Genomic DNA, 143,473 nt, shown 5'->3' with positions numbered 1-143,473 from the left:
GATAGTTTTATTTTTTTTTCTTAGTTCCCACTTATAGTTTAACTCTCTTTTGATTTATGTTGCAGGCTAATGACTCTGATTTATGTTGCAGGTCTTTGACTCAATTTAGTTTATGTATCAATTATTTAAACATTTTATCAATATTGTTATGTAATAATTTGTTTTGAGAATCAATATAATATTTCGTTATTTACTTTTATAATTTTCTCTTCTTTTTATTGTTTATTTGAATATAACTATTTTTGCTATGTGAATGAAAAAAAAGAGGATAAAGAAAACTCTTATTGTTTCTACTTTTTCATCCCTCCTACTTAAAAATCTTGAGAAAAATCGCAGCTCATGTAAGTATAATTTTAACAGTAATCTTTGAGAGAAGTAATCTTTGAGAGAAGTGTGTATTTGATTTAAATTTATTTATTTAATTATTATAGATTTTCCATAAACAAAAATGAGAGTGTGAGAAGAATTTAGGAATAAAAAATGTCTCATTTATTAATATTTTATTGCGTACAAGTCATTTGTGATTCACTTGATATCATAATATGATAAAAATGGTTTTTTTATGCAATTGATACATCTATCTATATATTTTTACATCACAATTACTTATGTGATTTATTTTGCATTTGAAAACAAAATATAAATTTAAGTCGTTTTTATATTTGTCTTAACGAAAGTAGTTTTTATTCAAAAATAAGGTAATGTTTATTTGATATGGAATGAAAAAATTTAATAAATTGGTCATTTGAAAGTAGAATTAGTAGAATTAGATATCGATATGATTTAATTAAAAGGATTTTTATTTACTATATCATCTCATGTAAGATTGAAGTTAATTCGACATAATATTTCTTTTTCATCTTATTATTCACATAAATTTTTTCTCATAAAATATTTTTCTTTGTATCTCATAACTTTAATTTTGTTTTTCAATTATATTTTATTTAATTTTTATTTTAATGAATATTAAAATTGTAAATAATACACTATATTGCTGATAATATATAAACATTAAAAACAAAAACAAAAATGCGTTTATAATTACTACTCAATAAAAAATTTAAATAAAAAATTCAAAAATAAAAAAAGATAATTGTAAATGAGTTACACAATTTTTTTATAATAACAAAATTTGCATTTAATTTGGAGATTTGATAGATAATGTGGGAGATTTAGATGTCTTCCAAATGAAAGATGAGTGATATAAGAAAAATTTTTTTTTTTTTAAATGTCTAATATTACTATAAAAATTATTTTACTAACTTATATAAATTAAAAACATTTAAATTTCATATGTAAATTTTGAATTATATGGAATTAAATATAAAATTTATTCATTAAATAAAATTAAGACAAAATCATTTTTTAATTTTTTTAAACTAAATGAAAAATTATAATTCATTTTTAATTATGAAAAATATTTTTTTAATCATTATTATTATTATTATTATTATTATTATTATTATTATTATTATTATTATTATTATTATCATTAGTCTTACTTGATCTGAAACATGAATTAAAATTATTCATAACTATATTTTAATAATTGGAATTATTTTAAATTTTTTGTAATTGAAATTATTTTAATTATTTTAATTAAAATTATTTTAAATTTTAAAATATGAATCAGAATAGAAATATATAATAATTATTATTCATAACTCATAAATTATATCAAAATATATAATTATTATTCATTACTAATAAATTATATCAAATTTATGATATGTGAATTAATTAATATCCCAAAATTTTTAATTTTTGGGATTTTTAAATTTTTTTGTTTTTTCGGAGATACATCTCCGAAGTTGGAAAAATCTAAAAAAAAATACTTCGGAGATACATCTCCGAAACAGGGGCATCTTAGGATTTTCGCTGGAGTCACCCCAAAGGAAGGTGGATAAAGAAATTTCCTTCTTTATACTTATTTTCACTTCTACCAAACAACTAAACAATCATCTTACTTTCCTTTCACTTTCTTTTCACTTTCATTCCTTCAACTTTCTTTCTTATTACTTTCTTTCCTTCAACTTTCTTCTCTAATCCAAACAAAGCCTTAAGGGCCGTTTGGTGCGCAGGATAAGAGACATGATAGGATATCTGTATCATATCCTATCTCAATTCAGTGTTTGCTAACACAATAGGATAGGATAAGTTAATCCTGAAACTTATCCTATCCCGCCTCATTAGTTCAAATTGATATCCTGAATATGAGCTGGGTTAGAATCCGGCAGGATATGATAAGAAAATGATTTACTAATTTACCCCTATAAAATATAATTTAAAATAAAAAATTAAATATGAAAAAATATAAATAAAAATTAATTTGATATTAAATTAAAAATATTAATAATTAATATAATAAAATACAAAAATTAAAATATTTAAAATAAAATAATTATTAACATTTTGAAAATAAAAATACTAATTTTATTTTTTATCAAATTAAATATATGTTCTTGCATGGGTAATTCTGTCATTATATATATATATATATATATATATATATATATATATATATATATATATATATATATATATATATATATATATATATATATATATATATATATATATATATATATATATATATATATATATATATATATATATATATATATATATATATATATATATATATATATATATATATATATATATATATATATATATATATATGTGTGTGTGTGTGTGTGTGTGTGTGTGTGTGTGTGTGTGTACACACACTAGAATTCATGGTTTTTTTTTAAAATTAAAATTATTTACTCAATAATGTCAATGAATTTTTTTTACCAATTTATGAATTTTAAAATATTTTAAAAAATAATTTTTAAAAATTTTACAAGAGTATATATATATATATATATATATATATATATATATATATATATATATATATATATATATATATATATATATATATATATATATATATATATATATATATATATATATATATATATATATATATATATATATATATATATATATATATATATATATATATATATATATATATATATATATATATATATATATATATATATATATATATATATATATATATATATATATATATATATATATATATATATATATATATATATATATATATATATATATATATATATATATATATATATATATATATATTTTGAAATTATTTACTCAATAGTATCAATGAGTTTATTTTAATTATTGAAAAATATTAATTTTTTACTAATTTATTAATTTTAAAATATTTTACAAAATAATTTTACAAGCGTGTGTGTATATATATATATACACTAACTATCTGGTATCGTGTGTGAACCAAACACATGATAGGATAAGTCTTATCATGTCTGTATCATATTCTATCTTTATCCTACTTGATATCCTATCCTATCTCTATCATATCCTGCGCACCATAATGAAAATTGTTTAGTTAAAAACCCGGTGTTAAGGTACGAAAATAGTGAGGTGTACGTCTATAATGGCCAAAATTCTGATTTGGCCATTTGGGAATGAATAACTAATTTGGAATAACCTGGTACCCCTTTAAATAATTTTTTTCCTTTGAATAATTAATATTTTGTTGTTTATATAATATATGTTCTTAGTGATTTTTATTATGAGGCTAACTCTAAAATTACATGTGATTTAGTGTGTGAAACGAGAGTGAAATAAGTGAAGGCTTTGAACTAGATATTACTGTCACTTAGAAAAAGGGATGGGAGTACTAAACTCATATATTTATGTTATTTGTCTAATTGGATAAAGCTTTAATTGCTAAAAAGATATGGTTAAATAATATTGAAAATGAACAACAACATATAATTATACATTTCATTGATATGGTCAAATAAGGAATAAGGACTATAAGGGTCCGTTGGTGCGCAAGATATGATAGAGACATGATAGGATATCAAGTAGGATAAGAATATGATATAATACAAACATGATAAGAATTATCTTATCATGTGTTTGATTCACACAGGATACTAAATAGTGTATATATATATATATATATATATATATATATATATATATATATATATATATATATATATATATATATATACACACACACACGCTTGTAAAATAACTATATTTTTTCTAAATTATTTTGTAAAATATTTTAAAATTAATAAATTGGTAAAAAAAATATTTTTCAATAATTAAAAAAAATTCATTGATATTATTGAGTAAATAATTTCAAATAATACTATATATACTCTTGTAAAACAATTATATTTTTTAAAAATTACTTTGTAACATATTTTAAAATTTATAAATTGGTAAAAAAAATATTTTTTTTATAATTAAAAAAATTCATTGAAACTATTGAGTAAATAATTTCAATTTTTCTTAAAAAATATCATGAATTCTCGTGTGTGTGTATATATATTTTTTCGTGCTTATATATATATATACATTTAATTTGATAAAAAATAAAATTAGTATTCATATTTTTTAAATTTTAATAATTATTATATTTTTAAATGTTCTAATTTTTTTATTTTATGAAATTAATTATTAATATTTTTTATTTATATTTTTTTATATTTAATTTTTTATTTTAAATTATATTGTATAGGGGTAAATTAGTAAATAATTTTCTTATCCTATCCTGCCGGATTCTAACCCAGCTCATATTCAGGATAATAATTTGAACTAGTGAGGCAGGATATGATAAGTTTCAGGATTAACTTATCATATCCTGTTGTGTCAGCAAACACTGGATTGAGATAGGATATGATACAGATTTCCTATCCTGTCTCTTATCCTGCGCACCAAACGAGCCCTAAAAGGAAATGAAAAATTAGCCTCATTTTGACAACTTTTTATGGTTATCTTAGGACACACTCTGTCTCAGACCTGCATCATATATATTTTTTTATTAAAGAATAATATTCATACACTGTCAGTGTAATTTTTTTTTACACACTCAACCAATAGAAAATCAATAATTTGCCATGTCATTAATTTTTTTTAAATAAAAGTGGGGTATAATTGGTTATATAGTTGTGATTGATTGATAGTATAAAACTATTTTACACTGTCAGTACATCACTTCTTTTTTCTTTTTATTATTATTTATAAATCTTTATTTATCAATTTTATCAAATACATCAGTTTTAAACTTCTACGCATTTTAACATAAATGTTTGTTTTCTTAACTGAACAATATCTTATAACTTTTTTCAAATGTTGCTAAAAATTGAAAATGACATGATAATTATATCTGATAAGATATTTTTTATTAGAAATGCGGATAAACGGATACGGGTATGGATACTAGGGTACCTACATGGTACCGGCACGAATACAAACATTACTACTCACACGGGTATGAACTCGGATACGAGGATTTTTTTTAAACCACGGGTATAGAGACGAACACTGCTCATACTCTACACCCATTGCCATCACTATTTGCGAGTATTGGATTTGGTCCATTCGGTTTATAGATATGCTAATTAATATTAAAATATTTTATATTTATTTTGAGATATTCTAAGATACTCTAAATTAATATAAAAGATATTATAAAATATTTATACTATTTTAAATTAATGTTAAAGATATTATAAAATATTTTAATATTCGTTTTAATATAAAAGATATTATAAAATATTTAAAAAATTCTAAATTAATATAAAATATATTATAATATATTTATAATTTTTATTCTAACATTTAATGAGTTATGTTTTTGACCCATTACGGATTTGTTGAATTTCAACAGTTATAAATATAAGTCTTTATCATTATTGTCTTTATAATCTTCAAAACTTTATCATCTGAAGACAGAGAACAGAGTTACGAATCCTCAATAATCTTAGAGAAGCTAAGGTTGAAATTCCTCAAAGTCCTTAGAATTTAGGGAACTTTTAGAAGTATATAAGGAAATTAAAAAATAATTCTTAACACCTTAAATACCTTAAATATGTGTGATTTAAATATTGATAGTTAGAGAAATAGAGAAACACTTTGGTAGAAATAGAGTATGATTTGTGGGAACTCCAATTTTTTTTTCTTTTCAATTTTTACATTTATTTAAATAAAATAATGAGAAAATAAAAAGGGAATTAAGAGGAGAGAAAAGGGGGGAGGGGTTGACCAAGCTTCTTTCTCCTTTCTCATTGTTTATTTTCTTAAGGCTTTAGGGGGAGTATACACCCCTCTCTCATTTGTTTTCTATCTTAGCCTTATTATTCATTCTGATGAATTTTATCTATCTTATTTTTGATACTTAATTCAATTAATTGTTTAACGTTATGATGGATGAATAAAAAATAATTCTTTCTTAGAATCGTTTTTTTCAAATTCAATCAAACTATATTTTCAAACATAATCGAATGCACTTCAATTTTTTTCATAAATTTAGATGAAAAGGGATCTATTGGATATATATATAACTTGGATTTCGAATATTCCTCATTCTCTCAAAACGTAATAACTTGGATTTTGAATATTCCTCATTCTCTCAAAACGTAATAACGTAATCAAATTCAATCTGTTCCTTCACAGATGAAAAAGAATTTATTGGATGTATATCCTTGTGGTCCCCGAGTACTTGGATACAGGTTGTATAGATTTCCTTTCGAGTACTTGTCATCCTTGAGGAATTTGAGATCGATTCCTATAAAATCTTTTTTCATAAATAATTGGATGAAAAAGGATCTATTGGATGTATATCCGTGTGGTCCCCAATTACTTGATACAAGTTGTATAACTTACCTTTCGAGTACTTGTCATCCTCTCAAAATAACTTCGACCAATCAAACATACATTTTTCGCCCAAGCGCGACACAAACTTTTTCACAAACAAATGATGTTTTATCCATCCCAACGCAATACAAGCAACATTTCATTATGCCAATACGCGACGCACAAGCAACACTTAACTTCTCAAATGCGACATAAACATCATTCTCTAAAATCAACCAATAAACAAACTTTGGCTACTAAGAACTACGTAATTTTGAATTTCCCATGTCACACAGGGACACGTAGGAGCAAGATTTGCAATCTTGCCAAGCACCCTAATAAAAAAAAATCTATTTTCTCCCTCTTGTAAATATCACACATTAATTAGAAGAAAGAAAATATCTTAAGCTAACACTCTTATTTGCAAAACTAATTTAACGGTTCCCGATGAGTACAACAGATATGTGGTGTGCTAATACCTTCCCTGAACATAATCGAATCCCAAACTTGAATTTGATTGTGAAGCCCATATTTTTGTTCTTTTAGGGTTTTATCAATATTTTCCCTTTAAAAAATAAACTTTAGTGGCGTCTCTGTTGTATTTCGAGCATTCGTACGCTCGACTTTTTTTGGTGTTGCGATAGTATGTCTATGTAACATCCCAACCATATGAAAAAATCTCTCATAGCAGGATCCATGCTATCAAAATTTATTGTTTCATATTGATGCTCAGGAGGTGCAACAAGGGATTCTGATGGTGGTGGAGGCATCCTTTCTTTGTGACCTGTACAATATTGTGTAATAAAGGTATCATCGAGTATTGACATTTTCCTGATATAATGGTTATCAAGAATGTCTGCACCACAGTGCTTGCACAATCATATGATGAATCCAAGGAAGCTAGTGACATGTTTTTTTTTGTTGAATCTACCATCTCTCAAATTTTGTTGGAGATTACCCTTGCTATGCTTACTTGCTTTCCTTTCACAACGTACCTTATCAATTGTGCAGTTTTCAAGGTTGTAGAGGAGGTGTGACTAACATAAGTAACATTGTGAAGAAGAAGGGTCATCCAACTTTGAGTTTGGATGGTCAGGTAAGATTTCTTGAAACAGATGGGAATTCCATCTCGTCTCAACTGATAGGTGTTTTCTACGTCACAAATTCAGCAATGATCTCATCATAATTCTAGCTTCCTTTAGCTAGCTGCAATGTGAATAGATCCAACCTTCAAGAATTTGTCACATAATTTTCTTTTATATAAAAAAAGAATATAAAAAAATATTGAAAAAAATAAATAAAAAAATTGAAAAATTAAAATGTGAAATTGAACGAATGTTGAAAATTTTTGAAAAATTAAAATAAAGAATAATTGAAAAATTAGAGAGAAAAATAAAGTGAAAAAAATTCAAAAAGTAATAATAATAATAATAATAATAATAATAATAATAATAATAATAATAAAAGTGAATAGATAAAGAAAAAATTGAAATCAAAACTAGAATAGCTGGAAATGAAAAAAATTATAATAACTTACTTACCTTAAAAAAATTTATTTATTTATTTAAATAAATTTTATGAATATAATTGTTTATATAATTAATTATATTAAATTAATATATTTTAATGTATTATGATCTTGTTTTCATGTTTTTTTTTTAAAACTTTTCATTCATGTGTTTATACATATTCAGTTTGATTGGAAACATTTAAATTGTAGTAATCGGATATTTTTGTTATCATAAAACATTTATGAAAAGTTGTAAAAAAAAAATATTAATTATAGAAAAAAAATAAGAGAGTAAACAAATTAAATATAATTTATATTTATTTTCACCTTAAAAAATATTAGAGTTCAATCACAAAGTGAGTGAGGGGCCAATGAAGACTTAATCTTGTCCAGTATTTAACAGAGACAGTGACTGCAGGATGAATCTGTGCCTCACCTGAAGGAAAGAGGTTCCTTCAGGACAAATCACAAAGTAAATAAAACTTACAGTGACTGCAATGAACTTGTAAGTTTTATTTACTTTGTGATTTGATGTTTCATCCAAAACCACTTTTTTATAAAAATCACTTTATGCTAGTTCTGAAGATTAGATGGCCTTTCATTCAATACTATAATCTTCACTGTGGTTTTGTTTCGTTTCTACCAATTAATTTCATTATTACAAAACTTATTTAAAAAAAAAGAAAAGAAGAAGCTATATTAACATTTATCTCTATTTCTTTCCTGCAGTCATCTCTCTCCACCTTGCACTTTTAATTTATTTTTTAAGCAAAATAAATCAAAAACTATGATGCATTGATCAATATATCTAATGGTCCATTTGGTACATAACTACAGTGATTATAGAGAGCACTGAGCCACTGACGGCAGTGGATCATGATCTAGAAAATAGAAGAACCAAAGAACTTTTTTTTGCATCCTTTTAAAATTTAAAAATACTTTTTGGACCCTAAATTCCACAATTTGTTTTTCAAACTTTGAAATTTTATAATCTAAAATATGACGAATACGAAAAAGTAGTATCAATGACACCAAGATAAAGATAGACTAAAAATATTAGTTAAATATAACTAAGATCATATATTAATAGTTTTTTGTTGGTCAAATTCAATATGCACTTTGAATTTTATAGGAATCCAACTTAAACAAATAGTATGAACATATGTGGTCAAGATAACATGTAACTTGATTGTTCTATTTAGGGATGGCAAAACGGATCGGGGTCCGTCGGGCCGCCTGCGCACCCGTTAAAAAATGGCGGGTTGGGTTGGGATTTTAGGCTCGCCGCTCGTCAAAGCCCGCCCCGCCAAAACCCGCCCCGCCAAAGCCCGCCGCTCGCCAAAGCCCGCTCCTCTTCCAAAACTCACTCTTTTTTTAGTTAATTCTAGTAATTGCAATTCTTGATGGTTTATTTTATACATTTATTTATAAATATATGTAATATTTTTTTTAGTAAATTTATTAAAAAATTACTTTTATAAAAAAATTTTAAAAAAAATAAGTGAAAAGTTTAATTAAAAGGTAAAAAAAGCCTATTAATCTATTAAAAAAATATAAATAAAAATAGGCGGGTAAGCCCGCCAACCCGCCATCTTGGTAGGGCGGACATGATTTTTATGCCCATTTTACTTGGTGGGTATGCCCGCCCCGCTCGTTTTTTGGCGGGCATAAGGCGGGGCGGGCGGGGCAGGCGGCCCGTTTTGCCACCCCTAGTTCTATTGGTACAATATTAATTAAATGTCAAAATCATGATAATAACATCATTGTCTTTTTAAAGTTGACTGTTGGTGAACTGAATACGTCAAGTATCACCACTTGATAGATGACATTATTCAACATTGACCACCCTTATTTGTTGTACGGATTAAGGCGACTAATCATTTGATCTATTTAGTCTTTTAAATTAGATAGTGTAACACTGACATTAAAGGGGATGAGTCTCCTTTTTGTAGTAAATTGTAGCTATGTTATGATACAATAGAATATTGGTTATAATTTGTTATAATGATTTTCTTATAATTATGTTGTATTATAATTAGATAGTTGACCAAACATTGATGTATATACATTTTATTCAATTAATGAGAAAACTTAAGTATTATAATATTTTACATGGTATCAATCTTAGCCGATCTCTCTCTAAAAACCTATCAGTCACTGTTGCACCAACCATCTTTTCCATGCGTTGTTACCGCCACTTTCGTCTACATCGTCGCCGCGCCACGCTATCATTGTGTCGCCACCGCCAAACACAGCAGCAACGTTGTGTGCGCGATCTAACGCATTCTCTGTTCTTCGGCACATCTGTTCTCCATGTGTGCTTCTTCCTCTCGCACATCAAGTCAGATTCCAAATACATCGACATCGCCGGCGATGCTCATACAACTGCCGCTGCCCCTAGTGGTTTCGACTAGCCCAAGACTGCCACGATCACAAGTTCAAAAACTGATTTTCATCCCGATCTTGTCGTCTCCAATATTAGGAACCACATTCCTATTATTCTTGAGATGGAAAAAGATCAATATGAAACATGGGTCGAGCTTTTTCGCATTCATGCTTGCTCACATAGGATCTTACATCACATTGTTCCATCTACAAGAAAAGCACCACCAGCCCCTACTGACGTCGAGCGTGAATAATAGACCACTCTTGATTCCACCAATCTTCAGTGAATTTATTCCACTATTTCTATTGATTTCCTGCCAACAATCACCGTCTAGCTCCTACAACTAATGTTATCTTTAATGAAACCCAATTTCCTTTCACCAAGATACATTCCCTTTCCCCTCACTCTTATAACTTCCTAAATGATGATATACCTCCTTGCATTGTACATCAGTGGCGAAATCATATATTACCACCTATTGCAAATGACCAAACAAAATTGGCAACCACAATAAACCACCAACCTTCATCAATAAACTAACAACCACTCTCTGACCCCTTTTCGGCCAACTCAACCATCGCGACCTCCTTTCCCTCTATCTCATAACCAATCCAACCAATCCCACCTCCACCTACACGGACTATCACCACCCGTAGAATGAAAGGCATTATTAAACCCCGCAAGATATTCACCCTGCCGATCTCTAAACCTGGCCACACCATCTCTCCCATACCTAAAAACTCCAAGCTAGTCTTATCCGACTCGAATTGGAAATCCGTAATACAATATGAATTTTATGCTCTTATTAGATATACCAACACTGTTTACCCTCAATTGACAACGAAGGAAAAACCTCAATTCATCAAGTTTGAGTTGAAGACGAGTATATTTCACCGTTAAAAAACAAAAGGGTCAATCGAACTGGATGCGAAGATTGCAAGAACGAACGGAGATATTCTAAAGATGATGAAACATCGTACTTGATGATGAAATGTATTGTTCGATTAATGTTAACGATTATCTATGTAATGTTTCATTTTTTATGTATGTCGTAACAATTATCGATGTTAATTTTCTCCGTTTTTGCACCTGTTTTATTTATGCATTTGTTCTTGGTTCATTAGATTTTGGAAATACACTTCTGTAAAGCATGCAGAGTTGCATTTCTGAATTAAATTATCATAGAACTGGGGCGTTGCTAAAAAAACAAATAAGTTATGTGTGAATGAAATGCTTCCGAAGATATATTTCTATATTGTAGAAATAGTTTTGACTTTTTACTAGGGTACAAAAGCAATACTAAATGTAAGAAAAACAACTTTAGAAAAAAGTCAATATGTTTCGACATTGGGCTATTTAAACACAAGGTCTAGGTAGCCCACAATTAAAAACTAAATATCTTCTTATATATTAGATGTCATATAATTTAAAATTAAATTTACAAGTGGGAGACGTCTCCCATTTACAAACATATTTTGTGGACTTCATCAAGGAATCTAGTAAATGAAAAATAAGTTGCAACATCAATGTTTTTTAATCTTAAGACACCACAACACAAGGGTTAAAGGCCAAAAATCTTAATATGTGTTAACATTATTTCAGATGATAATTTAGAATTGAAATGATCCAATGACAATGGTGTTCAAAAAGTGATTATTTTGTATAATTTCTTAAATTTAAGAATACAATTAAGAAAAGAAAAACACACTTTATTAAAGAAACAAAGATAAAGAGCAAGCAACTAACATTTCATAAGGCACTTCATAGTTCACTGATTTATTTATGCAGTTGTACCTATAAATTATGAATTAAACCTTCTTACTATGGTTCATATTTATTCTTACACCATTATGAGAATTTTATTTTTCAACAAAAGTTTACAAACTTGAAATTCTTCTACTATAGTTGCTAATGCTCCTTCGTGTTAACCTCCGAAATGATGACACTAAGAGTTGCCATTTTCATTTGGTCCTCCACCAACAACATGCTGCAACATTCAATAAAATCATGAAACATAAAATATATGCCAAGAAAAAGAATGTATATAACAATCAAAAAGACTATATTCATCACCTGAAAGCGCGACAATACGAACTTCACATCGCTATCTGATATTTGGTGATGGAACACAACTCTCAATCTGTCAATAATATTGATAATGATAAGATTCGTATGAATAAGTTACTTTTGATTAAATTCTTGATTAATTCTAATTTCAATTATTAGTAACAATGTAGAGTGTAATGTAACACACAAGACCTTGATGAGCTTATTGGCATGATAAGGATACCATATTCTTCTAAGTCTTTAGATAGCTTTGCAGCTGTAGTTTGTAAACTTTCTTCGACTTCAATATATACCTTGTACGAAAATCAATCATAGAAATAATTAATAATGAACTGTAGTAATAATATGAATGAAAACTACTTATTAAATACTTACAATATTGGTTTCCACAGAAGAGGTATTCACTCTCAATCCTTTAATTTCATTCAATCCATCTAAAGAACAATTTAGAAGAAAAAGTTTAAAGTGTGTGTTTATAATTGCATAATTCTTCAAACAAACTAGCTAGGATTCCTTTTGAATATGTTCACAATCTATGTAGCACCGACATTTCTGACATGTATGAGTGTCTGACATGACATGTAATAGTATCTGACATGTGTCAATGTATCAATGTCGTGTCTGGTGTCTATGTTTATGCTTTAAAAGTTAACTGTATGAAACATACCGGCCAAAAGTTTAGCTTTCTTGTGATCACTTTCTAGCTTTTCAACATTTTCCTGTAATGCAATAAGTGCAGCTGCACAAAGGATGCCAACTTGTCTCATTCCACCACCTAATGTCTTTCTAAGTCTTCTAGCCTAAAATAGAAGATAATATTAATATCAAGTTCTTCTTTCAAAAGGAATTAATAACATCACTTCTATTGTTTTCGCATTCGCTACAAAGATTTTGAAATACCTTGGTGATAAAGCTATTTGAACCAACGATTATAGATCCAACCGGAGCACCTAGACCTTTCGATAAGCAAACCTAATTTATACACATATTCAAAGTAATCGCTTATGAAAAGATTTACTCTAGAAGATCCTTTTCATGACAGAAAAGAAAAATAATATAAGATAAGAAACACACCGATACTGAATCGGCCGCTCGTACAAGCCTATCCACAGGAACACCAAGTGCCTGAAAAACCAAAAATTTTCTGTTATGACAGAAGAAGGTAACCTCATAAGTAAGACAGAAAAAAAATACTCACAACTGATGCATTAAATATACGAGCTCCATCGATGTGAAGCTTCAGTCCATGCTTCTTGGCAACCTCTCCAACTTTATCCGTATACTCAACGGAAAGGCATCGACCGCCGGTGCTGCATTCAGGAAACAAAAGTACCAATCATTCATAGTGTGAATGCATCCTAAAATAGAGAACCGTTGAAAGATATTGCAGTCACTCTGTAGTCAGAGACGTAGACACAATTGACCGAACTCCTCACTTATCAAACGGATTGTTACTAGAAGAAAACCAAAAGAAAAATTCAAACAAAAGAATTGCTTACTTTCCATGAGAATTTTCCAAGCAAATGAGCCTAGTGGTTGGAAAAACAAGTTCCCCTTTTGGATCTCTAATTGCAGCTTCAATCAAATCAATGTCCATAGTTCCATCTTCATTGTTTCTAACTGTTCTTGGATGCACACCTCCAATGGTTGCAATCCCTCCATTCTCGTAAATATGAATATGCGAATTGTCCCCGAGAATCACTTCACTGCCTCTGATATCACAATGAACAAGCACAGATATGAGATTCCCCATAGTTCCTGATGGAACAAAAAGAGCAGCTTCCTTGCCAGTTATCTTTGCCATCTCTTTTTCTAGTCGAAAACACGAAGGGTCGCGACCAAGAACATCGTCGTCGACCTCAGCATTCGACATAGCAACTCGCATTGTTTCGGTCGGTTTCGTGACCGTATCCGATCGAAGATCTACTGTCCTTGTTACCATTTTCTCTGCAACCAAAACAAAATTCAAAATGGAAATTCACTACTCATTCTAATTCATCTTAGATTTTAGGTTTAAGAATTCCACTAAACTGAGTTTAAAAGCATAATAATCAACATGCATAAACATCAATATTCATAAGGTGATTGAAAATCAAGTTTTTCCTTATGATTTTTGTAGCATAGTTCCTAGCTTATGCATACACTTTATACACTAATCTTAACTAATATATAACAAATCTTAATCAACATGCAATTAGTACTAAACAATTTGTAATAGATTAAGAAGTTGAAGAGGTGGTGATTAATAATACCTGATTCTCCAACAGAAACACAAGTATGAATATGAATGTGTATTTTGAGTTTAGAGTTGAATCTCAAGAAAATCAATATATGAAGAAGAAACAAATTTTATTTCTTACAACATAGTATATATAAAAAACACATTAATATAATCTTATTTAAATTGAAATTCAATAGGGTTAGATTAGGTTATCATTTCTAGAGTAAATTTGTACATGGTCGTGGATTTATCTACCAACCATGAATATTCTCTTCATAGGTATTCTCAACAACCAAGATACGTCTTTGTCATTTTTTGTCATTTTCTTTTTTTGAAAATATTCTGCATGCATAATTAAACAAAGACTAATATGTTCAGTCTTCTATTATTTAATACATGACTTGTTTTATTTTGTTTTATTATTGTCCTTAAAAAAAACTAAAAATATAATTTCTACTACGTACTTGATTTGGTTTGGGCCTAAGTCCAACAAACGTATCTCCAACAAACGTATCAAATTGGAGATTGAGTTATATTTGCTGATGTAGTTAGTTGGTTAGAGGGGAAATGATAGTTATATTAAGGATAGGGATAGCAAGAGAGGAAGCAAGGAGAATTATTCCTTTAGGAACCATAATAATGGATTGAGCAAAGAGAGAAATGTCTCTTTTTTGAAGAGCTTGCTCTAGAATTGCAGGGATTTATCTTATGTAATAGTTATTATTTATTCGTTAATGCATTAATAATACAATCACTATTACGTAAAATCTATTTCACCACGGTTGGAAAAAGAGCATGTAGCTCCCACTGATGACCTCTTGCCACTCAGGCTAATATACCGTTACCGAGCATTAAGCTCCTACTGGTAACCAATGTCCGCAGGCCACCTGTTAATAGCATTCCGCCATTAACGTATTGAAATGTTATGCTGTGCAAATACATGACTCTATTACATGACAACAACATCATCAACAATATAACACGGTCACATACTCACGTTACACCGTTTATATTCTATCCAAAAGGATACATCACCAATTAATAACATCGTTATCAATTACATCACACCATAATTACCACACGGGCATTAATAAGCACACAACACATATTCACCGTCAAAACATACTAGCCACATCGGCATAAATGATCGCATAATTGCATCACATCAAATTAATATTGGCCATTGGCCCACAACTCCATCAATACATCATCAACAAGTTGTAATAACAACAATTCAACAATGATAATACATCATTCTCATAACAACAATTACTTGCCATAAGGCCACACATCATGTTAACAACAAACAACCAAACATCGTCACATATCAATAATGAACATTCATTAATACATAACACCTACGAACATGATTTCATGTTAATCCACACCCCAACAACAATTGCAACCAAGCACTATGATTATTCACCAATCATATTGCGCATATAAATAATTATGTGTTTTCATCAACAACACCTCATAACCAATTAATCACAAGCTAACCAAGCCTATACTATCATATAGAACATCCAACTAGCTTCCTAACGCTTCGAACGGCGTATAAAACGGAGTTACAGATCAAAAGTTACAAGGTTTCAAAGTTTGGATAATTGAACATACTACACAGTTCATCACTTGATCCTAATAAAAATAATAGGAGACTACATCCTATGAATCATTTAATTAGAGAATAGTATAGTTCATTGTGTTAGCTTTCCAACGCTTCGAACGACGACAAAATCGGAGTTACGGTTCAGGAGTTACGAAGTTTCAAAGTTTTGGAAAAATAGAAAATGCTGTTGGCCGCTTGAGCTCCGCTCAGCGGACCCAGCCAGAAGCGAGCCAAAGAAAACTCCGCTCAGCGGACCCCCCTCCGCTCAGCGGACCTGCGGAAACCCAGAAAAAACCAGCACGAACCAGAACTGTCTCAAGCCCCTTATACCCACCAAAACCACTCCAAAACATCATTATAACACCAATACAACACATACAAACCATAGAAACAACCTAACATCAAACTTTTCATGGTTGATTCATCAATATTTCTCAAAACCTAACATTTTATTCAAACTCAATCAAGCCATGGAAATGCAAAAGAAAGCATAATCAATCACCATAACACAACAAGGACATGATTCTATACAAAATACCAACCAAGACATGTTTGAATCTTGCTATGTCATGAAAACATCACAACTTCTTACAAAACAAGAAAAATGGAAAATATGGAAAGGATGAAGAAGATGAACAAGAACAAAAACAAGAACAAGACTATAAGAATCATACATCCAAGATAAATTAGATTCACCCCCTTACCTTTGTTTGATTCTTCATCTTCTCCAAAATCCCCTTCTTCACTTTCTCTCCATCTTTGCTCTTCTTCTTTCTCTCTTCCCTTTCTTTCTCTTCTTTTTCTTTCCACCCTTTTTCCTTTTTCACAAATATCTCTTTCTTATAAAGAAAATATCTACCCCGCGGAAATGACCAAAATGCCCCTACGCTCAAATATCGTTCAAACGCCCCCAAAACGCGGAATATTACCTTAATAATATTTCTAGTATCAAAAATATGAAAACCTTCAATTAAATATTAGTCCGCCATCCCGAACTAATACCGACTGAAACGACTCCAAAAACGGTAAAATTCCAATAAACGTCATAAACGTCCAAATTAAGCATATACTTATTTTTCCGGGCGTTACACAAGCGGTTGTGATTATAAACAAGGTAGCGCACTACATATCACAACGGTTACTTTAACAAACTGTTGTAATATTCTTAGCGCTACCCAACCAATGCATAACATTTAACTTTCAGCTTGTGAATTAGGGGATGGTTGTAAGTATAATGTTTTCCACCACGGTCAAGCGGTCGTGATTATAAACTAGGTAGCGCACTACATATCACAACGGTTACTTTAACAAACTGTTGTAATATTCTTAGCGCTACCCAACCAATGCATAACATTTAACTTTCAGCTTGTGAATTAGGGGATGGTTGTAAGTATAATGTTTTCCACCACGGTCAAGCGGTCGTGATTATAAACTAGGTAGCGCACTACATATCACAACGGTTACTTTAACAAACTGTTGTAATATTCTTAGCGCTACCCAACCAATGCATAACATTTAACTTTCAACTTGTGAGTTAGGGGATGGTTGTAAGTATAATGTTTTCCACCACGGTCAAGCGGTCGTGATTATAAACTAGGTAGCGCACTACATATCACAACGGTTACTTTAACAAACTGTTGTAATATTCTTAGCGCTACCCAACCAATGCATAACATTTAACTTTCAGCTCTGATCTGCAAGGAAAGAAGGGCTCCATGGTTTGCTCAACTTTGTATTTGACATAGAAAAGTTTTTATGGAATTCAGAGGAAATATATGGTTTGCTCAACTTTGTATTTGACAGAGAAAAGTTTTTATGAAATTCAGAGGAAATATTTGGCAACAAGTGATGCAATATCTCAACCTTAAGGTGAAGGTTGTTTTTCAAGGGGTGAAAGTTATATAAGAGATAAGGGATGAAACATATGTGAGTCTCTCACTTTGAAAATGAAGCTCACATAAAATACAAGTGTTTCAATCAATAAAAAAACGAGTGATAGAAAGAGTGTTGAAAACAAAATGTTACTAGCGTTTCTTTTAAGAAAATAAAATACAAGTGTTTCAATCAATAAAAAAACGAGTGATAGAAAGAGTGTTGAAAACAAAATGTTACTAGCGTTTCCCTTAAGAAAATAATAGAGATAGAATGAGAGGATCCAAAGTGGAAAAAAGAGGAAGAAGATAGAAATATAAATTAACCATTTAAGCACAAAATATTGCGTATTTATTAAATACCGAAAAGATATAAAATGGTGAAGGGTCTTCAGATATGATAACCAGAACTCTTTTTCTCACTATCACATATTCAGAGTTAACTTATTTCTTAGATGAGAGATTATCCAACTCCTCGCAAGCCGGCTCCCTAATCATAGGAAATGAAAAGGAATTCTTTTTACATGTATTGAAAATTCATGAGTGATGTACAAAATAGTTTACACTTACACATATCTAATATGAACATTTCAACTTTCCATGACCAATAATTTTGAAATACAAAGAAAGAAATGAGTAATGCAGCAGCATACTAATAAACTAGTAATATGTATACTTTGGTAAGATGCCCGTATAAAATTAATTTACATTTTCAAATGCACATACCTTTTACACCTTTATATTATAAGAAACCTTGTAACCTGCTCTTACACATTTCCTAAGTTGAATGTGCTAGTCTCAAGGTCAACAATTTAATTTCAAGACCTTGGAATGTTTTTCCTTTCTTCTATGCATTTGAACTAGCAAGGTTACCAGGCATCATTAACCATCGAGGAACTTCGAACAGAATAAACCCAAATGAGAATCATACTCAAATTCAAATAGAACAAATTTTCCCAACCAAAAAGAAAATACAACAAAACTTTAAATTCGCACTAATTCCTACTTTAGAAGTACAACTATTTCTCTTTTGACAAAATTTGAGTGAAACGGCGAAATAACTCAATTCACAATAGAAAATGAAAAATGAAAAGGAAGATTAGTAACATAGTATTCTGATCATCACTAGATTGACTGGTTTCTTCGTCTTCAAGAAAGATCCACTATCGATAAAAAGATCCCAAAATATAAAGCATGACTGCTGATGATGCGGTGATTATCAACTCCTGCAAATACAATGAAGGTCGTCATATTGTTAATAAATGGAAGAATGATGAAAGATCGCAAATATCTGAAGAGGGCCAAGACCTTTGATCTTCGCTTGAGAAAATATTCAACACCAAGGAAATTTCATATCGCAAAGAACACAATAATAGAAAATTGCAATCTATAAAAAAAAAAAAACTGTAGCTGGTACCTCCGTTTTGTAAATCAATCTTATTATATATTTCAAATTCATATATGCATGTTGAGAAAAATTAGGCTTAGGAACCTAACCACTTAACTAGTTATCTCAGTGCAAAAGTATATCATACTTAAATCGCAACCAAACAGCTTCAATTGTATTAAAAGTAATAGTCATGTGACCAAAACACAGTTTTAAAGCATGAACAAAATTCTACGCTTCGCCATATAGGAAAATGAGGAATAAAATGGCATTTAATAAGAAAATCCACATAAAAGTGTTCCTAAAAAGATAAACTGCAGGACACACGTCATATTATTCGCATGGTTTCTGAACAATTATATGTTATATATTGTTGGCAAAGCAAGGAAGGACTGAATTGATCTATACCTGACTGTAGTAAAGAATAGATGGAATAGAACCACTTGCAGACTCAATTATGTTTAAACCCACAGTGAATGCCTGCAAGAAATGCACGAGAGTATTAACAGCTACGTGGAATATTAATTTTTGAGTAATAATATGTGTAAAAAGAAAATAGAAAACTTCAGGCGTATTTGACTATAATGACTTGTGAGACAAACAAAATACTGAATAAAATACCGAAAATATATTTTCAACTAAAGTCTAAACTACATAATAAAAATTATTTTGGGCATCATGAATCTGATGAATCATCATACCACGGATGAAACAGCTACACATCCAAAAACCAAGGCCAGTGATCGGAGCAGTCTCTTGCCCATGCGCAGTCCTTCTCCAGGATCTTCGCCATCTTCCTGTAGCCAACATTTTCATGATTTACGAACGATACAATTTTTTATTGAAAATTCAACATGGTTTAAAAAATAGAAAAATGAAAAAATTTATTGAATAGATTGTCATAGAATATGAAACTCACATTAATTGTGGAGCTTTTAGGAGATTCAAAGGATTTTAACTTCTCAAAAAGCCTATAAACAAAAGCAAAGGCTAAAAACTGCAAAGGTTTATATTCAGCACTGCGAGTGACCGCGATCCAAGCTGTCTGCAGAAGGATGGATAAAATTCTGATTATTACTACATCAGAAGACCTACGACCAGTATGGTTTCTGAGCAAGTGAGCATTTATATTTTCCAAAAAAATAAATGAATAAAATCAACTATTCATTTATAACTCACAAAAACAGCAGATATTGCCAAGTTGATGCGAATATCATTTTCACTTGATTTAGCAAACCTGAAATTGCATTGAAGTATAAATCTTGTCAAGCAAATCCAACTAGGAGATAATAAAACGACACTGCAATGTGATGCAGGGAGAAAATTAACTTGAAGGAAATGTAGAACATGATGAAATTGACACTGGAAAGGAATGTCAGTTATACATCCAGAGGAAAAATAAGATTTTCCTTCCAAACTGTTGTCACTAAATGTAGATGAAAATAAATTAATCTAAAAATAAAGTATTCCTGGCATCTGTATTTCATAAATTAGAGATACCATGATCTTCTCTAAGAAATAATACAAGAGTAATTGGACCATATCAGGGATAAAAAAGAAATCCTATTAACATAATTCAACCATAAAGTAATACAGCAACACTGCAGCAAGATTATCATGTCATTAACCAAGAGAAGCAATAACAAACCTTGGTCCCCACGGTATAATTGGCTGCTTGTCGGCATACTTTATGTCCTTAGAAACCTGCATTCCGCTTAAAAAATATGTAAGATTTTGAGAATCAAACAAACAAAAAGTTAGGGTGAAATATTTGGGGAAATGGGAAGTGAGCACAATGAGTGAATGAATTAATTCTTTTTCATAAAGTTATCCCCTCCAAAGATAGTTGTTTATTTTTCCATATCTACTAGTACTACCCATGCTAAACATGAAGGAATTGCATAGCAAAGGCAAAAACATGCTTGTGTAGGTAAACTGTGCATATAATCATAATCTTGGAAGTTAATTCATTGAAATGAAAAGTGTAAAGAATTCAAGGTCATAAGACACTAATTCCACCTAATTCTTCGCATATGTCAATTATAGCAACTTGTATTCATTGAGTTGGAAAAACAAAGTCAGAATAGAAGTTCTGCAAAACCGTTGATGCTTCATCAAAGGAAGTCCATGAATGTAGCATGCAGTAAATACATACAGAACTAAATTAACAAAGCAGTTTCAATCTCCAACCAAACCTAACTCTGTGCCGCAATATCTTCATATTTTGTGTGCAATTTCAAATGCTCAGAAAAATGATGAATCAGCTACTTTACCTTAAATGATCCAAAAGTGAGACCTTTTTTCCGATTACTCAATTGAGACATCATAACTTTGTCATATGCCTTTTCTAGCTGGACCATACATTCACAAAATCACATGTGTTAGTGCATTAAACCTTAAGGAAAAACATATAACAATATGGATTTTTAATAACCCCATAAAAAACTGAAATAATTGAAGCATTATAGGATATACATCAGTAGAAATCCATTTAAGGTCTAGACTGTAGAGGGTAAGCATGTGTGAGCTTTAACTTGGAAAAAATGGATTAGAAATAAAGACTAGAGAGTAGAGAGACCTTAAGGCTCTGTTTGAGAGTTTGAAGGGGAGGGGGTTTGGTGGGAATGTAGAGAGAAAAATAGAAAATCCTTCACCTTTTTCGAGAGAGTGTATTCATAGAAAATGATAAACAAATGTTTATGATTAAAATGTTAAATTCTGAGAGTACTAACAATACAGATTAGATTGGGAAAATCTATCCAAACCCCCTAAAAAACCTCTCCAGTGCAATTTTTGAGTTCTCCCAAACTATGGAAATTATGTATTTTGAAGAAAAATGAAACCCTCGAAAGCCCTCTTTCTTTCCACTTCATCCTTTTTTTTTCAAAGCTCTCCTCTCCTCTCCTAAACTCCAACCCAGACCCTATGTATATCCTTTCTGAACATTTACACAATTATTCAATCCCACCCATTAGAAAATTGAAAATCTAGTAGCCAGATCAGTAATGACACCACAAGTTGTTACTTAATGATAGAGGATAATAGTACTCATCATTGCAAAAAAGAAATTTGATAGTAGTACACATCCCAGTAAAATAATAAAATATTAATAACAGTTACCAAAATCATTTTTCAGAAAACAAATCTATCATATAACAACAGCTAACTTACTCTAGAAGCAGTTTCTTCATCACCATTGTTCTCAGCCTCCTTCTTTTTTCTTGTATATGCTGCTTTGATCGTGTCAAACTTCTCAATAGGGCTTACACCTAGAACCTATATAATATAATGAAGAACATAATGTATGCATACATGAATAATAACCAATTTTACATGAACAAGATAATAATGAAGTAAATTTTACCTCATAAGGATTAATGTCACTATTAGGATTAGAACTTCCTGCAGCAGATGCAGAAGCACAGATGATTTTCCTAGGAAACCTGCAAATTGAAACCGAAATTCACTTCAGGATAAGAAATTAATCTTGAAAGTGGAAGAATAAGAAGAAAAGTGAAGTGAGTTTGTGAGGAAAACCTGAGAGAGGTTGAAATTTGGGGACGGAAATGGTTGCGAGAGGAATTGAATTTAGGGCAGTGCAGTATGTTTGAGATTGTCAAAGCCATCGGACTATGGTGTCGCCGGGAAAGAGTTGTTATTGTGTGTGTTTTGTAGGGTTTAAGTTCTATCCTGTTGGTAGAGAAGAAAACTGTAAATATTTGGCACCAACTACACTCCAATTTCCCACTCGGACGGTTGAGTCGTGTTCGTGAACGGACAAAATTTAGCGTGTATGCGGTAGGAAAATTGATTTTTAAATAAGTGATTAGGGTCAGTTTGTTTTGTTTTTTTTTAAATAATTTTTATAATGTTATATAATTTTGTGTAAAAAAAATTTATAAAAAATTTCAAATTAAATTTTAGTTTGAATAATTATTCTTAAAATGTGATTTTAGGTATTTCATTTATTTATGAAAAAAATTAGATATCAAAATTTCAAAAAATCACTTAATTTTGAAGTTATTTCAAATAGATTTTCATAAAAATTATTTTTGAAATATAACTTTTTGAAAAAGTTGTGATTTTGACTAAATTTTAGTCTTCAATAATGTATGTTTATGTTATAGAATGTCAAAATTAGTATTTCAATTTTTTAAAAAAACGAATATAAAAAAACTTGTAATAATTTGAAAATCAGGTAAAAAATCCATTTTTTTAAGCTGAAACAAATAAGTCCTATGTTAAATCATTTCGGATTAACAAGATTTATATTTATATGTATATTCATATAAAAATAATTGAGCAATAAATTTTAAAACAAAAATTAAAATTTATATTAAAATTAATTCTAAAAATAAACTTTGTAAAGGGATCGAAGGAACCGCGTAATAAAAATTGTCTAATGTGAGGGTATAATTCAAAGTTATGCTCATTTAAGCTTGCACATAGGTGTACTCTCACTAGAGAGTCCCGCATTGAAGTAAGGTGTCATTTTTATTCTAACCATTGAAATTCATTTAATAGTCCGCAAAGGGTGTTGTATTCATAAGGGTCATTCTAATTGTTGTTCTTATATAAGTGTGATCTCGCATCACACCAAGGTGCACCTCATTACACATTTGCAAGCTCTTCTTATTTGACTTCACTGACTTGGGTATTTGAATGTTAAATTTGCATGTACATTCCCTATCGTTCATCGGAGACCTCCACCATCGTGTCAAATATTTTTCATAATGGATTTCATCAACCTACTACTGGTTTTCTTTTCCATTTTGATATAGTGGCACTTTATGTAGGAACCATCTCTTTATTCTCCATTGTCGTATGTTGTTAACCTTCATAACCACCACCAATGACAACTTCCAAAGTCACTCGATCTCTGGCTCTTCATTACGTCGCCCATTCGTCAAACATCATTGCACTGGTCCTCACCTCCACATTTGAAGAGTCATTTCTTTCATATAAAGTAGAAGTTCCAGTTTTTAGTCAAACCTTTAATCATTGTGTCTCACCAGATCTCAGCTTCTCAATCGGTTGGACAAGAAGATTTTCATTGTTAAACATTGAAGCAACATATACCTTCATTCGCAGTTAAAATTTTAATAATCGAATATGGCTCAAAGCCTCCATCGACACTAGGTCGCGTTTGGGATACATGCATGAACGAACTTGTTGCAAACCTCTATAACATGATCGCAACTTAGCTATAGGCACTACAACATGGTTACTCTCAAATTGTTCTAATGGCTTTTCTCTTTCTTCGTCCTTAGTAAAGAGACCACTCCCTCATCATGCTTACTATTGGAGGACTATCTTGCACGAAAGAACCACTCAAGGGAACTAAAAAGAGAAAGGTCGTTGAATTGGAGGCGACAAGAAAGATAAAATACCAATTTGGGGTTTTAACGACAAGAGAAAATGGGTGGTATTCCCAAGGAGGTGTTTTTGTTGGTAAGAGTGACAGAAATAGCCAACTTTGAGGTATCAAGGATCATGGTTGAAAAAGGAATCTTGTGCGACATCATGTGTGCCAAACTTTTTGAGAAGTTGGTCTTAAAATAAGATAGGTTATCACCGTACGTGGGCATAGGTTTACAAGCATTCAATGGTTTTGTAACCCATCCCTAGGGCTGCATAGAACTGATAGTTACTCTCAATTAGAAGAAATAGATGCAACAAGGCGTGCCCCGGAGATTCATACCTGATACATACCATTTACAAGTTGATGGACAACTATGTTGAATATAAGTTGCTATCATTCATGGATATGTACTCCAAATACAATAAACTCCCATGCACGAGGTCGATAGGGATAATACTAGGGGTGGCAAAATGGTTCAGGCTCGTAGCACATGCTTTTTTTGTCCGTATTTTAGTGCGAGGCGAACAAAGTGTTTAGGATCGCACTCTCAAATCTGTCCACCCCGCTCCATTTTTTCTGCGGGCTATGTGGATGCGGGCATTAACATAATTTTTTGTCTTTTTTAGGCGTAAAAGATGCAGTGTCTGCGGGTATGTCCTTCCATGCCCTCACTTTTTAATGGGGCGGACCAAGGTTTTAAACTTAGACCCTCAACTATGTCCGCCCCTCCCCACCTTATTTTTTATGGGCTTTTGCAGGGAAGATATAAACGGGGATGACATGCCTGTTTGCCACCCTTAGATAATATCACCTTTATGATTGAGCACTTCAATTAAATATACAATGTGATTCCCTTTGGACTAAAAAATGTGGATCCAACATACTAGAGAATGATGAGCAGGATCTTTGAAGATGAAATCAGCGAGATGTTGAAAGTATATATGAATTACATGATTGTCAAATCCAACAAAGAACAACTACACGAAGGCCTTTACACCAGGTGTTTAATTATGTCCAGGAATATAACATGAGGCTTAACCCAAATAAGTGTACCTTCAACGTCAAAGCCTGCAAATTCTTGAAATTTTATTTGAGTGAGAGATGCATTGAAGTTAACCCTAGAAAATGTAACACAATCATCAAGATTAAGACCCTAACCATAAGGAAGTGATAATAAAGTTGAACGAGATGTTCATAGCTATTAACATAGTCATGTACGACTGAGAGGATACATTTTTTTAGTGCTTCCAATACTTATGGAGACAACACATTATTTTTATCTTGGTTCAAAACTTTGGCAATCATGTGTAGAATTTTCTTCATCTTATAGATGAAATGATTCCTCTACTACCTCCTCTTTTGAATTATGGTGAGGGTGACAATGTGAGGCATTTTAGACTTGACCATTTCATTTAATATCCATTTCCCTTCAAGTATGTTGGTCAGGTTTTTTTAATATTATTTTTGTTATTATCTTCTCATTGTCCTTGATAGTGATTTCAAGATACATTAGTCATTCTTTCATGGTAATTTTGGCAAACCTACTTATTGTAAGGGTCAACATATCAAACATTGATGCGTCATATGTGGTGTCAAATATGCTTCATATTTTGCTTATCGTCTTGAACCCTATAGATTTTTAAAAAGACACCATAGTCATACTCATATTTTGTAAAGGATCAATATCAACTTTTATTTTTACCATTCTTATATTGGCTAATTTAGTCGTTTACTGATTATATAAAGTTGAGCCACTTAGAATGTCTCTTGCCTTTGATTTCTTTTATAGAGGAATCTTGTGAACATATAATAGTCGAATTTGTTTATCCTTAAGCAGATAATAAAATACTTTGTCAACTTTCATGATATCAATTGAAAAATCTATATTATCTTCTTATGAATCAGGAACCTTCTCTTCGTCGGACTTCAAGACAGAACACAAATATTTTTTCTCACTTAGGATCTAAACAGCTAATATAATTATCATGGAATTATGTGACATATTGTTATTAGATTCCTTCATATCAATGATGGAGACCATGTGTGAGCCTCTTCATTGATAACACATTTCTTCTCGCTCTTCTGGATGACTTGTTTGATGTGTGTTGCAATGAAAACTAATTTGCTCAAATCATGTCAAACTTGTTTAACCATTTTCTTTTTTTAGTTCAAGATGCATGTCATTGATGGTCATCGATGCATACTCTGCACTAGAAAAATGAATTGAACATTTGTCACTCTTCTTTCTAAACCTTTCAATTAAACCGATCAATTTATCTACTTTATTGTTTCAAGTTTATTAAATTGACTCATAAAAACATCTTTTCATGTCAATTAGATTTGTATTGAGTTTATTTAGCGAAACGACTACCACGTAAATGATTTTGTCAACAATAAAGAAAATGTAAAGGCTTATTTGTTGATGATGTTTATAATTTTATAGACAAATTTACATATTAAAACTCTTGTTAAATAGGTTTAAATTTCTTTTTTTCATTTATTTTAACTTAAACGTAACATTAGATTTAATCCATCTATTTAAGTTTTAGTCTCAATATTTCATAAATTTTTAAATATTTTCTTACAATTGATCAGTTTCAAGCTTATTTTTTAAAACACTTCATATTTATAAACGATATACCCTAGCTTACTCGGATCTAAAATATAAATTTAGATTAATAAATTAACATTTGTTCAATAGGTGTTGGTGGTAAGACTCAAGGGATATAACTTAATTTCACTTGGAATAACATAGAATAATCACTAATATCACATTATTAATTATAATTTTTATTTTCCTTTTTTTTAAATATGAAATAGAAGAAAAATATATATAGCTGAGTCTCTAGTAGACTGTTTTTAGTTCAAATAAACATTGTCGCACTATCTAGTTTAATTTTACAAACACAAAAATAACCTGAGCAAGTCAAGGTTTTGCATTTAAGGGCTTAAAAGAAGGAAAACCGTCAGAACAGTTCGCGTGGCCTAATGGATAAGGCGCTCGCCTCCGGAGCGGGAGATTGTGGGTTCGAGTCCCATCGTGAACGGTTTTAATTAATCATTTCCTGATTTATGAATTTCATCATCAACAGTCTCTCATATTGCAAACGAGACGCTAAGAATTTAACAAATGCTAATTGATGTAAGGATCATACTTTTTAAACATGTTTATATTTAATTTTTAAATTGGAAATTTGGATTGGTTTAAAATAAAACAAATGGTCATTGATTTGAATTTTTAGTAAAACCAAATAGTAACACTCGAATATAAATACACCTTAAAAACATCAATGTTGATTTTCTTGCTAAAAAAATATATTTATCATGAAAGAGTTAATTATTTTTTGAAAACTCACATTTACGCGAATATAAATTAGGCTCGTTTTGTATGAGTCGATCGGTCAAACCTTATATTTGAACTTTAAAATTAAAGTATGAATTTTGCAAGATATTTTTATTCTAATTTTGAAAAATCCTCTACTTTTGACATTAAGGGTTCTACCCGATGAACCCTACTACTTTTGACATTATGAAAAAGAATTAGAAGGAGTGGTTGAAAAAAGAAATAGAATTAGAGAAAGAAAAAAGTGAGAAAGTGAGTGAAGAATCTGTTAGAGGGAGAACACTTGACAAACTCATTGATAGAAATTCACCCTTGAGGAGAGCCAAAAAGCAAATTCTAAATGAACTAAATCTCGAACTCTCGTACTATGTCAAGCCTCTTTACCTATTTGTGAAGAAGCCTATGAAAGAGAATGAAGTGTGATAGTTTAACAAGTTCATGGAAATGGTTATGAAGCTACAAGTCAATATTCATTTTAGTGAAGCTTTAGAACAAATGTCGGTGTACGCTAAATTCATGAAGGGCCTAATCACTAGAAAGTGTAAGTCGAAGTATGATGAGAATATAGCATTGACTGAAGAGTGTAGTTCTATCATTCAAAGGAAACTTCCACCATAGCTCAAAGATCCATAATTATTCACTATCCCATGTACCATTTGCAAATTAAACATTGAGAATGCACTTTGTGATTTAGGGGAAAATATCAACCTAATTCCTCTATCTATGATAAAAAATCTTGAGTGTTGGGAACCAGAGCCTACTCAAATGACCCTAACTTTAGAAATAAATCTATCACCTACTTATATGGAGTTTTAGAAGATGTGTTGGTCTGAGTTGATTATTTATTGTTTCCTGCAGATTTTGTGATCTTAGACATGGTAGAAGACACATAGACACCCTTATTGCTTGGAAGACCTTTGTTTTGCAATAGGTAGAGATTTGATAGATGTTGAGGTGAGAAAGCTAATCTTGCGCTTCAACAATGAGAAAATGATGTTCAATGTGTTTGAAGCTCTAAAGCATCAGAATGAAAATCCTCAATGCTACAAAATTGATATAGTTGAAGAAATAGTTGAGGAAGCATCTAAAGGAAAGTCATCATTGTCAACTTTATTGAATTTTATTTTGAGTTCCATTGAGAATATTGAAGAAGATCAAGATCAAGAAGTGATGGAATGTTTGAGACAGTTGTATGCAACCCAAGTAGATAAGATATCTAGAAAAATTGAAGAATTATGGGGAACTGGGAAAAAGAGTATGAATCAAGATGAAATCAAGAATTTTAACTCTCCTGAACTAAAAGAGATTCCCTCACATTTGAAGCATGTTTTCTTGGGTGAAGAGCCAACACAAACAATTATCATCAATAGAGCCTAATATAAAGTGGAAGAAGAAAAAATTATGCGAGTTTTGAGAGAAAATAAAGAGGCTCTTGGATGAAATGTCACTGATTTGAAAGGAATAAGTCTAACTTATTGTATGCATAAAATCAAACCGGAGGAATAATTCAAACCAATGGTTCAACCTCAACGAAGATTTAATCCTACTATGAAAGATGTTGTGAAAAATGAGGCGATTAAGTTGCTTGAAACATGTATGGTTTATCCTATTTATGATAACTCTTGGGTTAGTCTAGTTCACGTGGTCCCAAATAAGGGAGGAATGATAGTAATCAGAAATGAGAAAAACAAGTTAATTCGAACACGTACAGTTATCAGGAAATGAATGTGTATTGACTACTTGAGGCTAAGCCAAGCAACAAGAAAGGATCATTTTCCTCTACCATTCATGGATCATATGTAGGAGAGGCTAGCAGAACAATCAAATTATTGTTTTCTGGATGGCTACTCAGGGTACAACCAAATTGTTGTAAACCCGAATGACTAGGAAAAGATTGCTTTCACATGTCCATTTGGAGTTTTTTGCGTATTGGAGGATGCCTTTTGGATTATGCAACACTCCATCTACTTTATAAAGGTGCATGATTTTTATTTTTATTGATATGATTGAAATCTCAATTAGGTATATAAGGATGATTTTTATTTTTATTTTCAGTAATACTTTTGATAATTTCCTTGATAATTTATATGTCGTTCTTAAGAGCATCATCGAAAAAACCTCGTCTTAAACTAGGAAAAATGTCACTTCATGGTAAATGAAGGAATTGTTTTGGGGGCATAAAATATCTATGAAAGTTATTGAGGTTGATCAAGAAAATATAAAAGAGATTGAAAATTACCTTCTCATGCTAATGTGAAAGGAGTGAGAAGTTCCCTAGGACACGCAGGTTTTTAACTATGTTTCATAAAAAAATATCTAAGAATGTAAAACCTTTAAACAAACTCCTTTTGATAGAGAATGACTTTGTTTTTGATAATGATTGCTTAAACTTTTTCTGTATTAAATACAAGTTTGTCACCACGCTCATAATAGTTGCTCCTAATTGAGAACTTTCATTTGAACTTATGTGTGACGCAAGTGATTATGCGGTTAGAGCGGTTTTAGGCCAACTGTCTGAGAAAAGTTTACATGTTATTTAATATGCTATCAAGGTCCTAAATGAAAAATAATTGAATTATACAACTATAGAAAATGAGTTTTTATTTGTAGTATTCACCAAGGAAGACTCCAAACCCCGGTTGCTAAGGTGGATATTTTTGCTACAAGAGTTTAACCCGAATATCAAGAATAAAAAGGAAATTTTGAATGTAGTAGTTAATCATCTGTCAAGGTTGGAGGATGCAGTAGCGACCCAAAAATAAATTAACATCAATGAAGAGTTCTCATGCGAGCATTTGTTAACAATAAGTGAAAGACCATAGTTTGCAGATATGGATAACTACAAAGCAACAAAGAGTGTCCCGGAAGAGTACACCTGTCAACAAAAGAATATATTTCACAAGGAAGAAAACTTCTATCTGTGGGATAATCCATATTTGTTTAAGGTAAGTCTTGACGGTTTAATTAGAAGATATGTTGCAGTTGAGGAGCTAATAGTACAATGTGGCACTGCCATAACTCAATTTATGTAGGCCATAATAGTGGTAAGATTACTGTTGCAAAAGTAATCATATGTGGTTTTTGATGGTTTATATTGTTCAAAGAATGTCCTCAATGCCAAAAAACAGGTAATATTTCCAAGAGGGACGAAATACCCCAAAATGGGATCCTTTAGGTAGAACCTTTTGACTATTGGGATATAGATTTATGGGTCCTTTTTCTTCATCTCATTCCACTCAATACACTTTGATTTGTGTCTATTATGTTACTAAGTGGGTTGAAGTGATTGCTTGTGTAGCTAATAATGCCCACATTGTGATTAACTTTTTGAAAAAGAATATTTTTTCTAGGTTCGGAATCCATAGAGTCTTGATCAGTGATGGAGGAAATCACTTATGCAACACGTATTTAGAATGAGAATTTGTGAAGTATAATTTCAAATATAAAGTGTCAACACCATATCACTCCTAGATTTGTGGTCAAGTAGAAGTGTCAAACAGGCAAATAAAACAAATTTTAGAAAAGACAGTTACCACATCAAGAAAATATTGATCGAAGAAGTTAGGTGATGCTATGTGGGTGTATCCCATATAATTTAAGACTCATCTAGGTTTTTCTCCGTATCAAATTGTATATGGAAAGGAATGTCACCCTCCTGTAGAATTAGAGTAGAAGGCATATTGGTCGGTTAAATTCTTGAACTTTGACGAGAAAATGGTAGGGAGGAAAAAATTTCTTAAGTTAGATGAATTAGTAGAGAATTGATTACATGCCTATGAGAATGTTGTTATTTATAAATAGAGGACAAAGAGGTACCACGATAACTCTATTTATTTTGAATGATGGAGAACAAATCCGTAGTGGAGCAGTTGATAGAATTTCACAAGATCTTTGATGATCTTAAAAATATTGAGGTGAAGATTGATGATGAGGAAAAGGTTGTACTCTTGATGAGTTCATTGCCCAGTTCCTTTAAGGATTCCCTTCTTTATGGTAAGGAATGTACTATTACTTTGGATTAAGTCCAGACGATTGTTAGATCCAAATAGTTTTTAAAAGTTGAAAGATTTGAAGATTGATGATAGTGGTGAAGGCATGAGTGCCTCATGATGAGGAACTGAGCATAGAGGGATGTCCAAATCAAAGAAGTTTGACGAGTCAAAGATAAAATGTTATAATTGTCTGAAAACCGGTCACTTTAAGAAGGATTGTTCTGGGAGAAAGGTCACTAATGATTCTGTTCAAGTTGCGATTGCCTTAGATGGGGATGTTTACGAGAGCACCGATGTAATAGTGGTATAAAGTTTGGTGATTGAAGATACTTGGGTTATAGACTATGGTTGATCTTATCACATGTGTCCAAGAATATAATGCTTTGTTACTTTGAAGCTGGAACAATGTGAAGTAGTTTGCCTTGGTGATAATAAGGTTTGCAAGATTCATGGTATTGATATGGTCAGACTTAAAATGTTCATTAATCATGAGTTTCTTATCCACAATGTCATATATGTTCCAGAAATCAAGCGAAATTTATTATCCATAAACATGTTTGATGATCTAGACTATTGCATTAGAGTTGAATGTGAGGCGTTGAAGATTTCTCCCGATGAAGTGATCATAGTTAAATTTCTAAAATACGTGATCTATATCTCTTAGAAGGTTCAAATGTTGTTGTTCATTCACCACCAACTAGTGAAGACTCTCATAACAAGAAAAAGCTATGGGATTTAAGGTTAGTCCATGATGATTGCCTAAAATTTGTTTTAGAACAATTTAATAAATTTTGTAGAAAGCAAGAGATAAAGATAAATGAGATCGTTGAGTTTCCTTTAAGTTTCTGGGGGTAAGATTGGTTTCAAAGCAACTTACTTGGTTGGTAGAGAGTTCTTTCAGATAAAGAAGAATAAAAACAAAGGGATAAACCATTTAGAAACTACGGCGGATAAAACTCAGCTTGAGGTGGAGTTTTCTACTATGGATACTAGCAGTTGTAAGGGAACTGTTACAGAGATATATGATTATCATTTAATTCGTGATAAGATAAGGAGGGAGATTGCAACATCTCAAAGGGACAATTATGCCAGCCTTGTGTGTTATGCTTTAAATGTGGTTGAATGATTACAAAATTTATAAAAATGGACCTTTAGAGAAGCATTTGAAAGCATGTTGAGTCAAAGATGGTTAAAAAACTATGCTTGTGCGCTTGTTAGATTACCTAGGCAAAAAAATATGATTGAAAACAAGTGGAGGCAAGTGGAAAGATCAAGGTTCAAAGGTGTCTTGAATTTGATCAAGGTTGTTAAAGAGTGATTCAAGCTTTAGAGAGAACAACAAGGTGGTTAGTGGTTAAGTTGACATCACCATCGGTTTCAAGTCAATGTGGAGGTTATTGTAATAAGTCTTAAAACCTCAAGTAGGAAAGAGAAGGAAATGACATATTTAGGTACTAACATATTTTCGGGCTTGTTCGCAGATTTGTTTGTTCATGGAATGTGTTTTGGGCTTTGTTATGAATATGTTAGATTTTAGCAATTATAAATATATATCTCTTTTATTTCAGTGAGACAATTTTAAAGTTTTAGAGAAAAAGGGAGAAATAAGGATTTAGGGAATTTCAAGAGAAAACTTGGAAAGATAAGAGTTTTTGAGAAACCTTTGAAGTTATCTAAGGGGATTGAGAAATACTTCTAAACGCCTTGGGTTTGTGTTTACTATATTGAGAGTTGAAGAGCTTGAGAAACACTTGGGTAGAAAATAGGGGTTTGTTCTTGGGAGCTTGGAAGCTTATTTTCTTGTAACTCATTTGTAATCTCTTGTAACAACTTTTGGAGTATAGTGAATTAGAGAGCTGCTCTCCCCTTAGACGTTGTCGCACGCTCGCGAAAAATGAACAGAGTCGCCACCAATATATTTATCCCATAAGGGAAAGGAATATCAGAAAACCTAACAAAGGAAGGAACAGGGTCTTGCGACCAGAGAATCAAGGTACGGAAGTCGGTTACGCGAGGGGAAGGTATTAGCACCCCTCGCGCCCATCGTACTCGATGGTATCCACCTATGTTTGTTTCTATCTAAAGGGTGTGTACTATGTCTATGTCTATATGTGAATGAATGCAAAAGAAATACGGGGAAAAGAAGGAATTATTTACAAGTGTGCTCGTTCAAGCCCCGCGACTTGATGCCTACGTATCCTTTTCAGGAATCAGAGCGCCGTAGTTCGGCTCACGATTTTTGTTTGTTTTTGTGTTTTTTAGTTGGGCGGCGTTAACGTTCGCGCTCTTGCACAAGGGGACAGCCTAGGATGCAATGGAGCGGAAATAACGGTGCCCTTAAGAAAGCGAGAGAAGAGAGAGAGAGAGAGTTTGAGTGTTTCGAGGAAATCCCTTAAGCAAGGGAAACTCGAGTTACTCTTTGGTTTGTGTTTTTTAGAGGTTGGGAACTTACGCCTGAATGGAACCCTTAAGCAAGGGAGCCACAAGCACTCGAACATCCCTTAAGCAAGAGAAGTTACAAGCTTCCATTCCCTTTTTATTAGTCAAAGTATTTATTAGTCATTTTTTATGAGTTTTCTTGGCATTTTTTAAGGGAAATTTATTCAAGTATTTTTAGATGTTTTATGGTTGAAAAGAAAGAGAACTAGCCTAAGAAAACTAGCCTAATATGAGTGAGGAATTCTACTTATTATTATCATGGTTTCTACCTAAGGTTAGGATTTAAAAGAAGCATGAAAAATAAAGCGGTAAGTAGAATATTGAAAGTGGCATGGAAAGAACAATCCAAAATATAGCACAAGAAATGAATTAACAAAACTATCATTTTTATGGTTTTTATGAGAGAAATGAGTTCAAAAAGATTAGTGGGACCAAGATTAATTCCTAATAAAGTGATCTAAAATCTAACAAGGAAATTTTTAATGATTTTATTGTTTTTAGAACTTAAAAAATGTGGCAAAAAGGTGTGATTCTAAATGTTATTATTATCCAAAAAAAAATCTAATGAGAAAATTAGGGTTTTTATTGTTTTATAAAAAGGGGATTAATAACCAAAAACTATGTCAACAAGAGAACACGTGGTCAGGGGATGCAAAATAGAAAATGATGGTGTGTTTTAGGAACTGGGCGAAGGCCCAAAGGATAGGCCCAGGAGGGGGCGTTTTTGTTCAGTTTCTCAGCATAACAAAAAAGGTGTGATGGGCCACATGGGGTGTAGGAAGTAGCAATTCGTGAGCCCAAGGTTTGTGATGATCCAACAGATTCATTCGTTTTCAAGTAAAAAACATATGATATCAAAAATAGAAAAAACGAAAAAATACATACGGAAAGAGGATTTAGGGTTACCTCGATGGAGATCCTCAAATTGCTTCACTCAACGAAATCGGCGGCGTTCTTCTCCCACCTCCGGCCGAAGACTCTTAGCGCCACCGTGAACCCATCGCCAACCCTCTCACCTTGTTCATCCTCGTCTCTTTCCACTACCTCAAGTCCGTTCGAAGACCATCTCAGCTCAGCCTCTAAAATCGCCCTAATACTCGATATGCAGAAGGAGGCGAAGATTGAGAAGTTCAGATACGGTGCCCTCAAGCTTCGTCGCGAATTAAACGCAAAGTCTTGAAGAAGAACCTCGGTTTGAGTCGAAGGCAAAGATGACGATTGCGAACTGAGGTAACGTGCCCTCAGAGCTTTACTCTCTTCTTGATTTTTTTTCTTCTTCTTCTTCTTTTCGAATTCTTCTTTTGCTTTGGATTTCTGTTGAGCGTGTGATCAGTATGAGGTCGAGTTGTTGTTTGTTGCTGACGAGGATTGCAGAGTTTCGAGGGAGCGATGATTATGGCGTGGAGGTTGGTGAATGATTGAAGATGAGAGTGGCTGAGGAATAGCGTAGTAGGAGAGTGAAATGGTGAGGTAGGGATGTTGAGTGTTGAGGGATTGAGGTTAAGCCCAGGTTTGGTTCAGAGCTTGATGCAGGCTCTGAGCAACCTTGATGGTGAGCTCTGAGTGAAAGGAAGGGAATTGAGAACAGGATTTGCACTGAGGTTTTACACTTCTCCTTTCAAAGTCTGCAAGCGAGACAATGAAGAAGGCTGGTGATAGTGCTTCCAGGTCCCCCTCTGCAGGTGAGTGGAGCTGACTTTTTATATGGGCAATGATTGGGTAATGATGATGAATCCTTGAATGTGGGACCTAAAATATGATTGCAATGAGTTTTTTTTGATTTCTTGAATGTGGGACTAAGTTTTATTTAGTGTATATATGGAAAAACTGACTGTTATGATTTTGTTGTTGTTGTAGGTTGGAATGTGGCAAGGGCCTGAAGGGTGGATAGGAAGCAAGCAGAACACCATTTTGGATTAGTATAGGAGCTGTTGGTGAGTGATTCTATTATGAAGTTCTGAAAACAATTAGTAGGAGCTGGCTGTTAGTTTATGGTTAGTTATGGTAGATTTGTTACACTGTTATAGCTTGGACTGGAAATTAATGGCTAGGAATTTCGAAAGGTTAGTTTTCTGTTGTATAGGTTAGATGGAGGTTAGTTGGGAAATGCTAGTTAACAGGAATTAGCATGTTAATTGATCTGCTAAAACAGTTAGTGACTTGTTCTGGTTTTATCTGTTGGTTTTGCAGGGTACTCGTGGATCATATTGGAATGGTTGAATCAAGGGCTCGGCGAACATCTATCTGCTGTACATGAAGCTGGGCTGGTGACAAGATTGAGCGCAATGTGGGTCTTGGGGAATTTTCGGGGCAGTTTTGAATATGGTAAGTTTGTATGGTAAAAACCTCAGAACTGTTATAGTCAATGTTAATTGAATGTACGTCGGTTGCGAATGAGAAGGCATGTGGTTAATGGTGAGGTGAGTTAGAGTGTATGGTAAAAAAGATTCAGTTTTGCAACAGTTAGGATATAGCTGTTAGTGGTTAATTCGAACATGGTTTTGGAAGGTTTAGAAATAATTGGAAATGATTTAGTAGTGGTTTTGTATGGTTTAGCGCGGAACTGTTTTGAAATTTAGTATGGATGCATTCTTGAACTGAGTTTTTGAATTGGTTTTGAGTAATATGAGTGTGGATTTTGCAGGGGTACTGATATGTGTTTATTTTGGTAGTATGTGTATGCAAGTCTGTTTTGGTCAGTTTAATTAGTAGTTTTTTATGATGTGAAAATTGGCTAAACTGAATATGGTAACAGGGCCGGTTTTGATATGTCAAGGAGTTAATAGGCTGCAATGGGTTTTAGAATGATTGATTAATTGGGAGGGAATTAGGAAATCTGTTAGTAAGGTTTAGAATTGCTAGTACTTGTAAAGGGTTCATTGAATGTGTATGGCAGCAGGTTTTTGGTTTGAAGGATGCATGTTTTCTTTTGAATTGTTAATGATGTTAGGATGAGTTTATGAATGGAAACTTATATGATAGGTCGCAACGTCTCCTTGTCAATTGCGATCCGGTTTTGGTTTATTTCTGTTTTCGGACTGACGCGGATTCAAACTTATTTGTTTTTTCTTTGCTAGTGCAGGTTCGAAACTGTAGTGCAGCCCGCTTCGTGCATGGATAGAGTTTATCTTGGAGATATTGTCTTGTGCAAGCTTGTTTCGGCCCCGGATTTTGTAGCAAATCATGAAGGAATAAGCTTTGAAGATGGATGTATAGGATGTAGGACCTTCTTTTTAATGTAGTTTTATAGGGATATTTGAAATGAAGTCGAAATGATGTAATGGACACTGTTTGTGGAATTATCTTATTACTGCTCATGAGTTGCTTGAAGATTGGTATGAAATGGGTTCTATTTGTGAATGATGCATAAGGCTTGAAGTGTGTGAGTTTATAATGTGAGAGATGTGGTATGAAGTGTTATGTAACTGTTTTTTATTGTGAATGTAAGGCTGTTAAGAGGTGGCAGCTTAATGAAAGGCTTGAGGATGTGAAGTAAAATTAGGAACAATAGGCTAACAATGTTTTTTTTTTGGTGTGATTCTTTTGTGGTTTGATTTTGTAATGGGATTTTGGATTTTTAAATGATGAATGGTGTGGTGGATTTCGAATTAGAATTTGATGAATGTTGAGTGATATTTGCAACTTGGTCCTTTGAATGGCCTTGAACTTGTAATAGCTTGAATGTAATGGTTGAGTGAATATTGATGGAATTTTATGGATATTTGTATGAGTTGGAATTGTAATGATCTTGAATCCTAATGGATGCCTTTGGTGTCTTGGATAACGTTTGAATCCCTTCTCCTTTTAATGTGTACCAATTAAAACTCCAATGATTTTCAAATTTGTAGCTTGAATCCATAGCACCAGCGAACATGTTGAAGGACGTGATCGCCAATCCTTAGACTCGAAACAAACACCATATTTCTCATCCAACCCTTTGCAAATAGCTACAATAATTGACTTGAAGATGAACCAACTTGATGAAATGAAACCCAATGAATCCACACCTTTCTCTTGCGTAAGAACCAAAACCAATGGTTTGCAATCCATGTAATTGAGTAGCCTAATGTCCCAAATGATAGTAAAACCAAACTTGAACCTAGTTGCAAAAGACGATGAAGACCAACTCAATAAAGCCTTTGATAATGACATAAACCCTAATCTGCTCCAAGTCCTTGATCCCAAGCCTAGCTTATTGATTAATTAATGCATGAGTTATGTTAGTGACCTAATGGGAGGTGTGTACATGAGACTATGAAATGCATGAGCTTAAGCCAGATAAAATCGAAAGGGTAGGACAAATTTGGGGTATGACAGCTGCCCCTATTTAATCGTCTTAAACCTGAAGGTGAGATTGGCGTTAGCCTTTCGAACATTCGAGGTAGAAGAAGATTAAATATCAAAGTACCAGAAATTTGTCCTAAAGAGAAGGTGGTGTAAATGTTATTCTTCTTTTGTTTTGATATCTGCTGGGGAAGGAGAAATTTTTGTTTTTCTGGTGGAAATGTTTATGGTGAGTAATGGTTGAATGGTGATAGCTTGTAACATGGTAACGGTGCCAATACAAGGTTCTCGATGGAAATGATTGTTGTATGAAACTGTGATTTGGAAAGTATGGGTCTGACGGGATGATAGGGTCTACTGACTCAGAAATGAAAAGACGAGGATAAGGTCAACGGACCTACGATCCATAGGAAATGAAAAAGATGAGGATAAGGTCAACGGACCTACGATCCCTAGGAAATGCAAAAGATGAGGATAAGGTCAACGGACCTACGATCCACAAGAAAGCAAGATGAGGATAAGGTCAACGGACCTACGATCCACAAGAATGAAAAAGATGAGGATAAGGTTGACAGACCTACGATCCACAAGAATTGAAAAAGATGAGGATAAGGTTGACAGACCTACGATCCACAAGAAATGAAAAAGATGAGGATAAGGTTGACAGACCTACGATCCACAAGAATTGAAAAAGATGAGGATAAGGTTGACAGACCTACGATCCACAAGAAATGAAAAAGATGAGGATAAGGTTGACAGACCTACGATCCACAAGAAATGAAAAAGATGAGGATAAGGTTGACAGACCTACGATCCACAAGAAATGAAAAAGATGAGGATAAGGTTGACAGACCTACGATCCACAAGAAATGAAAAAGATGAGGATAAGGTTGACAGACCTACGATCCACAAGAAGTGAAAAGGATGAGGATAAGGTTGACAGACCTACGATCCACAAGAAATGAAAAAGATGAGGATAAGGTCAACGGACCTACGATCCACAAGAAAGTTATTGAAAAGCACTTAGACTGGGGATTGGGGATTGGTAAAACCAAGTATCGGCACCATGGGTGGAGGAGATTTGTAATGGAGTAGCAGATATCCATTGGAGTTTGTAAGGACACTTTATGTGGGGATGTATCATTGTCTTGATTGAGAGATGATTTGTATTATCTGGCTTATGCTTTGTATGCATGTTTGAATTTTTCTATGGCGTAATGCTCCATCTTGATGGATATGCTACGCTTTTGAGGATGTAATGTTATATGCAATGAGTACTATATGCAGAATGCCAAATAAAGGCATTAGTGATGAGGGAAACGCCAAGGAGAACCCCCTTAGTGTTAAGGATCGTGTGGAGGTGCCAATAGATATTGGACTTTGATTTGCAAGATGACTTTTCTTTGACTTGAAGAATGATTTCTGACTTCTCACCATGTGCCACTGCTTGAAGGATTTTCCGTTTGAGGAGATTCCTCCGATTCACCATGTTGAGGATGAGAAATCCAGATAAGGAGCTTTGGTTAGGGAAGTAGAACAACTCCTAGGAGAAATAAACTCCTATGCTTGAGGAATGGAACAAACTTTCAAGAGAAGTAAACTCCATGCTTGGGGCGAGACCGAGGTTTCTAGGAGAAATAAACTCCTATGATTAGAGAGGGGACAATAAATCTCAGAAGATCGTGCCCCAAGTTTCACGACCCATGAAGGAAATTGCCCCAGTGGATCCTTGGAGAGATTTGTCGAATCTCGACGTAACTGCCCCAGATTGGTTGCACTCAAGAGAGGTTCCTCGACATGATTGCCCCAGATTGATCGAAGCTTGAAAAGATTTATCGCCATGACTGCCCCAGATAGATCAAGGCTTGAAGATATTTACCTCGACATGATTGCCCCAGATATGCTGAATTTGAGAGGTCAAACCTCGACTTAATTGCCCCTGATTAGGTACATCGGGCTATAATCCTCAAGCTTTCTTTGTTTTGAAGTCAAACAAACATGGAAACAACTTTACCATGCTCAACGGAGTCTTCAAACTCTTCACCACAGAGTAGTCAAAGAACGCATCAAGTATTCATGCCCCACAGAGTTCTTTGGATAACTTGCCCTTTGATGGTCGACATTTGAGATGATTAGCTTTTCTTCCTCGGAGTTCTCAAGTCTCTTGTACTTTGACATGATCAAGTTGCTCATTGATTCTCATCCTTGAAAATTTCCTTGATGTTAAGCACATATTTTGCATGCAAAAGAATGTTAATTCTAAGAATGATGATTCTAATGCAAAGCCTATGTTAGTCTTGAAGTTTAACGAAACTTTTTATTGAAATGAGGTTGCGACCTCTTGTGACTGAATCACTAATTGACACAACCTCGATTTTTTCATATGGAAGATAAGGCAAACGTACGATACCAACATGGATATGAGTCTCGCTTCATCGGGAGTCAGTTAAACACTATCTCATCGGAGTGCGCTTTCAAAATAAACCCTACTTCAGTTAGGACTTTTAAGGGTTGTAACTTGGCCAGGTTCACGGTTTTGGAAACAAAGGATTTTTTAGGCTCAAAATTATTTGGTGCCCACCCCCTTCATGATGTTCTCCAATCCTATGTTCAGTTAACTTGACGTGAGTGTTCATTCCTCACAAGGAATTTGGAGTGGTTGAGGAATCAATGAGGTTCTTTGGACATGGCGGTCGCTCACCCTTTATTCTTTTGATTAGTTGTCACACGACTTTGTTCTTGCTTGGCAATTTCATCATCTTTTTTTTTTCTTTTTCCATTTTCTTTTCATCTCTTTTTTTTTTTCGCCATTTTTTTTTGCTCTCTTTTTTTTGAACAAGTCGTGTGACCTCGCATAGTCTTTGATTCGTTGGAGGTGATCGCGACCGCCTCACTCCTTTGATTTGATAAAGGATTACCATTGTGGTGTCGTCATCTCTTGATGTAATAAGGATAGTCATTGTGGTTTTGACATTCCTCAACCTTTTGAAGGATAACCATTGTTGTATCCTTAGATGCATACCCTTTTGGTGAGTTTTGAACACTCGATCAGGTTAAATGAACACTACCCTTCCCCAAGGTTAAAATAAGGGTTTTTATGATTTAGAAAAAAAACTCCTACTTCAAGGCTCAAGGGGGTTAACGAGGGTCTATCTCCCTTATATCTCCGGTGTTTGGGGATTTGAAATAATGCCTGTACATCCTCAGTAGGGTTTTATTTAAAAACACATGGTTAGAGATTTTGCATTTTATTTTTCATCATTCTCCCTCTGCTCTTTGCCTAAGCAAGCGATTAGTAATGTTGGTATCGTAATGCCCAAAACATTTATGAGTGAAAACGAATGGATTTCTTCAAGACAAACATAAACAATGTATTATTATTTTCATTCAGAAATTAACAAGCTTTTACATGCTATAAACGCTTAAACAAACAATGAAATGTTACAAATGAGAATGCAATAAAGAAACTAAATGAATGCCATTGTTGAGGAGACTTGACTCCGTCTGGACTTATTGATCTTGAATACTTTTTGCAGTTCTTTCCAAACACTTCAGATTACTCCAAAAGAGAACTCCAACGAAGTCACCCATGAGTCGTAAACTTTTGCCTTGCTTTAGGGATTCGAGCAATGCGAGTGATGCAATGCTCAAGATAAGAGTACGTCTTGCTTATCCCTCGTGCGGGAGCCCCAAGCATAGATGTTGTAGAAGTATTCATTATCAAAAGTGGAGGAACCTTGCATGGTCATCAAACTGAGAACTTGTTTGTTGCAAAGAGAACTCAAACACCAACTGAAACACCAACCTCCACGGATACAACTGAGCATAAGAACCTTGAGACGCTTCTACAAAACATTATTGATTCCTTTTTTTTTGGAGAAGATTATGACAAAGTTGCTCGAGAATTTGTGGTGCTTTTATTATTATCATACCAACCAACTCAGACAAGGAAGTAGTTTTCAACAAAATAGGGAATACTGAAGTGAGAATACGGAAATGAAATGATGATTGCCAATGTTGAGGAGCCTTGACTCCATTTGGGCTTATTCTTCTTTTTTTTTTGTGATACTTTCTGGAATACGGGCATTCACTTATGCATGAACTCTTCGTTTTATGCGCAGGCCATTTGGAGTGAATGATATTACCTTGGAGTCAATGAGATCTTGGACTTTGTGTTTCAGAATATTACAATCCTCAGTTGAATGTCCAGATGTCCCAGAATGGTACTCACACCTTGCATTTAAGTCATATCCTTGAGGAATTGGTATTGGAGGGGGCTTAAACTCCCTTAGTTGGACCAAAGAATCCTTGAGCAAATGGGAAAGCAGCTGACCATAGGTCATAGGAATTGGGTCAATCCTTCTTGGTGGTCTCCTTGGCATTTGTAGACCCTGCTGATGGCAATGATTCCAGTACCCATTCTGTTCAGGTGTCTTCCTCTTTTGACCTGACTGTGAAACAAATTGAGGCTGATGAGGTGGGAAGCCTGGAACCTAAGATGGTGCATTATGCTTCTGATTTGAAGTAGATCTGACATAGAAGTATGAATCAACCTTTTCTTCCACCGCAATTGGAACCCCATTTCCTCGAACAAACATACCCTCAGGGGTGAACAAAATCACTTTTGAATCAATGAGATCTTGAACTTGATGTTTCAGTGCCCTACAATGCTCAACATCATGACCAGGTGCCCCAGAATGGAACTCACATCGAGCATTGGCATCAAAGTTGGGGGGAAGCTTTTCAGGCGTAGCCAATTCTCGTAGCTCAACCAACTGAAGCTCCAACAAACGAGGAAGTAACTGAGCGTAAGGCATCGGGATAGGATTGAGAATTCTCTGAGGTATCTTAGGCTTTTTCCCACACATTTGGCCTCCTTGAAGAACAGATTGGCATGGAGGTAATGGCACATGGAGTTGAGAAGGAACTTCCTGAGGTATTCCATGAGTGGGAAGGGATCCTACTGAAGAGAAGGGATCAGCAACTTCTGTTACAGCAGTAGGAACAACATCCCCTTCCTTCCTTAATACCGTCTTCAGAACTTCCATGACCAAGCTCAATTGAGTCTTCAACTGACTATTCTCTTCTTTTAGTGCATCCTGATTATGGACCAAGTCTTGCATCTCCAACATAAAATGACCCATTTGTTCCCTCATCTCATCCATTTCCTCACGGAGTTGTTCCATAGTTGATTTTGGAGTCGTGGTGGTGAGAAGTCAAATTTGTTGTTGATCTGGAAATCTGAAGAGAAAGGGTCCCATAAGTATCTGAGAGAACCATGAAATGCATGATAGTATGAATGCATGTTTCGTTTATGAGAGATCCTAAAGTCTTTTCACACTTTTTGTTCTCTTTTGGAATCAAAGCTTTTTTGTTTTATTTTTGTATAGAATATCTTTTCTTTTCTTTTCCTTTTTTTTTTTTTGCTTTTCTATTTCTTTTTTTTTTCTTTTCATTCCTTTTTCGAAAATAGACTTTAGGATCCCTCACAAATGAAGTGGGTGAAACAATGATGTTATGCAATGCAAAGGCATGTGATCAAGGTCCATATAATCTTAGTAACCACTACACAATCCTCTGAATAACTGATGTAAAACCTCTGTACAGGCCAAATGTCACAGGATCAAAGGTTCGACGCCCTTTTTGAAATACCAGAAAATCAAGCACCATGAGAACAGACCAAATAAAGGTTCGACCTCAACTATGAAGAAGCAATGGTATGTAGGAGCCAAGGTTTCCTGTCCCACCCCAATCTCACGGGTATGTAGTCTAGACACGGACAAGTGGTCCCTAATGGTCACTAGGGTCTACAGTTCCCATGGGGTACAAAGTGTTTGAGGCAACAAGCGTGCCAGACACAGTGTTCCATGAAAGAACCTCGCCCAGCTGTGGTACCTCATATTGAACTCATCCATAGCAAGCGCTACGGTAGTCAACATGAGCATCCACGCTAATCCTATGTGTCACTTGGCCTGGGTAGTGGGCCTTTTACCTCATACAAACCCCCCACCTGCAAAACAGAACAGAAGACCCCAAGGAACACAAAATATAATCCATATGCATGATGCAAACAGAAATAAACATGATATGCAAGCAGAAAATAAACATGCAAACATATATACAAGATATAGACATGAAACAAATAAACACCCAATAAAATAAAACAAACGAAGGCTAGGATCGACTTGCTTAGGTTGTCCCCAGCAGAGTCGCCAGCTGTCGCACGCTCGCGAAAAATGAACAGAGTCGCCACCAATATATTTATCCCATAAGGGAAAGGAATATCAGAAAACCTAACAAAGGAAGGAACAGGGTCTTGCGACCAGAGAATCAAGGTACGGAAGTCGGTTACGCGAGGGGAAGGTATTAGCACCCCTCGCGCCCATCGTACTCGATGGTATCCACCTATGTTTGTTTCTATCTAAAGGGTGTGTACTATGTCTATGTCTATATGTGAATGAATGCAAAAGAAATACGGGGAAAAGAAGGAATTATTTACAAGTGTGCTCGTTCAAGCCCCGCGACTTGATGCCTACGTATCCTTTTCAGGAATCAGAGCGCCGTAGTTCGGCTCACGATTTTTGTTTGTTTTTGTGTTTTTTAGTTGGGCGGCGTTAACGTTCGCGCTCTTGCACAAGGGGACAGCCTAGGATGCAATGGAGCGGAAATAACGGTGCCCTTAAGAAAGCGAGAGAAGAGAGAGAGAGAGAGTTTGAGTGTTTCGAGGAAATCCCTTAAGCAAGGGAAACTCGAGTTACTCTTTGGTTTGTGTTTTTTAGAGGTTGGGAACTTACGCCTGAATGGAACCCTTAAGCAAGGGAGCCACAAGCACTCGAACATCCCTTAAGCAAGAGAAGTTACAAGCTTCCATTCCCTTTTTATTAGTCAAAGTATTTATTAGTCATTTTTTATGAGTTTTCTTGGCATTTTTTAAGGGAAATTTATTCAAGTATTTTTAGATGTTTTATGGTTGAAAAGAAAGAGAACTAGCCTAAGAAAACTAGCCTAATATGAGTGAGGAATTCTACTTATTATTATCATGGTTTCTACCTAAGGTTAGGATTTAAAAGAAGCATGAAAAATAAAGCGGTAAGTAGAATATTGAAAGTGGCATGGAAAGAACAATCCAAAATATAGCACAAGAAATGAATTAACAAAACTATCATTTTTATGGTTTTTATGAGAGAAATGAGTTCAAAAAGATTAGTGGGACCAAGATTAATTCCTAATAAAGTGATCTAAAATCTAACAAGGAAATTTTTAATGATTTTATTGTTTTTAGAACTTAAAAAATGTGGCAAAAAGGTGTGATTCTAAATGTTATTATTATCCAAAAAAAAAATCTAATGAGAAAATTAGGGTTTTTATTGTTTTATAAAAAGGGGATTAATAACCAAAAACTATGTCAACAAGAGAACACGTGGTCAGGGGATGCAAAATAGAAAATGATGGTGTGTTTTAGGAACTGGGCGAAGGCCCAAAGGATAGGCCCAGGAGGGGGCGTTTTTGTTCAGTTTCTCAGCATAACAAAAAAGGTGTGATGGGCCACATGGGGTGTAGGAAGTAGCAATTCGTGAGCCCAAGGTTTGTGATGATCCAACAGATTCATTCGTTTTCAAGTAAAAAACATATGATATCAAAAATAGAAAAAACGAAAAAATACATACGGAAAGAGGATTTAGGGTTACCTCGATGGAGATCCTCAAATTGCTTCACTCAACGAAATCGGCGGCGTTCTTCTCCCACCTCCGGCCGAAGACTCTTAGCGCCACCGTGAACCCATCGCCAACCCTCTCACCTTGTTCATCCTCGTCTCTTTCCACTACCTCAAGTCCGTTCGAAGACCATCTCAGCTCAGCCTCTAAAATCGCCCTAATACTCGATATGCAGAAGGAGGCGAAGATTGAGAAGTTCAGATACGGTGCCCTCAAGCTTCGTCGCGAATTAAACGCAAAGTCTTGAAGAAGAACCTCGGTTTGAGTCGAAGGCAAAGATGACGATTGCGAACTGAGGTAACGTGCCCTCAGAGCTTTACTCTCTTCTTGATTTTTTTTCTTCTTCTTCTTCTTTTCGAATTCTTCTTTTGCTTTGGATTTCTGTTGAGCGTGTGATCAGTATGAGGTCGAGTTGTTGTTTGTTGCTGACGAGGATTGCAGAGTTTCGAGGGAGCGATGATTATGGCGTGGAGGTTGGTGAATGATTGAAGATGAGAGTGGCTGAGGAATAGCGTAGTAGGAGAGTGAAATGGTGAGGTAGGGATGTTGAGTGTTGAGGGATTGAGGTTAAGCCCAGGTTTGGTTCAGAGCTTGATGCAGGCTCTGAGCAACCTTGATGGTGAGCTCTGAGTGAAAGGAAGGGAATTGAGAACAGGATTTGCACTGAGGTTTTACACTTCTCCTTTCAAAGTCTGCAAGCGAGACAATGAAGAAGGCTGGTGATAGTGCTTCCAGGTCCCCCTCTGCAGGTGAGTGGAGCTGACTTTTTATATGGGCAATGATTGGGTAATGATGATGAATCCTTGAATGTGGGACCTAAAATATGATTGCAATGAGTTTTTTTTGATTTCTTGAATGTGGGACTAAGTTTTATTTAGTGTATATATGGAAAAACTGACTGTTATGATTTTGTTGTTGTTGTAGGTTGGAATGTGGCAAGGGCCTGAAGGGTGGATAGGAAGCAAGCAGAACACCATTTTGGATTAGTATAGGAGCTGTTGGTGAGTGATTCTATTATGAAGTTCTGAAAACAATTAGTAGGAGCTGGCTGTTAGTTTATGGTTAGTTATGGTAGATTTGTTACACTGTTATAGCTTGGACTGGAAATTAATGGCTAGGAATTTCGAAAGGTTAGTTTTCTGTTGTATAGGTTAGATGGAGGTTAGTTGGGAAATGCTAGTTAACAGGAATTAGCATGTTAATTGATCTGCTAAAACAGTTAGTGACTTGTTCTGGTTTTATCTGTTGGTTTTGCAGGGTACTCGTGGATCATATTGGAATGGTTGAATCAAGGGCTCGGCGAACATCTATCTGCTGTACATGAAGCTGGGCTGGTGACAAGATTGAGCGCAATGTGGGTCTTGGGGAATTTTCGGGGCAGTTTTGAATATGGTAAGTTTGTATGGTAAAAACCTCAGAACTGTTATAGTCAATGTTAATTGAATGTACGTCGGTTGCGAATGAGAAGGCATGTGGTTAATGGTGAGGTGAGTTAGAGTGTATGGTAAAAAAGATTCAGTTTTGCAACAGTTAGGATATAGCTGTTAGTGGTTAATTCGAACATGGTTTTGGAAGGTTTAGAAATAATTGGAAATGATTTAGTAGTGGTTTTGTATGGTTTAGCGCGGAACTGTTTTGAAATTTAGTATGGATGCATTCTTGAACTGAGTTTTTGAATTGGTTTTGAGTAATATGAGTGTGGATTTTGCAGGGGTACTGATATGTGTTTATTTTGGTAGTATGTGTATGCAAGTCTGTTTTGGTCAGTTTAATTAGTAGTTTTTTATGATGTGAAAATTGGCTAAACTGAATATGGTAACAGGGCCGGTTTTGATATGTCAAGGAGTTAATAGGCTGCAATGGGTTTTAGAATGATTGATTAATTGGGAGGGAATTAGGAAATCTGTTAGTAAGGTTTAGAATTGCTAGTACTTGTAAAGGGTTCATTGAATGTGTATGGCAGCAGGTTTTTGGTTTGAAGGATGCATGTTTTCTTTTGAATTGTTAATGATGTTAGGATGAGTTTATGAATGGAAACTTATATGATAGGTCGCAACGTCTCCTTGTCAATTGCGATCCGGTTTTGGTTTATTTCTGTTTTCGGACTGACGCGGATTCAAACTTATTTGTTTTTTCTTTGCTAGTGCAGGTTCGAAACTGTAGTGCAGCCCGCTTCGTGCATGGATAGAGTTTATCTTGGAGATATTGTCTTGTGCAAGCTTGTTTCGGCCCCGGATTTTGTAGCAAATCATGAAGGAATAAGCTTTGAAGATGGATGTATAGGATGTAGGACCTTCTTTTTAATGTAGTTTTATAGGGATATTTGAAATGAAGTCGAAATGATGTAATGGACACTGTTTGTGGAATTATCTTATTACTGCTCATGAGTTGCTTGAAGATTGGTATGAAATGGGTTCTATTTGTGAATGATGCATAAGGCTTGAAGTGTGTGAGTTTATAATGTGAGAGATGTGGTATGAAGTGTTATGTAACTGTTTTTTATTGTGAATGTAAGGCTGTTAAGAGGTGGCAGCTTAATGAAAGGCTTGAGGATGTGAAGTAAAATTAGGAACAATAGGCTAACAATGTTTTTTTTTTTGGTGTGATTCTTTTGTGGTTTGATTTTGTAATGGGATTTTGGATTTTTAAATGATGAATGGTGTGGTGGATTTCGAATTAGAATTTGATGAATGTTGAGTGATATTTGCAACTTGGTCCTTTGAATGGCCTTGAACTTGTAATAGCTTGAATGTAATGGTTGAGTGAATATTGATGGAATTTTATGGATATTTGTATGAGTTGGAATTGTAATGATCTTGAATCCTAATGGATGCCTTTGGTGTCTTGGATAACGTTTGAATCCCTTCTCCTTTTAATGTGTACCAATTAAAACTCCAATGATTTTCAAATTTGTAGCTTGAATCCATAGCACCAACGAACATGTTGAAGGACGTGATCGCCAATCCTTAGACTCGAAACAAACACCATATTTCTCATCCAACCCTTTGCAAATAGCTACAATAATTGACTTGAAGATGAACCAACTTGATGAAATGAAACCCAATGAATCCACACCTTTCTCTTGCGTAAGAACCAAAACCAATGGTTTGCAATCCATGTAATTGAGTAGCCTAATGTCCCAAATGATAGTAAAACCAAACTTGAACCTAGTTGCAAAAGACGATGAAGACCAACTCAATAAAGCCTTTGATAATGACATAAACCCTAATCTGCTCCAAGTCCTTGATCCCAAGCCTAGCTTATTGATTAATTAATGCATGAGTTATGTTAGTGACCTAATGGGAGGTGTGTACATGAGACTATGAAATGCATGAGCTTAAGCCAGATAAAATCGAAAGGGTAGGACAAATTTGGGGTATGACAGACGTAGATCATTTGATCGAACTAGACAAGCAAACTTTTTGTCTTTCTCGCCTTATTTTTATCTTCTTCGGCTAAATTATTTGTTTATTGGTTATTATTGTTGAAGACTATTTATTTTGGTTGCTACTATTCTTTGTTCCCACACATCAAATTCCTTGATGTGAATTAAAGCTTATCAATTTCACAACAATTTTAATATAAATATAAGATTATAAGTGACATGTCCATTTTATAACCAAAAAAAAATAAAAAAAATTGTAGGTGTTGTGATTCGAAGTTTGCCACTCCAGGTATTTTTTTTACTCCGGTTGTTAGGTTTGACCGTCGTGAAATGTCTTTTAAAAAATAACAAATTAAAAATGCCTAAAAATGAATTATTACTGCAGTTGACTAAATGACTATAGTAAGATGATCTTACAAAATATATATTTTGTGGTAGTGATTCTTTGTAAAACAACTTTGCCTCAAGGAATCATTATAATAGATCAACATCAAATCACGCCACCGTAAAGAATCAAACCTTCTTAAAATTGCATAACTTGATATTGTTAATTCTTCAATCAAATTCCCATAGCTAAATGCAAACTATTTTTTTTAAATGCCTCCGAGCTCCATTAATATACGCCATTTCCACTTACACAATAAATCACCATTAAAATTCTCAACACTGTTTACTCCTGATCCTCCTTCTTCATTGTTTTTACACGCATCTTCCAATTTTACCCATGCAATTTTTTTTATTCACACCACCCCATAAAAAAAAATTAAATTCCCACAATCGAGAGATTTATTTTCGGAATTTTAAAAAATGACAAAAAAAAATAGATACTACTAAGAGTGACATTTAGGCGATGTTTAGATATCAAGAAATGAACGGAGCGGAGGAGAATAAAGATATCATTTCATTGTTAGAAAATTTTAGGACGGAATAAGAAAAATTGTTCATTCCACCCAAATTGGCGGGAGTGAATATAGTGGTAATTGATGAAATGGAATGAAATTCATACCACTCAATTCCGTTCCGCTCCATCCAATTTTATAAATAATTCAAACAATAAAATACATTTCATTACATCCAATTCCACTCCGTTCCATCTGATTCTATTAATCCAAATAAAGCATCAATAACGTCACAATCCAACAGCAAACAACAAACAAATGAAGACTCCTCCAACATTGCATCTTAGAAAAGTGGACTCTGCTTGTTTAAAATAGTCATTTAATGTAACCCAAAAATGTTGCTTTTAAGAAAACTAGTAAAGGACCCGTGCGCCCGCACGGGTCACGTAAAGTCGGTATAAATATTAAATAAATATAATATAGTTATGGTTAAAGAATTCTATTAAAATATATATTAATTAAGCGAAATAATTTCTTCAATAATGATTATCATATCAATATTAATTTAATTTATCAATTTTTAGTTGTTTTCAATGATGATATTTATGTTGGATAAAAAATAAAATAATATTAGAGATAATTAATTATTATTGTTGATTACAATTTTAACTCTGAAAAAATATAATTCTTGATAAAAAGTAAAAAAATAAATAAAAATTGAGATAATGTAGTTATTATGTACTATCATTATCAACAATTTTTATGGCTCCCACCCCTAGTATGTCTACCCGCCTTTTTTTCCGCAGACGCACATTATCAATTTTTATGGGCTCCCACCCCTAGTATGTCTACCCGCCTTTTTATGAGCATGATTCAAATTGCAAATTTAAATTATCAAAATTAAAAATTTCAAAAAAAATTATAACATCTATATAAGTCAAGAAACAAAAAATAATGAAATGACATATTATAATTCAATGCAACACATTATGAGATTTAACTTTAAATATATATTTAATTTGATTTACCAAAGAAAAATTTGTACAAAAGATGTATATTATTAATATTAATGTTACTTATCACATATATGTCGTTAATTTCTCATATTTTTGTTAGCTACTCATACCGAATCAAAAATACTAATGTAATGGAATAAAAAAAACAAAAATATTTAATTCAAATTGCATATCCAATAACAAAAATAAATAAGTTATTAAATAAAAAATAACTTATAATTTTATTTATAATCTTAACAGAAAAAGATTTATACCAACTCTTTCTTTATATTTGATATATTTAATGAAATGAATATAAATTAGAATTAATGTCAAATATTTTTTTTATAGATATTAAAGAAATGAATATAAATTATAATTAATGTCAACTATTTTCAATGGGAAAGATACAATAATGCGTATTGAAAGGTGTTATATGCGTTTAATTTTTAATTTTTAATTCTATACAAAATCTTTTTTGTATGTTTATTTACAATTATTTTATACTGATTCCTCTATTTGAATTTGAATTATGTCAAGGTACTATATATTTGTTGATATTGTATGAAAGGTAGAGAGTTATATGAATTTCACTTTTTATGATTAATTGACCGTAATGATTACTTTTAGATATTGGAATTGATTGGAAAACTTGTAGCATGCAAAAGAAATAATGATTGTTTTTAGATATTGTCAAATATTAAAGACATAAGGCATGCTAATATGAGTTGATGATGAAAAACGACAATTGAAGGCATGAAAATCGGATTAAAATATTTGTTTAAACTTGGACATGAAATTAATTTTGGTAGACATCGATTTTCTTATTATGATAGTAGTTATTATAATAGTAGATCAATTATTTCTTAAAAAATATTAATAATTGCAAATGTTAAAAAAGAAGACTAATTATTATCACCTAAAACTACATATTTCCAATGACATTTTCTTCAAACTTCTAATTAAAAAAGACTATTAATTATTACCACCTACAACTAAAACCTACTACAACTAAAATCTACCTCTATTGGGTCATTTACTTTTTCACCATATGGATGAACGTATATCAGATCAGTATATCAGATCAATCTATTTTTTTGTCTAACAGGTTCAGTTTAATCAATGACAAAGGATTGCGATAAAATAAAATAAAACTATTTAATATTTTATTAAATAAATTAGGATTGGAAAACAAAACAAAAAAGTTAATTGTGTGAATTTTTTTAGCCATAAATAACTTTTAGAGATATTATTATTATTATATATTAATTTTAAAAATATTATTATTTCTATGATTAGTAATTTGGGACTGTTAACTCAACATAATATTTTTATTATGTTGATTAATGTATAATTGTTATTAATAAGCTCTTAATGTTGATTATTATGAAAATTTAATGAAAAATGAGACTGTTCTCCCATCGAACCATCTCCATTTTTTTTTTGTTAATGTCCTTGATGCAGTCAAATTTTTTACTCTTTGTCACTGGAAAAAAATTACATTAATAAATAAAAGGCAAGTAAACCAAACGTAGAGGTTGGTGTGAATCATAAATCTACTATAAATCGAAACAAAATTTTGATGAATGAATAGAGTGGGAATTCAAAAGGTTAATTTTCTGTTTCTAATATGTTAATTTCTTTAACCGAGAAAAACTGTTGGAAGTATAATAGGATTTGGGAAAAGACTTTAGGTCAAATATGATTAAATATGATTAATATATATTTAAAGTAATAAATAACATTGTGCGGAAGAAATTAGAAAGGACTGTGGTTCAAAAGCGGTGTTTGTGACTCTTCTTTTTTCATGTGCGACCTTTCTGTTAAAAAATAATGCATTTAAGACTTGTTAGATACAATTAACATTGAGAATCAAAATAATTAAATTGGAAAAAGAAAAAAAGAAATGAAGCGTGCTTGAATTATTTGAAACATAAATATTTGGCACGTAAAGAGTAACATAATAAAAATGGTAATAATTTAATTGGAAGTTTATATATACAGTATGCTTGTCTAATTTATATTACATATTTTATTTTTGGTGAAATTTTTATATGAGAGAATCGTAGTCAAACTCTCCCGTGAAATCTTATGCTTCCTTTTGAAACTTTACGTGAGAAAATTGCAATCCCAATTTTAAACTCTCCCGTGAAATTCATGTATCAATTTTTTTTCAATTAAATATATTAAAAGTTTTTTTTTAAAGAATTAAATATGAGCATGTACACTACTTATATATAATATTTTTATAAATAATAAATAAATATATAATAGTTGATATCTTAGCCTTTTGTTTTAAATATAAAAAAGAAATAAATTTGTGTCTTTCATAAAAAAAATTGTTTATTCATCAATCATAATTCTCTCATGTTTTTTAATAAAAACAAATATATGTATCAACTTTTAGAATAAATGTTAACATCTTATCATAAATAAATGCTAACATTTTTTCATGTCAATTTTATTTTTATTTGTATCATGTAATAATAATATATATCATTTTTTATCAGGTATATGATATTTTTATTTAAATAATTTATAAAAGAAATCATACTTAATTGATTGAAACAATTTTTTATAGAAGCAAATTATTGTTGCCTATAAAATTATAATGTAATGGAATACAATTTATATTTATTATTATATATTAAATATAAATTTAAATTTTAGATGATCCACTCACTATAGAATCTCCATTTTAAATTTCTTCCCTTTGATTTTAATTTTTTTAAAATATATTTCATTAATAATAATAATAATATTAATTGAATGATGGACATACGATATTCACATTCTCATAGATGAACATACAATTAAAAATAGTTAATATATTATTTTTTTTAAAAGAATATCACAAATAAATCAAATTGATAGATGGTTAAAAAAATATTACTACATCCCATTAATAGAATAATTATTTTACAGGGACTCATTTCCCATTATCCCATATCCACCCATTATATATTTTTATTATAATAATGAGTGGTTAGAAAAATATTACTACAATCCTTTCATAAAATCTACGTTTAGAAATTGTAATTACGTTTAAGGGTAATGAAAAAATCCTTTAAAACAATAGAATAATTATACTCAATTATGTAATAAAAAAAAACATCAAAATGGTAGGGTATAGTATCAATTATTTACTTATTTATAAGGCTTGTAATCTATATATAAACAACATATTGCAATACAATTAAACATATTTAAACCTCATTATTTATCTTCAATTATATATTCCATCTCATTTATATCAGGTTAGTTAAAATATTAAATATCATTTAATTGATTTAATAATTATTTTATTAGAGTAATTGGAATTTTTATTAAAAGATGTTGGTGTTTAACTTGTAGTAATGAAATATTAATAATCATATTCATAATCACATCATAGAAATCAAAAATAGCCTTCAACTTGCAAAAGATTTAAAAAGCCATCTGCATTAATTCGTATAGGCTCCACCACTATTAACAGGCCATTGAAAATCGACATAATAATGTGAATCTGTGTTGGCTATGCATAGAATCATTATCTGTATTAATTCCTATAGGCCGGAATAATGATGGATAACTTGTAATAAGAACGATCACGCTTTCCTTACAAAGCAGATTGGCATGCACTGTAGCAATCACAATGATTCAATACTTTTATCAGAAACATAAAACATTTGTAACATAAAACTAACAGTTGTGCCATTCTTTTTTTTTGCCGAGCATATTAGTGTGACTGTATTATTCAAAATTTTGATACTGCAAAACATATGGTACCACAATAGTAATTATAAAGTTTAATAGTAAAAAAAATAATAGAGAAGTGGAATATTTTGTGGTGATATCAGATATATTACAGGATCCAAACTCAGTTCACAAAAACTTGAGTAAATTCAACCCAACAACAAAATCAAACAAACAAATAAAGAAAAGTAAATATGTGAGAAAAAAAGATAACAAAATTCTCACGGTAACAACATCAATCACCAACTTACCAAACAAAATATTTAAGGTATCCAGATATCTATCGGTGAAATCAACAATTTTAATTTTAATGGGAATTAAGTATACTTCCAAAATCAAACACCTTAATTTCTAAAATTATCAACATTTGAGTACAACACTGATTTTTCTGTCAACATTTAACAAAAATCAAATTCCTCCAGATTTCTCAGCATAAAGACTTCATTTTCCTTATATTTAAGTCTAAACAAAACAGTAAAAAAAATCATTTTTCTCTCATTAATTCGTTAAAAGTATTTTTTTAATAAAAATATATTAAAAAGACTTATCAATTCAAAAAAGTATAAAGTAAAATCTGATCGATGAAAAGCAAAAAAAAATTAAAGAAATTACCTTTGGAGGTTTCGAAAGCATTGTTGGTTTGGGAGGAGAAAATGAAAGATTAGGGTTTCAGAAGGTTTGAATAGTTGGGGATTATGTTGTATATCTAATTTATTTTTAAAATAAATAAATCAGAATTAAGTAATTTATCTATAATATGGTTGAATATTTTATTTTTCCTGAATTATTGCCGAAAAATAATTTCCTAAAATATATGTAAATTTTGAATAAATTATATTTCGGGTTTTTTTAGCCATTTACTATTTTTCTCTTTCAAATAAATTGTGATCTAAATATTAATTATTATTAATTATGATATGCCATGTAACCAAGAATATTATTATTTGTAATAAATAAATATAATTAGATAATTTTGTATCTATTAATTTGAAATTAAAATAAATCATGCAAATTCTTACTTCAAGAAGTTAAGTATGCGATATCATTGTTTCATCAAGTTTATCACATTGTTTTAAATAAATACTATTTCATAAAAAGGATAATAACCAATTTAATGAATCAACTTTTATAGTACCAAACTTATATTGTCAAAAGTGGATAAAAAATAATCTGAGAAACAATGAGAAGTGATATATAACTTAGAATGAATAAATTAATATGCATACAGTCAGCAAATAATAACTATAACTATTTTTCTTAGAATGCATATAGATAGTGGGTTAACTATTTTTCTTAGAATGCATAGAGATAGTGGGTTATTGATTCAAATTATAGACATTAAGTAATTTATTTAAAAGTAAAGATATTCAATGAGGAGGACACAGGTTCCTATGATCCACCGGTTATTATTGGAATCATTCACAATCTCAGCCTGGCTTGTAGCATGAATAATAGACGACTTCCCAACACTAACTACATGACCTTTATACAGAGCCATCAGCAATGTTCCTGCAAATGTTATTGCGTTGCAGTACCAATCGTTTTGGCTTGACATGCTACCTCTTTTATCTTCATGTGCTCCAACCTGCACATTATAAACAATTAGTTAATTAATTTACCAAAAAATATTTTATTCAAAAATAATTTAGAACTATGATGATGTATACCTATTAAATTGGTTACTTTAAAATGACTGCAAACAGAAAAGTAATAGAGGGCACATAGTTAATCACAACTGAAAGGAACGAAATGGACGTTAATTTCATCCTCAACAGAGCAAAACATTGATCAATAATTATTCTATAAATGTAATATAATATAATTTAGTTAATTAAGTTACTACAGAAAAATCAAGATTGAAATTCATATATTATAAACTATAAAGAGTAAGAATATATAAGAATGATTACTCGAAGAAAGCCAGTAACATAATCTCTGAAAATACACAGAGACTCATCCTCAGTCTAATTTTCCTAAAAGAAAAAAAAAAACAAAACAAATTTTTCAGAACATCATAATTAAAATGTTTGTTAGTGGAAATAGTAAAAATAATGAATGAATGAAAGAGGTTGAAGAGACCTTTCTAAATAAAATGCAAATGGAGCTAATGTTACATGTTCTTCATTTATGATCTCAACATCAGGAACTTTAGAAGAAACCCTAAAAAATCCATAAAAAACCAAGGAATCACAAATAGAAGAATAAGAATATTGAAAAAAATAGACATGATGGAAAAACAATACTAATAGAAATCTAACCATAGCTATAACTTGAGAGATCTATCAGTTTTCCCATAGTCAATATCATTGACCATATTTGCAAACATTTTTATTTCAATTTCTCATAGGCCCACCGTCAAGACTTCACTTTTCACTTTTTCAAAATTTCTTTGTCTTTGTCATTTACAGATTTGCAAATCTGCAAATCATATTGAAACGATTCTGAAGCAATATTGATTAACAAAATTGAAAAGGAAATAATTCATAGAGTCTAAATCCATAATTTTGAAATCTATTTTTGAAATTTTTAATCATAAAAGCAAAATCCATTTGCAAATATAAGAAATAAAAAATCTTCTCTTTTGGACTTTGAAATCGAAGCCCTGTTAATGCCACACAGATTCACTATTGGATGGATGAAAAACGATTATTAATGGAATGGTTAAAAGATTAATGTATTTCGGGTTATATTAATGAAAAATGCAGGAAGATGTTATAAAATGGATAGAAAACGAAAGCATAGAATTCAAGATGGAGGAAGATGGTATTGATTGAAAGAGAGGAAGACGGGAAAATGGGGGAAGAGGAAGAAAATAAACCTCAAAAGTGAACAGAATAAAATGAAGAATATTGATGGCATGTTCCTTGAAGAGTATGACTTTATAGATGGAGGAAAGAAATTGAATGGGTTTAGGGTTTTTCAAAACTGAAGGTTCCAATGCATTGAGCAGACTAAAACGTGTTGCAACGTTTTTCATATTCCAATAAAAGATTTAAATTAATTAGGCTGCTGCAATTAAATAGGTTTAGGTGTGTAATTACTTTTAGGGGCATATAAAACTATTTTAAATTGATTTTCATTAGGATATTGTTTACCTTTGACCAATTCTTCGAGTTTACCGGTGCAGGTTTTTTCATATTCCAATACAGAAGTTTTGCATTAAATAAACTTTTGGAATGTAATCATAATTAGATGTAAAATGACGCTCAGGGGTATGCAAAACCATGCTTAATTGTTTGTGATTAGGGTAATTAAGGCAATTTGGTGGTAATTCATTTTTATATATTAAAATAGATTTATCTGTATCCCGAAGACAAGTTCAAAACTCCTTAATATAGACTTCATATACCAAAAATTATTCCAACTCTCTTCTCCAATAATTTTTGTATCATCTGCAAAAATCCATAGCTAGTAATTAACACAATTTTGTATAGGCGAGCAAATTAGGTTGTGGGACTTTAAATCTAAGACACTAAAAAAAACAAAAATCCGTTACAAAACTAACTCTATCTTTCCTCTTACAATTTGCACCACCAAACTAACTCTACCTAGAAAATGAACATTTGCAAATAAAAAGAAGTACACATGAGACAGTATCCTAGATTTCCATTTAGTGATGATGTCTATCCTGATTTGATGAATACATTATACCAAAACTCCATTTCTTCACTTATCTGACATGAACCATGATTTCCCATACTTTGTTCTAAATTAGTATCACAAGAAACAATAGATGGATCCTTATTTGAGGCTAAACTACTAGAACCGTCACTTGCCTGTGCCTCTTGCAAAGTAGTATATGAATAGTTAGAAATATTGGCATTTTGAACCCTTTTCTTCAAATGTGTATTCCAAAAATTCTTTACTTCATTATCCGTTCTTCCTGGTAATCTTGCTGCAATAGTAGACCATCTGATCATATTAAAGAGTCACTAATCAATCACATTTTTTTAGTATATGCTACATGTGTATGATAAGTGAAACTATATACTCACTTATTTCCAAGAATTTGATGTAGCTTTAAGATGGAATCTTGTTCTTCCTCGCTGAATTTTCCTCCTTTGATATCTGGTCTCAAATAGTTTATCCAACGAAGCCTACAACTCTTACCACATCTTAGCAATCCTGAACAATCATAACATATATCTTATTAGACAAGTTATCCATCTACCAAGAAATAAAAACATGAATCGCGTTAATCAGACTTTATTTATCTTCCGACTAAATTATTGATTCTCTTGAGAATCGGAGAATTAATTAAGACAAAGAAGAAAAGAAAGGATGTGAATTTGAGCTGACCGGCTTGTTTAGGAAGGGCGCGCCAGTTTGCATGGCCATGTGTTTGAATATGAGAAATGAGTATATGATCTTCTTCAGCACTCCATGGTCCTTTCCTCATTCCCATGCTTTCACAACATAGCCTCTTGGCCATGTTTACCAGTATACAAATTTGGTGAAAATGTAATAAATATAGAGATGAATGAACAGTGTGGTTTTCATATAAAAAGAAAAAAAACATTTTATTTTATGGGAATTCTAATTCCTTTTTACTTGTTCAATGCATGCACGCACGCACAGTTGAAATTTGAACAAGATAATGATGATGACAAGATTTTGATAATATGTATAAATGGGCCAGATTAAGATACTAATCCCATAATTTAAAATGCAAGAATAATCAGTTTTAAACGTAGTGGTATCGTGCTTTGTGGACTTCCAGTTCCAGTGAGGTTCTAGGTTGGTTCTCTTGAAGCCTAAAGCAATGTAATTTGAGTATAAAGAGTCAAAAGAAGTATGCTTTGTGGAATAAAATGGACTAGCTAGATATTGTCTCAATGCCGCCTCTTTTCACTATCCTTGTGACATGTGGGAGTGTTTTTCAATCTTTTTATGGTTTTCTCCTAACCCATAATAGTAATGCCATTTTATATTTTCTAGATCCTCCTTATATGTGCCGTAAAGACATTTGTCCTGTTGGGGAATTAGAGTTGTTCGGTGAATAGGGAATTAGAATATGGACACAGCGGAAACAAGCTTTTGGTATGATGGAGAGGAGTATGACCTACAATATTAGCACTCTATCGTTCAAATTATCTAATGCATAGAAAAGTCAATAAAAAAAACCATTCATTTAACACATGCATCATTTTATCTCATATTTCAAAAAATTAAAATATATATATATATATATATAAACAATGCAAAAGTCATTCTAATGATAAATGATTGTAGCCATAACAATACATTTATAGCCTAATAGTCAATGTATTGTTATGGCCACAATCATTGATCATTAGAATGACTTTTGCATTGTTTTTTATTCAAGCTAATACCATTTTATTCATATTTATCACAAGGATTTCAAAAACGAACTCAAGTATTGGAACAATTGCGTATGTCTTTTTGATTTTCATAGGCCAGAACCGAATTTGCAATCTCAGTTGATAGCAGCAAATGGTTCCCCAAAAACTCAAGATGTTTCTAACAATTCTCAAAAAATGATGCCAATGCAAGAACTTCTAGTGAGCTCTATGAAGCAGGTTCAAGCGCAGAACACCACCAAGAACTTCGAGTGAGCTCAATGAAGAAGGTCCAAGCTCTGTCCTGATTTGATGAATACATTATACAAAAATTCTATTTCCTCACTTATCTGACATGAACCATGATTTCCCATATTTTGTTCTAAATAAGTAGTACTAAATATTAATGCATATCTCAATTTCCAAAACATTCAACTTACCCCAAAACTCAAACATTCACACTACAACACAGTTTCAGCATCACTTATGGATCCAAAAAAACAGTTTCATCATCACTTGTTAGTTGATATTAGTTTTTTTCTACTTCCAACTTACAAAATAACTATCTACACAATACCACAGAAAGAAGATATTAGTTATGTTCCTTGCTATCAGCATCATCGTATTTCACTTCCATAAACTCAGGGACAACTGTTGGCACGCGCTTTAACAGCTGTTCTTGTTTCCATGGTTGTTCTAGCTCTTCCCTTTCATCTAGTAATGCAATTTTTGTATATCGCAAATGGTCAAGGAAACACTATAATATACTACATATTTAGTCTCCGACACAAACATAATGTGCAGGAAAACATGGACACAATAATAAATATGATACCAACAATTCATATAAGGATATTGTTTATTTCGTCCTTTGAGACTTAAGCGCTCAATTTGACTATTCAAATTTGCTAGGCGTGCTGCAATCCACTAGCAGGAACATATTCATAAAACAAAGAATGTATCAGAAATCAGAAAATTAGAAAACTATAAATTTTGAATAGTAGAGAAATATATATAGATATTAACAAGCATAGAAGTATAGAATGAATACATGTTTTGTTTTATCCTCATGAAGTCTCGTAGCCTTCTCTTGAAAATCGCCCTGCCAATGCCAATAGGGAAAAGATAGTTAAAACTTTCGATAAATTTTGTCCCGCAAGTATCATATAACTTACAACGGTTAACTTGGGGAGCAAGCCAGTGTTCACTTTTTGGCGCAAATCCTCACATTCTTCCTGCAAGTAAAACAGCACAGTTAATGGAGTTTCTGGAGAATATTAGAGTTTATTAGCCGATTCTATGAACATAATAGGTTAGCTGCAAATTACCTTGGTGAAGTCTTCGTCAGAGAGCTCAGTAATGGAAATAGCTTTAGGCATGAAAGAAACTTGCAATAGTATTCCATTATAGATTTCATCATGCACAACATCTAAATGTTTTACAAAACAAATAATCAATCATTCAAAATAGGAAAAAAAAAAAAAAAACGAATCAACTAGCAAAAACAAGATATGTATTAGAAAATTATTACCTATGATTCTCACAAGATGATAAGCATTCCTAAGTTTCTGATCATTGGAATCTACTTTTACTCTAACAAAGGTTCCAACAACTTTACTCGGAAAACTTTCAGACTGTTTAGATAACAGTTGCACCAAACTTCGTTTTAGGTAGATAAGCTCGATATTTTTGGCATTGATGGATGCTAAACATCCGGGTTTTATCAATACATCGCATTTTTTCATAAGAGGCTTTTCCATTAACCTTGACAATCTGTTTTTGATACTTGTCTGATCATCGATATGATTCTTGTTGGTTGAGAAGTTTGTCTCTTGATCATGGTTTTCCTTTTCAGCCGAATCATCCGGCAGAGACACAATATCTTTGCAAATTCTTTTGTTGGGAAGTTCGGCAGAGACATCCTCATCAGTATGAGACACAAAATCATCCGATTCTTTTGTAAGCTCGGGGACTACGAAAGGCACGCCCCTTGACAGTTGTTCTTGTTTCCGTCGCCGTTCAAGCTCTTCCCTTTCTTCTAGTAATGCAATTTTTGTACAGCACAAATGGTCAAGGAGGCAATATAGTATATTACTCCAGAGTTATACGACGCAGAAATGAAAGTGGATGCAGTACATATGATACTAAGAATTAAGATAATCATTTCTATATGATACAAGAAGGATATTCTTTTGTTCTTCCTCTGAGATTTGCATGATCGATTTGATGTTCCAAATGGACTAGGCGGTTTGCAATCCACTTGCAGGAACATATTCATAAAGAAAGGAATATCAGTAAATAAGAAAGCTGTACAAATGCGAAAAAAGTCACAAACTTCAAAACCAAAACAATTACAGATTGTACCAAGATTTAGATGTAGATAGAGCCAATGCTCTAATCTAGGCTATAGAACAAATGTTTTCGAACATTAGATGGAAAAAAAGATAGATATTAAAAAGCATAGAGTCAAGCATGATTACCCGTTTTGATTTATCCTCTTGAAGAATTGTAGCCTTCTCTTGAAGATCCTTCTGCCAGTGCCAAAAACAAAGTCGTTAAAAGTTTTGCTATATATTTAAGAAAGAATTTCATCATGTCATCATAGTCGACGAATGAAAACTTATAATCGTCCTACAGAATCTAATACATTTTTTCTTCATGTATCCTACAACTTACAACAGTTAATTTTGGGAGCAAGCCGGTGTTCACATTTTGGCGCAAATCCTCACATTCATGCTGTAAGTAAAACAATACAGTTAAACGTATATCTTAAGAATGAAAGAGTGAATAATAGGTTCACCGGAAAACATTTACCTCGGTGAAGTCTTCCTCAGAAAGCTCAGAAATGGAAATCGCTTTAGGCATGAAGGAAACTTCCAATAGTATTCCATTAGGCATTTCATCGTATATGACACCTAAAAGATATAAAATAGAAACAATAAGGTACATAGAGTTTTCATATTGAGAAATATAAAATTGCTTGGTAAAATGTATTACCTAGGATTCTCACAAGTTGATATGAATTTCCTTGCTTATGATCATTGGAATCTGATCTTACTCTAACAAATGTTCCAACAACCATGCTCACAAAGCCTTCACACTGTTTCGATAACTCCAACACCAAGCTTCTTTTGAGGTAGATAAGTGCTATATTACTTACATTGATGGATGCAAAACAACTAGGTTTTATCAATGTATCGACTTTTTTCTGAAGAGGCTTTTCTATTAAGCTCGACGATCTACTTTCCATACATGAATGATCATTGATATTCTTGTTGCTTGTAGAACAGTTTTTGTTTTGATCATGATTTTCCTTTCGAGATGAATCATCCGGTTTCTTAGCAATGTGAATCTCAAGACGAGAATATATTTTATCGTTCGACATTACTTTCTTTGTAAAAATAGGAGACAACTTGTCGTCAGTGCGGAATTTTCTCTTGTTTTTGGGATGATAAAGGTTCTTCTCTTTAATATATTCACATATAAGAGATTTTACACCCGATTGCGTCATTGGTTCAGTTTCATATCTCCCTATGGATTCAAGGAAGTTAGTTAGAGGTCTTGACGCCCACCCGGTAAATTCCAATGGACTGCACCGCTTCCGTTTCTTCAGCTTATGCATACTTGTACAATCTTCATTACATTTGGTCTCATTCTGTTTTTCTTCTTCGCCTTCGTTGCGACTTTTATCAGGCACGAAATCTTTCTGCTTTCTATTGTTTGCCAGTGTAGCAGAGACATCTTCATCGGTTAGTCCTTCTCTTACCTTAACAATTTCCCAATACTCCTTGAATAGACACTCATATGTTTCCTTGTCGTCCAAGCTTATTTTGTTCTGAAAACAACAAACAAATTTCATTGGTTAACATAGAAATAGCTTATATATAAGTACTTATAGCATAAATTTGGTAAATGTTCTACGAATCGAAGTTGCGACACTTACCCCCTCGGAGTCACAGTCCAATTTTAGTTCTATAATCTCGACTATCTCCAAACAGTCACAGCACAAGCCTTGAACACCTCTAATAAGAGTAAACTCCGAAGGAGAAACACACTTTTTGCATACAGAGTTTGGACAGCCAAGACAACAACACTCGGCGGGTTTATTGCAGTTGTAACAACAATGCCTAGCTAAAAATGCGTGCAAAAACATTACTTTTAATTTGTATCCGTTAACCTCATAAATAGCATTTGCATGGAGCTAACATGTAAATATTATGAATAAATCAAATCCAAGAGGCTTACGACAAGTCCAAGATTTTGCCGTCTCAACAAACGAATCATCCTTATCGAGACAGTCTGGATGATACACTTTTCTACAACTCCTAAAATAAATAAACATATAATGATACAATCAATGTCGAGATTAAGATGATCAAGAAGAGAATAAATAGTTTCTAGCGAGAAAAAAAATGGAAAAAGAAAACAAGTTACTTACTTGAGATCACAGATAACGAGTTGTCCACCATCTTTGCATATAAAACACAACTCTTCATCTTCTGCTTCTTCATTGGGTTCTGGTTCAATTGAACTGCACCGCTTCCGTTTGCTTGGCTTATCCATGCCTGGACAATCTTTATGAATGTTGGTATCATTTTGTTTTTCTTCTTCGTCTTCATGAATTCTAATGTTGGAAAGTGTGGCATTGACATCTTCATCAGTTAGTCCTTCTCGTACCTTGCGAAAAACAAGACATAAAAACAACGATTCCAAAATGTAAACTAAACCGCTAAAAATACCAAGTTTAATCATCACTTATGAATCATCAGAATCATCACATTTTACCTCCATAAGCTCAGGGACTATTGGCACGCGCCTTGACAGCTGTTCATGCTTCCATCGCTGTTCAAGCTCTTCCTTTTCTTCTAATAATGCCATTTTTGTACAGCACAAATGGTCAAGGAAGCTATATAGTATATTTCTTCGGACTTATAAATAAGCAAACTATTTCTTGTATTTAGCCTAAATATGGAACAGATACATATACATTTTTTTATTCACATGGAAGCGTCGCGGAGATGAACATACTGTGCTGCAGAAAATCGATACAGTATTATAGTCTTATGATACTAAGAATTTATATAATCATTTATATATGCTACAACAAGGATATTCTTTTATTCTTCCTCTGAGATTTGCACACTCGATTTGCTTTTGCAAATAGGCTAGGCGCTTCGCAATCAGGAACATATTCATAAACAAACATCAAAACAAAAAATAATTACAGAATTGATATAATAAACTATCAGAGTCAAGAATGAGTACATGTTTTGTCATATCCTCATGAAGACTTGTAGCCTTCTTTTGAAGATCCTCCTGCCAATGCCAATAGTGAAAACTTAACTAAAACTTTCCGCGAAACGATAAAATCCCCCTGGCATGTATCATACAACTTACAGTAGTTAATTTTTGGATCAAGCCGGTGTTCACTTTTTGCCGCAAATCCTCACATTCTTGCTGTAAGTAAAAAAACACAATTAACAGGTACTATTTTTTAAGAACGAAAGAGTGTCATTCCAACTAGAGCTTCATAGGCTGATTCCAGGAAAACAATAGGTTCATCGCAAATCATTTACCTCTGTGAAATCTTCATCCGAAAGCTCAGAAATGGAAACCGCTTTAGGCATGAAAAACACTTGCAAGAGTATTTCATTTGACGTTTCAGCATGTTCAACACCTATGACTCTCACGAGATGATATGAACTCCTTTGCTTATGATCATTGGAATCTGATCTGGCTCTAACAAACGCTCCAACAACCTTACTCGCAAAGCTTTCACGCTGTTTTGATAACTCCAACACCAAGCTTCTTTTGAGATAGATAAGCCTGATATTATCAACATTGATCGGTGCATAACGTCCAGGTTTTATCAAAAAATCGGCTTTTTTTATTAGAGGTTTTTCAGTTAACCTTGATAATCTGCTTTCCATACATGTTTGATCATCGATATGACTCTTGTCTGTAGAGAAGTTTTTGTTTTGATCATGATTTTCCTTTCCATTTGAACCATCCGACTTTTTAGCATAGTGAAACTCGAGTAACAAATTTATCTGATCGATCGACATTACTTTCTTATCAAATATAGGAAACAACTTGTCATCAGTGAAGAATTTTCTCTTGTCTTTGGAATGATACAGATTTTTCTCCTTAATATATTTACATATGAGAGATTTTACACCCCATTGCAGCATCGGCACTTCAGTGTCATATCTACCTATGGATGCAAGGAAGTTTGCGAGAGGTCTTGATGCCCATCCGACAAATTCCATTGAACCGTTTCGCTTCCATTTGTTCTCCTTATGCATAGCTGTATGATCTTCATCACTGTCGATGTCATTTGGTTTTCCTTCTTCGCTTTGACTGCATCTTGTTTCAAAATCTTTACCTTTTCGACGGTTTGGCAGTGCAGCTGAGATATCTTCATCGGTTAATCTTTCTCTTACCTTAACATTTTTCCAATACTCCTTGAATAGGCATTCATACGTTCCTTTGTCGTCCAAGCTTATTTTGTTCTGCAAAGATCAAACAAATTTCACAGGGATCGATCACATTTCCCCCTTCGGAGTAAACGTTCTACAAATCGAAGTTACAACACTTACCCCTTTTGAGTCACAGTCCAATTTTTGTTCTATAATCTCTACTATCTCCAAGCAGTCACCGCACAAGCCTTGACCACCTCTAACTTCAGTAAACTCCCAAGCAGAAAAACACCTTTTGCATACAGACTTTGGACATCCAAGGCACCGAAACTTGGCGCCTTTTTTACAGTTGAAACAACAATGCCTACCTGAAAATGAAAATGCATGCGAAACATTACTTTCTCATACATAATATCGAACGAAAAATGTAACAAATTAGTACTATAATGCTCGAGATAACAAGTAAAATAGTATGAACAAATCAAATCCAAGAGGCTTACCACAAGTCCAAGATTTTGCAGTTACACAAAAAGAATCATCTTTTCCAACACAGTTTGTATGATAAGATTTTCCACAGTTCCTAAAATACATTCATAAACATAGTGTAGAGATTAAGATGATCAAAGAAAGTATAAAAAAATTTACAAAAAATAGTAAAAAGAAAAGGAGTTAGTTACTTGTGATCACAGATAACAAGTTCTCCACCACCCTCTTTGCACACAAAACACAATTTTTCATCTTTTTCATCCTCGGTTTCTAGTTCCCGCTTCCTTTTGTTAGGTTTATGCATACTACTAGTACAATCTTCATTACTTCCGGTGTCATTTTGTTTCTCTTCATCGCCTTCATTGCGACTTTTACTAGGCACAAAATCTTTCTGTCTTCTATTGCGGAGAAGCGCGATGAGGACATCTTCTTTAGTCAGTCCTTCTCTCACCTTAACAATTTCCCAATATTCCTTGAATAGACATTCATATGTTTCTCTATCATCCAAACTTAATTTGTTCTACAAAAAACAGACAAATGAAAATTCCATACTAGTATAAACTTTTGGTAACTAACTATTTCTACAATCCATGTTTATAAACTTACCCCTTCCAAGTCATGGTCCAAATTTAGTTCTAGAATCTCAACTAAGTCCAAGCAATCACAGCAAAAGCCATGAACACCTCTAACTACGGTAAACTCGGAAGCGGAAACACAGTGTTTGCATAGAGAATTTGGACAACCAAGGCAACAAAACTTAGAGTATTTGTTGCATTTGAAACAACTATGTCTACCTGAAAATACAAAATGCATGCAAAAACAGCATTTGCATGGAGCTAAAAAGTAAAAAATAGTATGAATATATCAACCAAGAGGCTTGCTTACCACAAGTCCAAGATTTTTCTGTCTCAAAAAACGATTCATCCTTTTCAACACACCTAGGATGATAAACTTTTACACAGTTCCTGAAATGAATAAACATGTAATGAAACAACAATGCAGTGATTAAGATGATGAAGATACAGTAGTTACATACCTGTGATCACAGATAACAAGTTGTCCACCATCTTTGCATTCAAAACAGTAGTCTTCTTCAACTTGTTCTTGTGTGGTTTTTTTTGGCATAGTGAAAAGTGGAATACAGAAAGAGTGTCACGGTCTTTCTAGATTATAGTGTCTTGTATTTAATGATGGAGGGTGTTGGTGCATCAACCAAAAGAATAATGTCTTTTTATCTTTCCAATAAATATGACAGAATAAAATCAACAAGCAGTAGTACAATAGTGTTATTTCACACTCTATCACTGTATCATGATTATGAAATGTGTTGGTTGTTTTACACAATCTTAAAAAATAAATATGGTTAATCGTTATTAAAAGATTGTTTAATTTAACAGATATATAATTCCATTCAAGTTTTAAAAGATATACAGTAGTTAATTAATCTGAATTAACAATTGAGAAAAGATATGTGTACACTCTTTTCTAACACTACACCGTAAATATATACAAAAGACATATTAAATTTAATTTTTTAATAAGACATATTTACTTTGGTTTCTGTGCCATGTCATTTTGTTTTGTAATAGTATACGGTGTACTATATGGTGTATGGAAAATTGGTGTAGAAATAGCAAGCCTGTTAACAATTTTAAATGTATTGCAAGTTAATTAATAATATATTTATATGTGATTACTATAGGTTGAGATGAAAGTGAGTTTAGTTCAGTTGAATTTGATTCACTTTAATTACTTGGATAATAACTGGATTAGACTCTATTTGATAAAAATGGTTGATAGTTGATGCAAATAGTTGATAGTTGATGTGTGACAATAGATAACTTATAGTATATGACTATTGATACTAGTTTATAGGTGAAGATTGACCGCTTATAAGTTAATTTGAATATTTGGTAAATTAATTATATTAGTGGATAAATACAAAATGACATAATAAAATATTTTATATAGGAAGACTATTGAGGAATTTGAAAAAGTTGGGAGCACCAATGAAATTAATGCTCGAGGACTAAAAGAGAATGAAACGCCACATCTCAACCCAAAACTTTAAGGTATTAGGTAAATGGATCATATCGGATCCTCTCTCTTATAAATTTAACATTTCACTCATTCATATACAATGTAGGACTTTAACTACTTCCACTCAACATTCTCCTCCACAAGTACGAGACTCCCACATCCTATAACAGGAGCCGACACCGGAGCTAGCTCTCGATCTCCCAAAAAGTTGAACCACAACTCTGATAGTGGTGAATCCGAGAAAGTCGGGAGCACCAACGAGACCAATGCTTCAGGACCACAAGAGATGGAGACGCTACATCTCAACCCAAAACCTTAAGACTTTGTTTGCAAGTTTGGAAAGAAGGAGAGAGAAAGACTTCCGAAAACGAATTTTAGAAAGAAAAAAATATAGGAAAATATTTGACATCTTTCGAAAAAATTAATTTTATATAGAATGATAAAATATTTCTATCATTACTATATTTTTAATGGTAAATGGGCTCCCCTCTCTTTCTGTTCAAACTCCATAATACACCCTAAAGGTATTAGGTAAATGGGTCCTCCTCTCTTTTATAAATCTAATATTTCACTCATTCATAAATAATATGAAACTTTAAATACTCATACTTACACCCAGCACAATACTATAATGAATTTCCTTAGTCTTAGTTTATCTTTTTATCCCCTCCAATGTTTCACTAATTTGAATGTTTTTTGGTTTTTTTTGTCCAATATTCAATTAATTCATAAATGTCGAGTAAATGTTAAAAATAATAAAAATTAAATAATTCATAGCAATTTCAATAAAAACAAAAAAAAAAATGTTGAATAAATAAATTGATAAATATTTATGTTAGTTTTGAATAAAAAACTTTTGATTAACTATAAAAAATAAGACTCGGGGAGTTTATATAAAATAAATTTACTACAATAAAAAAAATTATATAAGACAATTAAAAATAAAAATATTGCTTATACAAAAAAAAAATCATGGCATAATACCTACAAAAACTATATAAATAGAAAATTAAAAACAAACAATAAAAAAAACATATAATAATAAAGTAAATTAGTTCTTATTTTGGTGTATAATCATTCCATCAATAGTATATTAGTATGCTTATACATGCAAAATCAAAAACAAAAAATAAAAATTAAACAACTTAATCTTATTTTCATGTGTAATTATTTCATCAATGATATGCTTATATCAAAAATAATATAAAAAAAATAAAAGTAGAAAAATAAAATCAAACTGGATGAAGTTTCTATTTTTATTGTTAGAGAGATTGACAGAGAAGAAATTAGTGGTTTGAACAGAACAAATTTACCTCACAATTAACTTGATGAGTTCGAGATCAATTCGAGTGACCGCGATATAATTCTTTTGATGAAAGGTTATTGATCAAGATGATAAAGATCAAACAAAAATTATTATGTTAACAAAGAAGAAAGTGATTGATTAAGAAAAAAATTTACACACATTTTAAAATTTCTTATTGATGTTATAACTTGATCTAAGGCTTAACTGTATGCACCTTCCTTCTTTACAAACTTGAGAGTAACCCCCAAAATTTATGAGTTTTTTCTTGTTCTAAAAACATAAGTTTATTCGAATCAACAAATTTGAGTTCAATTTTAAGTAATGTAGTTTGTGGTTATTTATTGGTAACGAGGGCTTAATGGGCTAAGGATGAATGTGAGTTAGTGAAATGTAAAACTATTTTAATTTAATTGTCAATTAATTAATAAATTAATGAGATGAATGTTAACTTTGAATAATAATATAAAATTAAAATAACTTTATTTTTTTTATTATATTCATAAGAATAATAGATAATATTTCTATAACTTTCAACTTAAAATAAAACTTATAGTTCAAGATATTATTACTAAAAGTAAGTTCAAGATATTATTATCAAAAATAATTAACGTGAACAAGTAAATATTTTATGATATTTTGGTTGTATTTTGGAAAAAGATAAAAGCAATTTCAAAAATGTAGAATTGATTTTGGATTATTTTGAAATATTTGATTTTTTAAAATTATACATTGAAATTAAAATTTATAACTTTTGAATTTAAAGTTGATTTCTAAACTAAAATTTATTGTTCAATTCACATAAATATATTTAAACATAATAAATCAATTCCGTTAAAATAAATTCTACCAAACTTAAGTGTGTGACATCTATTTATACTATGTTAATGTTGAGTTGTAGATATTTTATAATTTAGTTGAATTGTCTACTAATTTGAATTTGAAATTTCTTTAGACAATAAACTTAAAATATGATATTTTATGTAAAAGTTATTCAAAATAGTATAGTAATCTTTTAACATATGAAATATTTAATTAATAATTATTAATAATAATATAAAATTATTTTTTGCTATATAATGATATTATAATTAAGGTTATGTTTGGATTGTGCAAACAGATGAAACAGAGAAGAATGGATTGAATACAAATATTTATTTGGATATTTTATGATGGAATAAATCAATTTTTTCAACCCATCTACTAAAAAATACAAAAATGATGGAATAGAATAAAATGTATTTAATTTAATTTTATATCGCTGCACAAGTACCAACCGAATGTGTTTAAGAGCCTGTTTGTTTTAACTTTTAAAAAAATAGTTTTTTTTTTTATTTTTAAAAATGAATTTTATAAAACTGTTTTTAAAAATATTAAAAAATTTTATATTCGTTTTTTCTAAATTAAAAGACTAATTTTAACATTCTATAACATAGACATACATTACTGAATATCAAAACATAGTTAAAATCACAATTTCTTAAAAATCATTTTTATGAAAAGCTTTTTGAAATAATTTCAAAATTAAGTTAATTTTTGAATTTTGATATATCTAAATTTTTTTTTAATAAAACGATGAAATTATCTAAAATAACATTTTAACACTAACTATTTAAACTATATTTTATTTTAAGCTTTTATAAAGAGTTTCTTAATATGGATTCTTATATGCAATGACCAAAGGTCGGGGACACGGTCGGGGGTGTCCGAAGAAACCGGTACCACCGTCACTGGAAAGTCGTATCACTTCACCGAGCCACACAGTAGTGACGAAAAAGGGTGAAAATTCAACAGATCGTGCTAGTACAGGTGTTGTTGAAGAAGGAAAAGGAGAGAAAGGGACTGAAGGAGAAACCCTACAGAAACTCGATGAGACGTCAAATGAAACAAGGAAGCTATTGGTTGACATTCTTAATGAAAATCAGAATCCAACTAAGGGTTTGGTCATGGAATTCATCGCACCAACGATTGTTAATGGAGAAATCAAAGTTTTGATTAAAGTCGAGGACATCGTTTCATAAATCAAAGTTTTGGAATCCTCTTTAATCATTTATGCTTTGGGTGGTGACTTGAGTATGAACTCAGCGAAGCTATTCATGGAGAAGGTGTGGAACTTTGTGAAATTACCTGCTATGCACTACAATGAGTAAGGATACTTCATCCTTAGGTTCAATTCGTTCAAGAATGTGGATGATGTGCTTATGAAAGGCCTTTACACAATCAGAAACATGCCTCTACTATTGCGGGAATGGAAACGAGACTTCAACTTACAGGAGGACCTTTTGCGAATAGTACCACAATATTATTTAACTTTAATTCTCTCAGTATAAATTAAATAAATATATAAAACTTTCAATCATGTTTGTTCGTCTTAGTTGTTGTCATCATAATTATTTTAAAAATTGTTACAATTTTAAATGTCATCATCATTAAAACCACGATATTATCAAAACCAAATAAATTTTATTTAATTTTAAATATTTCTTAATTATACTTGCAAGCACATAATGTGACACATCATTTATTTTATAAAAGAAAAATTAGTTCCTTACTTTGACTCGTTATTGTCTCCAAAATCATCTTTTTATTCATATCTTTTAACATTCTTATTTTTATGTAATTATTCATATCTTTTAAAATTCTTATTTTTATGTAATTATTGTGCCACAATCAATATGTTTTTGTACATCAACTTCATTATCGATTTAAATTATGAAAATTTCTTTACCCACCTCCCTATGGGGGGTCACCCCCAGCGAAATTCCCAAACTACCCCTGCTTCGGAAATGAACTTCCGAAGCGCTTTTTTTTAAAAAAAAATTCCTTGATTCGGAAGTTCATCTCCGAAAACACCTCATGGGGGGTGCGTTCGGAGATGAACATCCGAAAACACCTCATGGGGGGTGAATTCGGAAGTTCATTTCCGAATTATGCAGAAACTGTGTTTTTTTTTATGTTTTTTCTTAAACGCAACCGCATTTTAATTAAACGTTACCGGCAAATAAAATAAACAATAGATAGACTGAAAACACTAATATGATAAATAAACAAAAAAAAATATTAATATGAAAATATTATATACAAACCGAAATAAATAAAAATAGTGTGCTAAATATACAATCCAAAATCAAAAAATGAATAAACCCCACCACTACTAGGTGTGCCTAACCCGCTCACCCTGGGCCCTCCTCTGTCGCCTGTACCCCGCCGCACGGCCTGCATCAGTGACGATGATCTCCATCACGGCGACTGCCTCTGGTCCGCCCTGATGAATGACACCTCGATGCAACGCGTCCCGCCCAAGCATCTCTATCCGCTGGCAGATCGGAAGGAGATCAATGGCGTGGTCATCCTCCGCCTGCCGGTTCTCCAGGATCTCCTCGTGTGCTGGCCTAGGAGCGCCGGGAACGTCGGGTCTCAAGAGAGGATGGGACACCCGGTAGAACCATGTGACGTACCCCTCCACACTGTGCCAGTCCTGGGTGACCCGCATGCGACGGTACTCCTCCGGTACCACATGATGCTGCCACTCCTCCCATATGGCAGTGAGCTGCACTCTGGTCACTGTGTCAGGAGCAGCCTCGAAGGGTGACCTGGGTATGATCTGCACGAACCCAAACTGCCGCATGCACCGCTCCGGGAGATACCGGACCATGATGCCGGTCCCGCATGCCAACCAGCCTGAATATAGAGCAACCCCGTCGAAGGGGACAACCTGAGCATAGTCGGCGAACGGCCTCCAGGTGACGTCGTCGTGCATCGTGCGGTCCAGGTACAGGCGGTATGGTCCCACCGCATCGTTCCCCCTCTGGAGGGCGTATCTGGCGGCCCTGGGCATGGCGTCAACGTACGCAGGATCGATGTGGAAGCCGTGGATGCGGGAGAAGTAGGAGATGATCCAGCTCTGAAACACAAATACGATAATGTATTAAAAATAAATACGAAACATAAATAAATAAATACGAGAATGTGTTAAAATCAAACGTACCGTAAGCAGAGTGCAGGATCCGACCAGCTGCCTCGTCCTCCAGTTGGAGGCCTCATTCAGCTTCTGGTAGAGATATGCCAGAGTAGCTGCCACCCAGTTCCACTGGTGAACGGTATCCAGGTCCATGAAATAGCGGAGGTAGGTCACGTCGACGTACCTGGCGCTCTTGTCCACAAAGCATGCAGCGCCTACCACATGCATGTACCAGCACCGAAGAGCGCAGCCGCGGTGATACTGTGTGAACAGCTCGTCACCCGCAGCCTCGGCCTCGGCAGCCGCGTCCAGATGGTGCTCAAAATAAGTCTTCAGTGTGGTGAACCGGATATGAGGCCCAGATGTCGTGGCGCACTCAAAGTGAGCAACCTCCTCCTCCATGCCCAGATAGAGCGTCATCCACTCGATGGCCTCGACCCTCTGGATCCGGGAGTGGTCCAACAGCGGCCCCCTAATCGGCAGGTGGAGAAGACACTGCACGTCGTGCAAGGTGATCGTCATCTCCCCAACCGGCAGGTGGAAAGATGACGTCTCCTTGTGCCAGCGCTCCACAAATGCCCCCTGCATGCCGGTGCTGATGGTGGTGTACCCGGTCATGCAGAGCCCGCTAAGCCCTGAACCTCGCACGTGGTCGTTAAACCACTGAGCTGCTGGTTTAAACAGACCGAAAATCTTCCTGGAGTGGTTCACCATTTTCAATGGCTCTCTCTCCTGTTAAAAAAAAAACAAATAAGCGAGAAATAAACGGTAAAATTATAAAAAATGGTGACAAATAAACGGCTAAGTTAAAAAAAATACCTCTCCCTTCCAGATCCGCCGAGCGACGTGATCCTGGTAGTGAATCAGCAGGGAAGTGTCAAAAGGCCCTCCCGGAAAGCTATCCACCTCCTGCTCCTCCTGCTCCTCCTCCTCCCCGACTGGAGGGTCAACATCCGGTATGACCTCCTCCTCCTCCTCATCCTCATCCTCCTCCTCTCGCTGGTGGGAAGAAGATACCCGAGCCAGCCTACTCCTAGAGCCTGAAGCAGATGAACTCTCCACCAAGTCCTGTGGAACGCGGACACGGCGTCCCCGTCCCTGCCCCCGTCCCTGGGTCGACGCCAGATGCGCCGCCGCCCGCTCGCGTCTAGCCGACGCAGTCTGGGACTCTCTCCCCTGTCTGATGCGTGCTGGCTGGTCTGACATGATCCTGTAAACAATCGAAATCGATTAATATGCGAGACAAATGAAAAAACAAAAAAAAAATGAACTTCTGGTACAGTTCGGAAGTTCATTTCCGAAAACTGGGATGGAGGTGTTTTCGGAAATGAACTTCCGAAACACCCCCACGCAGAGCTTCTCTGCAACCTCCAATGGCAGACCCAAAAACCTAAACCAAATCCATTTTTTTGCCTACTAAACATCCTAATATCAGTACTAAGCTATCTTAATGTCATTTTTTCAGATTCTAAACACCCTAATATAGTTTAATCAAATAGATCTAAAACTTGAAAAAACAATGATAAACTTACCAATTAGTGTTTAATGATGAGTTTGGTTGAGTTTGGAAGAAGAGTTTGGCTACTTCACACTTGCTTCTGCAGAAATTTCGCCTATGGAAGTGTTTGATGATGATTAGGGTAAATGATTTGGGGGAGGGGGAGAGTTCTGCTTAATCTGTAGAACGCGTTTTATTTCGGAAGTTCATTTCCGAAATTGTAGTTTCGGAAATGAACTTCCGAAATAAGACATTTTTTTCAAAAAAAAAGGCGCTTTCGGAGATGAACTTACGAAAACACCTTTTTCATGCATTTCGGAAGTTCATTTCCGAAGTCAGGGGTATAATGGGGTTTTCACCAGAGGTGGACTAGAAGATAGGGAGGTGGCCAAAGAATTTCTCTAAATTATATACTATTATATTTCATTCTAGAGTCTATGTTCTATTCATTAGTGTCAATGGTTATTGTACAAGAGGATAGAAAATGATTATCAAGGCTAAGGCTTTGGATATCGAACTTCATTAGTGTCAGTGGTCATTGTACAAGAGGACAGCAAATGATTATGAAGACTCCTGCAAATGAGAATGCACCAATTCCACACTATAAAGCTGCTCAAATGACTCCAATTAGTGTCACGCCATTCACACTCATTGCTCTTTCATTCCTTGCCATGCTTGGTCTAGGTGTTTTGTTTTGTTTTAGTTTTTAGGTGCTTAGTTTACTTGTTGCTTTGGTCATAATAAGATTTGAAGGTCCTTACTGTCATCATGATGATATTGTTTAATTGTAAAGGTAATTTGTATTGATTTTTCCTATATGATTAATTAAAATGGTTTACATTTGTCCTTAGATGTTCTATTATTCATTCTTGAAAGTGACTTATTTTTTTAGTAATGGATGTTTGGATATTATGAAAGAATGATATCATATTTCCTGTATTTTATGAAATGTATCTAGATGGTCTACTATTAGAAGATGTTACAAATTTCTTCTACAACCATTTTAACGCAATTCTAATGCTTTTCAGAAGCCAAGTATAAAATTTAATGATAGAACTTATTCAAAAAAATTACAAAGCAAGAATACACAGAGACTTCTCCAGTTGTGATGGCTTGAATAATCTTATGTTGACTAATTTGATTAAGTTTAATTTTATATAATTCTACCAAAACTTGCTGCTAACTAATGCCTCACAAACTGCTTAATATCAGCATTGTTGGGGTTGAAACCATGTCTGCTTCCATCAACTTTATGCTTATTCTTCCTTTAGTCTCACATTTGGAGTGTTCGAAAAACAGAAAAACAGAACGAAGTTGCAACAGCCTGCTCAAATTTGTTTTCATGTTTTAGAATCCAAATAAGTTGATTGAAAGTAAAAATTCAAGTTCAATAAGTTTTTAATCTTCTACTTTCTTTAATTTTATTAAACTTTTTGTTTTAACAGTGCCATAATCTCTATTTTCTAAACTACCAATACTCTTCTACCCTTTTATTTGCTAAGGTTCTAGATTTCACATAGCCATAGTGACACTTTGTTTTTCATAATTGAATCTACAAGACATATTTATTCATATATCATGTTTCAAGTCATGAAAAAACAACTCAACAAGCCAAAGAAACTCATAGCATGACTCAACTCAACAAGTCAAAAACAACAATAACAACCTCTGAAAAAAAAGATTATGTATGTGTCAGTGTCCGAAACCAACACATGTGAGTACAATTATTTTCAAATTATTATCAGGCTCAATGTCGTCTTTCTGATATCCGTAAATCATAGAAAATAACTCCATCAAAAATTCCATATATGCAGAAGCTACTACTGCTTATGGCAATTGAAACAATTAGATCCAATTTTCTCAAAAAATGAAACCAGAGAGAGAAACGTTACAATATGGAGTGAAAGTTCAAAACTTTGATGATTCCTCAATCTCGAACTCATTAAGTTTCACTTCCCTCTTTCTTTTCAGTTCAGCCTCATAATTTCTCAGCCTTTCATTCATTTTCTCCTGCACATTTCAAACACTAAAAAGATCAAAACTTTTGCCACAATAATCAAAAGGGTTTCAGATTTTGTAACTGAATCTCCACTGGGTAGCATCAAAATTCGATAAAATTTCTTGAAGCCAGAGAAAACATGAATTCTAACCTTGTAACTAATCTCAACACGATGCATAACGTAGAATCCGAGGATGCCTCCGAAGATTGTTCCAGACATGATTCGAATGTAGCCCCATCTCTGAGAAGGACCCTGCATCGATTCAGTTCGTTGGGGATGGTTTGAGAACTATAGGATTCTAGGTTTTGGTTTTTTTTTTCTTCTTTCTTTTCTCCAATGAATTGACTTTAACATATTTCTTTTTTTTTTTTTTTTTTACAAGACTTTAACCTATTTCTTGTAAATTTCTTATTAGTAATAAATAAATAAATGAGGAAATTCTAAATCCCCTTTTCATAATATTATAAATCCAAATCATCAATTTTGATTAATACCACAATAACATAATTCATGAGGATCCAAGTCAAAATCAATTTTGATTTTTTTTTTATTAATGTCATTTGATCGATTAAAAACTCTATTGAGTTCAAGAACACGTGAGAGTTTATAAAATTCATTATGTCTCGAGTTATGTTCCAAATTAGCGTTAAAGGTAAAAAAAAATATATATTATCTTCTTCTAATTTCATGGATGAGTTTGTACTCATGTCTGCTTTTGGCACTTATTTCCACCACTCTGAGGCTCCTTCAATTAAGGAGGTTGTTTGGACTCCTCCAAACTTATTTTGGTCAAAGGAAAGTGCGATGGTGCTTCCTTTAATGACTCTCAAAAGGCTATTTGTGATGGTGTCTTTAGAGACCTTAAAGGTGGCTTGATTATAGTTTATGTAAGCCTTTACCTTGGAATTCATCTTTTTCAACTGAATTCTCTATTATCTTCATAGTCATATAAGTTGCCTTTCATTCCAATTAGCACCATCTTTTGATTGAAACTGACTTGTTTTTAGTGGTTGGTGCTTTTGGTTTAGTTGCTTATGTTCCTTGGCAACTTAAGCTTAGATGAGAAACTTGTAGATTGTATACTTATTCCATCTCTTTTTTGTTATCCCACATATATTGGAAGGACAATAGATGTGCATATTCCTTCACAAATTTAGGTCTCACATTTAATTTCCTCCAACTAGTTCACTTTATTCTTTTGAACATTAGAAGTGACTATGTAAAGAATAATATTGGATTATCGTTTTATAGATTTTCCTTTTGTGAGTTTTTCATCAGGCCCCCTCTCTTTTTTTGTTCTATTTTATTTTCTTGGCCTAAATGCACATTTGGTCCTCCTCCCTATTTAGGTGTTTTTAACTTTTTGGTCCCCTAATTCAAAACTAAGCTTTTTGGTCCCTATATTTTACCTTACTTTAGATTTTTTTGTCTGCATTCACTTTTGCACGTGTGACATTCTCATTTATTATGTGGTACTGCAATAGTGGCATCATTTCATATTTTTTTATTGAAACAATTTATTTTTATTACAAACTTATTACACAATATTATAAATCAACTTTTAATGAGATTGAAGTAAAAAAGGTAATATCAAAAGTCTGTCTACGAAATGAAATCGAAAATGAGTTATCATAATCAACTCATATTCTCTACTTGAACCCTAATCCCTTTTCGCTTTTCTCTTTCAATCGAACCAAACTTGCGATTGAGAATCAAGCTTCAATCATAACTGAGTCGAAACTAAGCACAATCAACCATGTAGCTCTATCAAGCGTAGCTAGTTCAAAGTACAACAATTGTTTTCTCATTTATGGGATTCAACGCTCGTTATTATGAAGATAACAAAATGATGTTCTCAATAGGATAACAATGAAGAAGTCAAGTACTATGGAAGGTATGTTTTATCCCCTTTGCGAAGTCACATTGGTCCCCATTGTTTTCTTATTTATTTCCTTGATCCACCATGGTTTTTTAATGTTAACATGTGGTCCTAAATATTTTGTTGTCTGTTTTTCATGTTGTGGTCTCATTGCATGATAATTTATACAAGTTATTTTTCTATTAATTCTCAATTCAGCTTAGAGTCATAAGATTAGTTTAAGAATACACCATATAAGATATTAGTCGAGGAACCTATAAAATGGTATGTTGAAGGGGAAGTATCTAAGATGAATTGGAACTGGGATATGGATTATATGTTATATATAGAGTTGGACAGTTTAATTAAAACGAAGGGTTATAAGGACATAAGATGTACGTGGTATTGGAACCCCAAATATAATTTTCTCGTGGTCTTAGACCCTTGAATAATGATAATGATATTTTGCAATTTGAAAAAGATGTCATAGGGTTTGGGGTAATATATGTATATGTTGAGCATAATGTAGATCATCCTAAAATTGTGGATCCAAGAAAGCTAGGTACCAACTTTTTGATGATGATGTACAATGCACTAGTGTTAGTAGTGTAAATACTATTGTTGATGGTGGTAATAATGAATAAGACGAAGAAATGAATATTCATAATGTTGATGTAAATAGTGAAATGTTTGATGAACATCATAGTCTTAATGTTGTTGTCAATAGTTAACATGTTGAAGAACATCAAAGTCATATTGTTGGTGGCAATAATGAACATTTTAAAGAACATCATAATCTAATTGTTGGTGGCAATAGTGAACATGTTGAAGAAGGAATTAATGAGGATTATGTTGTAAGTGATGATTGTTTTAAGGATAATGGGTTTCAATTTAGTGAAGATTCAGAGGAGATGGGATGGACTAAAGTACCACCCCATAAAACTCTAGGTGGGGCTTGTAGTTGCAACAAAGACAAAGAACCAACTAATATGGATCAAGAAGAATGTGAGGATTCTGACCATTTGTATACTCCTCCTAAAAGTGATGATAATGAAGAGGGAGTGAGGTTTCTTACTTATAAGAGTGGTGATGGAATGAGGTTTCATTTAGGGATTATGTTTACCAACAAGGAAGTAATAAGGGATGCTATCAGGGGTTCTAGAATGGAAAATCAAAAAATATGTTCATTAAGAAGAATTATTCAAAAGGGTGGTGATTTAATGTATGGTTGATTGTAAGTTCTATAAGAGATTTACCAAAAATATTGGGTATCAACTTTGGTAAATAATGAGTTTTATTGATGAGCATACATGCCATAAGACTACACACGACATGAATGCAAAGACTGAGTGGCGTACTAAAAAGTTTACAAATATCCTTAGACATAACCCATATATTAAACCATGAGGTTTCATAGCTGAATCTCTTGAGATACGGTGAGTGAAATTATCACATGATAAGACATGCAGGGACAAAAAGAAGGCAATAAAATTGGTTTAAGGAGTTGAGGTTGATCAGTTCATCCATTTGAGAAGTTATGCATAAGCGTTGTTGTAATCAACTCCTAATAGTAATGTTGTTATACAATGTGCCAATACAAATGGTAACCTGTGTTTGAAAGGATCTGTATTTTTTTTTACACAAAATAATTAAATATTAGTTTGCATATATTGTTGTATAATATTTTTAAAAAAAGAAAGATTAAATACAATAGAGATAAAACATAGTGAGTGAGAAAAAAATCAATGTGTTGTTTTAGAGTGCGACAAGATAAATATATATTTTTGAATTTATAGTTAGGTGGGACTAACGGGCTACCCGCGGCCCATACAGGCTAACACTAATGGGTAGCGGGCTTTTTAGGGGGAACTAAAAAAAATCGTGAAAATATAGGCTCTAATTTTAAGGCCCAAGCCCTATGATTTTTCGAGCCCAAGTCCTATAATTTTTCAGACTTGGTGGACAGGCCCATATGGCCTAGCCCATCATGACGGCTCTAGATGTCATTCTGGGTCTTCCACACAGGTTTGCAACACTCACTTTAACTCCATCCTCCTTACATTTTATCTTTATAGCAATAAAAACTATTTGTGAACCACACCCATAATATGGGGTTTCTTGAGTTAATTTTTTTCATTCACCTTCCCTACCTACAAGTCAATTATATTATAGATGCAGAAAGTTCACTTCTATAATCCATAAACTATCAGAAAGTTCACTCATCTTAAGTTATACATGTCATATTATCCTACAAACAACATGAAAGAAGCTATTGAAACATGACATCATAGCTCACTTCTTAGGTTAACATTTACTCATACTAAGTTGATTTCTAAAGCTATAATATTCGTCTTAAGTTTACTTCTTATGTCATAATATCCTACAAACAACATGAAAGAAACTATATTATACATGTCAATAAAATTAAAGATAATTAAAGATTTGGAAACATAAACTATTGAACCATGATATGAGCTATATTATATATTATGAAGACTAACCTATAACATAGCCATTTCCTAAGATTTTATGGAGTTAAGTTATATTTTGTAAGCTTTGATGCAAAAAAGTTAACCCTTCGAAGAAGACGATTTTGTTATGTGAGTATGGTGTTTCCATTTTTCATGTTTTTGAAGAAAGGTTGTCGAAACGTTAATGGAAATTAGAATATATGAGAGAGACAGGTAAGAGATATGCCAGGAGTTTATTTTGAGAGAGACGATTGTTATGTACTGAAGTGAGATTACTTCGCTTAAATATATATATGTAATACCTTTCACCACAGTTTATAATAAGAACCATGATAAAATTTTGCACCTTACACCACAGTTGAGAATATGATCTGTGATAAAATTGTTGGTGTTGGGATTCAAACCCTTCCACTCAAGGTATATTTCACCATGGTGGTTAACATTGACTGTAGTGAAATGTCTTTTAGTAAATAGCAAAAAAACACCAAAAAATGAATTATTACTACGATTAACCGGATGATCGTTGTAATATGGTGTTATGTAAGATCTATTTTGTAGTAGTGAGTATGGTAAGACAATAAAGGCTTCAAGGAGGTCCTTCTTGTACCTCTTTCTTGCCTAACATTCCTACAACCAAATCCTTGATACACCTGTATCTCTAGATCAAATTTATGGCATTTGCAAGTTCTTCTGATTTAGTTTCCTCCTCAAATGACTGTGCAGAGTTATGGTCGCTATAAGAGTTGAACCATATAACATGTGATAATAAGTGATCCAAACGCTCCTGATATGGACTTACACGGGGCATACCCCTAATGGGAAACAAACTGATTTACATTTGGAAAGATCTTGTCATATATCTTATCATGGTCTCGACCTACTATGTCTAAAAATGCGGCAACATTAATGTGTGCAATCTGCAACAAATATACATTAATTAGTAAACAAAAGTTAATAAAATAATTATTTATAATAAAAAATGATTAAATAAAAATGTTACTTGGAGGAATAATATGTAACAAGCCAACTAATTTATTTGGTATTTTGGAGCATTATTATGATGACTCTATATAAGAACGCAAGTGCAGTAGTATCTCACGCATAACCATCAACCATGCCAAAATAATCTTTGTGTGATTCCTACCTAAAGATCAATATATTAATCTAAAACATAAAGCAGTAGTGACACATATGTACTCTCTTAGTGAATTAATGATATATTATAGATTATTGTTATGCATGCGACAAGAATCATAAAAGGAAATATTGTATCTTGAAAACAAAATTTGTTAGGAGCAATGATCGAGCCACACACCAAAGAAGAAGCAAGTAGGAAGGAAGGACAGTAGAAATCTCTTTTCTATAAAGGCAATACAATATATTTCACTTTAAATAAACCCTTCGACCATAGAAATTCACTCCAAACTGTTTGTGTTTAATTATTTCTAAATTTGAAAAGACAACCCCATTTTTATTTAAAAAAATCGTAAGTTTTTTAGAACTACTAAATTTCATGCTCACTTTTGTTGATAAGTCAATTTGAATAATTGTCAGATTCACATCTCAATTTAAATTCATGCAAATGTGTGCTCAACACGAGGACTGTCATAACGTTATATCACAGGCCTAGAAAACCAAGGTGGTTGGTTGTCCTATGTTCATCTTGGACAAGAAGTTGAAGATTATGAAAACTAAACTCAAAGAGTGCATTAATACCTACTTTGACTTGGTTAAGGAAAAAGTCTTGTCTGTTGAGAAGCATCTTACACAACTAATAATAATAATGAATCTACACGTTTCCATAACAACTTAACATGACATCCTTGACGAATTACCAACTAACAGTTTAATACTTTTATAAAATAATGGATAGTAGTATCAAAAATCCTGTACACCATAATAATCTAATCACGTGAATTTCAACAAATAAGTTATTCAATTAGCTATCATATCCATTAACATGTTTCACAACAAGAGAACATCTCTAAGAAAAATAACAACTACATGATCTCAATAGAATTAGAATACGTGTCTGTTTTTTCAATTTCATTTTTTTAAGGTTTCCAACTAATTATGCATAACAGATAAACATTGGCATTGGAATTTGTGCGTAATGTAAATATAAAAAGACATGAAAAATAAAGCGTGTCTTCATCATTAGATATATGACTGTATGAGTAATTGACTCTAGTTAATATTTGAATTACAAAAAATTATGGTTTCTATTTGAATTTATGATCACTAACTTATAGATGTAATGTTTTTAAAAATAGAATTAATTTAACTCGATAATCGTTTCTATTTGAATTTATGATCACTAACTTTTAAATCTAAATATAATTTTAACAGAAAATTTATTATCCAAATCACATTTACATAAATGTGTTTGAATTTGAATCATGTCCTTCTCTCTAACCTTCTCTAAATATAAATTATTTTATCCTATTTTATCTTTAATTCACTCTTAATCAAAAATAATTGTACCAATACAAAATTAATTCCCTCAAAATCAATCTCGATTTCCCCATAATCAAGGATGCTTTTACAAAAAACCAAAATTCAAATGATAGTGTTTTACTACTTTCCACCCTTATGTAACTAACTAAAGTCCCAACCAAACTCACCCAAATGGAAAAGCAAAAGTGAGTCTAAGACCGAGTTAGGACCGATTCTCAAGTGAGTCCACTTTTTGAGCTCTGTCAGCATTAATGGTCCACACCACCTTTAGATCTCTTCTTTCCCATTCAATCTCCACCGTCCATTCACCCACCACAGTTTTACAACAACTCAACCCTAACCAGCAAAACAAAGAACAACAAGAACTCTGAATCTGATTCATACACACACTTTCTTCTCACCAAGGTATGTTTCTTCTACTTCTACTTGTAATTCATAGATGTAACTGTTTGTGATTTGTGTGTAAATTTTTGTTTGCAGATTTGATTTGATTGGAACACTGATGAGGTTTGTGAATTAAGATCCAACTGCCCACTTGGATTCAATTGATTTTGAGCAAAAAAAGTTCGAATTTTTAATATTGAAATGATTTTGAGCATAAAAAGTTTGAATTTTTAATACTCAAGTGATTTTGAGCATAAAAAGTTTGAATTTTTAATATTCAAGTGATAAAAAAGTTCTCATTGCTAGTTGTAGTTGTGGCAGTTGAGATCTGGAAATTGAGTAAGAAGTTGAGAAGTTTGTTGAGGGTTAATTGATTGGGGTTTCTGAAATTTGAAAGGGGAGGGAAGGTTATGGCAATTTGTGTTTTGTAATAACTTGAGAGATTAGTTAGGAAATTATGGAAGTGAATGGAGTTGTACATGATGGTGGTGTAGGAGGGGGGAGAAGGGAAAAGAGAGAGGTGGTAGATAATAAGTCGTTGGAGGATTTAACTAAATATGCGCATAGTCCAGCTCATTTGGCAGTTGCGAGGCGCGACCATGCTGCATTGAGGCGGATTGTTGCTGCTCTGCCTAGGCTTGCTAAGGCTGGTGAGGTGAATAATGAAGGTGAGTCGCTTGCTGCTGAGATTCGAGCGGATGAGGTATCGGCTGTTATTGATCGTCGTGATGTACCTGGTAGGGAGACGCCTCTTCACCTTGCGGTGCGTCTTAGGGATTATGTTTCTGCTGAGATTTTGATGGCTGTTGGTGCGGATTGGAGTTTACAGAATGAGAATGGTTGGAGTGCTTTGCAAGAGGCGGTGTGTACTAGAGAGGAGGCTATTGCTATGATTATTGCACGGCATTATCAGCCTCTGGCTTGGGCTAAATGGTGTCGTAGGCTTCCGCGCATTGTTGCTTCGGCGACTCGTATTCGTGATTTTTATATGGAGATAACTTTTCATTTTGAAAGCTCTGTGATTCCGTTTATTGGACGCATAGCCCCTTCTGATACCTATCGAATATGGAAGCGTGGTTCTAATCTCCGTGCTGATATGACCCTTGCTGGTTTTGATGGTTTACGCATCCAACGATCAGACCAAACATTTTTGTTCCTTGGAGAGGGTTATACTTCAGAGGATGGTAATTTAACTCTGCCACATGGTTCTTTGCTTGCTCTTTCGCACAAGGAGAAGGAAGTTACAAATGCTTTGGAAGGGGCTGGTACACAACCAACAGAAGCTGAAGTTGCCCATGAAGTCTCCTTGATGTCTCAGACAAATATGTACAGACCAGGTATTGATGTTACTCAAGCTGAGCTTATTCCTCATTTATCTTGGAGGCGCCAAGAGAAGACAGAGATGGTTGGGAATTGGAAGGCAAAAGTTTATGACATGCTTAATGTGATGGTGAGTGTGAAATCAAGGCGGGTTCCAGGTGCTATGACAGATGAAGAGCTTTTTGCCGTGGAGGACGGAGAAAGTATGTTAAATGGGGAAAACAATGATGAATATGATGATGTACTCACTGCCGAGGAAAGAATGCAATTAGATTCTGCCCTACGAATGGGGAACTCCGACGCAGCTTGTGAAGATGAAGAGCATGGGGTGTTTGATGGTCAAGAAAACGGCTCATCAGCTTCCTTTGAGAATTCTGAAGCCAATGGCGTGGTTAAAGAGAAGAAGAGCTGGTTTGGTTGGAATAAGAAAAGTTTGAAGAGCAAAGGTGATGACCCTGAGGATTTAAAAACATCAAAGAAAACTTCAAGGTTTGGCTCAGAAGGTAGCAGCCAGAGGTTAGGTGATCAACAAAAGTTAGCATCCGAGTTTCTGAAGGAGGATAGTGGAGACACTAAGAAGGGAAAGGATAAAAACGTTAAAAAGAAGAAGAAAGGAGCAGTTAGTGAATCTAAGAACGAGAGTGAATATAAAAAGGGTTTAAGACCTGTCTTGTGGTTAACGCCTGACTTCCCGTTGAAAACTGACGAGCTTCTTCCTCTACTTGACATCTTGGCTAATAAGGTTAAGGCTATTAGAAGACTCAGAGAGCTCTTGACAACTAAGCTTCCTCATGGTACTTTTCCTGTCAAGGTAATCCAAATACTATAGCTCATGTTCACCCATTCTTGTTTATAATAATGATGATTTTTGATTTGAAATGGTAATGATAATTTTTTGTGCTACACAGGTTGCTATCCCAATAGTCCCTACTATCAGGGTGCTTGTCACTTTTACAAAATTTGAGGAGCTTCAGCCAGTAGAGGAGTTTTCAACACCACTTTCCAGCCCTGCACATTTCCAGGATGCCAAATCGAAAGAATCAGAGGGGTCTGCATCATGGATTTCATGGATGAAAGGAGGTCGAGGGGGGCAGTCCAGTGACTCCGACAGTCACAGATATAAAGATGAAGCTGATCCTTTCAGCATACCCTCAGACTACAAATGGGTAGACGCCAATGAAAAGAAACGCCGAATGAAGGCAAAGAAAGCCAAAAGTAAGAAACATAAGAAGCCGCCAGTAGCTAAACCTGGAGATGGAGTGCATCGCAGCGCCGAGGACATGGAAGAATAGTAGTAATATTACGGTATGCATCTCGACAGAAAGAGTCTTTCTTTATAATGCACAGTGCCGCAGCTGACTTTACATTTCAACATTGGAGGGGTTCTCTGAGAATTTGCTAGTGCAACCAATTGTTATTAGCTATTAAAAAGGTTGTTGCCAAGGAAGCTATCCTCTTCTAGAAATTGTTGTATTTGTCATGTGAAGTAAAATTGAAGAGCTATAGTCTTGCTCATTCTAATTTTCGTTAGATACCAATATCTGTATCTACTACACCTATGTCGATGATCATCGATTTTAGATTTTCTTGAGTGTTGTTCTCTTTAGTTACATTCCTTTCATTAAGATTTTGTATGTTGTTTTCAAAGGATTCATAGATTCAATGATTGAACTACAAGATGTGTTTAAAGGATTTATTGTCAAATGGAAAGTTGCATTGCATCTATTGTTGACAAGATTCTTGAGCAATGTGTACTATTGTTGACATGTACAATGATAGCAGATAAGAATAATTTACATTATTTTACAAAAGATTACATAAATCTTATCTGTTCTTATTGAAATAATCAAAAGTATATATATAAATATATTACATTGCTACCAAAATCTGTCTTTGTTGACACTCAAGTAACCAGACATAACCTTTCCACCAGTATTTCTCATTCCATCTATAAGAAAGCACCAAGTAGAACCCAATGCTCCAACGAAATAATCAGAATCAGCAGCCATAAGAAAATTAACAAGTGGATAGTTTGTGCCTCTCTCCCTTCCCAGGCTTCCTTCATACTCAGCCATTGACACATTACTCCTATCTTGTCTTCTTACCTTTGTATAATGAAACTTCCACCTTGAAGAATATTCTTTCGTTTTCTCTATCACTTCCTAATCACAAGTGAGAAGAATAACAGAGCCGTAAAGTTCGCAACAATTGTGTGTTATTATTGAAGACATGCTCGGTGTCATACATGTGTCAGACAAATATTACACTAAGACATGTTCGGAGTCAGACATGTGTCAGTGTCTGTCAAAACAATAAGATGTGGTGTCAGTGTCATGATAGTATGACGTGTTCGGTGTCAGACATGTGTCGGTGTTGTATAGACAGGAATATGGCCTACCTGCATTTCTGTTGATAGCCAAATGTTATTGAGATTTGGAAAATGATTCCTGATCCTATTAGCAAGCATCATGTACTCTTCAAATTCAACCACTCTCATTTCACATGCTTTATCTCCCATCCTTACATGCATACTTAGAAGAGGTCTTGGGATCCATGGCTTGTGATTGGACCATACATATTTGTATATATCAGACTTTGGTCTTTCACCATTCTCCTAAGGCATCTCAAGAAGTCAACACATTGACAATATCAAAGTATGTAAGAATGTATAATAGGATTCGGATTCCTCGTACTCACGTAATCACCAATCTAAACCACCGGATCAAGGTCGCTCGCATTCTAACATTGTACTTTGAACTCGATTTACCAAGTCGGAATGCAGACCGTCTGATCTTAATCTTAATCCGGTGGTTCAAATGTGTAGTTCCATGCATGCGAGAAATCCGTGTCCAAAACACATGCATGGCTCTAGTTTTAGGCTTTTTTCAATGGTATTAAAGGGCACAAACATAAAAGATGTAGAGTATAGTCATGTGTATTCTTTATCCATTTAGTCTTCTATATCCAAAGAGGAAATATAGTTGAAAAGTTAACCTTTGGCCATTCTCCAACAAGACTTTCCAGAACCATTTTTGCAGCTATTTTTCCAAAGGCAGCATGGCGCGCCTCATTCAATAAATTGCATGTGTACTCTGTTGGGAACCTCATTAAGTATCGTACGGCCTGAACATTAAATTTTCAGCGTTAAACCTCGCAAACAACAACATTGGTAGGAAAGGTTGTTATTGACAGTTGATTGTTAAGACGAGGACATCAGAAGCACCTGTGCTCTCCACCATCGTCGATCCATTTTTCTATGAGAAACCACCAGACTGCCATTTATATCAGTCGTCGGTTGCAAATAGTTCCACGGATTGCCCCATATCCTGCATCATATGTTTACGATCTAGTTAAGGAATGAATGAATCAATAATAAATTTATAAATGCTAGCCGTTCTTTGAGAGCTTGCCTAGGAGTTGGTCCCGTCCATATATGCTTGGACGTATAATTTTCTTTCGTCGTCAAAATTCCTCTACTCAATGAATCATCACTTTTCATGAGTTCAAATGCACGTTGGCGACATTCTAGCGAAGTTTCTGCAAAGAAATAACAATTCCAGCTAGACCGGGCCGATCCTGCACGAGCAACATTCCTAGTAGATGTTCACATTGTATGAAATGAAGTTGTTAAAATGAATATGCAGATTCCGAAAAATTTATACCTTTGCAACCGTCATGATCAGCTCTATTATAAAAATTAGTGACAAGAACTCTTCCTTCATTGATTGCTACAGCAAGAAGTCCACACATTCCAGCAATTTGAGCACCAATGCCAAATCCAGGTAATCTCTCCCAATCAGCTAAAAGGAACTTGACATTCGCGTCGCTACAATTCGATGGATGCTGATGGAGCCATATGTCGCGTTGAACTTTTCGTGTTAAAGGATAGTTTTCTTCATCAGATCCTGCAATCTGCAAAAGATTCTACAATCAAATAATTATCATCGCGCACGTTATATACAATACAATACAATACAATACAATACAATACAAATGATTAAGAAACATACCCAGGGTGGATAAGCACCCTCAGTGGTTGCAGCAAGAGGGTTCCAACTTGTCCACGGTGGAAAGGAATTATTTCCCATACGCTTGTCGAGACGGTCATGCAGTTGCGATTTCGCCTTGCAGTTTTCGAAATGTGGAGCATTAAGCAAATTGGATTCATTAATTCCAAGTTTCAATAAGCACTTATTTGTACCAGTTGTAGGCTTATTATTCAACACACAATTCCAAGCAGAATAAAGCAAAGACACTCTTTCATCTTGTTCTATTTCTTTTCTTCTCTTCAAATCTGTTAATCTTTGTATCTCTTTAGGTTTAAAGGAACATTGTGCTGTTGTCACCATGGAAAAAAAGGTACTAGTGTTAATTTTATTTAATCACTACATGGTTTTATCTTATCATAAAAAGTTAACTACTTGATTATGATTAATGATCATAATGTAATTAACTCTCCCTAATGTAATGCTTGTAGCAAGTATGGTCAAAGTCAAAAGGGACTAAAATTAGAGTATGCTTAAAGCAAAGTAAAGGATTAAGATAATAATTATATGACTTGATGTTCAAGCCTACTTTAAATTCATACTCATCAAGTTTGCTTCAAAAATAAATGTCAATGTCGTTAAAGTTTCAGTAGAGATCCCGACACAACACCGACACTGATAGATATCTTTGATACTGATAATAATTTGAAAAACTATTATGTCGGATACTACTACGTTTTGAAAAACTATTATATCGACACCAAACACTACTACTACGTATCAGACACTAGAAAGACACTAGAAACTGCTACGTGTCAGACACCAGACACATATTTGTTCATGTATTTGTTCAGACACCATACACATTTGTTCAGAGGCGTCGGAATTGTTGATTTTGTTATTAAATTGAAAAGGTAAAAGCAGTAAAAAGGCATAAAATGAAAGTAGTTAAGGAAAAAGACTTACTGATAGTGGAATTGAGATCTGAGTTGAATGATAAATTAAGCAATGAAAAATGAGAAAACTGAAAACTACCAATGGAAGTAAGAGTAGCCATAATCAAAGAAGCAATACAGATTCCAGAAAGAAATCCCACCACACATATCTGACATGGAAATGAATTGCTCATTTGCATGGCTTTCTGAGAAACCACTCTCTCAAGTGACCTTTGCTTTGATGATGATGCATCCATTTCAATAATCTCCTTTTACAATATGCATGATGAATGAGTGAACAAGACAAGAATGTGCAGTGAAGTAGGGTGATTTTGAACCACAAAAAAAAAGAACTATATTGTTTTATAGCGGCGGTTTCTGAAGTGTTGCCAATGCTGTTTTTATAAGTATATAATATAATAGATAGATTAGGTGTCTCTTAACTTGAACTATAAACTCTCTCTATTCCTTTTTTCTCTCAACAGTTTTTCTTTCGGTATTAATTAAAAAGATAAATATTGCATTATTGTTGTTGAATACAAGGCAATAACGTGTCACACATACATTGTTTTGAATTTATGATAGATGATATAAAGTAGTAATCATGTGTTGGCAGAGTTGTCAATTTTGATATGACACGTCTGCTTTCATTTTTGAGTGATATAGAAAATGGGAATGTGTAGCTGAGACTTGAGAGGTGGTGTTAGGTTATAGGGTATTGTTATTTTCTTAGGATCAAATGGGGTATGGTTATAAAGTTCCATATATTTAGCTAAAGGAAGGGTGTCGGTATGAGATCTAGAGTGTGACATGTTCAATAACCGTGATCCATCCGATGGTAGCTGTGGGACTGGGGTAAAGAGTCTCTTTGGATAATTTTAAACTAACGGAATGGGGCGGAGCGGAACGGAATAGACTGGAGCGGAATGGAGTGGAACGGAACATAAATTTCATTCTATTGTTTGGATATTTTACGATGGAGTGGTATTAATATCTCATTCCATTGTTTGGATATTTTACGATGGAGTGGTATTAATATCTCATTCCATTGTTTGGAAATTGGACAGAGCGGAAAGTATTAAAATGTTTTTATTTCATTTTTACCCGTTACTTCAAAAATATTAATATGGTTAATGTAAAATTTTGGAGTACAAAATTGAAATTGTGCTACTAATTTATTTCATTCCATTGGATACACTCCAATTTGGGTGGAATGAAAAATAGGCTAAAGTAATGGTATTGGATGGAATGAGTTCCATCACATTCCATTCCATTCATTTTTTATAAAACCAAACAATGGAACATAATATCATTTCACTCCATTCCATCATTTTCCATCAATCCAAACATACCCTAAGTCAAAATGGTTAAATTCCAATATTCATATGAGGATAATAAGGTTCTCCACACAACTTAAACTACCATAAAATAAGGAGAATCCCTTAGTGCACTTCTATTTCTTCTTAGAGGTTTTTGACGAAAATTCTAAATTGTTTTTAGAATTTAGATATGTATTTTTGAATTTACCATATTACATTTTTTTAGAGGAATTTTCAGATATGCATATCTAAAATATATATATTTTTTAAAATCAGTAAATTTCGCATAAACATCTTGGAATCAACCTCATAATTTAAGTTTAGGGAAATTTTGGAAATACATCTCCAAAACTATTTTAAATATATATTTGACGCTGACAAAACCCCTCATACTTCATTTTTATTAAACTCATTCAACTCATTTTCATCTTCGAATCCTTCACTTTGAGCAACTTTTTGTGATACTTTGACAGAGTAAGTGTTTCTGAAGCAATATTTTACTCATTTAATCAAGTTTCCAAAAGTTCCAATTTTGAATAAGTTTCTCCAAAAAAAATTTTGTACATTACATGTATGTAATAGGTAGTTTATACTCATTTAAATTCATTTGATGGAATTTTAATTTGGAAAATATAGGTGTTTCGGTCATTATTTAATGGTTTTTGGGTCATTATACGGACTCGGGCCTTTGGTGGGCCTGGCTTAAAAGCCCGAAATTCAAACGGGCTAAAATTAAATTTTCCAAGCCTGACCCTTCACGGGTTTCAATTATTCGGGCAAGTCTTAATTATATTTAATATTTATTTTTAAAATTAAAAAAATTAATATACCATATAATAAAATCTAAAATATATATGATATTGAGTATTAAAAATAATATATTGTAACTACATGCATAATATTTGATCTTACCTGATCAGAAGGATCGTCAATGTCGGCAACGTGGTGGACTTCTGTGAACTGGGGGGGTGTATAGTGTACTTGCAAGGTACTCTGATGTCAAAGTAAGTTTGAGAGCAAGGAGAGCAAGTACAGAAGAGATATGTTAGAGTGAATAATGAATACATGACCCTCTAGTGAAAGAGGGTATTTAAAGCCCCCGGCGCTGGACCAAGATTTTCTAATTGGGCCAAGTTCCTTGGAGGCCCACGTGCTAGGAAACTGTCAGAATCCTAAGTGGTAGGGCTGAGTCAGCAAATGACTCATATTCTGGATAAATGGAGCGTAGGGCTCGGAGCAAGCTGTCAGAATTCCTCGCTAGTGGGTTTGACCATGTGCCCTTCTGTGAGCACGTGGGATTGATGCCTACAACGGCTACTGTATGCGTTTACTGGGTCTGGACAGAGTTGGGCCTGTTCGGCCAAGGCTAACTAATTGGGCCTATTCAACCATATCTTAAGTGTTGGGCCTGCTCGGCCCAGAGCAAAATAATATCTAAAATAAACCATCACATAAATATATCATTTCAATCAAATAATTAAGATTCGAGTGTAAAGAACTACTCACCCTATTTGATATAAGAATGAAACTTCAATAAAATTAATTTGTACATAATAATTTATTAATTATAAAATGTAGAAAAGAATTAATATTTAAAGTTAATCAAATGGATATTGTATTTATATAAACTAATTCTTTACCTGAGATTGGTGCGAGTGTATTTTAAAAAATTACGACATTAAGTATGTTAGAATTTATGTTTAAAAAATTAAATAAAATAAGCGGACTATCCGCAACCTGGTCGGGCTAGCTCGTGACGGGCTCGAGCTTTTAACGGGCCGGACTTAAAAGTCCGGATAATAAACGGGTTCAAATATTTGTGTTCAGGCACGAATTTTTTTACGGGCTTTCGTGCTGATCCGGATAATTCGGTCCGTTTTGGCGGCTCTAATTTAGGGCATGTACAACAATGGTTGTTCGTAGGGGTGTTCAATGTGCATTTTCAAAATCACTAGTGAAGGGATTTCGGATATAAATTTCCAAAATGTTGTCAGAGTTTTTTTTTTTTTGCATATTTGTTTCGTTGTTTCATTGCCTCCTGGGTGTTTATTAATTGATGTTATTTTTTCAGGAGTATGGTCATAACCCTAGATTGAGACTTGACAGGCCGAGTTAAACAACATTTGCTCGGCGTAAAAGAGTTAAGTAGTTTAGAAGGATCTCAAGGAGTCGCCTAGTTGATGCGTCATCGTCACCGGAGCACGAGGATAATGAGAAGGAACCCAAGGATAAACACGTTTAGGCTGCTCCTGACATGTAGGCTGCCCCTTCTTTTTTTTTATAGGCAGAATGGAATTAAAGAGTATCCCATGATTACAATAACAAAAACAAAGAACAACCCACCACTAAGAAAATTAACTAATGAATCCCAATACACATTGCCGGATTTACTCATCAATCCGTCCAAACAAGAGAGTCTCCTAACTTATAGAAGGAAATCAACCAATCCCAAGTAAGACCCTTAAAATAAATGATGGAGGAGAGAGAAAAAAGAATGACATATAATCTTCACCATTTATTTTAAAATATAATTGTTCTATGTTGTTTTTATATTTGAATAATTGCAATTTTTTGCATTATTATGTTTTATTATTATAATAACTACAAATTTTTATTAAAGTAATTTAAATAATCAAAGTTTTTTAATTAATTCAATTTATATAAATATTAAAATTTTAACTTTTTTTGAATAATTTATAAATATATAATTATTAATGTTATTGTTATAATTTTTATATCAAATATTCCACTATAATTATATAAGAATTTAATTGGAATACATTGACGCGACCCTTTACACTGTCAGTGAATGGTGAAAGTGAATGGTTACTGTCAGATCTTAAATTACATTTAATTTTTATTTTAAATATATCTAAAATAATAATTATAAATGATTGTATGAAAATTTTATACTTACAACGTATAATAATTAATCTCATTCTATAAAATGGTTAAAATTTAAATAAATTCACTCATCTAGTAATAATTATATATATTTTTATCAAATAAAATATTTTAGGTTTAATTACAGTTTTGGTCCCCTATTTTGTCTGATTCACGAAATTGGTCCTCCTATTTTAAAATTAAACAGTTTTGGTCCCCCTATTTTAGATTTAAACATTTTTGATCCCCTTTCATTCTTTTGCACTTAAAATTAACGATATTTTTATTTTTTTAAATTACAAATTACTTGTAAAACATGACAAATAATCATATATAAACCTATTATTGAGCTTTGTAGATAAAAATATAAGTTAAAAAATAAAAAAAAAATCATCGATTTCTTTACAAAATTATGAGAGGGGGACTAAAACTGTTTAAATTTAAAATAGGGGGACCAAAACTGTTTGAATTTAAAATAGAGGGACTAATTTCGTGATCAGAAAAAATAGGGGACCAAAACTGTAATTTAGCCAATATTTTATTTCTATTAAATTTGATATTTTTAAACATTGAAAGTCCAATTCCCAAAATAATCGATGTGGGCCTAATCAAACTTCATGAAGAGAATCAAATTGTATGACACCTCTGACTGCATCAAATTCTCAACGGTCAAAAATTCAAAATCCATCACTTTCATGACCGTTTCTTCTCCTTCAACTTCGTTCTTCCGAACTAGATTGAATTCTAAAACAATATTTCTTCCATCTTTACAAAAAAAGCCAACCCACTTTACACAAAATCATTGGTAATTGGTAGCAATAATGAGGTGCTTTTTACCTTGTTTTTCAGCTTCCAAATCCAAACGCCAAAACCACTTTTCTGCTAAACCTGCCGTCAATGCTAATGATATAATCCAACAAAATCCTGTCCTTGAAGAATCCATCCACTGGATATCATCAGAATCAAAGGAAAAAGCAACAAACACCAAAGAAAACAATGAAGAACAAGAATGTTCAGATTCACTATTTTCTGTTTCTATTGGTCGTGGAAAATCAGTTTCAACAGAACAAAATGCTTCTGAGACTGAAGTTAACAGTACTCCAATGAAACTCCATCCTGCAAAAGAGGTATCTGGGTCAACCCCGATTGTTCCGGTTAAGGATCCGGAACCAAAACAAAACTCCAAAGGAAAAGATAGAAGGGTGAATCAATCTCTGTTGGAGTATAGATATCGAGATTGTTACGATGATGATGATGGATATGATGATATTAACCTTGATGATGATGATGATGATTCTCACGGTGAGAAAACAGAAAAAGGGTCTTCAGAATCTTCTTTGTTTTCTATATCCACTGATTTTAGTAATAGAAAAAGAATCTCATTTTCATCAACTGAAAAACTTGATAATGAAGTTACTAGTAAAATGGTGGCACTCAAAGAAGATGATGATGAAGTTTTGTCAGTGCTGAATCCAATTGAGAATGTTAGTCAAGGGAAGGTGAAAGAGGTGAAAGCAAAATTGTTGAATCCTATAAAGAAAGACAAAGAAAACATCAATAGGAGTGAAGAAAAGACTAGTTTGAAGGTGTCATTATCATCAAAGAGAAAGATGAAGGAAGAAATTGGAGTAGATACTAGCCTCTCGGATTGGTTGGTTGAATCAGAAAATAAAGATGATATAGGAAAAAGAGTTGATGTTGAGGATAGGCTAATTCTAAGAGCATTGACAGTTGAAGAAATAAGGAAGTGTAGTTCTGTCTCTAAAACATCCAACAAATGTGTAAAGGTTAGTGGTTATTATGTGTCACCTAAACTTTAGATTAATGTCAAGTGTCGTGTATCTGTCTGAAACATGTGTAGGCCGTGTTCTCGTGCTTCTTATTCTATTATGTGTATGTCTGTAATTGAGTTGATGAATGGGGATGGAAAAACTAAATAGAGGATTGTTTGAATATTGCAGGATGGGAATCAAGATTTGAGTTCAACAACAATAAAGACCAGACTAGAACCAGCATTTGAAGCCAGTGTTGAAAACTGAGATACTTTATTTTTATTTTTAGTCCAGTTGTCTGATCATCTGGTGCATAGATGATTGCAATTTCCTGGTTTTGTGTGGTGCAAATACCCTGTAATTAAGAATCTGGTTTTTCTATTTGTTTTATGTTGATTTTGTATTTGCAATAATTCGCCAATAAATAGGCGTGTTTAGGATATTTAGGATGTGATTCTAATAAAGTCTTGAAATGTTTCAATAACAGCCTCATGAAGTGTTGCAAGTGTAAGTTTGATGATATTAGGGAGAGTCTCTTGTACTCCACCAAAAGGGCAGAAGCTCTTTTCCAAATTATCGCTAGCAAGTCAAACAGAGAAGAGAAAAGTAATTCAAATAGAGAGAGAAGTCAGACAAATAAAAGTAGAAGAAGACTTAAAAATTCATAAGTGAATTTATTAAAAAAGATAGATTTCGAGATTAATAATATGCACAAACGCATAATACTATATCGAATATTGTAGCAAAAGTTAATTCATGTAGTCGGCCTCGCATAGTGAAATAAGACTTAATTGTTGTTATTGCATACTTTTAAACATAATAAATTTTCTTGAATCAGTTCACTCAAAATCTATGACAAATTATATGTTATCGTTTTGGGGAACAAATATTGGTTCACCAAAAACACCTTGGACCCGCAGCAACCTTTACTCTTTCTTCTAAAACATTCATTTGGCATGTATAATTATTATTATTTTGTTTTAACTTGTTTTGTTAGGAATATATTACGAAATGACAGGGTTAAGAACCATTCAGCACTCACGCATACATTTGCAAAGCTCAGTCATGTCAATGGACCAAAAAGTACATTAGGAAATTCACAGTTGATAGTTTGCCTCACCCACCTTAAAGGAGTTTTTAAGAGGAAATGGAGCAATCAAATCTAATTAAGTGAAAATCTGAAAGAGCTCATCACCAACATCCACTTACAAAAGTAACAAGGGCAAAACTTGGTAAAACAAAACGTCCCAAACCTTATGATCATCCAAATAAATAAGGGCCCACTTTTCATGCAAATCATTTTGATATCTGGGTTGACCAACAACTCTTCAAACTAATATCACCGTTAGAACATGCTGATACAATCTGAGGCCTAATTTGCTTAATCTTCTTTACCATCAGCAACTTGCATGCCCTCAAGCAGTGTAGTTTCTTTTATGCTACTATCAGGTTGGTTTGTAGTTTCTATAACCTCGTCTGGGTTCTCAACATCTTGACCCTCCACATTTCCCTCATTACTTTTTATTTCAACTGCAGCACTCATATCAACCGTTATCTCTCTGTTAACATCACTTCCAATGTTTTTGCCTTCTACAACTTCTGCACTCTCATCTTCTGCAGCGGGTGCATCTGGCAATGTAACAACGGTGCTGTGCGTCACTTGTGCTTCACTAGAATCCACATCCATGTCAATTTTGGAGCTAGAAGTAGCCTGATCTTGCACGGCGGCTAATTGCTGGTCAGCTGAGTGAGGCGCTGCTTCAGAATTTTCTGTACCCTCCACACTAATTTCATCAGCTGTAGCTTCAGTACTCTCGAGTACATGATTCTTTGCTTCGGTTTCTTCTTGCTGTAGTGCTTGTACCTCTTCTATTGGTTGATTTTTTGCTTCAATTTCTTCTTTCTGCTGAATTTGTACCTCTTCTAATGCTTGTTTCTTTGCTTCAATTTCTTCCTTCTGCTGTGCTTGTACCCTGAATTGTTCCATTACATTTTGTGTCTTTTCCAGCTCTGCCATAAGATCTCCATATCTCTTCTGCAAAGTTCTCTCAAGTTCCTTTTGCTTCTGAACTTCAGACGAAAGATTGTTTATCCTATGTGATGCAGCTAACTGCTCCTGCTTTTTTAAAGCCTGAAAGCACTCGAATTCTGTTGCAGCGACGTTCATCTGCTTGAAAGTGGCCTCGATTTGCGGCCAAAGACTTTTTTTTGACCTCATCTGAAAATTCAACAGCTAAAGTTTAATATTCAATCTTGACTATGTTATTATAAAAATAAGAAACTAGAATCAATTTTTTAATATGCTAAATCCATATGGGTAACACGGTGACTTCTTCCCAGATTAAACCCCCCATATAATCAAGAAAGAAAACAATAAAGATGCAAAATAAACATGAAGAACAAGCTGCATTAAAATAAAATAAGATATCTTCTATACAAGTTTTTTTTTTTTTGGTTTCCAATAAGTTCCTCCACTAGATGTATCATGTAGTCCTCCTAATCAAGGCGTATCAGACACGTGGATGGATACCTCTCTCGGCCGGGATTCGAACTTTGGTTCGCTAATCCTCCTAATCAAGGCGTATCAGACACGGGGATACTTCTCTCAGTCTGGATTCAAACTTTCGTTCGCTACGGTATGGATGTCTAGACCCAACCCACGTTCGTTTTTCTATACAAGAAAGTATTTGATAATACATAAATGTGCCCACTTGCCCTGTTGCAATTTTTAGATGAGAGGGTTTGCATAAACTTGCACAAGCTTATTTTTCCTTTCTCAGGTTACAATGAACTGAAAACAAGTTAATCTTTCCTTTCCCAGGTTACAATGAACTAAACAATTTTCTTATGCCATATGCCCCAACACTTTCATCAAGCACCATCACAATTCACAAAAATACCCATAATTTAAGAATATACTAATACTATAGCTACCTGAAAAGTTACGCGAATTTTTGGATAAAGAGAGAAAGTCCCTAGGACTTTATTTTATTTTTTGAAGCAGCAAAGGAATTTTATATTTATATAACTATGAAGGGTACAGAGGATACCCCAGCACAAATACCCTCAGAATGCAGAGAGTCGGAATGGAAGAAAAAGAAACTAAACTACACCTACCAGCTTACACACAGAGACTACAACCTCGATAAATAACTTTGAGGATCCACATACTATTTATTACAAAACTCATTCCTCCTTTCGCCCTTTTGCCAGACACATTTTCCATGAGTCTGCATACAATCATTCTTCGACTCCCAGATAGCCTATAGCACAAAGTGCCAATTAGTGCAAGCCCCTTCCTTTACTTACCCCGAGGAGTGAAATAACGAACACAGAAAAGAGCTGAGACAAATTGCCCACCCTCAAATAAAAACTCATAACCAAAATTACCACTCAATTAACTTGTTTAGGGGATACTATTGTATACCATAATGCTGCCCTGCTTGTGATGATGCACAGTCTAACAATGGATAAATTAAAAATTAAAACCTTTAACTTTTATTAAAACCTTTAACAAAAATACCATTTATTAACAGATATATTGTAGCTATCTAACTTCTAATAAAGAATATACGGAAGCTATCTAAAAGGTTATGTTAACTTCTGGAAAACCTTAATTAAGGCCTTAAACCCCATGATGGCCACAATGTACAATCAACTAAAAAATCATGTATGTACAGAAACATAAGTATAATAATAAATAGTGCTAGAGATTCGATAGCAAACAGGTTTAGGGAGGGGAATGGTTCTAACTTCAAAGTCCTATATCCTCATAATGGTCCAAACTTTTATATATATGTTTGTTCTTTTAAAATAATTGCATAAACCCTAAGTCAAAAACTTCATCATTTCAAAAGGTGTGCATTCATCCCCGTCGAGCTATAATTGTCGTGCCTCTGCATCTTGTCATCCTTTTCGCTTTTAATGGTGGTGGCCAGAAAACGGCCAATCATGCCAGAAATTGGCAAAGACCGCACAAAATCAATAATTTTACAGTTTTTTTCACAATTTGGGGGTGAGTAAGGTCGTAAAATCTTAAGATATTAAGATCTAGATCAAGATCTTGACAACCATGCATGCAACAATTCTTTTATCTTACATGTATAGCAATTTAATCATTGGTGCTTTATATTGTTTGTATATATAGTTAAATAATTCCCGGGCAAAAACTTATAATTAATTTTAGGCTTAAATAACTTTCCCTATAATATAAACTTTTTAGGTCTAGTTAAAAAAGAAATTCATGTTGGTTAGTTTAATCTCTGATCCATTTTAATTGCTTTTAGTCACTGTAATATTTATTCATATTGAAATCAGACCCTCGATAGTATTTATTCTAGGGCAATATGTTCCACATATTAAAGTTAGATTAATTCCAAAATGAACAAATATTGCAAGGATTTTAGACAAAAAACGAGAACCAAACACAACTTTTTCTGTGTGTCAGAGGGTTCAAACTGACAAGAATGTTTATAGGGAGTAAAGTCAGGATTAATGTCTATTACAGGGATTTAAAAGATATCTAAGTATAATTTAAAAAATATGAAGAAGAAGAATAATTAAAAAGGCCATGCTTGATCTTAAAAAATCATAACACTTCTATTAACATATAAATATTACTTATTATAATTTTAAGATCATATATAGGCATATATTTCAATTTAAGAACATCGACTCCTATCTGCATCATTTTCTTGGAGCAAACTCAACCAACCAACCCCCGACATCTACAACCACCAAAGCATTGACTAGTGAAACGAGTTTACCGGGTAGGACTTTGTTTATTGCCACTTAAAAGTTTTCATTCAAATGACCAGACCCATTTTGGCTAGTACTAAGCACTGGACCCATTGTTGAGCTAATCTCGTGCAAGATCACATATTGGGAAATAAATGTGGTGTACTAGGGGCTGGCGGTCTATAGTTGAAAAGTTTCACAAAAGACTACACGTCAAAATCTAATCAAGCTGACCTCAAGCTTGAATTCTAAGGCCCCATTCAGAGTGGTATAAGTTCTGTGTTTTGAAATTTTCAAAATCCAAATCTAATTTCAGTTCTGAGTTGAGTTTTAGTTTTTGAGTTAAGCCACCCAGCATTTGGACCCATTGTTGACCTAACCTCATGCAAGATCACATATTGGGAAATAAATGTGGTGCACTAGAGGCTGGCGGTCTATAGTTGGAAAGTTTCACATAAGACTACACATCAAAATCTAATCAAGCTGACCCCAAGCTTTAAACTTAAGGCCCTGTTAGGAGTGGTTTAAGTTTTGTGTTTTGAAAATTTCAAAATCCAAATCTAATTTCAGTTGAGTTGAGTTCTAGTTTTTGAGTTAAACCACCCTGTGTACCCTGCCTCACTATGAACGAAATCAAAATGAAGAAAAACAAACAGGTTTAAGCTCAACTACAAATAAATAATGAAAGGAAAAAACAACTTAGGTTCTATAAGTTTTCAGTTTTATGTTTCGTTTATAGCATTTTATATTGCAAAGCCATCTATAAAGGGCATTCAGACAACATAAACATTTAAGAATCTCAGGAAAAATAATGCAAGCTAGCCACTAAAGAAGAAAATAAAAGAGATAACCAGCTAGCATTTAAGGAACTAGATGCCAAAGAGAAGTGACACTTCACACTAGCAATAATTGAAATAAATGCTGAAAGAAACAGAAATGTAGAGATTTGCATACAAGATAGCAGTAGCATACCTCATACCCTTGTGTGAGTACTGTAACCTTCTTCTCAAGTCGAATCATTTTCTCCTTACCATCATCCAACTTACTCCTCACATTCTCAAATTCATTCTGCAAAGCTGCTAGCTTCTCCATATTTCCCGCAACACTTGATAGACCATAGGCATTACGGGTGGAGAAGTACATTAAATCATTAATGCAAGTGGTATGCGCTTCAACAAATTCATCAAGGGAGTCATTTTCATGCCCCATTGCCGCACGGAGATACTGGGCTTCATCTTTTATCAACATATCAGCCTATCGAGAACAGCATATATAAATAAGTAACATTCAATATAGATATTACCATTCATCCACTTCAAAATTCATCTCCAATTATACTATACTCAAGCTTAAAGTGTAGTAAATAATAATAACAATAAAAAGTAACAACCCGTTTAAATGTTTGTATTCTATCACTTGGCAAATTAACATAACATTTTGCAATATGTCATTGAAGAATCACTTGTAACAAACAAAAATGAGAGAGGAAGGTAACTTGGGGAATTACAACTGAATTGGGAGCTATCTGAACTCACAAAAAAAATAATGGAGAATAATTAAGAGAAAAGAACGCCAACTTTAACCTGATTAATCAAATGGTTATAACTGACAAAAGTGCAAGCATGAAACTATCCATATTACATACCACCACAGTACTCAACTAACTAATAAAGGAGATGGTATCATAATTTAAACTAAGAAGATGCCCAAAATATTTCTACTTAATTTTAACATAAGATGCTTCTTTAAGTGGTTTTATAAGGGTGAATCGGGGATACAATATAAGAATGAGAATATTGAGTAATAATTGGATAAATTAGCAATAATTTTAAGACGAATGTCATCAGAAAAAACATGTGTATCAACTATCATCTACATGAAAAATCAAGTTTGGGTATTAAAGGGAGAAAAGGTGACCAAGCTGGCTTAATAGCAAATTAAGAAAAGTGTCCAAGGCATAAAAAAATAAAATTAAAAATGCACAGATAAAGTAGTGAATACATACAGTTTTGATCTCATCCTCCTGAAAATCTTCTATGACAGGGATAGCAGGCCCATTTGCTGCTCGTTTGGTTCCTTTCTTTCTCTCCTTATTAGCTATCTCCTCAAGAGGATACTTGGCATTGTCATGCTCCAGTAAAGTTAGAAGCTCCTTTCTTATCATCTCATCTGCTTGCTCAATCGGGGTTGGTGGAACAAATGAACTCTTGTCCCCGTCAGCTCTTATCAAGGAGTTTCTAATAAGCTCCAGAGATGCTGGAGGAGGCCTAGGAAGTTCCCTTTGAAGGACTTTTGAACGTTTTCTAAGTAATGCCTGCAGTCGTGCCTCTTCTTCCGCCTTCTCTCTAGCCATTCTATCGGACATATCCTCTTCAATCTTCTCCTCAGGCTCTTCAGCATCTTCTTGAACTGGTTGCATCACTATCTGGTACTCGTTTTTGGGCTGTGGAAGGCCGCTTAAACCAGAGCGCAAACTTCTTTTCATATCAGCTTGTCTCCGTAGCTCGAGTTTAGCACTGTCGTGCATCTCCATACCTTCATTGATATGTAGCTCGTCCCTTAGAGGAGTTCCCTTCGGAGTCATGCCAAAAGAATAACCATCCCTTGCCGGTGTCATACCACTTCTCGGAGTAAGGCCTGCACTTCCAGGGGTTGCAGAGGGAGTCAGCAGTGGGTTTGGAGTGTGAATTTCCTTTTTCTTAGGAGTGACCCCAGAAAAATCAGAAGGATGCAACTCCGGGTTGTCTCCTCCCAACAATGGTGTCTGAGACTCCCTGAGCCTGGCCAAATTTTCAGCTTCCATCATGATAGCATCTCTTTTACTAGCCGGTGTTCTCTGAGGAGTTCTTAAAGGAGTCATTGCTTGGTTGGGTGTCTGTGGATAATTAGAGAGAAGAGCACGCGTAGCACTGCTGCCTTCGGTGAGTTCTTCGCTGCTCATAAGGTCACTAGCATAACCCAACTTGGCAATTTCATCCAATTCTTGGTCAGAAATCTGGGGTGGTGGAAGCATCAGTTTTGATCTCTTTCTAACTGTTTCTGGGTCATTCAGCTTGTTGGCGTGAAGAATAGCAGCTGGGGCATCTTGCCTCTCTGCAATTTTATTCCTCGCAACATCTTGTTTCCTCAGCTGCGCCTCCACGTCAACCCTTCTTTTTCCCTCGAGTTCTTCAATAGTAGTAGGAAACGCAGGCTGCTCCACCGGCCTATCCTCATCAGCAACATCAAAGTAACCCGGAGGAGGCCTCTTCTCAAAGGGAATTTCTGCATTATAGTCAATTCCTCTCCTTTTCCTTCTCCTCTGCCTGATATCAATTCCAGCAGCCTTCAATTCTCGTTTCTTCTGCAAAGAAGCAAGCCTCCTCGCTTCCTCAAGCTGTTTCTCCCTGGCTTTCCTCTTCGCTTTCTTACCTTTCGTGTTAGCCAACCGAGCACGTGCTTCGGAAAGCATCTCCTTCTCATCCTCATCCATATCAACAGGATCAGGTCGTGCAGGCTTCGACTCAGGATTCGGATCAATCTCCCCCGGACGCAATTTCCTAGGATCATCCCCAGGTTCATAATTATCATCCTTAACACAAGCAGCATCAAGAAGCTTCTCATATCGTTCTAAACACTGCGAAGGAGTTCGACCAACAATGGGAGCAATAGTTCTCCACTGAGTAGGCATAAGCTTAGCAAGATGAAGTAGCTTCTCATCCTCTTCTCTAGTCCATTCAGTCTTCTTAATGGAAGGATCTAACCACTCGTACCAACGAGCTTTACACTGTTTCGCAGATTTACGAACAAGCAACGAAGATATACGAGCCCACTGATTTTTACCATATTTCATAACAGCAGCTTTCAGAATTTCATCCTCGGTGTTTTTCCAAACACCTCCCTTAATCATAATCCTCATCTTCGCAACACTTAGTTTAAATTCCTCTCACAAAATTGATTGAACCGAGACTCGTTAACTGCAACAGAAAAAACAAAGGAGCAGAAAAACATAAATAGCAATCAATTATAACGGCGGAAAATTGTGAAATGCGTTGAATCAATTCGAAGAGGCTAAAATCGCGAAATGCGTAGAAAGTAAAAAACCAGATAAGATAGAAAATGGAGATGGAATTGGGAGGAGCGAGAGATATACCTGCGGTTGGGATAGGGAGGCGAGGGATCTGGAGACGACGGTGGTGGCGGGTGCGGTGGCGAATGAGAAGGTGAGAGCGATGTAGCTAGGGTTGTTAGGGAGAGTAACGAAGCGTGTGTTTGTTTTGGGAAGAAATTAAGCGGAAAAGATGAGTGAGGGAAAACACTAGTGAAAAGACCAAAAAATGCTTAGTATAATCTGTGAATGGCTCGTTGATTGAATGAATCTATAATTGATTTTCTTTTTCTTTTCTTTTTTCTGAAATTGCATTGACCTCTAATTAGGTCTTTTTAATGAAATTCACAAACCCACTTTAATTTTTAAAAAACATCTCTTTTATAATAGTAAAATTGAAAAAGAAAAGTTTAATTGTTTTGCATTCTAACATAATTTAGAAGTCTATTTTTGTTTTGTGTCAGTTAAAGTCTCAAATGGTTAAGTATCTGAGTATGTCAATCCACTTCTTTTAATCTAAGTCTCAAATGGAGATGGAAATATTGTCTTGAATTACTTGAGAATTTAGGCATAAGTAACTGCAAACTTGCAAGCACTCCTCTTGATCCAGCGATCAAGTTAAGTAGTGATGATAGCCCTTCTTTAAAAGATGTTGAATCATACAGAAGACTTGTAGGTTAGCGCATTTACTTAACTAATAATAGGTCTAATATTGTTCATGCTACACAGCAGCTGAGTCAATACATGTCTGCTCCCAATGTTAATCACTACAAATTTGCCTTGAGAGTATTGAGATATCTGAAGAATGCCCCTGGTTGTGGACTCATCTTTCCTCGAAATTCAACACATCAAGTGCAAGGGTTCATTGATGCTAATTGGGGAGGTTGCTTAGATACTAGGAGTTCCATCTCTGGATATTATTTCTTCCTTGGACATTCACTCATTTCGTGGAAGTCGAAGAAACAAGACATTGACTCATGTTCTTTGGTTGAAGGTAAATATAGGGCTCTTGTTGCAGCAACCAGAGAATTGTAATGGACCAACTTTCTTCGATGTGATCTTGGCCAACATTGCACTAGACAAGTTATACTCTATTGTGACAATCAAAGCGCAATGCACATAGCATCCAATCTTATGTTCCATGAGAGAACGAAACATCTTGATATCGACTACCACATTGTGAGGTTGAAAGTTTAAGAAGGATTGATTAGGGTGTTGCCTGTGGACTCTGGTTCGCAAGTTGCAGATGTGTTCAACAAAGCTTCTAATCCCAGACCTTTCCATGCCATGATTGTCAAGCTTGGATCGGTGAATATCTTTCACCCTTCAACTTGGGGAGGGGGTTAACAAATATAGAAGAGAATGAAAAATGATTTGTTGCTTGATCGCGACTTTACGTGTCTATTAATCTGATGATTGCAAGTGCACAGTCGTGTCGTATAGTTTTAAAAGATATTGAATCCACATGGACTATGAATCGACCTACTGTTATCTCAGGTTACTATGTAAAGCTAAGGCTAAGAATACTTGGGTTGTTTCTAACGGGAAAATTAAAATATTAATTCTAAGAATATAATGATAAACGAATATCAGTATGTATTTCGTCAAACTTAGGTGATCCGAAGGTCCATTGGCTATGGTTCTTATTTAATTAAAAATATCTATTAACTATGTTATTTAAAAGTCCTCCTCCCAAACTCTCACTCTGTTGATTTAGACTACTACCCTAACTCATAATGTACGCTCTCGCCATCCCATTAGATTTAGAAAAGCTTTTTGGAAACATCATATTTAATAAAATGCTCGCTTCATGAAGACGTTACCTACTTAAATCTCCTAGTTTCAAACTCTCGCTCTATTGACTCGGATCATGCTAGTATTCCCTAACGTACGCTCTCGCTGTCCCGCGTCCGGTTTAAAAACACTTTTTGAAAATAAATAAATTCTAATCAGTTTTAATACGCTTTCGCCATCCTTAAAACTAATGTCCTATGTCTACTATCCAATTAAAAATCTCAAACTCTCGCTCTATTGATTTTAACTTTTATCAGTTCTAAAATCTCAAACTCTCGCTCTATTGATTTTACAACTTTAGCATATTTAATTAGACACAAAACCAGAAACGAGTGATATTTAATAAAACATATTTAAGCCAACTTATTTCGGATCCCTACGATTAACTTACTCTACATACTGATATCTTAATTAAATTAGCCAGACATATTGATACGGTTAAACATGCATAAATTGATTCGGTTCATAATAATAATAAGCATATTAGAGGGCATACAATATATCATGCAATAATAATCAAAGCGATAGAAACCTGAATAATAAAAATCTGAATTAATTAAACTTGAAATCTTCGAGTGCTTGAACTTCCACCACAGGTCGGTTGAATCGTTCTTCAGAAATTATTCGGCATAAAATAATAAAGCAAGAAATAAAAACTAAATCTAACGTAAGGTTAGATCTATTTAAAGTTCACAACAATTTCCGATGTAGAAATCGTTGTGAGAAAAGAAAAAGCAAGAATTAAATTGTAAGGCAAATAATGAATGCAGGAAATAAAATTGGCAGAGTTTGTTCGCAGAAATTTCGGACCCTTTTCAAGTGTTATGTATGTGGTATTTATAGGACTAGGTTTTGCAATGTACTTCTCACTTTCCAGTCTTTCACGTTCCTCCTTTTTCTCCTCAAAATGTGCGTTCACGTGACCAGAAAAAGAGACGTTGTTGAAAGGTGCTTGAGACGTGCGTCTCAAGTGGCTACAAACAAGGAGACGGGCGTCTCCACTTTGTGACGTGGCAAGGGGAGTGGGAGACGGACGTCTCCACCCCATTTACTTGGTCTTCTTCCTCAATTGGGCCTTCTCCACGTTTCAAGCCCAAGACGGGCGTCTTCCATGAGCATGAGACGGACGTCTCACTTCCTTGAGTGGACAACGTGCTCACTCTTTTGGGCTGGGTCAGTTGCTCTTTGCACCTCCATCCTTTACTAATGCTTCACCTCCATCTTTTACTTGTCTTTTAAATTAATTTTTCTCTATTTCTTCTTATTTTGACAAATAGTTCTCAATACGAACATAATACCTGAAACATCGGAAATACCCGCATAATACTAAAATAAAGCAATTAAATCGAATAAAAGTACTAGCAATACGTATGTAAATCAAGTCAAACACTCTATATGAATTCGTGTTATCATTGCTGAGATCAGGGTCGGCCCAATGATTCTAGAGGCCCTGTTCGGATTGAAAAATTAGGCCTAATAGGAACATTCGCAATGTGGTTTGAATCGAAATTCAAAAAAAAAAATCCATTTAATCCAAAGATAAAAATTACCCGCGGTTTTGTTAGATTTTTAATAACTGATTAAAAAATTCAGTCTAATCCAACTTCTTGCAATTTAAATTGAATTAATTTACAATTTTTATTTGGATTAATTTAGATTTTAACACCTCTAGTTAAACTATATATATATATATATATATATATATATATATATATATATATATATATATATATATATATATATAAAATCACACTTTACTTAGAAAATTTATATTTTTAAAACGATTACAGGTGTATAATAATACTAAATATTTAATGGAAAAAGCTAATATGTGCTTCAAGGGTACAAATTAATAAGTTATTTATAAAAATATTTTTTTGAAACATGTGCGTTCAATATGTTGAAACTTTAAATATGATTGTATTATACTTAATTACATTTAATTTTTTCTAATACTTAACACGTGTCTTTAGGGCACATGTTAGCATGACCCATATTTAATTTGTAGGCTAGCTTTTTCTTTATTGTGATAGCTGAACTTTTCATAATTATTTAATTTGCCTTAAAATATTGAGAGAGAGAGAGAGAGAGAGAGATTAATTTGCCTTAAAATATTGAGAGAGAGAGAGAGAGAGAGAGAGAGAGAGAGAGATACTTTGACATTGCATGATTAACGGGAACAACAATAAAAAAAATAGGAGGTAGAAAGAGATGCTAATTTATTTTAATTATTGATCCAAAGTGCAACATTGCACCGAGAAAAAAAGGAAAAAGTGGTGTTATTATTAGCTAAACAACATTTCCAAAAAAATAAACCCCACATACGGTAGCCATTTATTCTCAATGGCTCTAAAGTTTAACATCAGATATAGGACTATAATATGTTCATACTCCACAACTATTAATGTACTTACATGGATTTTGGAGGCCCTTAATATATTGAGGTCATGTCATATAGCACTGTTTGCACATGCACATGGACGGCCCTGACTGAGATGCATGGTGTTAGGGCTTGTTGTATCACTTGTAGCTTGGTACATGCACACGTGTTTATGTTAGGGGTTAGTTATTTTTCCGTTTTTCTGTTATAACTACCCACTACACGTGAAATAGTATAAATACCAAGTGTAATCCCCCTTGCCAAGCTAATAAGAATTAATGCATTCCATTCAATCTTTCATCTCAATTCAATTTACTAATAAATATTATTTTATTTATCTATGATAATTTTTATGCATATGTATATAAACATATATATTTGTTGTATCAATAGGATCTTCTGTTTCGTGTTACGATCTTTAAGTTACGGTCTCTCAAATGTATCTCGATTTTCTATAAACTCTCCTTTTTTTTAAAACATTGTTTGCGGAGACAAATTCTAATGTTAAAGCCCATATTTTTACCATCCCCTTCAATAAGAACTCCCACGTGACCCAAATCATCTTGCATAGAGCTGCCCAATACACTATCAACTAATTTGGTAAGACCATTTATGTTTCTCAAAGTAGCCAAACACCTCAAAATGTGATGTTATTGCAAGAACTTCTGATTTTCAAACCTCTGATTCCGCTTATTCTGAGACTTAACCACCTGTAAAGTACAACGGGGATGATGTAACAATCGGACCCAAACACATATAGATCTCAGCTTAACAACCGCCTTATACAGAGCATCTTTCAATGCTTAAGAAAAAGGAAGATGACAACTAAGAGATATACTATTCCTTGTGAAGACAGGTTATGTGAGGACTCTTGTTATGAATGAGAATACAATAGAAGGAAAAGATGTTGCTGAGTCAGAGAACGTGGGAAGCACGCGCCAGGAAAGGGAGTGGACCAGAAATGTTGGTTTGAGACGTAGCAGCAGGAGCAAACGGGACCACCCCATGTGGGATGAATTTGTGAAGCAGTAGTCTATATGTAAGGGTAATGGGGTAGAGGTATTTTTTATGCTGTTAGTGAGTAATCATTTTCTCTTCTCTCTCTACTCTGTATCAGCATCCCACTATTTTTGCAATTGTTCTCATGAGTTGTTCGTACACTTCTGAAATTGCTTTCCATTTCCATTAATAATACAAGCTCATTCTACTATTCATTATAGTATCATTACATTGGTGCTTTCATCTACATCATGGCTGACAATACACGAATGAAGGAACTGTACGCAGATCTGAAAAAGAACGCTGAGGCTATTGAGCTTGCGGCAGCATCGAATGACACACGATTCACCAAAATAGAAGCAAATCAAGCCGTTGCGGATGCCAAACTCACGCGAATCACCGAGGCACTAGAAGCATTATTGGAGCGGGAACATGGTACAACTGTGCAGCATGGTGTAAAGAACTCAACGACTGCTGGGTTTCAGGTAAGCAAAATCAAACTCGATTTTCCGAGATTTAATGGAAAAAATGTGTTAGACTGGATCTTTAAGGCTGAACAATTTTTTGGGTACTATAATACATCGGATGCTGATCGTATCACTATTGCTTCAGTTAATTTGGATGAAGATGTAGTTCCATGGTTTCAAATGTTACAAAGAACTACCCCTTTTAAGTCTTGGAAAGAATTTACTAGGGCACTGGAATTAGATTTTGGCCCTTCATTATATGATTGCCCTAGGGGTGCTTTATTTAAACTGAAACAAACAACTACTGTGAATGCTTATTATATGGAATTTACTTGCTTGTCTAACCGAGTTTATGGGCTAAGTAATGATGCAGTTGTGGATTGTTTTGTTAGTGGATTAGATGATGATAAACCAACCAACTCAAACAACCCAAACACAAACACTAGAGCTCACTTCACTCCAAACAAAACCCAATTCTCTGACAAACCAAATAACCCCCCTGTTCTAAACACCCCACCCACTAGACCCATGAACCTTAACCAGAAAAACCCAAACATTAGAAGAATTTCCCCTGCTGAAATGCAATTAAGGAAAGAGAAGGGCCTTTGTTATTTTTGTGATGATAAATTCTCTTTTACTCATAAATGTCCCAACAAACACCTCATGTTAATCCAAACAGAAGACATAGAGCCTGACACCACTGAAGAAACCCCACCAGTTGATATACCTCACTCAACCATAACACAAGACTCACCTGAACATCATTTATCCCTCAATGCAATGAAAGGCTCAGGAGGTTTTGGAATTATCCGATTTCATGGCAGAATTGGGTCAATGGCAGTCTCTATACTGCTAGATGGAGGTAGCACTGACAATTTTATACAACCTAGAATTGTCCATTGTTTAAAGTTACCTGTGGAACCAGCTCCAAAGTGGCAAGTACTAGTGGGAAATGGCCAGAAAATGACAGCTGAAGGCATGGTAAAAGATCTGTCTCTGCAAATTAATGGGCAAGAAATTACGGTTTCTGCATACCTATTACCTGTGGTAGGTGCTGATGTCATCTTGGGAGCACCTTGGCTTGCTTCATTAGGACCCCATGTGGCTGATTATGCGACAGCAATGATGAAATTTTACTTGAAGGGTAAATTTATTACATTACAAGGGGAACAAAACCAGAAACCCGAAGTGGCTCAATTACATTTGTTTAGAAGATTCCAGCCAATGCAGGCAATTGCTGAAGGCTTCACGTTGGAATTAATTGAGCCAGAGCATTCAACAGATAGGTGGTTGGACTTACCTTCCAACATGGAACCCGATATGGTGATGCTATTACACACATATCAGAATGTATTTCAAACACCTACTGGTTTACCTCCAACCAGGGACTACAATCATGTCATTTCTTTGAAAGAAGGGTCAGAACCAGTGAAGGTTAAACCCTATAGATACCCGCATAGCCAAAAAGCAAAGATTGAAGAGATGGTACAAGATATGTTGAGTCAAGGCATCATACAACCTAACACTAGCCCATTTTCATCACCTATAGTTCTAGTTAAGAAGAAAGATGGTTCTTGGCGGTTTTGTACCGACTATAGAGCTCTTAATGCTATCACAGTTAAGGATAGTTTCCCAATGCCTACAATTGATGAACTGATTGATGAACTTTATGGTGCTCAATACTTTTCTAAGTTAGATCTTAGAAGTGGATATCATCAGATTTTGGTCCAACCGGAAGATAGACACAAGACGGCATTTCGAACACACCACGGGCATTATGAATGGCTAGTAATGCCATTTGGTCTTACGAATGCGCCTGCGACTTTTCAAAGTTTGATGAATAAGGTTTTTCACCAATTGTTAAGGAAATGTGTCTTAGTCTTCTTTGACGATATTTTGGTATATAGCCCTACATGGAATTCACATCTCAAACATCTTGAAACTGTGTTACAGTTACTGCAACAACATGTGCTTTATGCAAAGCTGTCCAAGTGCTCTTTTGGGCTAGGGGAGGTGGAATATTTGGGACATATGGTCTCGGGCAAGGGCGTAGCAATGGAGGAAACCAAAGTCCAAGCTGTTTGTGATTGGCCTAGGCCAGCGAATTTAAAACAACTCAGGGGATTCTTGGGTCTCACAGGATATTATAGGCGTTTTATCCGATTTTATGCTTCAATAGCATCTCCATTAACTAACTTACTGAAAAAAGAAGCTTTTATTTGGACTGAGTATGCAGAAAAAGCTTTTCAAGAACTTAAAGTAGCTGTCACTAGTGCTCCGATTTTAGCTCTGCCCAACTTTGAAATGCCTTTTGTACTCGAAACCGATGCTTCCGGAACAGGCATAGGGGCTGTCTTAAGCCAAGCAGGCCATCCTATTGCTTATTTTTCCAAGAAATTGGCACCACGGATGCAGAATCAGTCTGCATATGTGAGAGAATTTCATGCCATTACATCAGCTCTTGCCAAATTCAGACATTATTTACTGGGGCACCATTTTATTCTCAGAACAGATCAAAAGAGTTTGAGAAGTCTTTTAGATCAATCTCTACAAACGCCTGAACAACAAGCTTGGCTCCACAAGTTCATGGGCTATGACTTCAAGATAGAGTACAAACCTGGGAAAGACAATCAAGTTGCTGATGCTCTATCAAGATTGATGAACTTAGCTTGGTCTGAACCACAAGTGATTTTTGTACAACAGTTAAAGGCTGAAACTGCTTAGGATACTCAATTACAAGCTACTATGAAGGAGTGTCAAGGGATTGGATCTACAGGGCCCTATACTGTGAAAGATGGGTTATTGTTGTGGAATGGAAGACTTGTCATACCGAAACAGAGTCCATTGATTCAACAAATATTACACGAATTTCATTCTTCCCCGGTTGGAGGACACGCAGGTATTATGAGGACTGTGGCAAGAATTACTCCTCAATTTTTCTGGAGCTCATTGAGGAAAGATGTAAAGACATTTGTGGAGAATTGTTTGGTGTGTCAGCAAGCAAAAACTTTGAATACATCCCCAGCTGGACTTTTGCAGCCATTACCGATTCCTACTCAGGTATGGGACGATGTCTCAATGGATTTTATTACTGGACTTCCTGTATCTTTTGGCTTTACTGTAATTCTGGTGGTGGTAGATAGATTAACAAAATATGCTCACTTTATGGGCCTTAAGACTGATTATACAAGCCAATCAGTGGCAGAAACGTTTATGGCGAATGTTGTTAAGTTACATGGCATGCCTAAATCTATTGTGTCCGATAGAGATAAGGTGTTCACTGGCAAGTTTTGGCAGCATCTCTTTCAATTACAAGGTACAACCTTGGCTATGAGTTCAGCATATCACCCTCAGAGCGACGGACAGACAGAAGCAGTTAATAAGTGTGTGGAAATGTTCCTGAGATGTTTCACTACCAACAACCCCAAATCATGGTACAAGGCGTTGAATTGGGCCGAATACTGTATAACTCCTCTTTTCACACAAGCATTGGTATGACTCCATTTAAGGCTTTATATGGCCGAGACCCTCCAATGGTAGTGAAGTACAGCCCTAGCTCAAATGAGCAACCAGAATTGCAAGAGCAGCTGATACAGCGTGATAAGATTTTGGCTGACTTGAAATTTAATTTGCAGAGAGCTCAACAGAAGATGAAATCACATGCTGATAAGAAGAGGATTGACGTTAATTTTGAGTTGGGAGAGTTAGTGCTGGTGAAATTGCAACCTTACAGGCAGAACTCGGCAGCTTTGAGGAAGCATCAGAAGTTGGGAATGAGGTACTTTGGTCCTTTTCCTATAATTGCTAAGGTGGGACTGGTTGCATACAAACTAAAATTACCTGATGCAGCAAAGATACATAACACATTTCATGTGTCTCAACTTAAGAAATTCAAAGGGGGAGTCACTGACCCTTACTTGCCATTACCACTCACAATAGTGGAGGAAGGTCCAATTATACAAGCTGAAAGCATTTTGCAGACAAGGACTGTTTTCAGAGGCAGCCAACAGGTCCCTCAAGTGCTGGTCAAATGGGTAGGCATTCCAAGTAACGAGGCAACATGGGAAGACAGAGTTGATGTTGTGCACAACTTCCCTAATCTCAACCTTGAGGACAAGGTTGCTTTTAAAGGGGATGGTAATGTTATGAATGAGAATACAATAGAAGGAAAAGATGTTGCTGAGTCAGAGAACGTGGGAAGCACGCGCCAGGAAAGGGAGTGGACCAGAAATGTTGGTTTGAGACGTAGCAGCAGGAGCAAACGGGACCACCCCATGTGGGATGAATTTGTGAAGCAGTAGTCTATATGTAAGGGTAATGGGGTAGAGGTATTTTTTATGCTGTTAGTGCGTAATCATTTTCTCTTCTCTCTCTACTCTGTATCAGCATCCCACTATTTTTGCAATTGTTCTCATGAGCTGTTCGTACACTTCTGAAATTGCTTTCCATTTCCATTAATAATACAAGCTCATTCTACTATTCATTATAGTATCATTACAACTCTCTAGCAACCTTGCATCCAAAACAACTCCCTAATTTGCATTGAGGGTTTCGTAATCCGTTGTAGATGGTTCTAAAATATGTATGATGTGACTCCCAACCTCCCATTTCTCATGAGAAACACGAACCAAACCATCACGGTGATGACATGTCCGACTTATGGCATGAATACTGATATACCTTCCACACATTTATTGCTCGACCGCCCTTAAAGACTCCTCCAAAGCCATAAACAAACCATGATCACTCTCAATGACTTTTTGAATTGCAGTTATCTATCCGTCACTACATATGTGTAACACTTTAGTATGAGACACTACACAAGAAACACTCTTGCTCTCATCCTTGTCAACATGGCAACCGTGGAACCCTTGAAATAGAGAGTGCAAACCTCCGATTTTAGTGAAAACTATTGGACAATACAAAATTGTGTCTTTCTTTATGCAATACTAAAGAAGTTTGGTTAAGAAATTTTATCAAATAATTGTGGGCAACAACGAAAGAGCATATCACCTTAGCTGTATTGCTCCGTTACACTACTACATCATCGCCGCATTGGGAGGACACTGAGACTCAGATTGTGATGGGAGATTCATTAGAGTGAGGGCACTTCTTTTAAAGTTTGCTATTGTTGCAACATTGCATTTGTTGTTTGAAAGTTTTCTAACCACCATGTTCAGCTTCCAAGAGAGAAGAGAGGTGCTCTTTCGCCTAATAGACAACACTGTTCTTTTGTACTTTGTATGTGTATTTATCATATTCCTAACCTATTTGTATCTTATAAATAAAACTCACATTATAGTGTAAAGACACGCCTGTTAATAACATAATACAAAGATCCTAAATTTTCTGTCTAGCTTTTGACTCTTTCTCTTTAGTTCATAACAAATTTATATTTATCTGAAAAGGAGTTTACAATAAAAAACAAGATAAATTACATGTAATTACAACCTGAAAACATCTAAGAAAAAAACAAGAAACCCTCGAGTACAGGAGCTAAAATGATCAACTAGGCTAGGAGATAAACAACCTTATAAAACACAAAAACCACATTAGCTAAAACATTCTCGGATCCAATAATATATCTACAAGTTCCATGGAGTCTGAATATGTTCAATAACATAAAAAAAAAAAAAAAAAAACAAATCTAGGGAGTGAAAATAATTTCATCCCAAAAAATTAACTTAGTCATTGTTGGCTACTGTTAAAGTTGAGCATATCATATCATTATGATAAGCAGATGCGGAAATTCAAGCATAATTCTCTAGAAACTATCATTGAATCTTCGCCCGTTTCATCGGAGGTACTGCAGATAGCTGATCATCTGTCCTCTCATGTTCTTCGGTAACTTCAGCTTCACGTGTTGCATCCTGGGAACTTTCTTCGGTGTTGCATTTTAATCCGCATTCATCATTTGACGTTTTTAATTTGTCTGCAGAAGAGGGTACCGCCGTGTCCAAGAGTGCAGCAGAAGGCGCGTTAGAAGGGGGCGAGCCCTTGCTGCCACCTATCTGTTTCTGTTTCTCAAACATCATTTGAAGATGTTTCCCTTGGTTTTCAATTTGAATCTGCAACTTCCTTTGAATCTGTATAACAGATATACAATATCAGAACATGCCGGAACATGAAAATTCATTGGTGTTTGGTGAACTAATAATGTACCTCAAGTTGTTCGTGAAGCCGTTTCTGGAGGTCCATCTGCAACCGTAATGCTTCGGTGATCCCCTTACTCCTGCAACCATAATTCAAGGCAAGTTTATGAGCAATCTTGTTCTTTTCAAGGTAAAAAAAAAAATCTTACGGAACAATTGTGTACGATGGAAATGTGAACAATAAGTATCATCGAAAAAGCTAAAGAAGTTAGAGAAATGACTCACGTTTTCAAGTCTAGAGATTTCATTTCTTCAATTGAACTCATCTTTTTCTCAGAAGTTTCTGCAGGTACAGAAGACCTCAGTCATCATTTACATTCAGACTCTTAAATTTTGACAAAATTTGAAAGGAATAGTCTTCCGTGTTTCCTCCATGTCTAATCCCAACATAGGATATGAAGAAGAAAAATGCATACAAAAAAGGTATTTGAAATTGAAATGAAACATTTTGCTCGAAACTTTAGGAGGTAAAGAAGGCACACACACAAAAAATACTTGGTAGAAAAACCTGTCGTATGAATAATGGAGATTATAAGTACACTTTTATATACCTTCTGGTGACTCAGGTTTGTATCGGGCAGTTCTATACTTCTGAAATTAAAAGAACGAGTAATTTGAAAACAACATTAGATTAAGAATTCGACTTACACACCAACAACGAGCTATTTAAGAGGGTGCGAAAAGATATATGTACCTGCAGGTGGCTTTTCACATGGTAGATGGTAAGGCCGTCAACATTCATCAGATTCAAGACACCTTTTGGAGTGGCCTCTGCATGTTAACATCATGAGATGATGACAAGAAACATTCCAGAGAGAATGACGGGAAGAATGAGATTGGGAGGAAGTAAACATACTCTCACTACCACCAAGCTGGTTAACTGCTTCCACGAAGGCCTCGTGAAGTTCTGGACTCCATCGCATTCTAGGCTTAGTTTGAGGTGCAGTCGATGCTGAAGCTGAATTACAAAGATCATTAACTTCTCGAGACGGTGTATGGTGCTTCAGAGAAACCTGTGTTGCCTGCACCAAAAGAGTAGGATATGTTTATGCAACTTTTACAAAATGTAAATGTACACAACAAATGTTAGCAGAGAATCCAAGTATTGTTCAAAATCAGATTGAGAAACAAACCTTTGGTGTTGGTTCGGCAACATTGTCATCACCAAGAAGCTGACTCCAATTTGGATGAGGAGTATCATCAATCGTCATTAGCTGGTCAACCCACTCCCCGAAATCAGATTTTTTGACATTGCCGTCGTTCATGTAAGAGGCACTGTTTTCCACCTGATCATGCTGGCTAGAAAAAATTTCAGGAAAACAAATAATATCCTGCATCGGATCCGGCCCCCATGAAATTTCATCATTTTCTTGCGGATGAGAAGTGAATGTCGTTGAGTGGATTTCCGAAGACACGTCGTCACCTAACGTCTGAGAAGTGAACGGAGAATCTTGATATTGCCTATCATGCTGTGAGTCGGAAGAAAAGGCGATGCCGCCAGGACATTCAGCAGTGGGCGAAGCCGAAAACACCTGTCTATCACTTCTGATCGGATTTGATGGTGTAGCTTGCAGCAAGGCATGATTTGCAGTCAAACCCCCGACAGGTGAACGATGAAACGAATCCGAGGGTTTCATATACGTGCTTTCCATATGAGTGGGAAAAACAGATGAAGATGAAGAATGCATAGCTCTTGAGGCTTCAAGTGAATCACCTTTGTCTATCCTGATTTCAATATAAAAAACATGCTTGTATGTCAGCGTCCTATGTTTGTTAACATTAGCAGTGTCAACGTGTCTGTGTCGTGTCTGTGTCAGAGTCTATATTCATAATTAGCAGTGTCAACGTGTCTCTGTCGTGTTTATGTCTGTGTTGAAGTCATGAACAAGGCATATACTCATGAACTACCTAACACATATACATGTCTCTAATCTACTATATTATATAAGTTGATATTAATATTGAAAATCAAGGCATTCAAAGACCTAACCAGAAAATACCAACATCTCAATGGGGTTAATTGAGGCCACCCAATCAAAAACAAAGTCCCAGATTGAAAAACAAACTATAATTTACAATCCAACAAAAAAAAAAACTGAAATTTAAAGAGATAAAAACGTAAATTGCTAGTAATATATAGTCAAATTAAGAAGGAAAAAAACTGTGATGTGAAAAAATGAAGCGGGCACAAGAACTTACCTTAAAAACGGCAATGGAATCTGAAAAGATGAGAATCGAAAAAGAATGATGAATTGAAACAAGAGGAGTTGGTTTGTTGTTGTCGTGTTTAAGTAAAACAAACAAAACCAAAGTCTTATGATTCTCTCATAGTAGTATACTAGGTAGAGGTTTTTGTTTCTGATTTTTTTATGATAATTAAGATGATGATAATTTAGGATGATGATGATGATTAAGACAACCTATTTCTCTCTCTTCTCTCATTCAACACACAACACACAACAAGCGCAGCAAAGACGCTATCTTGCGCCTTACGCACGTGTGGATATTTATCCGTGTGAAAGTTTCTCGCTCATTTCTTCATACTTGTCATGTGAAACAAGTTGTTGACTTTTTTTTTTCATGAATAAATGAAATATTTATATTTTATTATATTTTAAAGTTTAAATATCTATACTTTCCGGAAATGATGCTCGCTCGACCCTCCCCCAATTATTGCGCTAACATTATGTACTTGATACATCAAGTATAATGCATAAATCATTCATGCCAAAAATTGAAACCAACTTATTAGACAACCCTAAAAAAGCTTTTCATAGTTGCTGACTATTCTTACCCTGCGAAGAACAATAATGTCTCCACAACGACAATAAGGTAAAACCTGCAAATCGCTACTTTGAATACTCTTATTTTTCGCTGGTGATGATGATGAACAACACCCATAGCTCATGATAATGGAACCAAAATATTCAATTTAGGTTTCGTTTTGGAGATTTTTTACACTTTTTGAATTAAGGTTTCTTTAGGGGTAAAGAATCAAAGAAGACGTAATGAATAAGAAGGTGTTGAAGAAGCAATTCCACCTCAGACGCCACATATGCTATATTTGACGTCGTTTCTACTAATTTGACGGAAAGGACTTACGTGTCTGTCGAGAAGATAAAGGATCAAAGTGGTCATTTTAAAAGAAAAATGACTAAATTTGACGTCGTTCTATTAATTTGATGGAAAGGACTTACATGACTCTGTCGAGAAGATAAAGGATCAAAGTGGTCATTTTAAAAGAACAATGACTAAAATGGATCCCAGAGATAGAGATAAGAGACCAAAAAAGATATTTAGTTTAAAAAATATCTAATTTACATCAACTAGTTTTTTATAATAATAAAAACATTAATTTTTCGTTTCTCTATATAGATTTATATAGATGGTGAATATCACAATTTACAAATGACATTTCATTTTTTTTTTGAAGTTGAATACTCCCTTTGTTCCTTTTTAAGTGTCACACTTGCCAAATTTTATATTACCAAGACAACCAAAAAAGAACTAATATTTTCAACTTTTTTCCTAATTTACCCTTACCTTTATCATTTATCTTTCATAAACACTCCTCAATTAACGTGTCCACTAAAAAAGCAGGGATATAATTGACTTTATACCTATAAAGTGACAATTAAATAGAAACAATTTTTTTTGCCAAAGGTGACACTTATAAAGGAACGGAGGGAGTAATTTATACTAGTATTTTTTTATGATAATGATGATATAAATTATACGAATTAATTATTGTTGATTCGGGTAGAGAGACTCACAGATAGAATTTTTTTTCCGAAACTTTATTGGGTTTAGTTTAGTTTAGTTTTTGTCTGAACTAATAAAATATGTAACTTAAACACCATAATTTAATTTGGATTTTGATTAGATTCGAATTTACTTGGACGAAAGACCACCCCTAACTTAACAAGATTAAAAAACTATATTTTCCTGATTATATAAATATTTTAAAAACTGACGTAACACAAAAAACATGATGTCTAATTATTGAACTTTATATCATATTATTTATTATAAGTAAAGTATTTGATGTTGTTGGGTGCTAGAGAGAGACGATGGAGAGAGGCAAGTGCCAAATTATTGAAGAAGTAAAATTGTACGCATGTCCAAATGGTCCAACATTGTAGTCATTATCAAATTCACTTTGGGCAGCTGAATTCACGGTCGCACTTCATCCCTTGCTAATTGTTGGCTGCCTAGTGTCAATGTCAATTTACCTAGAAAATGAAGGGAAGATATTTTTTCATCTCAATTTCTAAACTTTAGGTTGCTTAGCCTGTTTTGCTAACTAATGACAATAATACAAGAAGATTATTAATATGTTCTATTGCTTTTTTGTTAAGTGTTTAGAGGATAATACTTCATAAGAAGCAAAGTCAAAATATTAAATTATCTAGGTAGTCATTATCTCTAGAAGTAATTCCACAAATGTTGATGACTAGTACTATAGTATTTGATACTTATCTTTAATATTGTAGTATGTGTTATATATTAGGCTTGTTCATGAGTCTCTCCATATAGATCCGTAAAAGACTTTAATAAAACACAACTGTAAGAAAATAGTGAGAGAATTTCTTTGCCAACCTCCCTACCTTCTAGTCCACCTCTGGTGAAAATTCCATACTACCCCTGACTTCGGAAATGCATTTCCGAAATGCAAGAAAAAGGTGTTTTCGGAGATGCATCTCCGAAAACGCCTTTTTTTTTTGAAAAAATTGTCTTATTTCGGAAGTTCATTTCCGAAAACAGCATTTCGGAAGTGAACTTCCGAAATACTGCGCGTTCTGCAGATTTATTAAAACACTCCCCCTCCCCCATTCATTTACCCTAACTCAAATCAAAAACAAGCAAAGGCGAAAATTTGTGCAAACACACTTCCAAGGCTGCATCAAGGCTCCAATCACATTGCTATACAACATTCAAAAGCCCACAAATCACTCAATTTGTAAGTTTTAAATTTGTTAGATTCATTATTCAAATGCATGTTATTTAGGGTTTCAATTGCATAAATGATATATGGACTGGTTGTTAGTAGTATTTAGGTTGTTTAGAAGCTTTTTGAATTGGTTTTATGTTTGATTTTAGGGTCTGCCATGGAAGTTTCAGAAAACCCCATCGCAGGGATGTTTCGGAAGTTCATTTCCGAAAACACCTCCATCCCAGTTTTCGGAAATGAACTTCCGAATTGTATCAGAAGTTCAAATTTTTTAGTTTTTTATTTTGTCTCGCATATTAATCGATTTCAATTGTTTACAGGAACATGTCAGGCAACCAACCAGCACGCATCAGACAGGGTAGGGAGACCCAGACTGCGTCAGCTACACAGGGTAGAGAGTGTCCGTTTTAATTTGCAAGTACTTTATTTTTAACGCCTTTGTTTATTGTGCCTGTTTCTTTGAAGTTTGTGTGCATGCGTTCTGCTTCACCTCCTTTGTTCTTTAATGACTTGTCCGTTTCCCAAGCGTTTTTGTCCCCTTTCTTCTTTTATAAAAGGAGGTCTCATGGACCTTTCTTTCTTCATTTTTACGCAGGAATGGGTGGCGCTAAGGGAAAAAAGGAGATGAAGGAGAAGAAGAAGGTTTCGACCGGCTCTACTTCGTGCTCTCGCGGAGTGAAGGAGGTGAAGGAGAAGACGAAGGTTTCGACCGGCTCTACTTCTCGTTCCCAGGGGGCCCGGGGCCCGGATGCTCAAGCTCAACTATCTGGCGTGAGAGTCGTGGTTGATGCTGATGGTTTTGAGACTGAGTGGGATGAGGATTGGTATCAGTATCTTCATTCGGAGGAGTTCGCTCGTCAGGCAGAATAATGTGTTTTTGTTTTGTTTGATGTGTATTTTGTAACGCTCGTCGGGCAGAATAACGTGTTTTTGTTTTGTTTGACGTGTTTTGTTTTGTTTTGTTTTGATTTCGGATTGTATCTTTCGCACAGTGTTTTTGGATTTTATTTATCATATTAGTATTTTCTGTTTATATGTCGCTTATTTTATTTGCCGTTTGCGTTTAATTAAAATGCGAGACTGTTTAAGAAAATACATAAAAAAAAAACACAGTTTCTGCATAATTCGGAAATGAACATCCGAATTCACCCCCATGAGGTGTTTTCGGAAGTTCATCTCCGAAGACACCCCCCATGAGGTGTTTTCGGAGATGCACTTCCGAATTATGGAAATTTTAAAAAAAAAAAAAAAAACGCTTCGGAAGTTCATTTCCGAAGCAGGGGTATTTTCGGATTTTCGCTGGGGGTGACCCCCATAGGGAGGTGGCTAAAGAAATTTTCAATAGTGATTATTTTAGAACGGAAATATAAAAATAAAAACTAGAATAGAGAAGATGTGTGAATAACACAAACAATAATAAACACTCGCAACAGTTTTAAAAATAACAATTAAATGAAAGGTTAACACAAATAAATTGTAAACATAACAAAATGAAAAACTAATGCAAAAAACAAAGAATAAAGCACACACAAAACACAATACATAGAACAAAACACAACTACATATAAACTACATGAGTGAAAATAAGGTGCAAACCAAATATAACAAGAAAGAGATTTTGTTGGAATACATGCCTTAAATTCCCAAGTGCCGAAGAGAATAAAAATACATTTTCTGCATGTATGACTTCCGATCAAAAAGTCAACGATCAAGTTTTACTTGGTCAACAAGTTGAAATGCTTTATTTGTCTAAAAATTTTGTTATGAGAGAACGACCATGGATGATTTGTTAAGATGGTAGTTGTCTCTGATAGAATATGTATTTATATTTGTATATAAGTCTTTTATATATATATATATATATATATATATATATATATATATATATATATATATATATATATATATATATATATATATATATATATATATATATATATATATATATATATATATATATATATATATATATATATATATATTTATTTATTTATATATTTATATATATATTTTTTTTTGCTTAAATGTAACTTTAGTCCCCTTATTTAGCTATTTTTTTTTATTTTGAACTCTCCATTTTAGTTCTTATTTTAAGTTTTTTGGTTGGAATTAGTCCCCCAGTCAATCTGGTGCATAATTTCAGTGACATGGCGTAATTCTTGCTTATGTGTAATGCCAGGTCATTTGAATATTAATTAAATTTATTTTTTTATTTCATATTTATTTCCTTATTAAAAACATGTTTAAACACATTTTTCCAATCAATATTATTTCCTTAAATCAAATTAGATTCATCCATTCCTAATTTTTCAGAAACTTCTTTCGTTTTGTCTCTACAACTCTTGCTTCATCATCCAAAGCAATTTGCTAAATTGCACAAATTGAAAATGAATAAACCAAAATCAAACCATAACTTATAAAAAACGCAACTTAGACTTGAATCCAAACAGAATTAGGCACAAATGAAATTAACACAAAAACTTTATGAATTCAAACTTGAACCACAAGAATCAGTGGAGCGAAATTAACATAATCACAAACAAAAACTTGCGAAATTGAAATCAACAACCAAAATAGACATTCCAAAATCAAAAATTAGCCAACACAATTTCAACAAATCTGCTTCCGAAAACCTCAACTATCAAACTTAATGGAACCATAATCACTATTTGCTAAACGAATCAAGGATGAAAATCAAAGTCAAAATCCAGAAAAGGAATCAAACTTGTTAAATGATTTGCGAATCTTATTTGTATAACTCGCGGAATCCAGATGAAACACAAGAAGAGAATAAAACAACATCGTCACCTCAGATTTTTCAATTAAAGCTTCGGTGACGGCGGGGGTTGCATTAGTGGCGATGATGGAGGAAGGAAGGGGGAGAGGCGAGTCCTAATTTGAGGAGAGTTAGGGAAGATTGAAGCCATGGATCAAGTGGTTGTTATGTGATTGCAATGATGGTGAGGTTGAAAATTGAGAAGACGGAGATTGAAAAACAAAGATTGATACATAACTTATATTTAGTATTTAATTTATTAACGCAATTGAATTAAAATAAAATTAAATGAAATAATTGAGTTTTTGAGTTTTGATTTATTGAAATAATTTGATTTATTAAAATAATTGAATTAAAAAAATTTAATTAATATTTAAATGACTTGGCATTACACATAAGCAAGAATTACGCCATGTCACTGAAATTATGCACCAAATTGACTGGGGGACTAATTCCAAACAAAACATTAAAAATAGGGACTAAAATGGTGATTTTAAAAGTAGAAGGATCAAAATCAAAAAAATAGCTAAATAGGGGGACTAAAGTTGTATTTAAGCCTATATGTGTGTGTGTGTATATATATATATATATATATATATATATATATATATATATATATATATATATATATACCATGTATTCCTCTTCCGCATTCTTCATGTTCCTTCTCGGCATCAGATTGCTGATATCTTCACCAAATACCTCCCTAAAGTTCTCTTTGATGATTTTCGAACTAGTCTAAGCATCCGTCAACCTCCCGCTTCGACTGCGGGGGTGATAGAATATGTATTGATATTTGTATATAAGTCTCATATCTAGTGTAACATATAATGAATTGTGTGTATATATATACATGAAAATGAAATAGTCCTTATAGTGTTATTCTCATACAGTTGATCTCAATATCTCTCAATATCTTACAGTCTCGTGTAAGGATTATTATAAGAGCGTTGGAGCACTGTAGATATTGAGTTTGAAGTCTAAAAAGACTTGGGTCTTGAACTTATGATTCTCTTATTATATGTGTCCGACGAAAGAATACTTCGAGACTTAAAAGGTGGAGAAAAGTGGAGTTGTTCATCTTGGTGATACTAAGGCTTGCAAGATTCATGGTAATGCGGAGAAAAATGCTAGGGACACTAAGGAACAAACATCCAACGCTTCTAACACATCTCATAATCAATGTATTGAAGTTGCATGTCTCTACTACCTTAAGGATTATGGTTTTGTTGCTTGTCTTTCAAACTTTTGCTTTTAGTTTTATGTCATTGAATATTCTCATCGATTATGCATTTCTATATTGAGTTTTAGATTCGTATTTTTAGCATGCATAAATCAACCTGTTTGATTATAATGTAAGCAATATTCTTTAAATTATTTTGTTGAGTTCTTGGATAAAAGACTATATTTGAGATTGATTTAAGTCATGACATTGGTAGAATCTCAAAACCTCTTTAAATTGCAAAAATTTGAGATTATATGAGTGATTTAAATCACACATCCCATAACTCGAATCATATGAAACATAAACTTTTATGAAACATTTGATGCTATCATGACTTGAATCGCAACTTCTACTTGATTCTAATCATAGTTGTAACACCTCGACTTTATATTACTATTTTATTTAAATTATTAGGATAATTATATTGAATGTTGTTTGATTATTTGATGTTATTCGATATTTTGAAGGAGTTTAGGGGCATTTCAGTCATTTACTAATTAATAATATATTTGAATTTGAGAGCACGAAAATTAGAATCAAACTCATTTAAACTAGGTTTAAATGCAGTTTTGGTTCCCCAAATTTCTCAAATACTTGATTTTGGTCCCCTAAGTTTCAATTGTTTAATTTTGGTCATCAAGTTTTATAATTGTTTGATTTTAGTCCTCCAAGTTTCAATTGCTTTATTTTGGCCCCTTAAGTTTTTTCCCTTTTGCATTTGATAGTCCCTTAATAACATATAGACTAAACTTCTTCTTTTTTTGTTACTTTTTCTTTCAATTTTTTTTTTTAATTTTATTCTCTACAATTCTGTTTTTCTTTTTTTTTAATAGTTAAGTTTTAAACGTAATATCTTTAAAATCTTAAATACTTCATTCAACATATGTCTAATGGCAAGTTATTTTTTGACAACAAAAAATATAGACCACTAGCTAATTAAATAACAAACTCGTTGATCTATAACTCTATCATATTTAAGCATAAAGTCTCGAAGTCTAACAATCATATTGTTCATATAGATTTAAATATGTTTATAAGGGATATTGTAGGCTTGTCCCTATATTCTAAAATAACTTTGTTAAAAGGTTCACACATGTTATTTGTCAAAGAGTTTGTTATTTTAATTAGCAAGTGGTCTTTTTTTTGTCAAAATAATTTACCGTTAATTATATGTTGAATGGAATAATTAAGATTTTCAAGATAATTCATTCAAAGCTTAACTATTAAAAAGAGAAGCAAAATAGACTTGTAGAGAAAAAAATTAGAAAAAAGTAAAAAATTAAGAGAAAAAGTAACGAAAAAAGATAAGTTTAGTCTACATATCATTAAGGGACAATCAAATACATAATGAGACAAACAAGACGAGCCAAAATCAAGCAATTGGCTAACTCCAGGGGCCAAAATCAAGCAATTGAAACTTAGAGGGCCAAAATCAAGCAATTGAAAAACTTTAGAGACCAGAATCAAGCAATTAAAACTTAGGGGGCCAAAATCAAACAATTGAAAAACATGGGGGGTCAAAATTGCATTTAAGCCTTTAAACTATTAGTAAGAAATAACTAATTTTGATTACTTACCAATTATTAGGACAATTAGAATTTTAAAATAATAATAGTAATAATAATAATAATATAAATCTTATTTATTTTATGTAGTTAACAATAATCATTTGAATATAATTAGGTGTGATAGTGATTTGAGAATATTATTTAATTTAAATAATTAATTAATTGAGATTATTTTATAAATAGTAAAAAGAGAAACATACAATAACGTTAGAAATTGTAACGTTAGTATTGGGGAGTGTGTGAGAAAGTAGGAGGTGAAAGGGTCCAAAGTATCGGGGTCTTAGGTTAAATTATATACGTGGGAGCGTGTTAGAGGGGGGAAGCAGAAGAAAGAAGTTGTGCATCTAGGAAGATATTAGAAAGCAGTTGAGAGAGATAGTTGGAGTAAGGAACAATCGATCGTAGATTTGGTCAAGGAATTTGGCACACGAGGTAAGGGAAATTACCATGTTTTTGGGTGAATATCTTGGCAGCTAGAATCGGGAGATGTCCTTACCCTCCCATCAGGGCCCTTTTATGGAAATTTTTATGCTCTTGAACATGTATTGATATAATGTATGATGATCAATATGTTGATTGTGTTCGTGATGTATTGTTTTAGTGACCAAATGGGATTTGGGATAATCCCCTAAAATATCGTAAAATGTGTTATATCGTTCTTTTATGTGAATCGATGTTTTGTTAAAATTATTGTAATATTGCTCTGACCTAGGGGAATTTGGGATAATCCCCTAAGGTAGTCGTTACCTGTTGGATGAGGGTGTTTGGGTTGGAAATAGGAAAAAGGGTTAATCTTAATAATAAAATAGTATCTTTTAATCAAATATGCATTTTTTCTAATAAAAAATACTTTTTCCAGATGGGCAGAAAACTTTTTTTTTCTTCAAAAAATCATTTTTCCGACTTTGGCTGAAAACTTAGTTTTTTTTAAAAAAAAAATTATAGAAATATTGATTTTTTCAAAAAAAAATAGGATTCAGGTGAACAGTGTTGCTCGGGCAATGGGCTGTGCCGCGATGATGGCGGCGGCCAGCGGGAATAGTGTCACGCTACGTTGTTGGGCGCGAAGCGTCGGGATTTTGGCGATGTGTTGTCATCCGTACGTCAGCGGCGAGTTCATGTGACTTTTTCGGTCGTTTTTGGCAATTTTCGTGTTCACGACCCTTTCTGATGATTTGTGAGTAATTTTTAACTTTTTATAACTTGTATGAAAAAATAGAATCAACATTGGCTTAATATAGTTAGCACTCGCAGGGACTACCTTTAAAGTCTTTTTTGAACCTTTTTTAGTGATTTAAGGGTCTCAATGTTTTATTTCACACGTTGAAGTGTAATGGTGGAATTTGGGGTTATATGATTGTAGGATAATGAAATAATATTAACAAATTTTATGATGAATTCTTTTGTTGTGATCAATAACCTGAAGGTTACAATATTGGTCTGATACTCAGATCGAAGCAAATATTAAGTGGCAGAGTGAGAATAAATTCCCATCAAAGGTATATTCCGAAAGCAAAATATTCAAGTCATTACAGGGGGAAATAAATTCAGAAATGGGGTATTCAAAACATAGTAACGAAGGAATGATTCTTTTGAGTGAATCTTGAGGTCCAAGTCAATTTTACTAGGATCCATAGTGAGAGTCGGTTGCACTTGTCAAGTGTAGAGTCGGTCGTCAATATACCAGGAAAAGTTGAGGGCTTGTATAAACCTTGTCAGCGAGGTACCAAAGAGGGCCTTTGTTTATTGATATGTAAAAATCGTGATCTTATAACCTAACTATTGAGTTAGGTATTTATAGATATGATCTCCCTCCTATGTAGATCAATTCTTTAGCCTATAAGTTTGACCACACACAATCTGGCCATGACCTAGTAGTAGGTGAGTCACCCTTTCAATGATGAATATATGATTATTTAATGAGCTTTGACCACACAAGTTCTCTCAATTGTTGAAACATTCTCGTTATTGATTACTCACTTCCTATATAAAAAGGGGCGTGCGTGGATGACTCGGCCCACGTCTGACATGTCGTCGACCTTGCCATGGCTCTTCTTAGTATATTCTCAGTCACGTTTACAAGATGTTTCATTAATGTGTCAAATCCATGAACAATTTGTTGAGTTCGAGTTCTAATATTATAGTTGATTAATTATTTCGATTTTGCAGTACGATTATAATTATAATATTTTATTGAATACATCTTATATAATTAACTAATAAATTAATTTCAACATTTTTAAATTTTAAATTATTTTGACAATTGTGCAAAAAAATATACAACATACTGAATTCCAAATCTATAAAAAATCTATGTCCAAGCCATAATAACATACATGTTTAGGAAAATTGTTACAATGACAAAGACAAATAATAAGTGGAAGGATCTATCAAAGAATATATAGTAATTATCATTTGTCCCGTTATAGCATGAATCCATGTGTCCAACAGGTAATGGAGGTGTGGGACCCAACCAAGCGAGTCATGTGGAATCTGTTGCAATAAACACTTCCATATTATTAAGCATTTTTCATTGTCGTTGCAATACAACTTTCTCCAAATCTCATTATCAAATTTCTCCAACACAAAACAAAAGTAAGTGATGACACCAACAAAAGATCCATCCAGTGAAGCCATGGAAAAAAAAGTAGAAGCATCTAGAGAAGCCATGTCAACAGTTGCATGCAAGGCACCTATAACAATTGAAAGAAAAGTTCCAGATAACTTGGATACCAAGCTTCCCAAACCTTGTCAGTAATCTATATTCTTATTCATTTACATCATTTACTTTTGTTTTCTTAATTTCAAATATACATTTTTGTAGATATGCCACGGGCCTTGGTTGCCCCTGATACAGAGAATGTGAATGGCACATGGGGTCACAACCATAACAACATGTCTGTCCTTCAACAACATGCCTCGTTCTTCGATATCGACAATGATGGTATCATATATCCATGTGAGACATTCAAAGGTATATATATATACTCCCTGATCATTATTACAGACAAATATTCATGTTTCACATTCATTGAATAACTAATATAGTTGATATATAGACCAGATACATCTCTAGGTCTATATCTAAGTGTTAATAATGATGGAATTGTTTTCATACTTTTTTATAGGATTTCGCGCACTTGGTTTCAATGTTGTTTCTTCCTTCATATTTACAATCATTCTTCATGTAGCTCTGAGTTATTCAACTCTTCCTGTGAGACATATCCACCTTCACTTTTGTTACTTACCATTACTAGCACTAGCAGTAACACTTATTTGAATTTCTTCCACAGACATGGCTACCTTCACCAAAGTTACCAATTTACATACAAAATATACATAGAGCAAAACATGGAAGTGACTCAGGGACCTATGACACAGAGGGAAGGTGAATAAATAAACTAAAATCAATAAGATTTATATATTAATGTCTAGTGTTATGGATAAAACAATATTTTCAGGTTCATTCCTGCAAATTTGGAACTAATGTTCAGTAAGTATGCTCATGAAGTGCCTGATAAATTGTCAATGAGAGAGTTGTGGCACATGACTCAAGCAAACAGTGTTGCATATGACTTTTTTGGCTGGTAATTTCTCTTCCAAAATGTTTCAAACCCATACAATTATCTCACACATGTATGATAATCTAGGAGACCGTATCCAAGGATGTGTAAGGCGAGAAACCACACAGATAGCCAACATTGTGGTTTAATTAGACCTATAGTTTTGTCATGATTACACTGCGGTCAACCTACAGATACCTGCAAAAACTAGAGAAGACTCTGATGAATGAATGAATTAATCTCTTTAAGATAACCCTTTGCAGGGCTGCAAGCAAATTTGAGTGGGGTGTTTTGTATGTTCTAGCAAAAGATGAACAAGGTTTTCTATCAAAAGAAGCTGTGAGACGTTGTTTTGATGGAAGCTTATTTGAGTATTGTGCTAAAATGCGTAATGGTGCAACTAGAAAGGTGGATTGACATCTTCTTCCCTAAATGTTTTCAAAAGTGCCATTCTTCTACCTTATTAGAGTTGCAGCACCATGGTTGGTTACTCAAATTATTTCAAACTTATTTGGAATAACAATATATCATTACTGTATTCTTTATTATTGAATTTGTAATGTTTGTAATTACATGTATACATTCAAAGGTTTTAAATGTAAAAATAATTTCTTCTCTAAATTGTTATTCAAGACTGAACTTTGTACCTTACAAATTTTCTTTATACCATTTTCATTATGAGTAAAGATCTACTCCATATCCTAAAAATTGAAGAGCTTACTATGCTTTGTAGTGGATAAATTCTTAAATATACCACATTTTCAAGATACATATGTATTTATACATTTAAAATATTAGTAATAAAGCTCTATATTTTTTTAAGAAATGGATTGGGTATTTAGACTTTCATTTGTTAATTAGTTTCAATCTCATAAATCACATGTGGTCATATTTTAGTGAAAGCATAACCGAATGGAAATTTGAATGATAAGTCCCTAAGTAATAAGAGCTGCAAATTCTTTTCAATTACTAAATAATCTACCGGAAATATCTAAATTTACAATATATTTGTTATTTATTTAATATTATAAGAATTTATAAACTTGGGTTGGTTGCCAAGAGTGTAGTCATGCATCCCGAAAGCACCTTATAGAACCATATAATATATCCTTCAAAAAAGATCCTTCGAGCTGAACCTTATAGAGTATTCTTTGAATGAATCATTCTAAAATGATAATAATATTTTTCATCTCTTTTGTTGTGTTTATTTCTCACTTTTTTATTTAAAATTACAAATAAATAACTGATGGACATCATGAATGTTCACGACACGGTAGAGTAGTCCAACATGTATTTCTACGTGATAGACACGAACGTTCAAACCTAAATGTATCGTGTTCTTTTTGGACCATGTTGCTCTTCACATATGAAAGAGAAAGATCAATATTCAATTTTGATTATATATATGTGAGTGTGTGTGTGAGTGTGTGTGTGTGTGTGTGTGTGTGTGTGTGTGTGTGTGTCAACAACCAATCAAATTTAAGTCAAAATAATAATAAAATAATAATATTAATCTAATACATGCATACAACTATATTAACTAAAATACACCAAGATCGACGACGTCATCAAAGATATCTAAATCTATTGAACTATTATGAGTGGGTTAAAGTTCTTAAAAATGTCTTTTGTTTTTGCAACTTCGTATTGTTCAACTTTCTTAAATCTTTCTTGAATTATATTTCACTATGTCGTAATAGATATATTTGATTTACCATATTTGATTACACCATCATCGTCAAATCAAAGTCTTTTTAGTGTGGGTGTGTACCTCGTCCATAGTATAGGCGTGTTGAGAAGAAACATTTTAGAATTGATACAAGCATATGGAAGGTTGTATATTTTCTAGTTATACAACCACATTGTGGCATTTGAACTAGATTCCTCTGCTTGCACAATTTCACAACCAAAATGAGAGTCAACGCCTTATTCTTGAATTTTTATTCTAATACATCAGTGTTGTTTCAAAAAGAGGTTTCTACCTCATTATGCTTGAAGTTCATTGTGAATTGATCCTTTGAATTGTCTGCATTTTGCGAAACAAAAACAAGGAGAAGTGTTCGAAGTTTTCAAGTTTATCTAGTTTGTTTAAGTTGTATGGAACTGCACAAGGGACACGTGTTAAACACGGTATCTCAACATGTGGTACCACATCTGAGTCTTTGCTCAACATGCCAGACTATTGTGTTTTGGAGAATTATTTAAAGTTGTTAAAATTTTTATTTTTTATTTAGCAATATGAATATATGATTTGTTGGACAACTGTAACAATCAAATTATATTTAAATGGAGGTTTAAATTTGAATTCGAAACAAATTAAATCATATCTTTTTGTTGGAGATATTTATGGATAAAATCATATCCAATAAAATCTGCATTATTTTTTGACGAAGTCCAAAATGAAATTCATGAAGAAAATCCCAAAATAGATATGCTATATAATGAGCTCTTTACTAGATTTGAAGACACATATCATACATGGAATATTTATAAGGTTTAGGGTTCAAAAGATTCTTTGGTCATACTATGTTTCAGTAACTTGGCATAGTTGTAGCTTTGTTTAGTTAAGCTGTAAGATTCAACAATCATTCATAATTGTGATTGAAGTTGATCACTAGGGTTTAGTGATTGAAAAGTCCAAACACTTGAGTTAGTGTTTGAGAGAAAGTGAGAGGGGTTATCATATTTAGGGGGATACCTAAATAGAAAGTCATTGGGTATTGTTAGGGAAATGCATGGGACAACATAGTGTTTAGGGATGGCAATGGGCAGGGTTTGGGCAGGGTACTATAGTACCCGTCTCCATACCCGCAGTTTAAAAAAATCCCCGTACCCGAGCCCAAACCCGCGTGGGTATCAATATTCATGCCCGTACCCTGTGGGTACCTCAATGCCCATACCCGTACCCGTTTACCCACATTTATAGTAAAATTAAATCGTTTAATTACAAAATATCATATAATTTAAGTCTTTTTAACAATATTTAAAAAATTATGTATGTTATTGTTGAGTTAAGAAACAAATAAACATTTTTATTAAAATGTGTAATGATTTAATAGCGATATATTTTTTAAAAAATTTAGAATAATGCATTTTTATATAATAATATAAATGACATTATAGAAATATGTAGTGTGGGTATGGGGCGGGTTGGGTAGTAAGGTACCCGTGCCCGCACCCATACCCGCATATTTTAATGGGTAATTACCCGTGTCCATACCCATTTTTATGGGTATTTACCCTACCCAATATGGGGTTTTTTGTGGGTACCCACTGGGGATGGGCCAAATTGCCATCCCTAATAGTGTTTGTTGTTGCTTGTAAGACTAAATGTACTAAGCTACTAATAGTAAATTTTCTTTCTTGGGTTAGACGTCAACCCTCCAAACTTAGGTGTATGTTGCATCGAATTGGATTACCAATTATTTGTGTTATTTATTATTTTTTGCTTCATCATCTTATAAAAATTAATTTGGGTGATTGTAGTTTAACTTGTCGAACCAGTTGCTAGGACATCATGTGCGACATTTCTCCCTTGAGGAACATAACTTCAATGTTGTACTACAATCATATTTTTAATTTCTTTCTAACCCTTGGGAAAATCACCATTAATATTTGATGACCTCTCGATAAGTGTATCGATAATGTTGAAGTAATCACCATTAAGATTCGTCTCCATGAGGATCAAATTTTAACAAGAAAATTAATTGCGAAATTTAATAATTAAAATGGGGAGGGGTTTCGTTCGAAAAGCGGTTTTAAACGAAAAAATTAGAAAGAAGTGATTCAAGATTGTGAAAGGCGATTATGACTTTTTATCGAATCCCTTTATTTTTTGCATGTTGATGATTTGTGTACCTGTTGAGTTTCAATCATATTATTATCTCATTGCAAATTAGCGTAACCAGTATACTTGATGTGTAACTCACTAATTTATACGATAATTCCCTAATAAGATAATTACATTAAAAGTACTCCATAAATCTCAAACAAACATAGGATTCAACAGAGTAAAAATAAGGTTCATTTCAAAAGGCCCTAATCTAGAGAATCTTAGCTACTCATTAATAGATACACAAATACCATGAATGGAGAAGTATTCATCATCAAAATCTATGCAAGAATTTCTCTTCAATGACTTCAATATGCTCCAAAGTCGCTCTTTGAATGACCTTGACCGTCACTTTCTATCTCTGATTCAAAATCCTTGAAAAAGTGACCAAAATATGCTTTAAATAGAAAAGGTGGGTCAGCTGGAAAAATAGCTCCGTGTCTGCAACGGTTAGTATCGCGTTGCAAAGCAAGCCTTGTGGCGCCTCGATGGGTTGTATCGCGTGCGAGAATACCAGGGGCAAACACACATTTTTTCTCCTTTTCTTCACAATTTGCACTAAGTCTTCGTATCGTCCTTGTATTGACTTTTTGCTCAATTCTTCATATTTTAACATGTTTTTTTATCATTCTTATTCCGAATTTTTCCGAATCGTTTCACAAAAATCATGTAATGACGACAGTCATCAGTATTTAACAAATAATATTTAAACTTATCATGATCATATTCAACTTTGTTTGTGATAGTGTTGCTATAGTGTTTAACTAGACCAGTCCAAGCTCAAACAATTTTCTCCTTTGTAGTTTTAATATTGTAGTTTTTATATATTTTAGAAATTAAAAAAATAAAATATGCAGGAGCTTCTAAACTCCACAACATAATCATTACAAGACTCCTATATAGAATCATTTATTACAAATTCTCAAGTTTCTATGATGGAATCTGATGATTATTCTATCAAGTATATTAAAATGTTGACAAGTAGTAAAATCTATGTTTATAGAAAGGATTGTGCGATTTTAACACTGCAATTCGTAAATAAAAAATTTGTTAATTTTGAAGGTTTATCTTCAAAAGCTTGTTTGAACAAAAATAAATAAAAAATAGTTGAAAATACTCGGAGAATAAAAGTGATAAGGTATATTGTCGAATTTGTTAAATCTTACTGTTTGTAACTGTGCATGTTCCTTACACATAAATTTCTAGCTTGGCGATAAATTAACTCAATCGTTATACTCAATTCATTTATCGGCGAAATTACTCATCCCATTTGTAACTTTTACGAATTTAACAAAGCTCATTTGTTATATATTTTGTAATGCTAATTGGTGTGTAATTTCCGTTTTTTGTTGGCGGGTTTACCCCGTTCTATGTTGTTGTGAAAAACGATGCCAAGAACAAAGTATAGTAGGTAATTAGGGAAGAGAATAAGAACACAAGAATTGGTTATAACTGCTATTCTTTTACTTTCTCTTAAAACAAGATTACAAGTTTACAAGAATAACACATAACCTCTCTCACCCTAAATTAGGATTTGCAGCTTAACAATGATGAGAGACTAGTATGCTATTTATAATAAAACCTAACATACTAACTAATGGGCTTTTTCAGCAAGGCCCATTACACAAGTCAACTTAATAAACAAGCTAACTTAACAAATTAGGGTTTAAACACTAAAACCTAATTTAACATGCTAACAACCCTAGCATCTTCGACACAAGCATGTGAACAACCTTCGACTTCATGCTTAACCCTGTCGAACCAAGAAGCTACCCTTCGGCCATACTAGAGTTCGATCCAAAATCTCACAAATCTCCACCTTGGATCTAACTCTACAACATCAAGGGAACAAACTAGCTTTCTTCATGCAGCTTTATCAACTGCATACAGTGGAAAAACTTGCAACTCGGCAATGTCTTGGTGATCATATCAGCAGCATTGTCTTCAGTCGGAACCTTCAGCACTTGGACTTCTCCACGCTCGATTACTCCTCTGACGAAATGCAGCCTCACATCAATGTGCTTAGTTCGCTCATGATAGGCTGAATTCTTCGACAGGTGTATTGCACTTTGACTATCACATTTAACAGTGATACCTCGACCTTGAAGTTTCAGCTCCTTCGCAAAACCTTCAAGCCACAATGCTTCTTTCACAGCTTCAGTTAATGCAATGTACTCCGCTTCAGTGGTTGATAGAGCAACAACCTTCTGAAGTGTTGCTTTCCAACTAATTGCTGTGCCAAACATAGTGAAAACATATCCAGAAATAGATTTCCTGGAATCCATACAACCTGCATAATCAGAGTCGACATATCCTTCGATTACTGCTTTACCATCTTCACCCAAGGCTCCACCATAAATTAGGACTCTATTCAGAGACCCATTTATGTACCTTAAAATCCACTTCAATGCTTGCCAGTGAGCCTTTCCAGGATTCGCCATGTACCTGCTTACAAGACTTACTGCGTATGCTATGTCGGGTCTAGTACAAACCATAGCATACATCAAAGAACCAACTATATTAGCATATGGGATGCTATTCATATAGGCTCTTTCCACATCAGTACTGGGACACTGATCAATACTCAGCTTGAATTGAGGGTTTGTTGGAGTCACAACTGGCTTCGAATTCGACATACCAAACTTTTCAAGAATCTTCCGTAGATATGCCTCTTGAGATAGGCATAACTTCGACTTCTTTCTATCTCTTCGAATGTCAATTCCAAGAATCCTGGAAGCAGCTCCCAGATCCTTCATATCGAACTCCTTATTGAGTTCAGCCTTCACCCTCATCACATCTTCGACACTGTTGCTTGCTATGAGAATATCATCCACATAAAGCAACAAAATAACAAATGAATTACCAGGTCGAAATCTGAAGTAAACACAGTGGTCGAACTGACTTCTAATGAAACTTATGCGTGCCATGAACTTGTCGAATCTCCTATTCCACTGTCGAGGAGATTGTTTCAGCCCATACAAGGATCTCTTTAACTTACACACATAATCATCCTTCCCCTTTTCGACATACCCTTCAGGTTGCCTCATCAGGATCGTTTCATCTAGATCACCATACAAGAACGCAGTTTTCACATCCATCTGTTCCAGTTCAAGATCGAACTGTGCCACCATGGCAAGCAGCATTCGAATGGACCTATGTTTCACAACAGGAGAAAACACATCATTGAAGTCGACACCTTCTTTCTGAGTGAAACCCCTTGCGACTAACCTTGCCTTATATCTTTTCGACGTCACTCCTTCAATTCCTTCCTTAACTTTGAAAATCCATTTACAGCTGACTAACCTTGCCCCAGCAGGTTTCTTGATCAGTTCCCAAGTGTGATTATCATGAAGAGATTTCATCTCATCATCCATGGCCTTCAGCCATTCAGTCTTATTTTGACTCCTCATAACTTCCTTATAATCTCTAGGTTCATCATCAAGAACCTCACTGGCAGAGATTAATGCATAAGCTATAAGATCTGCATACCCAAGTCTCTGAGGTGGTTTGATGACTCTTCTCGACCTATCTCTCGACAATAGGTAGTCATCGTCAGTTTCCTCAACTTCAGCTTCTTCTTCGACTTCATCAGGGATATGCAATTCAGCATCAACATGCTCCACCTCAACAGGAATCTCTACCTGTTCCAGCTCTTCGTCAGATGTTTCTGTACTTCGACCAACATCATCAGTTTTCTTAAAAGCCATTTCAGCTTCATTGAAAACTACATCTCGACTGGTGATACACCTCCTGTGACCTGGCTCTAGGCACCATAGCCTATAAGCTTTGACTCCTTCAGGGTATCCCATGAACATGCATTTCAGAGCTCTAGGTTCGACCTTGTCTTGCCTAATGTGAGCATAGGCTACGCAGCCAAATACTCTCAGTTTGTCGAGATCTGGTGGATGTCCCGACCAAACTTCTTCAGGTGTCTTCATATCTAACGCTGTCGAAGGACATCTGTTTATCAGATATGTTGCTGTCGCAACAGCCTCAGCCCAGAACACCTTCTTTAACCCCGCACTAGTCAACATACATCTAACTCTCTCCAAAATAGTTCGATTAAACCTTTCAGCCAAACCATTTTGTTGTGGAGTACCTGCAGTAGTTCCATGCCTTGCAATACCAGAGGCAGCACAAAAACTGTCGAATGCCTCATTGCAAAACTCAAGGCCATTGTCGGTTCTCAACCTCTTGACCTTTCTGCCAGTCTGATTTTCAACCAGAGTCTTCCAACTTTTGAAATTCTCAAAAGTTTCATCCTTAGTGTTCTGGATGAATACCCATAATTTTCTGGAATAATCATCTACTATGGATAGAAAATACCTTGCTCCTGAATGTGATGGACACCTTGCAGGCCCCCAAAGATCAGCATGGATGTAATCAAGGGATCCATGTGTTCTTTGTTTGCCTTTGTTGAACTTCACTCTGCAAGATTTTCCAAGTACACAGGGTTCACAAAACTTCAGCTTTTCGACTTTGTCTCCACCAAGCAGATTTTGTTTCCCTAATTCGACCAGACCCCTTTCACTGACATGGCCCAATCTCATGTGCCAGATTTCTGTTTTCGACAAAGGTTTCGTGGATGCAACATTTGTCGAACCACTTACAACTTCAGCCTCAAGGGTATACAAGCCTTGTTTCTTCACGCCTCTCAAGACTTCCTTCGAACCCTTCATGACTCTTAGGATACTTTTCTCTCCTTGGAAAACATATCCTTTCTTGTCGAATTCACCAAGAGAAAGCAGATTTCTCTTCAAATCAGGAACAAACCTGACTTCAGTCAACAACCTTATTGACTCATCATGGAGCTTGAATCTAATAGATCCAATACCTGCAATCTTGCAAGCCTTGTTGTTTCCCAGCAATACTGATCCACCATCTTGATCACATAATTCCTCGAACAAGTCTTTGTTTGGAGTCATGTGCCAAGTGCACCCTGAATCCATAATCCACTCTCTTCTCGAGTCACTGCTTGAAACTACAAGAACATCAGATGATTCAAAATCATCTTGAACAATGGCTGCATTGCCATTATCCTTACCTCCATGATCTTTCAGGCGTTCAGGGCACACCTTTCTTGTGTGACCCTCCTTCTTACAATGATAGCATCGAATGCCAGATGCTTCGCCACTGTAAGACTTCGACTGGCTTTTGCCTTTCTTCTTGTCGAACTTACCATCCTTTCGTAAGAGTTTTCCTTTAACGGCCAAACCTTCGCCAACAGTCGAAGGTTTATGCTCCTTTCGTTCATTCAAGTCCTTAGAGTACAAGGCTGATTGAACTTCTTCAAACGTCAGGGACTCCCTTCCATACAAGAGAGTTTCTTTGAAGTGAGCATGTGATCTAGGCAAAGAACACAATAGTAACAGCGCTTGATCTTCATCATCGATCTTCACATCAATATTTTCAAGATCAAGAATCAGCTTGTTGAACATATCCAACTGCTCAGCCAATACTTTGTCTTCAATCATCTTGAATGAATACAAAGCTTGCTTCAGGTAGAGTCGATTTACCAGCGATTTGGTCATATACAAACTTTCAAGTTTCACCCATAACCCTGATGCCGTCGTCTCTTTTGATACCTGCCGGAGAACCTTATCACCAAGGCTCAACAGAATTGCGCTGTGTGCTTTCTCGATCATAGTTGTCTTCTCCGCTGCCGTTAATGCAGCATTCATGGCTGCCTCTCCCTTCAACGCTTCCAAACAACCCTGCTGAACCAGTAGGGCTTTCATCTTCAAGCGCCACAGACCGAAATCATTCACTCCGGTGAACTTTTCAATCTCATACTTTGTTGAAGGCATCTTCTCCACGCTCACCGCACCAATTTGTTGTGAAAAACGATGCCAAGAACAAAGTATAGTAGGTAATTAGGGAAGAGAATAAGAACACAAGAATTGGTTATAACTGCTATTCTTTTACTTTCTCTTAAAACAAGATTACAAGTTTACAAGAATAACACATAACCTCTCTCACCCTAAATTAGGATTTGCAGCTTAACAATGATGAGAGACTAGTATGCTATTTATAATAAAACCTAACATACTAACTAATGGGCTTTTTCAGCAAGGCCCATTACACAAGTCAACTTAATAAACAAGCTAACTTAACAAATTAGGGTTTAAACACTAAAACCTAATTTAACATGCTAACAACCCTAGCATCTTCGACACAAGCATGTGAACAACCTTCGACTTCATGCTTAACCCTGTCGAACCAAGAAGCTACCCTTCGGCCATACTAGAGTTCGATCCAAAATCTCACATATGTGTAAATAGGTTTTGAGAACCCTTAGGTCTCTCATATATAATATCTTGCTTACACAAAAAAAAAGCCATATTTCTTTAGGTGAATTCGAAATCAAAACCAACAATAAAACTCAATAATTTCCAAATCACAAACTTATAATTATCTATTCATAAATTAATTATTAAATTTGAACAATTAATCTATTTAAGGTTTCAAAAGTTACGATCAATAATCACTTTTAATCTACATTCAATTTATATGCTCGCCAACACATAAAAGTATTAAGATCAAGATTAACTAAATAAAAATTAGAACTTCAAATTAAGAAAATGGTACTCAACCAATTACATGGTTCAAAAGATCAAATCAACATCATCTTAAAAGACTTAATATAAAGATATTCAACTACAGATTATACAATTAATCATAGTTATAAGTTAAGAGTAATAATACATGAAG

The 143,473-nt window shown here is 33.9% G+C and overlaps 12 protein-coding genes, 2 long non-coding RNA genes and 1 other non-coding gene across 19 annotated transcripts; 5 read left to right on the top strand and 10 right to left on the bottom strand.

Moving 5' to 3' along the window:
* Positions 1-12,236: 12,236 nt before the first annotated feature.
* On the bottom strand, positions 12,237-15,083 carry LOC131612880 (low-specificity L-threonine aldolase 1-like). The gene is made up of 10 exons (XM_058884626.1): positions 14,915-15,083; positions 14,162-14,609; positions 13,861-13,972; positions 13,737-13,787; positions 13,563-13,634; positions 13,330-13,462; positions 13,038-13,096; positions 12,855-12,955; positions 12,669-12,735; positions 12,237-12,582 (listed from the first exon to the last, which is right to left on the bottom strand). The coding sequence occupies exons 2-10, from the start codon at positions 14,602-14,604 to the stop codon at positions 12,541-12,543; spliced, it is 1,080 nt and encodes a 359-aa protein (XP_058740609.1). The 5' UTR covers positions 14,605-14,609; positions 14,915-15,083; the 3' UTR covers positions 12,237-12,540.
* Positions 15,084-19,272: 4,189 nt separating this feature from the next.
* LOC131610688 (protein CHLOROPLAST J-LIKE DOMAIN 1, chloroplastic) lies at positions 19,273-23,548 on the bottom strand. Its single transcript, XM_058882709.1, has 10 exons — positions 23,288-23,548; positions 23,115-23,193; positions 22,922-23,026; positions 22,024-22,101; positions 21,399-21,454; positions 20,930-20,987; positions 20,670-20,795; positions 20,452-20,547; positions 20,159-20,230; positions 19,273-19,589 (listed from the first exon to the last, which is right to left on the bottom strand). Exons 1-10 carry the CDS (start codon positions 23,374-23,376, stop codon positions 19,527-19,529), a joined length of 822 nt encoding a protein of 273 aa, XP_058738692.1. The 5' UTR covers positions 23,377-23,548; the 3' UTR covers positions 19,273-19,526.
* A 4,538-nt stretch (positions 23,549-28,086) lies between these two features.
* On the top strand, positions 28,087-28,159 carry TRNAR-CCG (transfer RNA arginine (anticodon CCG)). The gene has a single exon. It is a non-coding gene; the product is annotated as a tRNA-Arg (tRNA).
* A 29,590-nt stretch (positions 28,160-57,749) lies between these two features.
* On the bottom strand, positions 57,750-58,794 carry LOC131612878 (uncharacterized). The gene is made up of 4 exons (XR_009287493.1): positions 58,658-58,794; positions 58,098-58,257; positions 57,919-57,999; positions 57,750-57,812 (listed from the first exon to the last, which is right to left on the bottom strand). It is a non-coding gene; the product is annotated as an uncharacterized LOC131612878 (long non-coding RNA).
* Positions 58,795-59,169: 375 nt separating this feature from the next.
* Positions 59,170-60,271, bottom strand: LOC131612877 (transcription factor MYB13-like). Its single transcript, XM_058884625.1, has 3 exons — positions 60,139-60,271; positions 59,835-59,964; positions 59,170-59,751 (listed from the first exon to the last, which is right to left on the bottom strand). The coding sequence occupies exons 1-3, from the start codon at positions 60,269-60,271 to the stop codon at positions 59,463-59,465; spliced, it is 552 nt and encodes a 183-aa protein (XP_058740608.1). The 3' UTR covers positions 59,170-59,462.
* A 1,260-nt stretch (positions 60,272-61,531) lies between these two features.
* Positions 61,532-69,223, bottom strand: LOC131612876 (uncharacterized). The gene is made up of 25 exons (XM_058884624.1): positions 69,081-69,223; positions 68,930-69,009; positions 68,651-68,838; positions 68,236-68,564; positions 68,059-68,138; positions 67,739-67,926; positions 66,716-67,651; positions 66,537-66,596; positions 66,405-66,455; positions 66,253-66,311; positions 65,925-66,021; positions 65,578-65,816; positions 65,385-65,464; positions 65,083-65,270; positions 64,137-64,974; positions 63,954-64,054; positions 63,816-63,875; positions 63,620-63,670; positions 63,328-63,398; positions 62,671-63,194; positions 62,468-62,568; positions 62,315-62,374; positions 62,191-62,241; positions 61,996-62,066; positions 61,532-61,870 (listed from the first exon to the last, which is right to left on the bottom strand). Exons 1-25 carry the CDS (start codon positions 69,167-69,169, stop codon positions 61,732-61,734), a joined length of 4,731 nt encoding a protein of 1,576 aa, XP_058740607.1. The 5' UTR covers positions 69,170-69,223; the 3' UTR covers positions 61,532-61,731.
* A 5,257-nt stretch (positions 69,224-74,480) lies between these two features.
* Positions 74,481-77,534, bottom strand: LOC131610686 (protein MAINTENANCE OF MERISTEMS-like). Its single transcript, XM_058882705.1, has 3 exons — positions 76,881-77,534; positions 75,376-76,558; positions 74,481-75,291 (listed from the first exon to the last, which is right to left on the bottom strand). Exons 2-3 carry the CDS (start codon positions 76,060-76,062, stop codon positions 74,542-74,544), a joined length of 1,437 nt encoding a protein of 478 aa, XP_058738688.1. The 5' UTR covers positions 76,063-76,558; positions 76,881-77,534; the 3' UTR covers positions 74,481-74,541.
* A 496-nt stretch (positions 77,535-78,030) lies between these two features.
* LOC131610687 (uncharacterized) lies at positions 78,031-79,187 on the bottom strand. 2 transcript variants are annotated; one of them, XM_058882708.1, is made up of 3 exons: positions 78,997-79,187; positions 78,739-78,856; positions 78,031-78,170 (listed from the first exon to the last, which is right to left on the bottom strand). In XM_058882708.1, the coding sequence occupies exons 1-2, from the start codon at positions 79,102-79,104 to the stop codon at positions 78,755-78,757; spliced, it is 210 nt and encodes a 69-aa protein (XP_058738691.1). In that variant the 5' UTR covers positions 79,105-79,187; the 3' UTR covers positions 78,031-78,170; positions 78,739-78,754. The 2 variants fall into 2 exon arrangements, with proteins under 2 accessions (XP_058738691.1, XP_058738690.1); XM_058882707.1 differs by lacking the exon at positions 78,031-78,170 and having other exon boundaries at positions 78,225-78,856; positions 78,997-79,186.
* A 6,606-nt stretch (positions 79,188-85,793) lies between these two features.
* LOC131610684 (uncharacterized) lies at positions 85,794-88,927 on the top strand. The gene is made up of 3 exons (XM_058882700.1): positions 85,794-86,037; positions 86,113-88,147; positions 88,245-88,927. Exons 2-3 carry the CDS (start codon positions 86,474-86,476, stop codon positions 88,626-88,628), a joined length of 2,058 nt encoding a protein of 685 aa, XP_058738683.1. The 5' UTR covers positions 85,794-86,037; positions 86,113-86,473; the 3' UTR covers positions 88,629-88,927.
* Positions 88,928-89,066: 139 nt separating this feature from the next.
* LOC131610685 (uncharacterized) lies at positions 89,067-92,734 on the bottom strand. Of its 3 annotated transcripts, none has more exons than XM_058882702.1 (8): positions 92,289-92,724; positions 91,347-91,672; positions 90,999-91,260; positions 90,747-90,912; positions 90,560-90,662; positions 90,331-90,459; positions 89,735-89,950; positions 89,067-89,498 (listed from the first exon to the last, which is right to left on the bottom strand). In XM_058882702.1, exons 1-8 carry the CDS (start codon positions 92,512-92,514, stop codon positions 89,214-89,216), a joined length of 1,713 nt encoding a protein of 570 aa, XP_058738685.1. In that variant the 5' UTR covers positions 92,515-92,724; the 3' UTR covers positions 89,067-89,213. The 3 variants fall into 3 exon arrangements, with proteins under 3 accessions (XP_058738685.1, XP_058738686.1, XP_058738687.1); XM_058882703.1 differs by having other exon boundaries at positions 90,999-91,248; positions 92,289-92,720; XM_058882704.1 differs by lacking the exon at positions 89,735-89,950 and having other exon boundaries at positions 92,289-92,734.
* A 4,425-nt stretch (positions 92,735-97,159) lies between these two features.
* On the top strand, positions 97,160-98,696 carry LOC131610683 (uncharacterized). Its single transcript, XM_058882699.1, has 2 exons — positions 97,160-98,246; positions 98,421-98,696. The coding sequence occupies exons 1-2, from the start codon at positions 97,281-97,283 to the stop codon at positions 98,496-98,498; spliced, it is 1,044 nt and encodes a 347-aa protein (XP_058738682.1). The 5' UTR covers positions 97,160-97,280; the 3' UTR covers positions 98,499-98,696.
* A 547-nt stretch (positions 98,697-99,243) lies between these two features.
* Positions 99,244-107,302, bottom strand: LOC131610682 (cell division cycle 5-like protein). The gene is made up of 4 exons (XM_058882698.1): positions 107,101-107,302; positions 104,974-106,924; positions 103,941-104,222; positions 99,244-100,449 (listed from the first exon to the last, which is right to left on the bottom strand). The coding sequence occupies exons 2-4, from the start codon at positions 106,864-106,866 to the stop codon at positions 99,613-99,615; spliced, it is 3,012 nt and encodes a 1,003-aa protein (XP_058738681.1). The 5' UTR covers positions 106,867-106,924; positions 107,101-107,302; the 3' UTR covers positions 99,244-99,612.
* Positions 107,303-118,247: 10,945 nt separating this feature from the next.
* LOC131610680 (protein PHR1-LIKE 1-like) lies at positions 118,248-121,311 on the bottom strand. Of its 2 annotated transcripts, none has more exons than XM_058882696.1 (8): positions 121,047-121,311; positions 119,981-120,572; positions 119,704-119,869; positions 119,542-119,618; positions 119,399-119,438; positions 119,073-119,130; positions 118,858-118,927; positions 118,248-118,781 (listed from the first exon to the last, which is right to left on the bottom strand). In XM_058882696.1, the coding sequence occupies exons 2-8, from the start codon at positions 120,533-120,535 to the stop codon at positions 118,470-118,472; spliced, it is 1,278 nt and encodes a 425-aa protein (XP_058738679.1). In that variant the 5' UTR covers positions 120,536-120,572; positions 121,047-121,311; the 3' UTR covers positions 118,248-118,469. The 2 variants fall into 2 exon arrangements, with proteins under 2 accessions (XP_058738679.1, XP_058738680.1); XM_058882697.1 differs by having other exon boundaries at positions 119,981-120,567.
* Positions 121,312-123,508: 2,197 nt separating this feature from the next.
* On the top strand, positions 123,509-124,512 carry LOC131612875 (uncharacterized). The gene is made up of 3 exons (XR_009287492.1): positions 123,509-123,807; positions 124,119-124,189; positions 124,394-124,512. It is a non-coding gene; the product is annotated as an uncharacterized LOC131612875 (long non-coding RNA).
* Positions 124,513-132,002: 7,490 nt separating this feature from the next.
* Positions 132,003-133,347, top strand: LOC131612874 (peroxygenase 2-like). The gene is made up of 6 exons (XM_058884623.1): positions 132,003-132,117; positions 132,192-132,341; positions 132,496-132,581; positions 132,661-132,755; positions 132,829-132,954; positions 133,194-133,347. The coding sequence occupies exons 1-6, from the start codon at positions 132,003-132,005 to the stop codon at positions 133,345-133,347; spliced, it is 726 nt and encodes a 241-aa protein (XP_058740606.1).
* Positions 133,348-143,473: the final 10,126 nt, after the last annotated feature.

This window comes from Vicia villosa, linkage group LG6, assembly GCF_029867415.1.
Source record: "Vicia villosa cultivar HV-30 ecotype Madison, WI linkage group LG6, Vvil1.0, whole genome shotgun sequence".
Classification (NCBI taxonomy): Eukaryota; Viridiplantae; Streptophyta; class Magnoliopsida; order Fabales; family Fabaceae; genus Vicia; species Vicia villosa.
Note: the sequence above shows the minus strand (reverse complement) of the source record. Positions and strands in the feature narration are given on the sequence as shown.

Excerpts from the sequence above, each read along its gene's own strand:
- LOC131612880 (XM_058884626.1), bottom strand. The coding sequence starts at position 14,604 with ATGGTAACAAGGACAGTAGATCTTCGATCGGATACGGTCACGAAACCG. Across the intron at positions 13,973-14,161 it reads TTGGAAAATTCTCATGGAAA|CACCGGCGGTCGATGCCTTT; the intron begins GTAAGCAATTCT and ends TCCTGAATGCAG. Across the intron at positions 12,736-12,854 it reads ATGCCAATAAGCTCATCAAG|ATTGAGAGTTGTGTTCCATC; the intron begins GTCTTGTGTGTT and ends TATTATTGACAG.
- LOC131610688 (XM_058882709.1), bottom strand. The coding sequence starts at position 23,376 with ATGGCTTTGACAATCTCAAACATACTGCACTGCCCTAAATTCAATTCC. Across the intron at positions 22,102-22,921 it reads ATGAAGAAACTGCTTCTAGA|CTAGAAAAGGCATATGACAA; the intron begins GTAAGTTAGCTG and ends TGTATGGTCCAG. Across the intron at positions 20,231-20,451 it reads GTGTAGCTGTTTCATCCGTG|GCATTCACTGTGGGTTTAAA; the intron begins GTATGATGATTC and ends CATTTCTTGCAG.
- LOC131612877 (XM_058884625.1), bottom strand. The coding sequence starts at position 60,271 with ATGGCCAAGAGGCTATGTTGTGAAAGCATGGGAATGAGGAAAGGACCA. Across the intron at positions 59,965-60,138 it reads CGCCCTTCCTAAACAAGCCG|GATTGCTAAGATGTGGTAAG; the intron begins GTCAGCTCAAAT and ends ATGATTGTTCAG. Across the intron at positions 59,752-59,834 it reads CATCAAATTCTTGGAAATAA|ATGGTCTACTATTGCAGCAA; the intron begins GTGAGTATATAG and ends TAATATGATCAG.
- LOC131612876 (XM_058884624.1), bottom strand. The coding sequence starts at position 69,169 with ATGCCAAAAAAAACCACACAAGAACAAGTTGAAGAAGACTACTGTTTT. Across the intron at positions 69,010-69,080 it reads CTTGTTATCTGTGATCACAG|GAACTGTGTAAAAGTTTATC; the intron begins GTATGTAACTAC and ends TATTCATTTCAG. Across the intron at positions 68,839-68,929 it reads AGAAAAATCTTGGACTTGTG|GTAGACATAGTTGTTTCAAA; the intron begins GTAAGCAAGCCT and ends TTGTATTTTCAG.
- LOC131610686 (XM_058882705.1), bottom strand. The coding sequence starts at position 76,062 with ATGGTGAACCACTCCAGGAAGATTTTCGGTCTGTTTAAACCAGCAGCT. Across the intron at positions 75,292-75,375 it reads GATCCTGCACTCTGCTTACG|AGCTGGATCATCTCCTACTT; the intron begins GTACGTTTGATT and ends TTTGTGTTTCAG.
- LOC131610687 (XM_058882708.1), bottom strand. The coding sequence starts at position 79,104 with ATGCAGGGTCCTTCTCAGAGATGGGGCTACATTCGAATCATGTCTGGA. Across the intron at positions 78,857-78,996 it reads GTGTTGAGATTAGTTACAAG|GAGAAAATGAATGAAAGGCT; the intron begins GTTAGAATTCAT and ends TGAAATGTGCAG.
- LOC131610684 (XM_058882700.1), top strand. The coding sequence starts at position 86,474 with ATGGAAGTGAATGGAGTTGTACATGATGGTGGTGTAGGAGGGGGGAGA. Across the intron at positions 88,148-88,244 it reads ATGGTACTTTTCCTGTCAAG|GTTGCTATCCCAATAGTCCC; the intron begins GTAATCCAAATA and ends TGTGCTACACAG.
- LOC131610685 (XM_058882702.1), bottom strand. The coding sequence starts at position 92,514 with ATGGATGCATCATCATCAAAGCAAAGGTCACTTGAGAGAGTGGTTTCT. Across the intron at positions 90,663-90,746 it reads TGGACGGGACCAACTCCTAG|GATATGGGGCAATCCGTGGA; the intron begins GCAAGCTCTCAA and ends CATATGATGCAG. Across the intron at positions 90,460-90,559 it reads GACGATGGTGGAGAGCACAG|GCCGTACGATACTTAATGAG; the intron begins GTGCTTCTGATG and ends TTTAATGTTCAG.
- LOC131610683 (XM_058882699.1), top strand. The coding sequence starts at position 97,281 with ATGAGGTGCTTTTTACCTTGTTTTTCAGCTTCCAAATCCAAACGCCAA. Across the intron at positions 98,247-98,420 it reads CATCCAACAAATGTGTAAAG|GATGGGAATCAAGATTTGAG; the intron begins GTTAGTGGTTAT and ends TGAATATTGCAG.
- LOC131610682 (XM_058882698.1), bottom strand. The coding sequence starts at position 106,866 with ATGAGGATTATGATTAAGGGAGGTGTTTGGAAAAACACCGAGGATGAA. Across the intron at positions 104,223-104,973 it reads AGGAGGATGAGATCAAAACT|GCTGATATGTTGATAAAAGA; the intron begins GTATGTATTCAC and ends TGTTCTCGATAG. Across the intron at positions 100,450-103,940 it reads TACTCACACAAGGGTATGAG|ATGAGGTCAAAAAAAAGTCT; the intron begins GTATGCTACTGC and ends TTGAATTTTCAG.
- LOC131610680 (XM_058882696.1), bottom strand. The coding sequence starts at position 120,535 with ATGCATTCTTCATCTTCATCTGTTTTTCCCACTCATATGGAAAGCACG. Across the intron at positions 119,870-119,980 it reads TTGCCGAACCAACACCAAAG|GCAACACAGGTTTCTCTGAA; the intron begins GTTTGTTTCTCA and ends CTTTTGGTGCAG. Across the intron at positions 118,782-118,857 it reads GGCTTCACGAACAACTTGAG|ATTCAAAGGAAGTTGCAGAT; the intron begins GTACATTATTAG and ends TCTGTTATACAG.
- LOC131612874 (XM_058884623.1), top strand. The coding sequence starts at position 132,003 with ATGGAAAAAAAAGTAGAAGCATCTAGAGAAGCCATGTCAACAGTTGCA. Across the intron at positions 132,118-132,191 it reads TACCAAGCTTCCCAAACCTT|ATATGCCACGGGCCTTGGTT; the intron begins GTCAGTAATCTA and ends ACATTTTTGTAG. Across the intron at positions 132,342-132,495 it reads TCCATGTGAGACATTCAAAG|GATTTCGCGCACTTGGTTTC; the intron begins GTATATATATAT and ends ACTTTTTTATAG.